The 144,179-nt window shown below is 36.9% G+C and overlaps 2 protein-coding genes and 1 long non-coding RNA gene across 10 annotated transcripts in view; all 3 read right to left on the bottom strand.

Annotated features, from left to right (window-relative positions):
* Positions 1-19,777: 19,777 nt before the first annotated feature.
* LOC144443803 (uncharacterized) lies at positions 19,778-57,157 on the bottom strand. 4 transcript variants are annotated; one of them, XR_013481704.1, is made up of 4 exons: positions 44,567-44,595; positions 40,737-41,299; positions 20,833-20,915; positions 19,778-20,295 (listed from the first exon to the last, which is right to left on the bottom strand). It is a non-coding gene; the product is annotated as an uncharacterized LOC144443803 (long non-coding RNA). The 4 variants fall into 4 exon arrangements; XR_013481703.1 differs by lacking the exon at positions 44,567-44,595 and adding an exon at positions 42,781-42,909; XR_013481705.1 differs by lacking the exons at positions 40,737-41,299; positions 44,567-44,595 and adding an exon at positions 57,048-57,157.
* A 1,054-nt stretch (positions 57,158-58,211) lies between these two features.
* On the bottom strand, positions 58,212-93,853 carry LOC144443164 (nuclear receptor subfamily 2 group F member 1-B-like). 3 transcript variants are annotated; one of them, XM_078132535.1, is made up of 4 exons: positions 93,611-93,853; positions 65,061-65,586; positions 64,307-64,828; positions 58,212-60,639 (listed from the first exon to the last, which is right to left on the bottom strand). In XM_078132535.1, the coding sequence occupies exons 2-4, from the start codon at positions 65,554-65,556 to the stop codon at positions 60,365-60,367; spliced, it is 1,293 nt and encodes a 430-aa protein (XP_077988661.1). In that variant the 5' UTR covers positions 65,557-65,586; positions 93,611-93,853; the 3' UTR covers positions 58,212-60,364. The 3 variants fall into 3 exon arrangements, with proteins under 3 accessions (XP_077988661.1, XP_077988662.1, XP_077988660.1); XM_078132536.1 differs by lacking the exon at positions 93,611-93,853 and adding an exon at positions 65,764-65,909 and having other exon boundaries at positions 65,070-65,586; XM_078132534.1 differs by lacking the exon at positions 93,611-93,853 and adding an exon at positions 65,764-65,909.
* An 18,657-nt stretch (positions 93,854-112,510) lies between these two features.
* LOC144443553 (uncharacterized) overlaps positions 112,511-144,179 on the bottom strand; it is a 145,198-nt gene continuing 113,529 nt past the window's right edge. For all 3 annotated transcript variants that reach the window (XM_078133083.1, XM_078133081.1, XM_078133082.1), the window contains 4 exons: positions 131,784-131,948; positions 118,434-118,598; positions 115,642-115,775; positions 112,511-115,186 (listed from right to left, as the gene is read on the bottom strand). In XM_078133083.1, the coding sequence (XP_077989209.1) occupies positions 114,050-115,186; positions 115,642-115,775; positions 118,434-118,598; positions 131,784-131,948 (1,601 nt within the window). In that variant the 3' untranslated portion in view covers positions 112,511-114,049. The remainder of the gene's footprint in view (positions 115,187-115,641; positions 115,776-118,433; positions 118,599-131,783; positions 131,949-144,179) is intronic.

The raw sequence follows: 144,179 nt of genomic DNA on the forward strand, positions 1-144,179 counted from the left end.
TTGTTCGTTACAAAAGGTTTCAAAAAATCGGAAAGGCTACATCAGACAAATCGACAGCTTATTATCGAGATAAAATGGAAAAATGATAAAACTTGACCATAATAGATAACTAGTTTTTCCACCAGCTGGAAGTTGATGTTTGTAAAGTGCTCTGACGCAGAAATTAATCGTCGGAAGAAGGAAATATTTTGCAACACTTTTTTCAAACGATCTCTTTCCCTTGGAGTTTAAACTCGTCTGATCTAGTCGTTGGGGAAATTTTCAGGTCACCTCTATAGAAAACACATAGCATGCGTTAGTGACTTTAACTCATTATTGGCGGGAGTGACGATAATTACAAACTGAACATTAAATACAAACACATTCAGATCTGGTATTCTATAGAATCGTGTGAAACAAATACAAAACTTTGTGGCGGGGAAATAAGCAGACGATAATTACAAACTGAGCATAAAAGGCAAATATTCAGATCTCCTGGCATTCTTTAGCACATAATGTAATTTAAAAAAAAAAAAAAAAAAAAGTTATGGCGGGAAAATAAGCAGACAAAATAAACAATACTCAGATCTCCCGGCTTCCTCTGTAACATGCAACCAATAATTACACAAAATAAAGCTTAGCTCTAAATTCAAAGTTGGATTTATATGGACAATTTTGAATTGCATGCTGTGATGACAGTCTATAACTTCATGGTTCTTGGTTGTTGTGTTTGTTTTATATTGAACTTCAACATGTCAAACAATGTCTTGTACAACCATAATCATCCGAGCTTCGTATCTTATTATAAAAAAACAACATTATGACATAATTGTGGGTACCAATAAAATTTAATTCGAAAAAAAAAAACGTTCCGTTTCAAAATCTCCAAATATAGGAAAGTACAGATCTCACCACAGAGTGTCCAGGAACTGTACGTGTTACAATACAAACCAACAAAAATAAGCGGTCATTGAGTAAATGAAAATACTATAAACGCGTGGATAACATTATACACATGACAAGAAACACGTTACTGTTTCCTATGTATGTATGTACGTAGTACGTGCGTTTGTTTGTTTGTTTGTTTGTTTGTTTGTTTGTGTGTGTGTTTGTAACACTGTACCCGAGCTCCCTGTGATCTCACTAGGCATTCGCATATAGTACAGAATAATTGTCAAAGTTTGGGTTAGGAACAAAATCGAAAAAGAGCCTAATTCCTTCGTTCACATATAGTCAATGATGAGATTCAATTGTTTTAAAATATATTAAAGTTGTATCGTGTATTGTGCATGTGTATGTTGTCCTCTGACGTATTCAAAGTAGGACTTCATCAGTCACACTACCGAGACTTGGCCTTCTTACTACCAAACCAGAAAGACTATAGAGATTGAATTAGGTGGCACAGTGTTTTCTACATCCCACATAACGAGTTTTGTTACGAATTACACAAACAAAATACAGCCTGCACTGATAGCTGCACCCACATGACATGTTACATTTTATCTCACTGTGAACACATATAAAACTGTTTGTGTTTGAATCTTCCTTGGTTTATCCGACAGTGATGTTGATTTGTGCTCACACTGAGATAAAATGTATTCTTTTGCTTTCGCGCTGTCAGTGTCTTTATTTTGTTTTATGTAACCTGTAACAAAAAGCATAACAGTAAGACGTAAACAAAATCATCGTGCTGCCTATTATAGAAACTCTATAGTCACTCTGGTTTGGTAGTAAAATATCATCGTGCTGCCTATTAAAGAAACTCTATAGTCACTCTGGTTTGGTTGTATGTGTGTGCTACGTCATTGGGGTCGTGAGGTTCACCATTATCCAATGGAAGGAAAGGAACTTTATTGAAAACTAAAAGATCACAACTTCGTGTAGTAAGCTATTTTCACTGTCACAAACCACAGTATTAGATTTGTAGACTGAGCTTGTGATTGGTTCCAACAGTGTGTAGAGTAACTAGCAAAAGAGTAGAGACCAACAGAGTAGAAAACTCACCAGTGAGTACTTGTCAATGTTACCTAACTATAGATGGCGACCGAGTAGATAATTCTAAAAGTTAGTAATGGTTTTCAGATAATATATTGGATGTTTTCAACCTTTCACTGATTAATTAAATTAATCAAAAACAATTCGTAAAGTCCCCGGATTGTGTCCCTGTAAGACGGGACAGTCCTCTACTTAATATGTATAACATGTCGACATTAGTAAAACAAACGACTTCAGTTTTATGCAGCGTGACGTTTGGTAATCAGAAACAGAAATACAAATAAATCTTCCCACTTTTCGGCAACAATAACTGATTTAGCGTATGAACTTCTAAACCTCATGAATATATTTACAAAGATACAATGTTTTCTTTATGGGATATTGAAGTTAGTCAATTCACTCTAACCTCTTGGTGTACAGTATGTCTCCCCTTGCGAACAGAATCAAACAGATGTAATTTCGTCTACAAATTGCATTTTTTCCCCACTTTCCCACAATTGTCTCTTTCTAGTTGAGCAGTCATCCAGGGTTGTCATAAATATCGTTTTTTGTCTCCTGGGTTATTGCGCCGTTTAAAAAGCAGACGGACAATTTTGATAGCGATTTGTGAAGATGGCGGTAACTCAGTCTAAATTATCTTGGTCTGTATATGGATGTACATGTGGTAAAAATATGCAATGATGGCACTTGTTTTGTCGTGTCCAATTCATTAGCATAATGACGTGGAAGATATTCACCTATTCACTACGCGAAATCTTCTTCAAATCCTGTCACATTATTCATAGACAACAGTAGTTAGTATCAGTCAACAGGGATATAAAATCCTGTGATATTCGCAGGTATAAAATCTTGTGATAGTCGCAGTAATGATGCCGACTTTTACTGTGTATAGTCTTACTGACCAACGACATACTGTCTCAAACCCAAGGCTAGCTCTTCCCGCCTGGAAAATTAAGAATGTTGCTTAGAGATTTGAGAACTTTTAAGACATACATCCCTAAGCAAGTGTAACTTCAGCAAATGATGACACTTCACTATTACGGTAAAGAGTTCTCACTTCTTTCCTCGTATTCGAAACAATAGCAATGATTTCATAAGACCAAATCTTGTAGATACCTAAAGAAAAATTCTTTTCTCTTCACAAGGAAGAATTGTTCGCCACGATAATGTAGTCTTGATTTAAATGAGCCTAAGTTCCGTTTTCCTCTCAGCATTTCAAATTGCTATTAAGAATCGCTTGGCAACCAAAGGCTACACATCTAGACGTCACCAACACTCTCGCGTAGCCAAAGGTAGTGAGATTAAATGGGGATGTTGCTGAAAGGTTGAGGGTAGAAATTTTCAATTTTTTGCTCGCTGACTGAGATTTCCCCGTTGTGTTCTCCCTCATTATGAACTAGATTATCAGCGTAATTTCTTCTCTTTTAGACTATCATTGTCGTTGCCTTCAGGAATACATCTTCGATAGATCATTTTTAGCTCGATGGTGTCGCCTAAGTCGCTATTGTGTGCTTGCTATTTCAACGACAAATTTGCGCTAACGGAGATTTTAAGACATCTAAGGTTAACCACAGGCTATTGGGTTAAACACGGCTTTTTTTTCTTCAGCCACATAATGCCTCTGTATCATTTCAGAGCCATCACTCTCTATACACGCAAAAAAAAGCAGAAGAGTCTAAGAAAGAATGTCAACAGAAGATGTGAGTGAGAGCATATGGTATTTGTAACGGTACGATTATTGTTGCTTGATTTGCGGTGATCCACTGCATGTTAAGAGGGATACATAGACGATTATCTTCTTTGAAGTACTGAGATGTATATCGAGATACTCTGTTGAATGCTCAAATTTCAGTTTTATTTGACAGTTTTTACATCATCTCCTTGCACTTAGTCTCTCCTTTATCATTATTGTTAACGTTCGGTGAGAATGTCACGGATAAAATGGAGATAATATCCACAATAATAGCTCACTCGGTGTCTGTCTTACTATCTGTGAACCCGTCGGCGAAAGGCTAATAGATTGTAAGAATACGTGAGCTAAAATTATATCATTCTCTCTTACTCTGTGTGATAGTTTCTTCCCGAATGGCAAGAATCACAGTCAGAAATGAGCCGACACCAGCACTCATTTTTCTCATGTATGGGTTTTATTTTTGTAATAATTTGTTTGAATGTACGTGTAATACGATACCACATCTATCGGGTACTAGAAAAAATATAGGAATCGAATTCAGAAAATTTGCTCGTTTTACGATCAATATACTTCACCATGTATCTCTGGAGAAACGTTGACAATTGTGTGTCGACGGATGAAAAAGGGACTTGAGAAAATACGTGTAGCAATATGTGTATACAAACCCATGAAAGGAAGCATGTATTTTTGACATAATATTTCAAATATTTGAAATTAAAACAACAATCAATTGTATTAATCAAATTTCAAAAAAAAAATATTTGCGATATCTTAGCGTCTTGTTTTGTATCTGGTTACTGGTGTAATTTTTCTGAATCAAAGGTACAGCCGTCATTTCTCATTTGTTTTTCTTGAAGTCTACCTTCAGTGTAATTAATATATGTGTCATACTTCGTGATTTTAGTAATGCATTTTGCGTAATACCACGATCAGAATGCCGCGTCAGAACGACGCTTAACAAAGTATGATTAATAATGGCTGTGCTCGCAATGGTTAAAAGTCCTCAATTAAGTCTTCAGTAAAAACAATACTTGGAAATGTTGTAAGCCTCCTGGACAAATTGGCTCCAATTTACATACAGGTCAAAGTTCATAAATGGCGTTCGTTCACTCATGATCCAGTCAGTAAGCACATGTTAGTGACAGTCCGTCAAAAAAAAATCATTTACACAAAGTTGTATTAGCTACAACTGGTTCTTTTTTGATATATCTAATGACTTCTTATTGTATACCATGATGAGGTGTACGTATTGAGTCATCAGGTAAACTTGTCATAGTGTGTGTGTAGTAGTAGTACACGCAATACTGTAAAAAAACGTTGTGAATTTGAATGTGAATTAACGGTACGGACCCTTGTACGGTAAACTTGTCGTAGTGTGTATGTGACTGTGTAGTAGTAGTAGTAGTACACACAATACTGTGAAAAAAAAGTTGTGAATTTGAATGTGAATTAACAGTACGGACCCTAAAACCAGTGCCTCCATCAACAAGAACAGGTTGAATTTGCACGCAAAATGTGACGATTAACAAGAAATAATGAAATAATGTGTGGTGATTGCCGTGACTGACAGTGTATGACCTTGCTTGTGTTTCGATGAACACTGCCATATTTGGGTATCAAGGCAAATCAAACTAAGGTGGTAACGAGTTTCAAAATCAATCTGTCGTTCAAGATTTAAACTTGTCACTCCTACATATGGACAAAACCAGCCATTAATTGACCGACACAGTGTCTTTTAAATAAACGAACCACTTTAGTGAATATATCTTTTCAATACTTTGCATTTTAGAGTATGAAAATTGAGAGAGGGTCATTTTTAGCACAACGGAATGGGGGAAGGTCACCTTTTATGTCGTAGACTGGACTTAACCCCCCCCCCCCCGCATTATAATTGCTGAATGCTCCGGCGTCTGTTTACAAGATGCAGAAATATTAGGAATTAATTATACCAGAAGTTATTCAGGAACAAAGCCGAGTTGATGTAGTCTGATCATAGACTCTACGTGTAGGGTCTATGGTCTGATAAAGATGTTAACATAACAAAGCGCGCATGTACTTTATATTAAGCTTGTTGATGAAGCAATCAGTTTTAATGAGTAATTTGCATACTTAATGATTTTTCGTAAATGTTTTTTATCTTAAGAATACAAACTTCCAATTTCACTATATTTTGGTACAGAATGAACCATAAAGCACACGTGTTTTATGTAGTTTTTTAGGTAGTTTGTGATGTGTAATTTGCATAAATAATCATTTTTCGATAATTAGGTGATATCTTAAATAAGGAAGCTTCAAATTTCGCATAGTTTCAAAAATTGATTTTTTTCAGAATGTAGTGTTTACTGTAGTGTTCTATGCAAATTAGTCGTTTACGGAGTAGTAACACATCACGATCTTCGCTCAGCACGTAGTGTTTGCTGTAGTGTTCTATACAACAGAGTCATTTACGGAGTAGTAACACATCACGATCTTCGCTCAACACGTAGTGTTTGCTGTAGTGTTCTATACAACAGAGTCATTTACGGAGTAGTAACACATCACGATCTTCACTTAGAACAGTAGAATTTGATGCAGTATCTCTACAAAAGACTCGTGCACGGAATGGTAACACGTCGTGATTTAGTATTTTGATAAGTTTATCTCATATCATTGTTAAAATAGCAATGGGCTATGATGCCAAAATACAACGAGTAACACTGAAGTAAAAGACTTTCTCTATGTGCTACACTCGTTTATAGCATTCATATGAAGTGCAAAAATATAGTTTATTTACAAGCCTGGCCTTTCTAATGTGGTCAATTAGCAAATGAAGCAGTGTACATTTACACTTTATATGAATGATATAAACGATTGAGTGTGGTACATACAGAAAACGCTTTAATTTAGTGTTATGGGTTGTAAATGTTTGTATTATAGTTCTGTGTTTAAGCAGCTATTTATCTTCCTCTCGATCAGCATTATTTTCTTGAATTGAGTATGGCACGTCTAGTGATTTCTAAGTTGCCTTCTTCTATTGCGCTTCACAGTTATCATGCTTGATTGTTGCATTTGTTTGTGAAGACACGTCATGCGCGAAACAAAAAAAAGGCTTCAGGCTGACATTTTCAAGTAGTCTGTCTTAATAAAATTTGAACTGATACAAATGCTCACTGAATGGCCAAACAATTGTATATTCCGGTCAATAGAACGCCGAGATCGTGTTTAACAGTACAGTTGATGACATAAATAAAAGACACAGCAAAAATAAACAAACAAATACATCTCAGTGTACTCACAAATCGAGGTTAAAGTGGATTTTTAATTTACAAAATAATTTTATCATGGCTTCCTATATACTTGAAAAATCAAAGTGAAACAAAGTCTGTGATCGTAACTCGTACATTGCAAAAAGCATATTTAAAAATGGGTATATATTTTATATATTTATCAATCTTTTGCAATTTATTGAGTTACGAACATGGACTTGGCAATAATGTTGTTTCACATTGATTCAAGTAAGACACTGACAATTTTTTTTTTTTATAAATCCAAAATCCAAAATAAATGTACAATCCTCATCCATATGGCCACTTTAACAAACGCAGTGTGAAATTCGTGCCTGTCGTCAACAGACTCTTCCGTCAAAGCGTTCGTTTAATTGAAACGGACCAGTGAAAATGAATTGTAACATGATCGTAGTAAATAGGCCAGATTTCCTTTAAAACGTCATAATTTCTCATCAGTCTAACCCAAATGGGTTCATCTTATATCTGGTGTGACTAGATCCAATGATATAGACACCCGTTGATTAAACCTATCTGACATGTAATCATACATTTCAAAGAAATATAACGCAAAGTAAGATGCTCTCTTATTAAATTTACCTTAATAGAAATAAACTGGGACCATAGTGTTCACGCTAGTCCACCAAACTTAATTTCTTTTTTGCACATTCGTCATAAATTGAAAGTGTGGAAAGAAATGTGAATTGAGTTAAACTCTAGCCTGTTACTTTCGCACTGTCATGAATTTAACTTAACTGTCTCTCTCAATTCATTCATCCATTCGTGTATATACATACATACATACATACATACATACATACATACATACATACATACATACATACATACATACATACATACATACATACACACAGACATACATACATACATACAGACAGCCAGACAGACAGACAGACAGACAGACACAAACACACATGCACACACACACACACATACATACATACATACATACATACATACATACATACATACATACACACACACACACATACATACATACATACATACATACATACATACATACATACATACACACACACATACATACATACATACAGACAGACAGACAGACAGACAGACACACAGACAGACAGACAGACAGACAGACAGACAGACAGACAGACTGACAGACAGACAGACAGACGGACACAAACACACATGCACACACACATACATACATACATACATACATACATACATACATACATACATACATACATACATACACACATACACACACACATACATACATACATACATACATACATACATACATACATACATACATACATACATACATACATACATACATACATACATACATACATACATACATACATACATACATACATACATACATACATACATACATACATACATACATACATACATACATACATACATACATACATACATACATACATACATACATACATACATACATACATACATACATACATACATACATACATACATACATACATACATACAAAACTATACAAAACTTTCCTCTTTCAAGATAGACGTTGCTGACATCTACTGTTGGCTTCAAACCCATGTTTTAAATTCGGTCATTCCACCTCAACTTAGCCGCGTATTAACTTCTGTGTATAGAGTACTGAAAAACACCGACAGAGGGTAATGCAAAAACACCAACTACTTACCCTTTCGCTATAATTCGTTGACTAAATTTTTGTACACGAGAGGAGTAAATATGATATAAGGGACCGGACAGAATTTACGGCAGAGGGGGGGCCTGGGGAGAAATTGGGGGGGCCATGAAAAAAATGGGAGGCTTGAAGGGGGGGCCATGAAAATTCTCATCGTTTGAAAGGGGGGGCCGCGAAATATTTTGTCATTGAAAAAAATTAATATGTTAGAAAATTTAGCATTGCATGAGATAGCACTTGATATCGCCTTTAATATTGAATGTCTACACTTTCATTTATGTATTAAAACGAATGTGTGTACGTTTGTATGTACCTATTTAGTGAAGCATAAAAACACTACTCAAGATTAATTTGATACACCCTGCATTACTCTTATATACTCCAAGTTGTTCACACACACACACACACACACACACACACACACACACACACACACACACTTACACACACACATATGTATACATACATACATACATACATTTTAGTACTGTGGAAACAGGTTCAGTGTGTAATTACCATCAAGGATACATATGTATATATATATATATATATATATATATATATATATATATATATATATATATATATATATATATATATATATGTATATATACTAGCATAGGACCTGATTTAGATAGGTGTTTTATTTCTTTCCTTGACACTATGCTTGAGTTTCACTCTCAGACTCACTAGAGTCTGAAGATGTGAGGCAAGACTTGTCTTTCTTTCTATCTAAAACCAGTAAAATTAAACTATTTCCCTCCTCAGCATCATCAAATGCATCTATCTGTACTAAATATTGTAAAGCATTTAGATGTCTGCGTGGTGTTAAGTGTTTTTTCATCAGTGACTTTGCACTAACTTTGGTAATTGCCTTCTGGCCGTATATACTCATCTGATCACTGTACAGTGTATTGAATACAATTCTGAATTTGCTGTCCCCATCATGAAGTCACAAATGCCTGACACTATAGGTTTAAATATGTATGGTTTTGGAACTGAAAGCATATTGATTACATCTAAGTATTCCACAACATTCTGAATTTCTTTGCACTTTCATGAAGTCACAAATGTCTTACATTTACATGTGTATTGGTAATGCATTTGGTGTAGGAAAGTGAAAGCTATATTTGTCAGACCTCAGTGTGCATAAAATCCTTAGTTTGCTAGCACTTCATGACATCACAAATGTCTGACATTAGATAGTTATTGTGTTATGAGTATAAATAGATATTTGAATACACTATGTAGGTGATGTGATGTCCTTAGATACTCCCCACAAATGTCCCCACTACAGTTTTTCACAAATCACGCATGTGAATGTGTGTTTACTCTGTGTCTGTGTATGTATCAGTGAATGACAGTTAAAACCACCACATCAAATGCCTAGGTATTAAGTGATGACTACTTATGGTGTCTAGTTGGGAAATAAACAAGATTATACCACATGTGTATGATTACATGTATGGTCAAAATGTTTTATTTTGTTTTGTTTTCTAAAAAAATTCCTCTACAACTACTAAGTTGTTTGGGCTGAAATAGTAACATAATAGTAGTACCAAAAGAAATATTACAGTTGTGCTACAGTAACAAAAAAATTTGTACTCTTTTTAGTTATTGTAGGGGGCAGGATATTGTGCACTTTTTTTCTTTTTTTTGGGGGGGGGCCATGAAATTTTTATACTTTTGAAAGGGGGGGCTGTGAAATTTTGGTCACAGTGGATGGGGGGGCCAGGAAAAAAAACAAGTCAGAGATAATTTCTCCCCAGGCCCCCCCCCTGCCGTAAATTCTGTCCGGTCCCTAATCTGCACAACAAACAATACACATATGACATCATTCTTCTGGTGCAGTAATACTGTGCCTGAGTAGTATCTAATAAAGCCGATATTGAAATTAGTGAAAAGGGAAAGTGATTTTTTATTGACTTGTATTATATTGTCTTATTTACTTAGTGACCTGGATAACGTTATCAATTTGTCGCTCTTATTTGGTCGGGGTCTAGGAATTAGGACCAGGCAGACAAAGGCAAAAAAGGCGATTCGTTTTCTGTCTTTACAATTCATTTTTTGAATCACCCATTGGCGTGTGGACACAACGACTCTCTCTGCAAAGCTGTGTCTGTACGCAACAATATCACATAACACGTTGCGCTTAATCTGGTATAATCGGACCAGGTGATGATTGCAATGACTTAGATCCAATAAATACGGACAGATGTGGAAAACAAGGACAAAACAAACAGTTCTATAGCCGAATGATACTTTTAGACAACAGCATACCTTCATAGATATTCAGTGACGGATTAAACCGAATTGAAATATATTTGTAGTAGGTGATCGGATTTTATAGAACATTTGATGAGATGATATTTTCAAATTCCTCACACTGCGCCAGGTGTGTTTTAAAAATACGAACGAAAACGTGGAACGTAAGTTTCGTTCTTTTGCAGCAACGTGTGTGTTTGCCCCCCCCCCCCCCCGCGCGCCTAGTGTAGACATACAGACGCGTAGACGGCGGCCATTTTGACACCAACCTACATGAGCTGAATACTTTCTTTTACAAATCTTAAAGAAATGGCATTTTCTTAAGGAAGTCTTTTGTCAGGGCAGGGCAGTGATTTCCGTTGACAGGTAAACAAAATTAATTAAGTGCAAAACAAAAAAATCAAGGCTTACTCTCCTATAACAATCTATTCAGTAACAAAATTATGTTGCAAAAACGAAGAAAATATTCTGTGTTGTGATTGATTCAATTTGGTTTATTGTTTAGTTCGTTTGTTTGTGTTCTTTTTTAGTCCATAAAATCGTGAAATTAAGGGCACTTATAAATATTAAAACCACCTCGAGAAATGATGGACGGTTTACACAGAATATTATTACGTAGCATCTCTCTGAAATGAGAGCACCGGGAGAGATAAATTTACGACAGCAGAGAGTATTTGGAAACCACTTTATGGATTAACGTATGGACATAGTTGCGATGACATAACATTAAAAGTAAGTCTGAAAGGTTCCCTCTATATACCTGCTCGTGAACATCTTAACAAATTAGACAAATATGGTTTTCTGCACGAAGTCTGCCCCCAGCGACGCACCGCCGACTCGTCAACTTTGCACGGGCATATTTTGAATTTGAGTCACGTAGCTATCAATTGATACCCGACGCCTCTTTGTTCGAATGATCGCCTCACTCCGACAGACGCCGCGTGCAATGATGGCTCGGTGCCGTTGTAGACATTTACCGCAATTTTCAAATACTGACAAAGCTCCTGACGAGAGCGAGTTGAGGTAAAAACCGCAAATCACACCATAATATGCCGTTACCGGCAGACGTGAAATCAGACAACAGTTGGAATTGATTTGTTCGTATTGTAGTAACTGAAGCCAAATTAGATACGATGAAAAAACCGCATGGCAGGCTTACAGCTCACGTGTTCTCATTAGTGGTTCCCTTTTCATTCACATTTCTACAATTCCCTGAGTGAAACCGAAATCAGTAATTTCCTTCGGTACGGCGCTTCTTTCGGCTCCATTCAGAAGCATATTAGCATGATTTTCGCAAGAGAGACGCTGGCAAATTCACTGCTCACGGCGGTTTCCCCACAAATTGGCTTCTTTTACATACTACGTATTGGTCGACGACGACTTACAGACATGCGCACAACATCCGCGCGGGAGTTAACAATTCAAAATTGATGTCGAGAAATTACGACTATGTTTCGTTTCCATAGTAACTAAATAAGATATCATGTCTAATTCAGAATCCTACATATTTTATGTGTATCATATTTTTATTGTCCCAAAATAATACCACGTGTCCCCCCCCCCCCCTTCCTTCCTTTCCAGGTTGGCGAGGTACAAAATCGCTTCTGATCAACTAAGATACACATTTTAAAATAAATTGTGAGATTCCTTTTCAATTATTTCTTTCAGAATTTGTATGTTTTGCCGAGCCTATCTCAAACGTTTTTCTCGGCAGATTCATTTCACCAGATTTGTTGTTGATTGTGATCATACACCCTGTGGAAAGGAACACATCCTTTGCCTGGAGCACAGTCATTTCAATCCAACTAATATTACATAAATTCTGCGAGACTATGGCTCCCTCGTGATGTCTACTGCTGCGCGATGTATCAAGGGAAGACAAAAAATACTGCAGTAACTCCGTAGCTTTGGGCAACCGGACAGAGTATCAATGAAATGTACATGCGAGTATACGGCGTGTAATACTTCGTCCCCCGGTCTCGTTAATAATCGGCCATGCAAATGAGAAACCGACACTGCCTCCTTTGAGAGAGCCCTGACATACCGTGACGCATCATATTAGCCCTTCGTCAGTTAGTGATGAAATGTGATGGATTTTTCCGACTGAAATCAATCCATCTTTATACATTTCGGTGGTTGTCCAGACGTATCGTTTGTTTGTTAATTTTAGATAATTTATATGGCTTGATGTCGATATCGCAAACAAACACTATAACTGCATGTTGGTATCTAGAGTCAAATATTTCATAATAATCTCTTTCCTCATCACAAAATTATGGTGACTTTAATCTAAAATAATATTAGTTGGGGAATATGCGTATTTATACACGCTTGACCTGATTGCACAATCATTACAGTAGTTTTGGGTTTATTTTGAGCTATGCCCAAATACACTTTGACTTTATTTGATCATTGCCCCAAAGCCCATTTGACTATATTTGGTCACTGGCCACTTCGGTCTGACCATATTTGGTCAAAGCCCATTTCGCTCTGGTCTTATTTGGTCATGCTCATTGCATTTCCTTCTGACTTTATTTGGTCAAGTCCATTTCGTTTTGACTATATTTGGTCATTCAACCCATTTCACTCTGTCCTTATATTGGTCCAATGCCATGCCCATTACATTTCGTTTTCACTATATTTGGCGAATGACCATTTTGTTCGATCTTCACCAACTGTCGATAAAGTCAAGAAGGACATCAAGTCAAATCTGTTTGCAAGAGCTTTCTAACTTTTTACAGTGATCTACTATTGTTCCTGTTCAGCGCCATAGAACATTACGTCGTATTGGATTTTGGTGCTATACAAATTCTTTTGATTGACTGACTGACTGACTGACTGACTGACTGACTGACTGACTGACTGACTGACTGACCTGACTGACTGACTGACTGACTGACTGACTGACTGACTGACTGACTGACTGACTGACTGACTGACTGACTGACTGACTGACTGACTGACTGACTGACTGACTGACTGACTGACTGACTGACTGACTGACTGACTGACTGACTGACTGACTGACTGACTGACTGACTGACTGACTGACTGACTGACTGACTGACTGACTGACTGACTGACTGACTGACTGACTGACTGACTGACTGACTGACTGACTGACTGACTGACTGACTGACTGACTGACTGACTGACTGATTGATTGATTGATTGACTTTATTTGGTCAAAGTTAATTTCGTTATGACTATATTTGGTAAATGCACATTTCGGTATGACTATATTTGGTAAATTCCTTGTGATTATATCTGGTCAATTGCCATTTCGTTCTGACTATATTTAGTCAATACCCATTCCGTTCTTGTTATATTTGGTCAATTTCATTTCCGTTATGACCAAATTTGGCCAAACTATATATTTCGCTCTTTAGAATGTGATCTTAGCAAAAATTTACACCAAGTTTTGATCGCCATCTTACTCCAGGACGTATGGTGACATTGAGTGACAATCTAAAGTGTCCATGACAACTCTCTGATATAAAGTGACCTTCTTCCAGGACAAGTTATTCTTCTCTTATTCTTGACTGTTTGCTATCCTCCGCAGACTGACAGTCAACGTAGCTATAAGCGAACTATTGTGATCGATGGTATATCATCATCATTATCCATAGATGGGCTGATCTTTGACAATCCACTTGCTATCATCAAAGACCATAACCTACACTAGACCGTGATTTGTCACCCAACCTGACATTTTGTTTGTCATTTACTATCACGACTTGACTTGGCTTACCTCGTCAAGTCCTGTGCTATTGATGAACGATAAAATGCCCAGAGTAACATGATAAACGTTTTGAGTCAACCATTAAAAGTCAACTGACGATTACATTGTATGTACAATGACCACTTTAATATGACGATGATAGCGGTGGTAGCCATTCGATTATTTTATCAGTCAAGTCAATCGCTGATGATAGTGCGGTCAGTCTTTTGATGATGATGATCTAGACGCGGTGATAAAGGTGGCAGAGAAGGATATATGTATATATAGTCTGTATTTGAAGATGACAAGTCTCGGGGTAATGTCTTGTGTATTGCTCAAGATTTATAGACCACTGATAATAGCAGCCAGTCTGTCATTAAGCATTTTATTAGAATTACGTTTTTCGTGATAATTTGTTCAGCAGTTTTTTAGTTATCATATTCACGGACAGATACGCATACACATACATACTCCTAACGGAAGAGTTATGTTATGTTTTGTCTGTCTGTCTGTCTGTCTGTCTGTCTGTCTGTCTGTCTGTCTGTCTGTCTGTCTGTCTGTCTGTCTGTCTGTCTGTCTGTCTGTCTGTCTGTCTGTCTGTCTGTCTGTCTGTCTGTCTGACTGACTGCGAGTATGTACGTGTATCTGTCCGTGAACATGATATCTAAAAAACTGCTGAATCAATTTTAATGAAACCTTTCACACACCTTCCTTTTGAAAAAAGCAAGAACTGGTTGGTTTGGTAAACATCCTATGAATAGTAATACATCATTTGCATAATTGATGATTTTCGGTAATTAGGCAATCTTAAGAATACAAGCTTCACATTTTAATATAATTTGGTGCAAACATTGACGATAACAAAGCTAACTCGTCCTATAAATTAAAGCTTGTTGATGTAGCTTTTCGTTTTAATGACTCGTTTGCAAAATTAATGATTTTTGGTAAATGCACACTTCAAATTTTGTAGGATTTGATATATTCAAGGTGATAACAAAATGCACTTGTCTGGTATGTATAGCCCAATATGTCGTACTTTTCAATTTAATATATAAGTCATTTGCATGACTAATGATTTTTGGTAATCATGCAATACCTTGCTTATATAAAACATTAATATTTATAGGATGTTTACCAAAACCTAATCTGTTCTTGCCATTACAATGAGAAAGGCGCGTAGCAAATTCCATTAGATTTGACACAGTAACTTTTTAGATATCGTGTCCATAGACAGACAGACAGACAGACAGACAGACAGACAGACAGACAGACATACAGACAGACAGACAAAAGTATAACATAACCTTTCCTTACGGAAAGTAAAAAGCGACACATTTGCAATAATACTGGTAGACCAGGATCATCGGATTTGAAATTGAAAACGGTTTTAAAGTATTCTCGTTTATGACTTCCATTGTTGTGACGTTTCTAGTCGTCATGCCGTTGGACGTGGGTTAATGGAAACGTACCCTGACTTGCTTGGATGTTTACTATGTTGTAAGAAGATGGATGTTTATAACAAAAACCGTCACGTCTGAATTGACATTGTCAATATCACTCTGTGCTTTCTGAGTTCCTTAGTTCAAAACAAAATGTACCAGAACAAGCCGTGGTTGCCAGTTGTCCTACAAATTATCCCCATGTTGTAATGGTGACGTCATCAAACTCGACAATCATAGCGTGGCCGGTATTGAAAATTTTGGTGTAGCGTCGTTTTTGTTCACAGGACTGATATTCGTTATTAGTGTTTTTATGGTTAGCGGCCCAGAGCCGTTTAAATACGTTACATTTTACCACAGACAAGTAAGAAACTTGTCTGTGATTTTAATACACAGGTCACATGTATTTTGGTTTCATGTGAAAATGTTGTCGTTGTGAATTTAGTTCACTCTCAAATGAATGCTTTGAAAGCCAGAATTATGAACTGTCACTAATAATGACATAATAAGGGTTCGGTGACGTCATTATTTTGAGCAAACAGACACTTGATTGAATTTCATTGATAAACTTATTATTAAATGACGGTCGAATTTTCTACTTTAAAATAATGATAATTCAGTAATCGAGTTGTTTGCAAGGCTTTGAAAGAAACAAAGACACCTTTAAAAAGGTATTAATTCTCCAGAATTAAATGACGTTGCATGATTGAAACTCTATACGGAACAAGAGGCTCAAGAACACATTAAAACTGCAAGGCTTCGAGAAAACAGAGACGATTTATAATAGGCTTTGTGAGTTGAGTTTGAACGTCAACACACGTTATAAGCTAGATGTCCCCTTGAGTTATTCTTCCATAGTCACTGTTCTTTGCATCCTTGCAGACGTGCAACGGAATAACCAAGGTAACACACACTCCTTTGCCTTCAGGTTAACGCGAACGGTGTAAAAGATTTCAAGTCGATAACTTCCATGCTGTTTCCATAGATACGGACCATTTTTCTCCGTTATTGACAAAATCGCGACAGTATCTGACACCTGTTTTCCCATTAACACCTAATCTATCGCAATGAAAATATACCTTTAAAAGACATCGTTATTATTGACCAAATCGTCAGATTTTTGGCTGTTTAGATTTCACGATCTATACGATTACCCGCTGTGGGAGTACAGATCAAATTATTTTTATACAATGCTGTGATCGCATTGTTAGACACTCAGCCATCATTCAATAAATAATTGTTTAATATCGACGTTTCAATCTAGCTCTCTCTCTCTCTTTACTCTTTCACGATGCATACACTCTAGGGCCAGCTCAGATCTATCTCTGCTTTCTGTGTAGTTATAAGGTATACACTTCAGTAAAAGTACCCAACATTTCACCGGAGATGTTTTTTACGCCGGCGTCGTTTCTAGTCCAAGTTGTCCTACTAACCAATGACTTTACCCTTATCGGTGTGATAACCTTGAGATCTGTAAAATACCACAGGGTTTCCTCAACTCGACATTTCTCATAAATGCCACATAACCAGAACCGCAAATGAAAGTGAATTAGATCCTGTCGCTTTCCAAGAAGTATAAACGGAAGCGGTGGCATTACAATACAGTCGTCGCAGTAGAAAATCGAGCAGTTAATCTGTATTTAACAAACCCTCTCCATTTTGATGCGCTCTCGCAATATTGATGTCGCCATGACAACAAAGCAAGTCGTATGTCACGATATTTTTCTGAAGTACGGTGTCAGTCGCCGATCAATGTATTTTTTGTGTGCGAGTAGTTATCAATGTAATGTATATACATCACACATCTTCTGCGCGGGATGTCTCTATTGTTAACCAAAGCATTGAAAGTTCTTTCTTCCTTTGATCTACTTACTAACATTTTAGTAATTCTAGAGTTTATAGTACTTATATACATCACCTATACTTTTCTAAATCATTTTTAAAAAAAAATATTTATCACTTTCCAGGGCTTATTACTTAATTCTATTCGTCTACCCGCAGACGACGAGGAGATGTACTTTGAAAAGGATGAAGTACCAGAAATGTGACGTGAAACACGTTGGCTTACCTTTCAGACCGGACAACAATTATCCACACTTAAATCTATGACACATTTACGACTTCGACACAGGTGTTCGAATCTCTCAATACTGACAAGTCGGTTGAAAACTTGAAAAGCCACCAGTTTGCTTGAATGTTAACACACACACGTACACATGCGTTCCCCCTTATCGTCCAATAACACAGTCACTACAGTATGGATGGTACACTTAGAAGGTAGCTTTTACAGGTTACAACTTGTCAATTGTAATTTGTTCAACATTTTCTGGTTCGTGATTCAACGCAGTGACGCGATGCAATCATCCAACACAAATTTGCAAATTCACATACGGACACAATAGGATGGTGTGTTAGAGTTGCTCAAGTCGAAATAAATCAGCTCGTTTGTCAAAAAGTCCCCCAAATGTATTCTTGATTTCTTTTACGTCTGTTAATTCTTACGTCACTAACATACAGGTATACGAGTAAGCTGCAAAGGTCACGTGATGGCGTTGTACTCGGTGAATACTGTTATTCAACTTTAAACAGTGTAAATGTTAGCGTTATATAAAGTTCAAAGTTGAGTTGTGAAAAGTGAACGTGTTCGAATTTTTTAATAAAGCTGGGACTCTTCAAAAAAGGAAAATGGCGTGTTTTATTTGGAATCATTTTATGCCAGCTTAAGTCATGTATTTCAAGTTACTAACGGTACGAACTGCACAGTTAAACAATATTGAATCGGATTAGTTTAGTAATAAAACAAAATATTTCGTATAATAACTTTTATAAGGGGAATATTTGACTATTTGTTGTCGAGTAGGAATAAAATGACTCTGTCTGGTCTAGGTATGAGGATACAGGTCTAGTCCAAGTATATCAATTATGACCGTTTAAAACTATAACTATAGTACTTGCGTCTACAAATGTGTTTTTCTGTCTCACACTACAATGGAAACCAATTGAATATGACCAAAATGTCGTCTAGTTCAAGAAAACTCTGACCGGTATTCCTATATTTTCTTCACATAAACTAATTACAAGAACATATACTTTTTCAGACAAGTGAATGAATTGAAATGTAACAATTGTACTTCTAAATCAATGTTTTGTTGAATCAGACGAAAGCATGTAGCGATGTTAACTGTTTTTTTTGTGTGGAGTCAGACGATAAGATTGAGTAATGTTTGTAAGACTATTAATTGTGAAGCCAGACGATAAAATGTAGCAATGCTAGTAAGATATTTGTGGAACTAGACGATAAAATGTTGCAATGCTAGTAAGATATTAGTGGAACAGACGATAAAATGTTGCAATGCTAGTAAGATATTTGTGGAACTAGACGATAAAATGTTGCAATGCTAGTAAGATATTTGTGGAACCAGACGATAAAATGTACCAATGCTAGTAAGATATTAGTGGAACCAGACGATAAAATGTAGCAATGCTAGTAAGATATTTGTGGAACCAGACTATAAAATGTAGCAATGCCAGTAAGATATTGATCAAACCAGACGATAAAATGTAGCAATATTAGTAAGATATTGGTCGAGCCAAACGATAAAATGTTGCTATGTTGGTCGAATCAAACAGTAAAATGTAGCAATGTTAAAAAGACTTGTAGAGCCAGATGACGTTTTATTTATACTCAACTGTTTTCCACTTTAAAAAAAGTAAAAGAACATTTTTTCGGATAAGTGGTCAGTCTTCCGCAAAGCTTGTTAAATTTTTTGTACGAGTGATGTAAATTTTAGCCATACACCGTTTTTAAAATGTCCATGTATTAGCATTTCTTATCTTAAAAGTGATTGTCAGATGTATCTATAGTTTTCTTTGACTTATGCTTATACACCAGCTTTGACTCGTTGCGAAAAGATACAAACCAGGATCATGGAGATCTTTCAATAGATGAATCCAGAGACTTGTTAATCGTTGATAACGGTTGTAGCTTACAGTTAGTAGATTCTACACTCTTCATTGCTGATATCTGTGCAAGAGTTTTAATAAGAGTCTTTTTACAACAACTTTTCTAATTGGATTGCGCGTTGTAACCAAATGGCCCTCAACCAATCAGTACCTAATGTCAAATTCGATTCACCAATCAACGTACAAGCTATCTGGTTACTATGATAACAGCTCTCATCTTCAAGACAGCAAGTCCATTACGTAAGCACGTTGTTGTCATACGCCATTATATTTCAGTACCAATCGTCTAAAATTAGAAATAATAATAATCAGTTTACAGTAGACACTGTATTATACTTGAAATGCCAAACGATTGTTCAATTTTCGTCCACTTACTAAACGTAATAAAGTGACGATTTTGAAAGGTCATCCAAGGTCAACCAAAATGGAGTATCCCTTAACTATCGTTGCTTACTTTCCTGGTGTTTTCTACCTTAGCATGAAAATGGTAAATCTGGCGAAATGAATAGTTCATCAAGTACAAGAAATACGAGAGATGATTTACCTATAAACAAACAAATTTACAAAGAAAATAAATCAATCAATAAGAGCTATATATACACTAAATTTTATAATACAGTTTTTTTAAGCAATAGTCACTCCATAACGGAATAAATAAATCAACCGATAAAAAATGAATCATGTATACAAATATGAATAATAAAAAAAATATTATTAAAGGTAAAAGAGAAAAAAACGGAAGGAGAGAGGAAGCTGACGAGCCGGCACGTGCACCCATGCATCATTTAGTTAGTTAGATTTACCAGATTGACTCATTACTTACTGAGTGACACGTACTCCAACAATTACTGGAATATTATGAGTTTCAGTCGTCGTTCTGAGATGCCTGAGATGACAGCTCCATTTCTAAAGTACAAAATTAAAGACGAGATAAATTAATGAGAAACCGATGCCTCCTGGGAAGGTTCTTATGATATCGTGTTATCGAAACATGACCAGAGTGGTCGGTCAAATCTACCACAGTGACCTCATGCCATCGGACTGAACCGACGTTTATTGATCACCGGTCTGTATAAAGTGTTGACATAAATAGTTGTCAACCGGGAGCACTGTGGCTCATCGGGAGAACCAAATGAAGTTGATACGTTTTGTTTTCGAGTTGCACAATGAAGTCCGTCCCATAGGTTTCTCAGCAATACATCAACATATCAGATAATGTGTCATATTTGTTGAATTTTCCAAGGAATAGAAGAAAACTTACAAACTGTTTTTTACATTTTTTATCATTAAACAATGTAATACACTATTCGCATTATTAAGGTGATTTTTTTAAATCAATATCTTAAAAATATCAGAAAATTGTACCATTTCGTCGGCTTAAACTACTATAGAAGAATACGAATTAGAACGGTTTTAGACATTTGTACTAATAATGTAATAAACGATTTAAGAATTGACACCGCTGAGGGATTTTTTCCAAGCAAATGCAACTTTTCACAATCTGTGTTCAACGGTTTAGGAGTGTCTGAGGTAAAATCCATCACTAGAAATGTGGCTACCAGGTATCAGCTGAATAACTTTACGTGAGGTTGTGAAAACCACAGAGAGTGAAAAATGTGAGGAGAGCATCGATTTTCTCACTTTGATGCAATAAATGACGGGTTATCAAAATGAATTGCGTAAGCGAACAAAGCCTGATTCAACTTGTCACAGTTTCATTGGCGGCCAACCAATAAGTGCGATCCGTAGTCACATCAGGGCGGTCCTTGCTCGGGGCTATTTTCAACAACACGGCACACTTTCACCCTCTAAGTTCAAGGGTCGTCCCACGCGGGGAGGGAGGCGACGCATGAATTCAATTTCTAATGAATTTCACCGCAACTATCATTTATTTAGTACGTGCCCAGAATCCATGAACATAGTTGTGAGGCATTAAGAAGCAGTCGCTTTCTTTCTGTCTTTTTTCATTACATTTAAAGCTCTCTAAATTACATTGTGGAATCGTTCAGGCCGCGTGCAGTGGAAATGTAGAAAAAAAGTGCTTCGATTTTTAGAACAAACATTTTTGTCTTTGCTTTTAAGAAAACACACATAAGGGTGAAAAAAGTCGTTATGTTGATTGAATATCTGAAGGCATCATTCTATATAATGAAGACACAAATCAGAAAAAAATTATACAGTATTCGTGGACACGTAAAATATTTCGGCGCCAATTTTTGCGAACTTTCAGTTTTGGAAATTCTCCAAATTGTCATCGAATCCGGGTTTTTTGCAATGGAATGGTGTTTTTAATGGTATTACTGCAGTTCTTCAAAAATCGACCTTTCCAAATTCATTATCGACAACCGTATATACACTATGTATAAGGCAGATTAAATCTCACCACCACTCAAGCAATGAGATTTCTCGTCGTCTGGTATGCTAAGAGGTTTGTTTCCCCGCTCATCTCTACGCATTATACGCATGCGTATATGGTATCACTATTGTCATCATCTTTTGTTCCCTCCATTTTCGACGAAATTTTGAACATTCTGAAATATGTGACCCAAATGTTCAAGTTTATGAAAATATGCGAAAGGGGGTGATTTGGTTTTAACGTAGAGATAGCTGAATATTAGAGATTTCCATGTTGTACGTTAATATGTTGGCAACAATGAGGTTGATCCCAAACGTTATTTTTGGGAAATTCTTCAAGATGTAATTACTTATTTATTTTCATTGCAAATTTGCATAACATTAGCATTTCAGAATGATGAATGATTATATAAGCTACGTGTCACAATCATCATCTACTAACTCGCACTGAGTGTTTTCTTGTTTATGTTGAAATGTGTTAATAAAGCTCTGAAAGTCAATAACACTGTTAATTTTAAATCTCACACTGTATTGGAGTAATGGATTTTAGATTTCATTTTATATTCCTTGATTGAATTGAGCCCAATTCATGAACATCAATTGACATTGGCATTGGCACCTAATGTTTCAAGTCACTATTTCCCGACCCCGATAATGACCTTTTATTGATGGGTGCGAATGTGTCGGCGTCAATGTTTATAGTTGACTGGTGTACGTCATTGGTACAGCGCCCCCACTAACTCTCTGTTTCCATTGATTGAGGTCACTGACATGCCATTTTTCACGCTCTAGTCGCTTTCAACATCACATGCATTTCCCTCTAATGCATCGATGGAAGCAACCAAAATCCAAACTCAAAAAACACCTTTCCTATAACTTGACACTTTCTATGTTAAGTTCAATGAATTTCATTTGTGGTGAAATCCATATACCATACGTCCAATTCTCGACAGGCAAAGTAATATTTGGAAGATTCGTATTCGGAAATGTTCTGAAACTGGGAGAAGGACGAACAAAGGGAACGAGAAAGCCCTTCGTTGATGCGAAAAATAGCTATTTTGCATTTAATAAAATATCTCTGTTGGAGATTACCTTGTAAATTTGTAAATATATTTCCCTGACAGATTCCCAGAAGAGAAACAACTCTCAGGAGAAATGACACTTTTTTTCTTTCGTTCACGAAGTAGTAGTTTAAAGTACACATGGTTTAAAACCGCAAATCAATCGGAGAGATAGGGATTGTGGTTTTTCGTATACCAGGCCCTAACAATTTACCGTGAATATTAGCAAGTTAATATGGCAGGGCCTGTGGGGACAGATGTTTGCTATGGTGTTGTCTCCTCACACTTCTAAAAGACCTCGGTCCCAACCTTTGTCTAGCTGCTTTTTGCGGTCGAGTAATTATAGATAATGTCTACTATTGTGCAGCCTTTCAGAGCAAGGTGAGCCGGGGTGAGGAGTTCGTGAGCAGAATAACCAACCAACAAACACAAGGGGTAAATTTCGGAGCGATCATAATACATCGGGAGCCAAATACTTTACTTAGATCAAAGTCCCAACCATAACAACAGATAACACCCGCTATTATATTCGAAAGAATTAAACTTTCCTTTGTGTTAACGACATGAGAAAGGGGATATTTTCTGTACAGCCATTGTGAGAAATCATGCAAGTGGTGCATGTTCGTTTCTTTGTCTAATTGCGAAATATTGGTTGATTTTAGTAGCTCTGCTTACTATGGCATATTGGGTCATGCATTGCGGCGAATAGATTTCACAGAAAACGTATTATATGAAGCTTTTAATGGGGAGACTACACAATTTATTTTGACTCATTAGCTGCTAGCCGTATTATATGTTTGTGTGCTCACGGGGACACTTTATATTTGCCATGCTATTTGCTAATATTTTTGTTTTTGTGGCCATGACCTTTTTCGGGAACACGCTTAAGTTGCAATTGCACAACTTCTGATGTAAACGAAACAGAGACACGTGACCTTTGACCGTTACGGTCGATTGGACATATTGGTCGCACTTGTTAAACCCCGTCGTTTTTAGTTTTGTTGCATCACTGATGACGTCACGTTGAATACCAAAGAAGGCGGCATGCTGTTTCTGAGTTACTCAATGCTATGTGTTGGGTTCGCTTCTCAACGAGCAAAATTGCACTAGGCTTAACGACATCATCCCGAGCACACGCCACTTGACCATGCTGCCGATACCATACATCAAACATTGAACAAAGGCGCCGTCCACTCTCCACTCAAAACCTCTTGCGGTCGGACTCCAAAAGTACCAATCGAGCGTTATTATTGCCGTCAAAGGCCTTATAACCTGTCATCAGCATGAATTTAAATGCATCAACAAAGTTAGGCACCGATGCGAAGAGTGTTTGCCGAAGTTGTCAATCAAAAGAAAGAAGATTCCGTACCGAGTGTGATGATAATACCGATTTGGTAAAGGGTCGCATTATGCCTTACTCAATATACCATATGTCTCCGTTCACACTTTTCATTCTTCACGTTTGCAGTTATGAATTGAGAACTTAAGGACGTCGTGTTCACCACGTTTTTTTTAAGAGTCTATACACGAGTGATTTGTCGACGCACCTAAAAGACACAAGAGACACTAGACACTGAATAAACCTATCAATCGGTAAAGTACCTTGTTCAAGTCCAAATCTTCGACGTCAATCTTTCCTTTTTTCTCCAAACGTGCCTTTGAAGAGTGAAGTGATTAGAAAACACCGCTTAAAAGGAAAAGGTTTCAAACATTGGCTTTCCTGAAAAAAATGTAATTCTTGTTCACGATTAATGGTATATTCTGTACGTAAAATGAGCGAACAAAAGTTGTATAGGGCTTTTGATAACGGCACGATTGAAGAAAAAGGAAGCCAAATATGAATTGCTCGAACACTGGACTCATTGTACAGTGAAAAGTGTTACTGTCAAGGTAATATATAAGGACCAAAATTATAAAGGAAATATTGATTTTTCAGCCATCAATATGTAAGCTGAAAATATATAGCGATCCACACAATTTTGAAAGGATGTAGACATTCAAGTTTATTTCCGAAGTCTGTAAATGAAATTCACGCATTTTATTAACAATTTCGGTATAGTAATATGACGTGTAGTGTGACTTTCATACAGTGACAGAAATTGTCAATGTGAAAAATTGTCATATAAACATATACGACCATATGCGTCCAATGAAAAGGAGTGCCAATGGTCTGCCAAAGTCTCTCTACTCCGTTGGGTTTGCCATGCAACTCCAATTATCAACTGAATACACAAATACATAATTAAGACGCTTTCTAAAGTAAATATTCGAAAGCTATCTCAATTATACGGCATGTAAATGGAATTACTAGTGCAAGAAAATGAACAGTCCAGCAAAATACTCTGATTTCTCGTAGACTGCGACTGAACGATCACAGATTGAATAGAACTTCAGACGCAGATTCAGAGAAAACGTAAGCGTGTACCGTGTACCGACAAATACCATTCAAGGAACAGAAACCTCAGAAATTGATCATTGGTTTTGTATATCGATGCCAAATGATAACTGAGGATCACAGAGTCGAATGAACACACACACGTGGAGGTAACACAAAGCAATTTTGTATAGGGAACTATATATTCCTTGGCGTTACACTTCTAAGTCAAGGAAGAACTTACACCTTGGTCACCACGCCTCGACCAATTGAATCTTGTTGTGTCCTGAGCTGACCTTTATCACATCCGTAGCGCGAGACAAACTGATTAACATATTTAGTGCACTATATTCAAATTCTCTTACGTCAATTTGAGAATGGAATCCGTCCCCTTTTAACTTCCATACAAATAGCATTGTATTTTTTCGATTCCGTATTTCCATCGACCGCGTTGACTGTTTTCAACTTCAGATTTGCCTCTGGCGATTTTACAAAAAGTGAAATTAGGGGAAATTTTAGACAACGCAATACCGTCTCTGTACATATATGCATAATACGCATTTATTTCGATCATAATATAACATAATATAAATTGGAAGGGAAATTGTATTATATAGCAAAATGAAACAACAACGTTCAAAAAAAGAAGTGACCATTGACAAGAAAATGACTATTTGACTTTCGAGTGATATTTTTGGTTTGCTAAGAAATTAGTTGTTAAAGGTACAGTTTACAAAGAATTTACTTTCATTGACGAATATTGGATATGTTACAAAAAGAAATCCTACATGTATATTTGACATTTGATATTTAGTCTTCGTATGAAAATGAATTTGTATGGCGCTATATCAATATCTAATTGGAACACGTCGGGACCATAATTTTCCGCCCAGGAAAATGTGCATAGCTCTGTGTATACCAACTATGAAATGAAGGGAAGTGAATCGGTTCAGTCGAGTATTTGTTAAAAGTCTCAACAGTAGGGCGATAAGCGTGCCAAATTATTTGTTCAACATAGCTAACGCGGTTCTCTGTATTTTTGATATATCGGTTGGGTAGAATTTGTGCAGACGGAAAATTCGATTGATATACGGAGTCTTTTTTTTCTGTTCATCCTTTCATCAAATCGATGCTATCATCTGACGAGGCTGGCCGGCTACGTCATCTGCATGAACCCTGAAGTGCACAAGTAATCACGTGTCGTATTTTTGTTCGGTTTTCTAAATTGACAAAGATGGCTGTAAATTTTCTTGCGAGCGTATAGATTAAGACAATGCTTTGATGTGACAGTTGGCCGCATAAAGAAGGCAAGTTGCACCTTTGACAAAGCGGTAATTACGTTGTCATTTTGTTGGCAGCTCTGGTCGACCGTTCTGTCACAACTCATAGAACATCGTGTGAAATATCATTCGTTGCGACAGCAGTCCGAAAGTATACTACGCGGGTACAGGCCATTTCTCGTCAGTGCGTCATGGAACACTAAATTTTAGCGTAACGATGTTTGGAGTGACGCATCCATAGATTGTAAGAAATAACTTTCTTGTATATTTCCTCGTCATCTCCTAAAAGTGTTCATTTCGTCACCTAGTAATCTCATGTTCCGGCTGACAATGTGCATTTCATACCGTGGACTGTGCGGATGTCTGTTTCACATCTATTGTCTAGTTTCGCCAACTGTGTTTGCAGTTTGATCGCCTTCCATAGATTCATGCTGGGAAAGTGTTTTTTCCTGTCAGTCTTTTATTTGGATCTCTCTCTAATTTTAGTCCTTTTAAAAGATTTCACCTTTGGTTTGTTTTCTACATCAGGGTTGTTTTGGAAAGCGATGAACTGTCGGCCCCCTACCGTGGAGTCACCTTTTTCCTTCAATATTTTATTTATTTGTGTTTGACAACTGAGTGCCATAATGATACATGGTCGTTCTTTTGTCTTCTTCGCGTCTGTATATAGTAAGCCCGATCCAAAGACTCCCTAGGCGAGAAAGTACAATTTCTGTGGTTTCTGGTGATATATTTATATCATCCATTTCACACACTTCTCTGTTGTCGCATTTGAGTAGCTTTGTGTTTTGTTTCCGACTTCAATGAATTTATCTACGTTTTTTATGGGTTTCACTTCTGAGGAAAAAAATAACGTGGTAAAAAAACACTAGGGTATCGTATATCGGCGATATCTTATCTTTCACTGTCTAGTTCGTTCTGTTTTATAATAATTCTAGCTATGGTGCAAGATACATTTCTTTCCCAAGTCCATTATGTATGACATCGAATTTATTCCGATCCGTAAGATACACACGGAGCACATTCCCATTCTTTTATACGTATTCAAATTCTGATCATTCGACAAGTTGAAAATCTCAAAATCGCGGCTATTTTAGACAATAGGTCCCAAAATGACGGCTTTTCGTACCTATGATATCGTTAGTATATTTTGAGGCAGACGCGAGAGGGTTCGTTTTCACGAGATGGTCTGTCTCTGAAATCACGATGCCACGCTCCTCTTCAATGGATGAAAGTGACAATCACTTTCATTTGAAATTATGTCAGTTTCAGTTTGTCAATTATCTGTCATGAATTGGCGTTAAGATTCAGCACGAAATTCAACATATATAATAAAGTCTCGCCGCACGACACCATTCATATTTCGTTAGTTGTAATTCTGTTTTCATTTTTACGATTTCTCTCACGTCGATTTCCACGTGGATTGAATCGTGTTTCAGACATCAGCCATCCTCCAAAAAGTCGCTCCTTGAAAAATATTTTTTCTTCTTCACAAATTGCAAACGAATAAAACCATTTCGGTGAATCGAGGTGAAATTAAAAAAAGGGACTCGTATCTAGCGAACACAGTTTTGTATCTAATAATTTTGACAAATGATGTTTGTTGCTTTAAAAAAAATCATTTGTTTCTAAATACCTTGCCGCGGTATTTCTATTATTGCTAGTATTAATTTTCCTGTAAATGTTTACATAAACTGTTAAATTGTTATTTTTTACAAACTCTGCCTAATGTGTTGAAAGTTGATACGTGTACATTTTGGATTAAGTCACCGAACATGTTCACCAAATTTAACCCATACAATCCGCTGCGCTGCGTTCACTACAGAATTCGATAAACTGATTCGTTTGTTTAGGATTCTGAATGAAAAGAATTAAAACTTAACTCTATTTATTTTATGTTGATTTCAAGACCAATTCATTGCTATTAACTAGAGTTTTTTTTAAAAATTTTTATCTCTTGGGGTTTCTTAATATTACACGATTCATAAATCGTTTTTGAGGATGTTTCACTTTTCACGCAGAGGATAAAACATGGCGGCAACCATAACTGAGGAGTCGAAATCATACATGTAATGATACTCTGCCCATTTCTCTACGAATCTACCCTCTCTTCAAATATATCACGTGATGTGCAACACAAAATATCGGGCAAGAATCTGACCCGTTTTATCTCATCTTCCTTGCGATGGATATTCGGGGCAAATTAGCGTCAGTCTTGCAGGCGGTTACACTGTAGGCCCTGCTGTATCCTATTGCAATGTAAAATTGATGCGTTTACGGAATGAACCAAGTCACCTCTCTGTTAATTGTTAATGAGTGTTACAGCCTTATAACGAAAAAAGAAGAGAAAAAGGAACACATTTCTACTGGGTCTTTCTCCAGCGATTCCCGAAAAAAAAACACGTATGCCTTCACATTTCCGTCCACGTGTTCTTACAGCACACAAAAGCCCAAAGTCTTGAACCCGAGCGAACATATCCTACATAAAATTTCACTTTGATCGATCGTTCCAGAAACAGTAACCTGTGAGAAAGGACCTTTGCCTAAGCAAACCAGCAGAGGTCGTGATCATTCGTTTCGATGCGTAATTTTACGTTGCATGCATTGTCCAGTGAGACAACCTGTTCCAATTAGTAGTTTTGGACGCATTACAAATGTTATGTTGTTACAAAATGAAACTAGTACATATTTTTTTTCTGAAATCAGATCGAGTATTTATATAAAGATACATTATATTAAATAATCTCTTGCATACATCATTAGAAGGAAGCAAGGCGAAGAGTTGCGTAAACGTCACACTCTCAGGAAAGAGCGCCCTCATCGACAGAAAATTGTCCTTTTCGCTGATTGTCTGCCAACAGAATCTTCGATCGAACAAAGGGTCTGTCTTTCAGCATTGGTAATTGCTTTCAATTACCCGCTAGCGTATCGTTAGATGCTAAATTAGGCGTAAATACGTACAAGTGAACTTGATCGCGAAACCAATACTTTTGGTTACGGAGTGGGTCAGGTATAGGCCCGCAATTAGAACGCGTATCCCACTGCTGTGCTATCTGAATTCATGACTACAATTTAGAAGGGAGAGAAATTATTATATTTTGCCCTCTTCTGGTTCGTTAAGACTGGTTCAGGATTCCATGTTTGAGTGGAGGCTGTATTTTGCCTGCAAGATGATTGGAAAATAACTTGCAATCAGTTCAATCTATGGTATACCGTGCTCACCGATATATGTTTATAGGTTGGGCCGCTATGTAAGCGTCGCCAGCTTCCAATCAGCAAGATTTACAAACGAAACATTCAAAAATAACCCAATTTTGTGAAATGATATAACGTCTTGGGCAAGGCCAACTTAACCACTACAAATTTAACGTGCGACAATAACGAAATTTTAGAATTATCAATATTTTACGGGATAGAACTTACGACCTTTCAGATTGCCAAATCTATGATTAATTCTAGTCGAGGCACATAATGTATTTTTCTCTCTTTTTTCTTAAAATCTGATACTTCCCGATTAAAGAAATTGTGTAAAAGATATATTCATCCATATCATAGTACCAAATAAACCTCTCATAGCCTTTGTTTGGGGATTTTAGAGTTGTACAATATTTCCTAAAAGTAATTTGCATAAACCGAAATTAACTGTAAGCTCATTGTATCTTCAAGTTCAATGTTAGAACACATACGACTTATAGTTGCATTGTATAGCCATCATTAAGAAACAGAGACACGAACAAATGCAATACCCTAAAAGTTTCGTCATATTTTTTACTTGAAAGTTGCGTATGAGAACAAGGGCGGTACTTACCTGAGCATCACGGTCGGACCGCTCCCCCCCCCCCCAAACGTATCATTTTGGATTTATTGTTTCCTGATCGTTTTCATGTGAATTCTGCCATAAAATACCTCAGATTCTTTTGTTGTGGTACTTTATCGAGAGAGGAAGTGTAAATTGAAGAGAGAGTCGAGATAAGGACACTCAGATGGAAAAAATTGTATCGGTGTATATTTCCTGAGGCGGACACCAACAGACGGAATTGGCGACATGTTCAAACGAGTAATACATCTACTGTAAAAATTGCTATAATATCTTTCTCTCCTAATTTGCCTTCCACGTTTATTTTATCTGAAATGGTTAAAATCGTTAGTTAACTAGTTAGTTGAAAACATATCTATCTTTGAAATGTCTTGATGTAGGTTTCGCTTTTAATGACCCTCCCATATTTTGATTATGGCTGTTAATGTAAGAAATCGTCTGCTACCACTAGTAGTAAACGGACATGACAGAATTACGCGATGCTACGTCACCACAAGATCAGCAGACTTTTCAGTTGTTGTTTAAACAGAACAGAAATCGAAATGATGCTGGCATCTACGCGAAGTTGATCCATCAATTGATTTTACTTCCCTTCATTTTTTCCAAGGCGACTTAGCAAATTTCAAGGAATTAAGTGTGATGCTTACATACAACGAATATGGGAAAATTAATGAAAATTTAGAATGATTGAAATAGAACAAGCAATGCTGTGGGGGTTATTTACTTGATTTCCACGCCTTTGACTGAGTTCACCTGCTTTGTTGGCTCAATCCAATCTTTATATTTTATCGGAATGTATATCTGCCATTCTTACGGCTGTCAGTGCATAATTTCTTGGTGTTTTTTCCCTGGAAGAAAAAATGTCTAATTGCTGTTCACCCCAGTATAATAATTGTAAAAGCGTGCATTTTAAAGTACGTTGAGTTTTTCAATGCAAGGTAAAGGGCAGCCTTGGAACTCGCTTGGAGCCTAACCTTGCGTATACCCCATTAGTCTACTTTGTTCGGATTAAGGAAATTCATCTGAAAAACCTCTCCGTCAACCCAACATGTGGACCCCTGTCAACGTCAGAGCTGACACCTCACTGCTAGAGAACGTTTTCCCGGGAGAATGCTTGGGGGCTTTGAACCAATAACAACACTAGCTAAAGAACAGTTTCTCTGCGAAATGTTCGAAGGCCGCCTATAGACGTGTCCTCCCTGATTTCCTGCGATCGCGTTTATATACTAATTTCTGGGGCGGGATCAATGAATCGGCAGAAAACCAATATAAACAAAACTGAAAAACACAGAAGCTTTGTGCACTGTTCTTTTCACTGAAATGGGTTATGGAAAATGCTTTCGAAAGAAAACATTGGCCCTCTTAATTACATTTTACGAAGGGGATTGCATTTGTTATTGCTGTCAATGATACAATAGCGATATGAGTTCAGAGCTGAGGTTCACACTTCAACTAAAAGGCGACGATTTTGACAATTCCAACATGTCCCCATCGCGACCAATCTTCGCCCCTCTCTTTTTCATACTGATTATCTTACCATAGCCATGCAAATACACCAGAATCAATGACAGACACAATTGGGAGGCAAGCTTTGCCATTCATATATGTTCTGTGAACGCCAATCAATAACACATTGTCTGCAGCGTTAGACTACTCGTACATTAGACGCAATTGCCCGGTTTAATTTGCGCAATGCGTGTACATCTAACCACAAACAGATAAAACAAACTACTGCAATTTTCCTGTCCAAAAGAAATATTTATCGTACAATTTGTATTTCCACAATTTTGAAAAGCGAAATGGGAGAGAATAGAAAGAGGTTAGAACCGCGCATCTGTTACCGGTTAGGAAACTTTGCCTGCTATGTTTGACTGGTGAAAAAGTCAATACCTGGTATATAGAATGTATTGATGGTTTCTTCGTAATCAGTTTCAACCTCTAATAAGAGAGGCAGCCTTCCTTAGCGGCGTCATGTATTATAAGCATGAGCGCACAGAACCCGATAGATGTAAAAACTTCCGGCGTTTCAAATACGACAGTTTCACCAATTTCTTTGCTACTCCAGAAATCCATTTATATGCAAAGCCGTTTTTCATAAAACTCGCATACTTATATTTCCAGCGTTGATTCGTTGCTTTATTGCCTCACACAAAAAGCGCTTTGTAGTCAGAATGATTGGAACCACATCGAAATAGAAGTTGAGGATGCAAACATGTTTTCTCCTTTTCCTATTAGGAAATTTTATTTTGTTTTTCTTTCGATTAAAATTAGATTGTTAACGTGCGTGTAGCCCAGTTATGACAATTTCATAATATTCAGATCACCCTCTTTTCATGACGTTATTTTAATAGCAACGGCTCACTGAGTTGGGAGATACGTTATGCCTGAGCTGATCGGTTCACTAAGAACTCCAAAATTACTGCCATTTCCACACGATTTCGGGTTGCTTCACATTAAACAGATTGAGAAATCAGCCAACATGAACGATGCCGTCAGTCATCCGGTCTTAATTTCTAATTCAGAGAATGAACCTGTGGTATAGAAAACACATCCATAGAAAAATTGACTTAGGAGATGAACAAATTGCCTTTCCTCTAATGATATTTAAGTTTACGTTCGAAGTCTCCAACACAATAGATAAAATCTGCGCTGGTACGAGACTTGGTTTTTCCCGCTGATAGAAAACGACCTTATTTGGTCAGGTCGGACCACAATGCATTGTGTCCGTGTCATTATCTGTCGTGTGGAATTCATATTCTCCACTGAAACTGTCATAAGTTTGTAAAGATGATCTGAAATTGTCAAGTGTAGACATATGTGGCTTCTCTTCTGATGTACGCATCATTGTCTTCTCCTCATTACATGGATAGTATAACACATGCAACTGAAACTATTTCCATTTGTCATCCACTTGTTTATTGCTGATTTGTTCAAAAAACTCTCATTCTGTCCTCCAATCATTGGTCTTGTAGACAGAAATAGTAGACAGGCACTCAGCGCGCTTAATTGCTCGTTTGAGGAAACTGTGTATTTTGGACGCTGTTCCACCATCGGACTCATTAATCTAAGTCTAGGACATACCGGGAAATAATTAGTAAAGTTCTTTCAAAGGTTTCTCTCTAGTTAGTTCACTTAGAAAGCGCACACAGATGGCGATAGCAATAAAGGTTTTGCTTGAATTTACCGTCTTTGTGGGCAAAACTTAGAGAGAAGAAAACCTGACTGCTGTGAAACATAGAGAACGAGCTGAGAGAAAAGATATCCGGGAGAATCATTGACCATTACCGGCAAATAAACCAAAAACGTTCGCTCCATTGTCAATGTTGTATTATAAAAACATAATCGGTTGAAAACTAACATTCAACAAAATGGGGGTTGAATGCAAAAAAATGGCATCCTTTCTGACTGTGAAAAGTAACAAAAGTCTTATGAAATAAAGAAATTGAATTGAACTTGCATTACACAGAGAATCAGCCCGGGGCTTGATGGGTGCATAAAAACGGAAATGGTTATAAAAAGCTAGCGTGTAATAATTATGAAAACCAGCACGGCAGAATTCGATTTATCCTCCGAAAGTTTGCATGATTTATTCCATCATGATATACATGGCATATTTGGTCGTTCATATCGTGACAATCAAACTTGAAGTTGGTTTTGCGATTGTTATCAAATGGCGGGAAACTGTATTAACATTTGCGGTTTGTTTGATCATCACTCGACGACAACATTGGTGTATATAGTTCGGTATTGATGTAACACGCTGCCATTGCTCACAGTACACCAATCAATAGCTACCTTCTGACGTCCGCTGTGTTTCGTTTTTATTTCCTTTTCTTGAATCGAAACCCAAACGACAGAACTGACAAAGAAAAGTCAATGTGTTTATTCGACTTTTCTGCTCCTAGATATTAATAATTTCAGAAGCCTACGAAGGGAAAATGTCAGCTGCGCCGCGAACAGCATGTCGGCGTGACAAGCAATTAACAGGTGAAAGCACTGTCATGGTAACAGCAGCGATTTTCCAAGGAAAACCAACAGTTCTGCAGCATAGTAAATGACTGCAAAGTAACAAATTCCTTAAATGATGGCTTACATGTAGATCCGTACATTTCTTTGAAGTGTGCCGTAAATACATAATAACCAGAGCAACAATGCTACAGTTTTTCCCAGAGTCACCCCTGTCTTTAATCCGACGTACTCCCCAATGACGCACGTCGAAAAATTTCAAAACACTAAAGAAAAATCCGATCTATGGATCTAAAACCGCTGTTGTTGGGTTAGATCGATACAAGTTCACTGACAAAAAGGGACTGATTGAACGATAACTTTTCCTCCTCGTACAAAGCAACCTGTGTGACACCCAGAAGGAAAGAAACACTTGTCTTACACAGACGAAAAGCTGTCAAAACACCACTCTGCCTACATGATAAGATTTCTCCCCGATTCTGCTGCAATTCGATCAAAATAATCATTATGTGTGCCGATTTCTCTGAATGTGTATTCCCCATAATGTTTCCTATTTGGCAAAATATAAGAAGTGTTTCTGATCACGTGACGAAAGCTTCTCAAGACAGAAGCGCGTTAGCGGGCAGCCTAGTAAACAAGAATGTGACGCAATGATAAGTGCCAGGCATACATTTCTGCGACGGTCAAATCTCTCCGCCGCGGAACGAATACAATAGTAAAAATACCATTAAAAATTAAAACGTTTACCATTGGTTGACCGGACTGAACTGCACGCTGCAAAGGTCAGTTTGAAGTTCCTCGCATTATTGTAAACAGATGAATGACAATTCAAAAACTTAGGGCGATGAAGAATAATGCAAAACTGCAATAATTTATGAGAAACATCCCTACAAATATCGAAGTTCGAACACTTTGAACTTTCGTTGGATTCACTTACCAAATAAATATACATGATATGCACAGCCTTTGGATAACACTCAATAAAATTGATATTTTTGGAAAACCACAGTGACAGCATGTTGTATGGTACGGTATTTTTTATTAGCTTCTAACAGATGTTTCACTATTTTTTGTGTCTATTTCTGGGTACTTTATAACTTTATGGCGGGTAGTACCTACACCTGTTTGGTGGCAAAGGCACCGCGTTTATAGTTTTCAGGGTCAAAGACCAGTATAACAGGTTACAATAGATACATGAATTCTATTGAATGTTTTCAAATCGAGGAGTCAGCTTAGAAAGAAATTTGACAGTACTAACGGCAGCAAGCCTGATTAAAACAGAAATTTGATACTGCGCCAAGCCACCGGAAATGACGTAGTAATGTTTTTTAAGTATGACCCTTCGAGCCTAGCTTAGATAGGTTAAGTTTTAGATCGATTTCCTTTTTTCAATTTCAAAACAATATCTGAAACGTTTGAAGTGATATTGTTTTACCTATGAAATAAATATGATAGTAAACAAGCTAGTTTTGGGTCCTTGGTATTCGATATGATATTATATGATTCGATATGTTTGTCCGTTTTATCTTTCCTTGTATGCACAATGAGAAACATACGATAGATTAAGAAGCTTTCTTTTGAGAAACTCAGAATAATAAAAAAAATCCAAGAAAGAAAGGAAGAAGGGGATAAACTGTGAATGAAAAAATGATGGTTATCATGACAACATGTCACTATCAAATGTCATTAAAAATGGTCAATTTGTATAGTAAACAGTATAACATGGCTGCAGTCCTGGGCGAGTAAACATATATTTTAGCAACCATATCTTTAATGCAGTTATTGTTGATTAATATTGATTTGGGCTAATGTATTCCATCATCACAAATATGTGTTCAAAACACCTTTTGCTTATTTTCAATTCTAATAATGAAGAAAACATATTATACTTAGTGAAAGATTCATTTGAAAGTAAAATTTGTAGAGGCTTCTTTGGTTGGAATACACACCAGTACTATAGTTCATTATTCATTTCTACATACAATCAATTTGTTTTCTTCATTCCATATGTCAAGTTTGGCAGATCACTTTTCAATATTAGTAGCACATAATATTAAAACACGTCTGCAACGGGTTTTGAAAGTTCTGCTTTTAGTGTACAGTATTACATTTGATGAGAAGCCTGATGCCAACACTGCAATGGTTTCATTGTTACGGGTCTGTTTCCATTACCTGTAAATACCAGGAGAGTTCGATGCTCCATTAACTCGGAACTTGGGGAATCGAAAATAAACAACCGTGGTTGTAGTGCTACAAATGCTCCAAACAGAAACTTGTAAAGGTGTAAATATGCGTGGAAATCGATTACAAATCGTATGTTTTGGTTTGAACACGACAAATAAGGACTAGAGACACCGAACGATTTCTGGAAATACAGGGAAGACTTGTCACGTGTTGATTCTTTACCTTAACTTGAGAATTCAGTTGATAATAAAACGAAAAAATGAAGAATTGTTTAAGTTTTGACACCAAAATATATTGCTTTGTTCTGATGTACACATGCACTGGTAACGTGTGGTGTTAAACAGCACGTGTATTAAACACGTGAAGTTGGTACAGAGACGGGTACATTTGTTTTCTCTGTGTTATCGAAATACCATATTCATATATGATATCACGATGCTCTGAATCGCCCACAGAATTTACTACTTTGGAAATATGTCTCTTTTGTACAAGATTTGAAGTTTGCCATTAACTGCAATTGGAGCGTTTAAAAAAAATATTTTGATAGATTCAATAACTTACTCGTAATACCATACACCGTAAAGAGTATTGTATCACATGTGGGTAAACATATGTTTTTGTAGCTGTATACACGATATATCAAATCAAACTAAATTTTGGGTCCGCACCCAAAAATCAGCCACCTCAACGGCGATCACGATTTCATCCTGTTTCTGTCCTGTTTATGGATAAAATCAGTATCGTATTAACATGTACAATGTCTAATTATTGGTATTGGTAATAATTTTCAGTGAATAGATTGTTGGTTTTCTGATCGAAAATGATACTCAGTGTGTACATTTTTGACATGGTGATAGATACAAAACCGAGCTTTCGCTCAAGATTCAAACTTGGCACTACACTAACTACATATAATATTGACGACTAATTAACAGATTCAATCATCTTTGTTTTTTATAAGTAATTGATCAATTCTTTAGTGAATTTATCTTTTGTTATTTGATGTAAAAAAATGTCACAGTTGCAGCTAGTGCAAGTTTAAACCAAGAAGAGGCTGACTACGATTTATCTTATTAACGAAGGTACATTGAAACATAAATGAATTCCTTATTTGGTGTTCTGTAAGGAACCCCCCCCCCTTCCTTCCAATCTGAATAGTTTTGCTAATTTCGATAATCTGTATTTTTGTCAACTATTGTATATTTTACAAGGAGAAATTCCTGCCAACATTGAAAGCTAGCTCAGCAGGTTGTTTCTAAAAGTTCATTTATGCGAAGTATGCTCAAGCACCGAAACGACCCCACGGTGCCCAAATCTTGGACCAAAGGGAAAACATAATCACAGCGGACCGGCTAAGGGACATTAATTTTTCAGAAGACCTTCTCAGAGAAGAGAGTATCTGATAAACCCTGGGGCACCTGACGATATTTGATAACGTAATATTCTACTATTAACTGTATGTGCAGCCTATTTACAACATTTCCTGATATTGCAAATATTAAGAGATTCATTTTAAATGTTTACTAATTATATATCGTCTGTATCGTTTCCCTGGGCCAGAAAAAAAGTAAAGTAAATCGATGTCTAGGTTGTTTATTTGATCAGTCCTTTTGTATTCAAGTTAATCAAAGATGCCTTATTCGACGATTGTATGGTAGATATTGACGTCATACCGTACTCATTTTGCTCAAAAAACCTTAGTAATGGCGGATCTCATAATGTTAAATGACCATGATATCTCTAGTTTGCGCAATACAATAATACGCAGTTCATTATAAGGGATGTTACTGTCCCATCTTAAGAGAGTAGATATATGCCAAATAAGGAAACAAAACTATACAAAAAAATTATGTTCATATGCATTTGGTAGGAAGTACTAACGCACACAATAGTCTATGACTGTTAGTGAGTAATCTCCTTGTGTTCTGTCTGCCCCGTGGAGGGATAAGTCGAACCCGAAATTTGTTACAGTACAGAGCAACCATTATTTCAGAAATATTGTGTATGTGTACACACAGAATAAGTACCCTCAAGTTGATATTAATTCATCCACATATGCTCCCAATTCCGCTCATCATTTTTATCAGCAGATTTTGGTTACTCTAGAATGCCGAGATGTTTTACCAATTTTTACAACTTTTTTTCCCTGTGTAATTTGTTTCTGTTCTTAGTTGTACTTTTTGGCCGTTTTCAACCAACTAATGCAAAGACAGTACTCCGTACTTTTGTCCTGAGCAGTTAAACAAACCTAAAATCATCCAACTGATCTGGTAACATAAGGGAGGGAGGGTGTTAGCTTCAAAAAAAAGAAAATCCAATCCCATAAATACGCGTATACAGTTTTCCCAAGAGCAAGTTCTTTCTTTATTTTCAAATCTGGGTGAGTCTTTTGTGATCCAGTCAGAATATATTATTTAAATGAAGGACTTCAGACCACTGAGGATTTTCGGCTTAATTAGATAATAGACACAATATAAGAGCGTCTCGCCAAATTTCCCCATTTGTGTTTGATGAGACTTTTGACTAGTATTTTATCACTGCGATGCTAGTTTATCAGTAGCTGTGTATGTGTGAATAGTGTATGAATATTTCCAATTCTTGTTGTCCTTCTTGGTTCGTTTGGCCCATAAACAGAACATATATATATATATATATATATATATATATATATATATATATATATATATATATATATATATATATATATATATATATATATATATATATATATATATATATATGTATGTATGTATGTATGTGTGTGTGTGTGTGTGTATGTATGTATGTATGTATGTATGTATGTATGTATGTGTGTGTGTATGTATGTATGTATGTATGTATGTGTGTGTATGTGTGTATGTGTGTAATATATATATATAATATATATTTTATATATAAAATATATCTTAGCATAGTGATGCTCTGTTAACAGATCGAAAGTTTGAAAGCTATTCAGAATTTTGGAAAGCGTTTGAGTTTAGTTTTGTTGTGAACATGCAGTTTTCAGTGTTATATATATATATATATATATATATATATATATATATATATATATATATATTCATTTATTTGTGTGTGCGTGTGTCTATTTACAGTATATATAGTGTGTATACAGTGTATAATATATACATATATAGATATCGACATTATATATCCATATATATATATAATACATGTATTCTCTAGTTATGATTGTTATAGGAAGGTTGTGTGACAATGCTTATAGAGTATTTTCACATACAGAAGTATTTGTAGATAATGGCTATAAATGTTGCCATTTTGTTTTGTATAAGGCTCAGGTCTTCTATTTTAGAAAGTTATTAGGTTCTAAAATCTGGCCAGGAAAATATCATACCATGTCATACCAAAATGTAAACATTATGTCGTCAATTAAATTAATTGAAAATTTCAAAAGAATTCAAATTTGAAAGTTTAAAAGTTTTACACAGTATGAAAAAATTATTATAAAATATATTTTTTTTCTGTTGTAATTTGTCATATTATGTATCTATCAGGTATGATACGATGATTGTTTTCTTCAAAATACTCTTCTTGATATAGTTTGAGAATGACAGACAACTTAGACACTGTAATATATTTCATGAAAGTGAATTTTAGTTGTTCTTGGGGGTTTTTTCTGGGTGTGACATCACGAAAATATATCGTTGTAAGTAATCATGTCAAACTTACTAGTACTGTCGATTGCAATGGGTGCAGACAGTCACCGTCATCACGCTGCTTACAAAACGCCATGGAAACCCGAGTTGACATCTCTCCATGGTATATCAGGAGCACCTTAATTTCGACTGACAATCCGTCTACGCCAAATGATGTTCGAAGCGCATTAATGAAGACGTAATCTTAGTTCCGCGTTTTCTGAAAGCCCAGTAAATTCCGCTTAACAAAGACGGCTTAAAACTTCAGCAAATAGAGAAAATTAAGCGGCCAGCTGGAGCTTTCTTTGGTACTACTCCACCAATCCAAAGGCGTCGTTTCTCTCCGACACATGCTTTTAATGTATAGTTATAGATAATTGAGGGAAAAGTCGTCTGCTTCGACTGTTTTCTCAGCCATACACTGGTGATTTTCCTCTACAAATGTCAGGAAGGTCGTTTTCGGAAGGCTGGCGAGCCTTGAAACATGAAACTGTCAAACAACACAGGGAAAATACAGTGTGTGAAAAGTCACAAAGGGTCGTTATGCAATATCACTACGTGTAAAATCAAGATTCTGTCGCTTTCATCGTTCATGATCTGAAATAAAAATTGAAATAGATCAGAGAGGGCCATGAATTGGACTTGAAATGTACCAGGCAAGAGTGATGTAAAATATTACATTTTTTATTGCCAATCATATAGCGAATTCCTTGCAACCATGTACTAATAAATTCATAATAAATGAAAAATATAAAACATAAAACACGAAAGGAAGCTAGAGATAAGGATGTTAACAAATGATTAATGGTATCTGACCGGCGATGTAAATAAATATTGTTGACTAACGCTAGTAACCGTAACGATTCGCCTTGCGTATATGACTAGAGGTCTCGATGGGGGATTGGGGTGCACCATCCCGGTGACCACTAGCACATATTTCATCTTTTTACTCGCACAAACTCATATCTCACAGCACATTTGTAATATAGATTGCTGTGTGAATTTTATCTCGCACATATATCGGAAAATGGATGGGCGCTCTATATTATTAATTGTTGCAGGAAGTCTTCATTGTTGGACTGAAACGTCTCTTTTCCTATATGTGTATGATTTAATGTGTTATCTGACATGCCTACGAATTGACAGATCCTATCTAGGGTGATATAACTGAAAGTATGGGCACGCTTTAGAAGCATCGGAACGGTACATAAAACTTTTTGTCATTTTTATCTGCAGAGTGAATAATATTTCATTTAACTTAACCGCAGCGAATCGCTTGGGAGTTTTCCTTTCAAACCGCTGTGTACAATAGCCCCAACGATAGAACGTTGACGGCAATCAAAGCAATCGACAGAGAAACCAAATAGACCAGTGATAGGGGCATTGTGGTTCTTCGCACTACACATCCCTTATGTTTAACAAGCTGTGTTTGGTTAGTCTTGTTCTCGCTTGTTGTGCTGACATCAACGGTTTCTAGTATTGGCACTTTCTCTTAATTTGAACCGCTACCTGAAACACAATTTACAAAGCCGACCTTAACTGCATAACCATGCAAACAACCCAAAATTATAGTGAAAATCGATTTTTTTTTTACAGATTTAGCAAACCAAATTCGACATTTTCAATCGTAGTTCGTACAACTGAATCACAGAGGGGAAATTACACTTTTGTTTTAAGATAAACATTGAAGGCCAATTCAAACTTGTCCCCAGAATTCAGTCGTTGGAAAGAAAGTCCTCCCAATACGGAAAAACTCAATCAAAGTCAAGGAAATTCGCGAACAAATTACGACTGAGTTCATTGCCGAACGGAAACTGCTCACAGGATGGTGATTGACAAGTGTTTGGTTTGGCACAGGCTTCTGGAATGACGTCTTAATTTTGCATGAAATCTCTCAATTTAGCGTCGAATCTTTGTCTCGTGGGACAACCACGCAGTGCCCTAGAACGTCAGTGCGGTGTCTGGGTCGCGGAGTCCATCCATCATCCTCTATCCAAAGAAGAAGAGTTAAATTTACGACTCTTGAAGGGGAGAAGGGGTGCAAAATTATTAAGCGATGCTCTTAAACTTGTACTAACCGTCTCAGATCTACCGTCCTAAAAACCGCGGTATACAGTACTTCTAACTTTTTAAGAGCTTCCGGATTGTACAAGAACGGGAGGGAAGACGCTCGGGTCAGAGAGTATGTTCGAAAGGGCCTGCTACACTCCTCCCCGGTCTCCGTCGAACGAGACGTGGGATAAAAGATTCTGTAATTCGGGTCATGGGGTTAGACACACCATTCAATGCACCATTCTTGTGTACACTAAGGAGGGCATCATAGCCCTTCGCAAGTAAAACTCTACTTTTCAATCTCAAGTTATCTCATGTTTACGATCTGAAGTTTGACACCATTTCTTATTGAGAAAGTTTCTCTCTAGGATTGGTTGGCACGAATTCGGGGCGAATCAATTGACATCGAAAGGACGAGTGTTTGTTTTTGTTGCTTTCAAACAACTTTCTCCGCGCAGACGGTGGCATGTGCTTTCAGTTGAAACTTTTTTTTTTCATTTCAGGTTCTTTCCTTGTTTCTCAGTAAACCGCCTGGCTTCACTTTCCTCTCTTCTTCAGTAGCGTGAAAAACTCTTGATAAGCGGCTACTATTGAACTCATAGTACAAATCTATAGCTTGGTTACTTGATATACACCCACTGCAAACGTTCCACTTTACTTGCTATACTTTTTTTTTCCACAAGGTTGGAAACTCCCAACCCCAGAAAGTTTCGGTCACTCTTCGATGGGCTTCATGCCTCACTTCCCCTGTGTTTTCATCACTGAATCGGAAAGAGGAGACAACCCTTCTAATAAGCCATGTGGAAATACATGAAATGAAGTTTATGCAAATTTATCCCGGGCGATTTGACAAGGACAACCGAAGGCTTAGCTTGTTGTTGTCTGGAGCGATATCTGCAGCATTGGGGAGTAATCACAATGTGGGTCGCTTCGCCGTGACCTGCACAGACAACCACTTTCCACATTAATGTACCTTTTGATGGCCCAATCTTAATATGTCTCATTTCACACGTTTCCCTATTTTAAGTTATGCCCGGGACAAAAACGTAAGGTGTTTGATGAACTAACATCCGTACATGGGCCAAAGAAAGTTTTTAAAGAAATGTTTTGACCCGGTAAAAATTGTTAGATAAACATTGGGTTTCAACACATGCAATTACGCATTTGTTGGTGAATGTTTACCTGTTTGACGAGTTTATTTCGTTGAAAAGCGTTTGTCAGCTTCGTGAAACGGATGAAGATGTCGGTTCATTGAGTTCACCTATCGCCAAGACCATCGCGGAGCAGTAATCGATGGCCGTTCTATTTTTAGACTTAAGGTAAAAAAAAAAAATCTGTATACTTATGTATGGATTTGTTTTTCTCTCAACCTGAACAGACGTGGATGACTAGTCTCTTTAATACGTATAACTAAATGTTACCTGCTACGGTATTCTAGATGTCAGGATTAACAGTGGTTTGTTGAAGTTCTATTCTATTCTGTGTTGTGTTGTGTTGTGTTGTGTTGTGTTGTGTTGTGCTGTGTTGTGTTGTGTTGTGCTGTGTTGTGTTGTGTTGTGTTGTGTTGTGTTGTGTTGTGTTGTGTTGTGTTGTGTTGTGTTGTGTTGTGTTGTGTTGTGTTGTGGTGTACTCAGAGCCTTTTTTCATTCAGTTTTAAGTTTAAGCTTAGTTAGTTGGAGAGTACTAAATAGATTTAGTTGTATGTGATCCAAAACTTTCAGCTGCATGCAAGAATGCTTTTAAACATTTCAACACCTCAACCAGAAGAAAAAACAAATATGAAATATTACCTAGGGGATTACAAAAACTCACAGTTAGAATCCCGTATACAGCTTCACCTATATAGGTGTGGTGTAAACGTACAGTCTTTGATAATAACTAAACGTTCGCAAGTAAATATACAGTCATTAAGAATTATCTAACAAACAAACATACCGATGGAGGAACGAACATGGCCAAACAAACAAGCGAACCTGGATAGTGCATAGTTAAGCAGCCCCATGACGTGTATATTATTTAACGAATAGTTTAGGGTGGCTACTTGTACATATTGTGTGAACTTTTGAGTCTGGAATTTTGAGGCGGTGATTTCCTGTACACGTCGAGACAAATTTGGTAACAATATATCCTGACTCAGAAAGTTGTAAAATCACATTTTTCTAATTATTTTCTTGAAATCTGAAACTCGCAGTAGTGAAGGCTGTCGGTAGTTATAGCCTAGCGTGTTTCTTTGGGGAGTTTTCACGGGAATTTCTGTAAAGAAAGTATGATAATAAATTTATCACTGTCTGTCTATGTTAGAAAGTTTCATTGTACGTCAGCAATCTGAAATCACTGTTTGCCATTTTTTTTCTTCAAACCAATGCTTGCACAACTGCAAATGTTGAATTTTCCTTTAACAAACGAATCAGGTGTTGGTTTTGATTTGGTTACTATGTAATCTGCATTGTCAATTTCTGTCACCTTAGGTTGGTGTTATTCTTAGACGGAGAGAATAAATCGAATCTATAAGATAGGAGAGATCGTCCACCAACAGACTCGTATCGAGTGAATTTTCACGCTTCACTAAAATGAACATGGAACTTGGTGATTTTTGCTGTGAGCTACGATTTAGATTTTACCTTACGGTCGGATTAATTCCAGTATGTTGTCAACATGACATGAACTGAGCAAACTCTGCGAGTGAGCGAGAGGGAGAGAGAGAGAGAGAGGGGGGGGGAGCGCTTTTTCAATGAAGGAATATAATCGAGAGATTACAACGCATTCTAATTACAAAGTATTAATTATGTTTTTCTTCCCGTCGAAATTTAAGGTGAAATTTCAGGTACTTTTAAAGTTGATCGAATGGAATGGGAGGACGTTAATGGCTGAGGATTCCTTAGTTTTAAAATGTCTTGTAAGTTGCCTCGCTAACCGATGCCAGTGAAGCAGGGAACCACTAATAACAGATATAGGCGATGTCGTCCAAAATGCCACTGAAGTAGGATATACGGTGATAAGATTTTGTGTTAGTGAGTGGCGATCAGTGTGGATTTTACACTGTTTTCTGACAATAAGGCTTATAGGGATTATACCGTGTCCTGTTTCAATTATTGATGTAGTAAATTTTAGAACTCTGTCGTCGTTATCTATGGCTTGGAGAAGAGGGACCCGACGAAATTGTAAGCCGTTCCATTTGGAAATCCTGCTTTATATGGGAGCTTAAAACAAGTCAGAAATAATTTAGTTTCAAATACCTTCTCATATCTAGCTTAGTCACAAACAAAGTAGCTTACACCCCGTTTGAATTTACCCAAGTCGTGCAATCAACAACGTCTTTGTGTTTTTATAAACCATCAGATTTCAGGGGATGTTATTGAATTATTATTTTTTCAGGTATGTAATAGTATATCTCCCTTCCTTTACTTTTGTACGTACACACATTTCTATGTCGCCGGATTCAACATTGCATATTTATTTCAAACAATGGAATGTGAATGTAAACTATGGCGGCGCGTTGTTGTTGTTGTTGTTGCTGTTGTTGTTGTTGTTGTTGTTGTTGTTGTTGTCGTGCCCAGTCTAGAATCCGTAGAAATTAAAATTATAATAGCGGTGGGTGTATGTATGTATGTATGTATGTATGTATGTATGTATGTGTGTGTGTGTGTGTGTGTGTGTGTGTATGTATGTATGTATGTATGTATGTATGTATGTATGTATGTATGTATGTATGTATGTATGTATGTATGTATGTATGTATGTATGTATGTATGTGTGTGTGTGTGTGTGTGTGTGTATGTATGTATGTATGATGTATGTATGTATGTATGTATGTGTATGTATGTATGTATGTATGTATGCATGTGTGTATGTGTGTGCTTGCGCGCGTGCGAGCGTGCGTGCGTGTGTGTGTGTGTGTGTGTGTGTGTGTGCATGAATGCATACATGAACATGCATGTGTACGTGTGTGCGCGTATGTGTATGTGTGGGGTGTGGGTGCGCGCGTGCATGCGTGCGCTCGTCTTATGTTATTTGTTTCTGTTCAACTCTCCAATAACACAGTCAACCTGTCTCTTCTACTCGGGTCATCTTTGATCTTCATCTCGGAAATGCCCGGAACCGTATATACACCGAGAGTGTTTAGGCAGAGCTGTCAATCATAGCTTCCTAGGGTTGTGACTCGACTTGAGCGACTGTATCCTGAGTAAGTGTGAAAAAACAGAAACAAGGCTGCCCTGCTAGACTACTGAAATCCTAGCCTGCATGTATCATATAACTTCTGTGTATATTATAAATTAATTAACATAGAGCTTCACAATTTCCATTCACTCGTCATGGTGGTGTGTATATGTTAATGGCCAGCAAGGTGTTTCATTTTATCCAGGGTGTATATCATGTAGACCCTGTAAGAAACCAAGTTGGAATAACGACAGTATATCATTACTGAAGTCTTATTTTTCCTTGCCGGCTCTCAAAATTGAAAGATAACAAGACCGGGATTATGTTAAAATATTGATATTAGAAATAAATGCTTCAAATATGACACTGATCAACAATTTGACCTTCATATACAGCTAACACGTGACTATCTGTCCACACTTAAGTTATGGACATTAGAGCAACAACACGTAAATAGAAGAGACAAATGAAACTCAGTGCAGCAAAAAGTTTGGTCCAAGATTTTTAAATTCTACACAGATTCCGTGTCAAGAAAAACAAATTTCGATCATATTTTTTTGATAAGCACGCCCTTTTGGAACGTTTATGCTGTGATCAATGTAATAGTTAATATAGTTGTCATAGTCAAGAAGGAGAACGATTTCGACAACCGTGACTAATTATTCCAGGAAATTTTTCACGGTCTTGGATTTATTGGTTTGGAATTTAGCCTCTATCCATGTAACAAATGGACGACGTAAAGATGTGTCGTGGTTTGAAAATCGAATGTTTTATTTCATTCAGATTCTCCATAAAGTGCTAAAAACAACATCGTGAAATTAACGTCACAAAACCACAGAGAATTAAAACTAATAGGTCATCTTATTTCTCTTGCTTTCTTTTGCTACATATATTCTCTCTCTCCCTCTCTCTCTCTCTCTCCCCCCCCCCTCTCTCTCTCTCTCTCTCTCTCTCTCTCTCTCTCTCTCTCTCTCTCTCTCTCTCTCTCTCTCTCTCTCTCTCTCTCTCTCTCTCTAGTAAAAAAAAGAAAAAGAAAAAAACTGCAATATCAACAACAACAGCACAAAATGTAAAGCAGAAAATACCCGATGAATAACGTACAAAAGTACTGTAATGCAGTATCAAGAATTTTCCCCTTTGTTTCTTATTTTTACCTTATTTTCCTTTGTACATTTTAGTCAGACCTAATTGTTGATATGGTCACCATGATAATCACAGGATTTTTTTGTTCAATTGAAACATAGATTTAATGCACAAAAAGGGTAAAGTTCATGTTTTTCTATTTATGTGTGCTTTGGATAAATCCGTTAGTGTCACTTTCATGAAGGTTGAAGTGTTTTAGTATTCCATTGTTTCCTTTCATCCAGTCGGGATAAAACCGCGCGACAAGAAATGTTTTTGTTTAAAAGCTGGACTATTGTGAATCCATAATGGCTGTGCAGGGTTTGGAGTGCTCTGCGAAAAGGGTTCGTTTTTAATACTTTTCCTTTTGTGAGTGGTTTCTTTTGAGTCCAAACAACAGAAGAAATTTCCGTACCTGAAACTGGGGAATAGATATACTTCGAATGACGCAAGCAAATGGGCATGTTGTGTTGTACAACGAAATCAAAGTTTCGCGTCGTTGCACAAAAAAGTGAGAGAGGTTGGCAAGGGGGGTTTATGTTGGAAAATGCGTTGTTGCAATACACAATGTTGAGTGGACTTGGTGACTAACAAAGCCCAAATATCGCATTTGGGAAATGTACACGCCAGAGAGACCAGCGAAGAGAGCAATTTACACCATTTTGGAAACCGAACCCCAATGGTAAACATGGCCCTGCCATGATTCGATTGCTTACACGACAGCCGTACGAGGTGTTTATAGGTCTTGCAAACGAAAGACCAGAAAGCCGAGACCCAAACCATCAAAAGAGGCATCGTAAACGGTATCATTTAATGTTGCACGCAAGCTACTCCGATGTAGCGTGCACGGCAACAACTGACTATTAGACCACTGACGTGAACATAATTTCACTTCACGGCGACCACAAAATCAACCAAAATAGCATTTTAACGAGATCGCGTATTAATTTTCAGCGAGATTTGATTTAATGTTTCGTTCCATATCCTTTCCCTCTGCACCACATTCAATATAAAGGCAACAATACAGATTTTTATAGTTTCATGAACAACCATACCGCTGGCTGACTGTGATTTTTTTTCGACAGTGTAAAATGTAAATGCAAATATATACTCATGTGTCAGTGGTAGATAGTATCAAAGTAGCATAAATTTGCAAGGAAAAAGAATTCAAAAGCTTCTCGGCGACGCCGTTATGGTAATATAACCGCAGCTTTGAACTGACAAAAATCTGTAAAAGAACTCAATCTAATGAATCGCTCAATCTGACTACTATGAAGCACATACACCGCTCACCGCTGTGTATCAGATTCTCACTTCTCTGCACTGAAACGGAGAACACTTCAAACGCTGTTCCGAGCTTGTAATACTACACAATAAGCAATTCTACATTTTTAACACAATCATTCCTGATCCCTTAATATCATAGAATCGTATGTTAGAGTATGAATAGAGCGAGAGATTATTAAAACATGCCTACAAAACCGCAATGACATGCATGCAGTTGGCAATGTGTGTGTACTAGCTAACACGGAGCCAAATCACGCCCATACAAATACGCGTTACCAACGAGAATTGCACATCAAGTGGGGAATGTCGCATGGAAAAAAATCCAAATCGGAGCTGTTCAAATTTACCTAGTTCTATTTACTGTCTTGAAGTTACGGATAGATTCAGATGTTTTCATTTGCATTGCCAATTTGAAATTATACAAACTGTGATTTAAAGGGAAGATAGACGAAGCTTTCAACTCGAACCAGGCCAGTCGCGCATATGGCGACGCGGGAGTAGAGCAAATTCATTACTTTCACGAAACTTGTAACATTTCTATACAAATGACGCCACTCGCCAAATACATTTCCAAAAAATTGCATGTCCCTTCATTCTACCTCCCAAAAGTCTCGGTTCCATTAAAAACATGAAAGCGAAAAGAGCGGTGTCCGTTGTTGAAAACATGTGTACATAGATGCTGCACAACCATTTTATGACTTTGACGTTGTACGTTGACACGCAAAGCAAAATTGTGTTTGAAATATACTACACATTTCAGAGATTTAAATTGAAAATAACAGACATGTCAATTTCGCAGAGAGTACTTAGACATGCGCGTCATCGTAATTTTTCTAATTTCCAAATGTACAAGGGTGCAGACTTTATGTGAGACTGCTGGTAAAAGGTAACTGTCGGGGTGGCCGTGTATTTGTATGTATTGTTTGTCATACTACATCATTCTTTTCGACTTTGATTTATTCGTGCGGCGTATAGGCGATAAAACTTGTACACAGAGGGCTTTGACTGCAGTTGTACCCTCACTGCATTTCGATGCTCATTCTTGCATAAAATTCTGCACTCAATCCGCGTCCCCGTTCGTGTCTTAGCTCATATTTATTGCTTCTATTCCTCGGTTCTCAATCAATACAAGAGAACGGCAAATCGCATGACGTCACTAATGAATGAAGAACGCCTTGTGATCAGAAAGAGCTTAACAATGCAAATATCAGAGACTTTTTGGCTTTTGTCTTCAATGACTTTGACAGAACTGTTTTGTACGCACTCTGCATAAGATGCCACTGGTTTATACTTGAGGGAATTCATAAGCTCAGATTTAGTTTCGCATCCCGAACCACCGTTCCCATTGGATAGCAGTAGATCCGAGCTGTGGTTTTGGCAAACTAATTATAAATTCATTTAACCGAATCGATTGGTCGAATGAAAGAATTATTATGGAACACTAACATCACGCCGCAAATTTGTTCAATGTAATCGTAGGTATTGGTGATTATGTATGTATGTATGTATGTATGTATGTATGTATGTATGTATGTATGTATGTATGTATGTATGTATGTATGTATGTATGTATGTATGTATGTATGTATGTATGTATGTATGTATGTATGTATGTATGTATGTATGTATGTATGTATGTATGTATGTATGTATGTATGTATGTATGTATGTGTATTTATGTATGTGTCTGTCTGTCTGTCTGTCTGTCTGTATGTCTGTATGTGTGTATGTATGTGCGTATGTATGTATGTATGTATGTATGTATGTATGTATGTATGTATGTATGTATGTATGTATGTATGTATGTATGTATGTATGTATGTATGTATGTATGTATGTATGTATGTATGTATGTATGTATGTATGTATGTATGTATGTATGTATGTATGTATGTATGTATGTATGTGTATTTATGTATGTGTCTGTCTGTCTGTCTGTCTGTCTGTCTGTATGTATGTATGTGTGTATGTATGTGCGTATGTATGTATGTATGTATGTATGTATGTATGTATGTATGTATGTATGTATGTATGTATGTATGTATGTATGTATGTATGTATGTATGTATGTATGTATGTATGTATGTATGTATGTATGTATGTATGTATGTATGTAAGTATCATGTATGTATGTATGTATGTATGTATGTATGTATGTATGTATGTATGTATGTATGCATGCATGCATGCATGCATGCATGCATGCATGTATGTATGTATGTATGTATGTATGTATGTATGTATGTATGTATGTATGTATGTATGTATGTATGTATGTATGTATGTATGTATGTATGTATGTATGTATGTATGTATGTATGTATGTATGTATGTATGTATGTATGTATGTATATTATGGATATTATGTATATTATGTATGTATGTATATTATGTATGTATGTATGTATGTATGTATGTATGCATGCATGCATGCATGTATGTGTTGTGTGTGCGTGCGTGCGTGTGTGTGTGTACAGGACACGTGCTTTGCAGCATAGAAAAAAATCTAAGTTTCTGTTGAAAGGGACGGAAAAGTCATTACGAAGTCTCGACCTGTCAAATAACGCGGGAATCTTTCAATGATATGATTACCAAAATTATGGGGAGGGATAAGATTTAGCTTTCGGCGAAGTCTGGCCTTGATTGTAATTTTGGGTATATGATATTCAATGCACGTAGTCCAACTTGTATTGGTCTGCTAAAGCTGAGGTCTGTGTTTTGTTTTCTTTGCAGCAAAGCATGGTGACGAGCTATTGAACCTACAAAACCTTGCCAGATCGAGAGGCTGCACTGAACAACAACAAAAGTCGATCGGCAAGATTCGGGTCTACGAGTATGAACCATACACCGACCTTTTTATCAAGTGCTCAACGAAGTCAAGCCACGAAATTAAGGCATTTTTCTGCTTTTATGTGACCCCGCAGGGGCACTATATTTTAAACAGATGAATAAATGTACAGAGCTGAGCTGAATTTATCTCCCGTCTGCATCATGCAAATCACATGACTTGGCAATGTAAAAATTCAGAATAATAAATATTGCAAGACAGTGCGTCGTGTTCAGTCTGTATTCTCAATTCGAATCCGAATGTTTCTCCGACATTTCGACAACTAGCATGGGTGAGAATTCCAATGTAGAACCTAGACTCAGAGAATGACTGTGATTTAAGTAGATGAACCCTCGTTTTAGTTATAATCAAACCACTGAGTAAAAAAACCGTTCCCTCTAGTCTGCCATGCAGTGTACATCAATATGCAGATTACATCGAATTTTTGGAATCGGCGCCTAAATTTAGGATTTACTATCTTTGTGATGTCATATATATATGCCAGGGAACCATTCAGTTCAAAATAAATTGAAGTGATACTGGTAATGCTGAAAATATTTTACATTCTTTGACTAATATGCAAAAATGCCGTAACGGTATGTGAAAACTACTGTTTTTTGGCGGGAACTTGGTATCGAATGGAACGTTACAGTTACAGTTGAGTGAATTTGGTCTTTGTATATTCAACCAACCTTACCTTCACTCTTTCTTGTTTTACCCACCTTTTCTCTTAAAATTCCAGACATTTTAGGGAATCACCTTTATATTTTCTCGATTCCCTACCAATATTTGGTAATTGTTAAAACGCGGTGATACATTTGTCACAAACGTACAAGCTGTCAGGTTTGCAGCGGGTCTAAATCAAAATGACTGATATTCATGTTGAATTTTTTCGATGGGTGTCCATCGACCATTAATGAAATCTCCCTTCTTCACCTTTGCAGGAGAAATTCATCTTACTTGATCATGCTAAACGGAAGCGAATAGTGCTAGAGACAAGCTGAATGACTTAAATTTGAAAAATGACATACACAATGGTTTAATACGCTATAGAGTACATGTATACGTTACTAGCCGTACTTCGTGGCAGGTGTCGGAAAGAATATCTAGGAAATAAAATCACTCGTTTGTGGACATACAGCGAGACTGGTTTCCACTACTGGCGCTATATTTCTCTTTTATGGGTATTTTAGTAGATTCTAAACGAAGCTGTAAAGTTGCGTTTACAACAGAAAGGGGACCATACGTAGAGTGTGAACTATGCTATATGAAGTGTATTGTACCTACTCGGATCATGAGTGGCCCAATTAAAAAGACCAATAGCGGGCGTAATTAAGAGCGCCAAGAATATTAATTACATAATTATGCAAACGGATGTTATTTAAAAACCTGTACCGGAACAAACAAACAAAGCATTGCTGTAGAGGCGTAGGAATAGTTGGAACTGCGTATGTATGTACTACGACAGACAGCGTTGATGGTGGATGTACTCTAGTTATGCACCTGACGGCGACTCTCTGTTGATCAGCGTCTCTGAGAATACTACTTGCCAGTAAATCGTATGTGTCGACAACAATGTAATATTTCCCTTTTTCCTGAAAAAAAAACATCCACGAAAATTAACCACGTCATGGACCAAAGTTGTGGCTTCGACTTCATCATTTGTTTTTACTCTTCACCGGCACATTTTATAGGCATGTGATGAGAATTCATGTCGTCATTGTTGTCGCTGGTCGTGATCTCCAGGATAAAGTCAACCACGTGTCGACTCGCGTCACTGTCTAGGTTACACGGTCAGTCTTCTCGACGTAAACAATGCCAGCCCCATTCAAGGACGAAACAGACATTATTATATAGACTTATTTCGTCGAAATGTGTTTATTTCATCCCAATGTCCATTCCATCAATATCCAGCTTAGCATTTCTGCGTTTCCTACCGACAAAAGTGGGCGAGCTGAGTCGCATATTTGAGGGGACGGGTACACCTAATGCCCAATCCCTCAACTGTCACACGTTTTACGAGACTTTGATCCCACTCCGATAATAATAATCTGGGCCGTGATAGGCAGTCTAATTTGAAATCTATTAGACAGACTATGACGACTGTCAACAACGTCATGTGAACACAATATTGCCCTCTGCCAAACTGCGACCAATCAGTCAAAAAGCAACTCACCCTCACAAACATGTCGACATATGCATCAAAGTGGATCCCAATATTTCTTTTCAAAAGTGTGAGTAGAGTAAAGCAAAGCAATGGGTGTGATTGTTCTATAGAAGTTTCAACTTTTCGCTTCAGCGGTGTTAAAGAAAACCCGTACCAAATCTGACGTCAGACAAGCTCAAATATTCTGGATTCTTATTCAGAATAATTATCCATAATGATAATCATCGATGTCAGATGACTCGCCAGTGAAAGCAAACTGTTTTTTGAAGTGCTTGGCAAATTATTTCCATCCGTTGAACACCAACACTAACCGAGTCAAAATATGTGTTTGATGCACAATACGAACAACTAAAGCTAATGAATCTGGCGTCCAAATCGCTCAGTTGCAGCAAACATGGGTTCGATATAATATGGGGTACAATTTGTAACTTCCGGTCTGTCAGAAATGATAAACTCATACAGTATTATCAGGAGTCATTTTTCTGGTTGTTGCGTTCACGGTAAGCATTGTCGCGCTGTACTTCGCTCCCTACGATTCCAATCGCAGCAATCATCGCTTAACGGTAGATGGATACGGCGATGTAATGCTTTGCGGTTACCGATCCTGTTAAGCCCTGCATTTTTTGTTTGTGGAAACATATTTGAGCCTAATTAGCGAAGCCACAAATTGATTAATAGGAAAAAATGGGAATTATGGTTATAGTTTACTAAAAGGAGCTATAGAGAAGCTTGTACGTACGTGCCGTGTGAACGCTTTTTTTTTAGCTCAAGACCGGATAAGATCCAGCGAGAGCGACAAATACTGAAAACAAAGAACTCAAACTGCTGTCAACGTCGCTATAAAAGCTTGACAATTATGACTAAAATGGTATATTTGACTATTATCGGGACAGTTTTGTGCCCGTGTTTGATATGCACCAAAATCGGAGTCGTCATGAAAGAAAGCATGGCTGCTTTTAAAGATTTTCGAAACGCTCACAAGCCATTGTTATTGTTCCACGGAGGGCCAGTTGATGAAATGCCGTGAACTTATGAATGTTTTCAGACACGAGGCCAGTCGCTACTTTTGTTCTTTTGCTTTAAGGGGTCTACATAATATAGGCTGAGACCATAGCCCATGCTTTCAAAGTCTTTCCGTGAAAGAGACAAAAACCGCGTCTGCCAACAACAGTCTTAATGGACTAATTTTAGTGCCGGCGTCTGCTGGGCTTACAACGTAAAAAATAAAATACGGTACAATCGTATCAGAAATGTAATGTCTTTTAAAGTAAATCTCACAGCCAAGGTCTAATCGGGCTCATTTATCGGTTCCTTCTAAAAACGAACTTGACAATTTGAAACCTTTGACACGAGACAATGATATTTTCTTCTCCAGTACGTATCAGTGTCACCAAACAGGGAGCTGATCTATCAACCGTTCACCGTCTCTAAAGGTATAATACTGAGCTGGGCAGCCCTCTTACAGAAGACATATGTCTCTTTCTTTGCACATTACAGCTGAGCATGTTGTTGTTGTTTACACAAATCAAAATTGCCCTTATTTTGGCCTGCCATTGCGGTGACATGACACACAAACAGTATATATTGCCAATCTTGTCATTTGCATCTGAGACCAGTTAGCATACATTTTTGTACCCATGCCATGACCCTTTAGCATAGTGATCGGGGTTTTTTTTAGACATAGAATATATTTCTTTGCAGCTGTTTTAGCGCAAACCAGCACTTTTCACTCGCTCGCTGAAAAAGACGACCATATGGTCCGTTTAAGTATTGAAACACAGTACTGTTTTTAGTACTGGGTTATACAATACAAAAGTAATGTCGATAGTGCTATGAACACATGTCATATATTCCATTGAGTTGCCTGTACAACTATTTTGCAAACGGCCGCTCTGAAGGTGGTGTAACTTAAAACGTAGCGGAAAGAACAGGTCCCTTCTCTTACCACTGTTAACTGTCGAAAAGGAAATTATACTTAGTAAAATAATACCTTGTATTGATTATTTTCAGATTCATCGGAAAATGTGGAAACTAGATGGTTCTAAACTAGAGCTTTTTGTCGTCTGCATACGTGCATACACTTCCTTGGTTCATATATATAGAAAGATATAAGAAATCCCAGCGTCAGTAAAATCGCAACGAAACAGAATGTTAAATGCGCTGCAATTTTACTGAATTGGGTAAATAAGGGTGTAAAATTTAATAAACTTTAGCGGCTAAGTATTAAAGTATCATTCCTCTGGGCCGTTTTAGTCCTGCGGTCGACGTCCTTGATTGGGTAACACTCGCACCCCGAGTCCGCCATCTTGCTTTAGAAATCTTGATTTAATTTACACGGTAGCGGACTGGAGTACGCATTTCACTTTCAGACTGATCTAGCGAAAGAGTAGCAACACATTGTGGCCTAGAGAAGCCAACAACGTATAAATTGAATTAAGGCAGCCACAAAAGAGCAAGAGCATTGACTGTTCTATTTACTACAAGCGCTGAGTGTTCGCAGAAGCCGACCGCACCAATGAATCCAACCAAGTCAGTTTTATCCATGCATGCAGTGATTAAATCAACGTGAGAAAGAAAGGGGTGGAATCGTGATAAGTAAGCTAGTTGACGGACCAAGAACATCAAACAAATATCGCAAAAATCATAGCCCAGAAACCTTTTATTTTGAATACTAAAACCCCGTCTCGTTTGGCTGTTTGCTGAAAAGAAAGATAATTTAATGCAGTACGTACGAATTCTGGCTGTCCACCATGATCCACAACATCGGTAAGGTGAATTCCCACGAGTAGTGGTTTAGAGAGACAGCCGCCATATTTCCATTGCAAACGTATTACTATGTCCATAATGGAGTAACTATCCGTTCGTTGCTGCAGTGATTTTAGTGGCATTTTAAGTAGACATGGACAGAGAATAGTGCGACTTCACTGAGAGATGTCTATGATGAATAGACAGGTCGGGTATGAGTTCAAAATCGCGATAAATCAAATTGTTTATCAGAAAAAGTATCCCAATATTAGCGATACGAGGAAGCCAGATGGTGACTCGGTCTAACCAATCGCTCGGTTTCTGAATAGACCCCCAAACTCTATATAAAATAACATATAATACGCTTTTATAAATTTTGTTTCTTTTTAAATGTAGGTCTAACCACATTAGGAAGTTGTTGATGAGTTTATACTCCAGTGCCTTTTGACACTTTCCTTTCACACCAAACAAGATTACGAAAAGAATTCCTGTGAAAAATGAACTTGTTAAAAAAATCAAAGGTCTCCTTCCCCCCACTTAAACGTTCTTACTGATGTTGTTTTTTAAAAGCGTTTTGATGTTCCCGACTCCACTTTTACTCCGTTGGTGTAAGACTAATTCAAATGAAACCAATTTCAGCAGCTTGGCTGAGTCATTAATGCTATGAAGAATAGTAGCATCCAAACAAACAGCTTGTCCTGTATCGCATAGGTGTAGACCCGAGGTCACAGGTCAGAGGTCCTCCTATGTAATTTACAAAGAACTTTGTTGTAGAGGACAACTTAACAGCATTTTTTGACAAGGCAACACGTTCAATGTAGTCTGAACATAAAGTAAAAGGTAGTGAATCATTGAGTGAACATTCACATAAAGGTCGAGGCTTTTTTTTTAAGGTTGGGAGTAATGACCCAGACCGGGTCAACCCCTGTCAAGCATTCATTGTCAGATGACACAACATTCAAATAGAGATTGTGGTTTTCGTTACAGAAAACACAGATAGAAAGTTTGGCAAACGTTTGAAATCCCCCCCCCCCAAAAAAAAAAAAATCATTCTTAAAATCCGATAAAATCAGTGATGTTGCCTCATCTTGTCAGGTCTAAGTGTCTAAATTACACAAAAATAGAAAGAAATACACGAGAGAACGAGATGGTTTTCTGGTCGGTTTTGTCACGTGACTGTTTAATTTGTGTTGATGCATTACAATTATTAAGTCTCAGCTTTTTAATAATCAAACACAATAGACAAATCGATTGGGAAGGTTTGCTTTGAGGGGGAAATTACATATAGCAACGATGATAATAACGATAACTTTCATTTAAAACGAGTGTGTCAACAAACTTAGCCACAATCCTTGAAATAGCTAGGCTGTAACATAAAGTTTGCATTCACACTGAACCAAGCATTTGTCATTTTGGCAAAAAACTGCAAAATTCGGTACAAGTACTTAAATCTAATATTATCAATCATAAAAAAGGGGACTTCAAATTGTTTGTTCCACACATCATTCCTAAATATATATCAATAGCTTTGAACGTGACCGTAATACAAGGAATGTCACAAAAGGTATGAACTTTACCCTCACTTAGAAATTCTGTTTGGAAAAAAATTCCTTTAAGAAAATCACAACTAGTCGCCAAGAACTCTAAAAGACAAAAAAGGTGCAAATAAAATATCCTCCTTAAAGAGACTGAGATAATTTGGAAGTGGTTTTAACCGTATTACGGACTTTAATGTTTTTATTGGGGATCATTGCTGGCATAGCGGCTACTTTACTTACGCGACTCAACACATACGGCCTTGGAGGAAAGAAAAGAAAAACACTCCAGAAGAATGCCTTGAAAAGGTTGGAGAACAACAGATCTTGAGTTTGTGTAGTGAATAGGTTCATATTAGCAGTCTAGATAAGGCTCTTAGCTCTGACCCGGGCCAACCTGCGTGACGTTCCTACGGTATCCCAGTTAAGAGTGCATTTCAGCCATAGTTTGAGCGTACAAGAAGTGTTTCTTTACATAACGCAGGAGAGGATTAGCAGGGTGAACGAATGCAAGGGGAGAAAGACAGAAGGACCAGACCAGATCAAAGAGCAGCTAAAAGTTTGAACTATTAGTACTCTGAACCAGGCTGCCTGAGTTGGGAAAAAGAAGGGAGGGAGGGGGGGGGAGATGTGCCGTCCCCAACCGCAATCTTAATAAAAAAAAGCACATATATATGAAATTAACCACAGCGACCACATTTTGTAATAAATTTTTCAACTGATCTGTTTAATTCAAGTACGCCAAAAAAGTGTCTTGGACACAGTTGCTAGGCAAGCCAGTATGCATTTTATATAATTGATCACTGAAGGTTTGTGGCAAACACAATGAGAATGAGTACACGGAGTTAAAACGCCGCCCTATTTGGACAGAGAAACCAACAATCACTTGTACTATTGTACCCATGAAATATATCAATAGATTAGATTAGATTAATAATAATATTATTATCACCATTATTTATTATTTTAATTTCTCTAAATCACACATTGGCTTTCAGCCACCAACGAGTCAGTTATTTGTTTGTTTGTTGTTTGTTTCTTTTGTTTGTTTATTTGTTTACAGTCTTGTGTTGTATATGTTTTTTTTCTGTGATATTAAGTTTTATTTTTGTACACCTATGGAAAATAATATCAAAATTATTAGAAACAAAAATGTAGTATTTGTTTGTCATGAGAGAGAGAGACAGGCTGGTTTTGAACCAGATAAAAACAGCAAAATTACGGAAGTTACACAATTCTGAAACCTATACTTGACTTCATAGACTAATTCTAACATTTACTATATAAGGTTTTTCTCATATATATTTTGACCTTTTGTTTAAAACAAACGCAGTTAAAATCTTCATGTTTCATTTTCGATGAAATTAACAATACGTAACATAAAACGTAAAAGTACAACTTGTATGTACTTACAGTTTTCTTTTTTTTATGATTTCTTCTTAGAAAAAATATGACACCTTATGGTATTTTTTTATACTTAAAACACTGCTCAAAGCGTGCAACACATAAAACAGTCTAGAATATAACAGTAATAACACTAACAAAGTTGTCGTTTCAGATTTTCTTCCGAGTCCAAAATATAATAATGTCTCTATCTGTTTTAAAAAAAGACATCCATTAACAACTTGCTTCGTTTCATACCAAACACAACAATGTAGATTTCTTGTGGCTGTGCAGCCTATATATATTTTTGTTGTTGTTGTTATTGTTGTTGTGGTGGTGGTGGTGTTGTTGTTGTTGGTGCTGGTATCAGTTCGGTCATCTGCTTTCTACTGGATTGCCATGTACGGCCAGTTAAACGAACTACCGGAGAGTAGCATGTCTCGAATCAGAGTTTCTATCGGTGTTTTACCTACCAAGCGTACGAAGAATAGCTGTTCGATAACTTGAGAGCTGACGGTACGTAGCGACGGCAGACGAAGTAACAATTTGCCGAAGCGGTTGGGTTGATTCGGGTACTGGCTCCGTACATATTCTTCTAAAGCGCACTGAGACTTCTCCTGTAGGCTCTCGATATGAGCTGCGTCTGATAACCCACAAGCATCTGTCAAAGAGAGTGAAAAGAAAAGACACAAAAAGAGACAGAAGTGTCAATACAAAAGCTGCAAAATCGCCCTCACTAAAAGTGGAGTATGGCTGCTATTACACGAATTTAAAATATATGATGTATATATTTCAAGCCTTCGGGAAGATAAGGACAGTGAAATGAGCATTTTTTTTATATAAAAGCCCATAACACTTAATATAGTATACATGCGAACATAATATAAGTAGAACTGTGACCACATCGACACCATTCTATGTCCCTATTTCAATATTACTCCTTCCATTTATGAAGAAGACGCATGGTTGCGGTTTTCTTTATGGAATTTGATTAACGATGCTTTGGTTTGTGTGCGCCCTAGAGGACATTTAGAGGAGCGTAAATTGAACACAGAACAGAGAAAATCGCCAAATATAAGCGGGTTGGGGAGGCTGTCATATGCGCGTTGCTAATCTGGGGACAAAATAACCAACAGATGGCCCTAACGATAGCCTCACAAATTTTCACAAAATACGACTCGTATTTGAGTGATGGGTTCCTTGTTCTCAATGAAAACACGACTATTTCATTTCTTCGAGGTGCAAAGGGATTCAGATCCATGGAATATAAAAAGGAGGGGATAAGAGCTAGAAACAGATGTGGCTGGCGTAATACATAGGACTTAAATCTCGAGCACGGATTCACCATCACTTTCGAACGTGACAAGATCAGGCCGATTTTGAGCATACAATATTGTAACTCAGTGCTTCTGAAGAAAACACGCCTATCTAGCAACAACGAAATTGACGATCTGGATACTAGCTACCGTAGCATTTTCTCAAGAACAGGCATTTTTGAAATTCTGTTTGCGAACTGACCAGCGTCGTTTTCTAGTCATATGAAAGAAACGTAGAACGTGAGGGAATTTAAGTGCGTGGTATGGATGACGGACATTGTAAACAAGTCAAGCAGTCAACGCGCTTTACCCAGCATACACTGAATACTATTTGATACGTTTCACTTTACGCTTAGATTCAGTGTTCGTTTCCTGATTAAAATCCTAAATATTTCCTCCAGTCTAACCGATTGCAATAATGATACCATATGCGATAACGCCGTGACTTCCAGAAAGTGGTCTCTAATTAGATAAAAATCACCGAGTTCGTCTGATCTGTTTGATTTTGAAATTACACTAAGATAGGAGATACAAACAGGTAGAAATACTTAAACAATGAAATTCTGCTAAGATTTGACAATTAATCCGGCCTTCTATCTCACACAGAGACAAATTAGCAAACAAAGGAATACAAATTATAGTCCTGTGAGGATCTTTTGATGATTTTTTTTCTCCAAAGGAATGAATTTACTCAATTGATCAACTACATTTTCTAAAAATAGCGGCAAAGTTTTCGGCTGTCGTGTCAGTGAAAAATGATAACGATGAGGTACTACCAGTATGTGTAACAGATTTATATATAACTGTTTCATACGTTCTCATCGACAATATGGTCACTAATAGAGTACATCATCAAAAACGTATTTCATTCAAATTTTGAATGAGAACATAAGTAAAAGTTACATTGCGGCTAAATATACATGCCATATACAGTGAAGATATGTACCTCTGGAATTTAGATTTTCCAATTTTTAAAAAAAAAATAGCTACTGTTCAAAGGGATCACATTGGATACTGTGGCGCTACGCAAAATATATGCATTCAAGTTCAAGTTGTCAGCAAATAGCTCATGAAACACGCGAAACTGTCATAAGTTTTGGTCTATTGAACGCCCACCAGTCCACCCGATGATGTCTAAATCGGTCGATTATACTAAAACTGTCATTTTCCGTCCATCGAAAATGGCGCCAAAATCAGCTCAACCGTTTGGTTGTATATCCTAGAGGAAAAAAAAAGCTATGCCGTTCACTACTTTACGACAAAATGGCGTTGTTAATATTATACTCTCAACTTTAGCGAAAAATAGTCAATTTTATTCCTTTCAGACTTGTTTTATGGTTACTTTGTATGCGAGTTTTTATTTCTTAATGTGTGTTGCATTTAAGGCTTCCCGCCTATTGTGTAACACATAGTAATTCAAAATCTGTTGGTTTCAAAGGAGACGGACCAAATCACAACCCAGTCCAGTAATCAACGAAATACTGAGAATAATACACAGCAGAAAAACATCATAACGAAAAGCTACGCATGGCTGCTCGGAGGAATAGAAATTGATGTAAGGACACTATAAAAGCGGGAAAAATTAACGAAGTGCGTGAATTAAAAAATTACGCACATGTGTAAGGTTTCAGCGACATTGCGCATCTGAAAAAAGTCATAAACCCGTCAACCTGTTCTTTTGACGCGACTGGATTTCCCTCGATTCCTCAAATCTGTTATTTTAATGTTTACAAAATCAATAAAGATATATCAGACCGCGTGTTAACACAGGAAATCTCTGTAAATTGAACGAGTTCTGTGCTGGGAGTGCTAAATACGTACACTGAGGTTGACGGAGATGCGTTGCACCCGGTGTAGTTTAATTCGTATACACGATACCAGAAACAAAAATCACTGCCGATGAATGTAGCACTGACTTAACCCATTAAAATGCACCGCTTTATAAAGCGCGGTCAAAGGATTTTGGCATTGGGGGCACGCGATGACATCCATCGCCCCCAACCGAACAACACAATGACCTTACCGGTCACTGTTCTGACATTTTGGCACGAGGAACAAAACAACATGTAAAAAGACCACCGATTGTTGATTTGCAAACAAACAACAGCGTGCTACCAACCAACATAGTGTCACACATTGCAAATCGAATTGGAAGTAAATTCATGTCTGAGTAAACAGTCGATATTTAATAGACATGAATGAAGTCCAAACAAAATTATTTAATCCTATATATTATTGTACGTTAACACAAAAAACAAACGACGCGATTTGGCGGTTTTTTTCTTTATCTCACATAGTATTACTACTACATTCTTTCCTGCAACCGGACAATTCACATTTTGAAATTATCATATATAGCCCTTATTAAGTTTCTAGTTACAGAGTTGTAAACTGTCATCGGAGGAAGTCCTCACTACCGAACTGGTCAAGATCTAAATGTTTAATCTTCAACGCTGTCAGGTTTTAACGTACTGCAGGGTCAGACATTTGACCCTTCTTTCAAGTAAAGAGAGGTCCTAAAGCCATTACAAGAGACCCCGGGTTAGATGTTTGGCGACCATGTTTTCCTCTACCAGCATTAAACATCTTCTGCATTCTATTATAATCTTTGCTCCAAGCCCGAACTTGTATTGTTCACTGTGTTCGCCTTTCATTTGTTAACATTAAGTTTTTGGAATAAAAAGTATATGTATAAAAATAGTCATATTTTTGTAACACATCAATAAAACCGGTAGATAAACTACAATAGGCTATTAAACGTGCCGATAAATATAAAACTATGTAATTTATAAAGTGGTACTAAATTTGGTAGCGGTACATGTTTCTACAATGTTGTGTGTGCCAACATTTCTGTCAGTGCTAGGCCCACATAATGTTTGTGTACAATACACTCACGAAGTACAATGTATTACTCAATGGCGGTCCAACTACACACATACATGCACTCACAACACTCCAACTGTCACCATGACTGTCCAAAGTTACATGAATGAAAGATTGAAAGTAACTCACCAGACGTGAAAAGTACTATTGCCTTGAGACAACTGTACTCTGCCGAGTCCACATGAAGAGCCTTCAGTTTCTCCACTTGTTCCTGGAATATACGAATATGATCCATAAATGCTACTACACGGTCGGCGGACATAGGACTTGTATGAAGGCCAGAGGCAGCTAATAGTGGAGCTACGTGTAACGGCATGGAACATTGCGATGCGTTTAGCACAAACAACTCGCTCCATACCATACGAAGGAGGGCTACTTGGTCGGTGACTTGAAGATCGGGAAAGAACGGAATGTTGCGAGCCCATTCGACGGCGCTGAATAACAATCGGGCTGCCAGCTCGCATATGCCGTCGATTCCCATCATATTTGACTGCATACATTGAGCTCCATATCGGGAAGTTGGATATGGTTCAGCACGGAGCAGAAGGGAGATAAATCCAGAGAGGTACGAATGCCCGTCAAATCGACCGTCAGTTAGGGCATATTGGCCAGGTACTGGTTGAGTCGGCGGAATCCTACCTCGCTGGACCGCTGCGAGAAATGACAATAATAAAGAATTAGAGTTTTGGTCAGTTGTAATTTGAAATGCACGTGCTTTTGACATACTGTGCGTCCCCATCAAGTCCAAATGTAAGTGTGCCGCGGACCAATCATACTATCGATATGAGCAATTTATCAATGAATTGGAAAACGTTTCATGAGCTTTTCAGAGCTAAATGACTTACTTTACTACCACACAATATAAGAACAAAGTAAAACTCACTTTGCTTACCTTCCCGTCGCATTCCACTTTTCAAGCACTTTTTCAGGCGGCAGTATTGGCACTGGTTGCGATGATGTTGATCTATGGGGCAGTTACGATTTGCACGGCATGTGTAGGTCAGGTTGCGCCGTACACTTCGTTTGAAGAAACTTTTGCAGCCCTCGCATGTAAACTGACCATAATGCTTGCCACTGCTTTTGTCCCCACAAACCACACATTCAATGTGCTGCTGCTGAGGCGTCTGCTGTTGTTGCGACTGCGGGGTGGCTGTCTGCTGTTGCGGAGTTGAAGTTTGCTGCGGCGTTGTTGTCTGATGCGGTGGTGTCTGCTGCGGCGGAGTTGTCGTAGTCTGCTGTGGAGTCGTCGGCTGGGGTAGTGGGGGTTGTGGCGGTGGAGGCGGCGGCGGCTGCTGCTGTTGTTGCTGCTGCTGCTGCTGCTGCTTGTCGGCTGACAGGTCTTCATTAGGGTCTCTCCATGTACTAACTGCCATCGCCATATTTCGGCGGAGTACAATGTATGCGACCGACTGTACAGGCATAGAGCAGAGGTGGAGACAAATAAAGAAAAGTTCAGGTTAAGGTTGGGATCTTTACACATGAGATGAAAACTTCAAAAGACACATAATACAACTAATGGCCTTGGTGGCCAAAAGTAACAGAAAAAAATCTATCTCAGGCCATAACTTGTATTTGAGGTATCTCACCTTCTGAAGACTTGAATCAGCGACCTAGATCGGCTGTCATGTAACTCTAGTACTGTGACAAAAAGGCTGAAAAACCGAAGGCGGCTTCAGCCCTAGTGCGGAGTAATTTTTTGAAGTGGGATGTGCGTGAATGTCTGTATATACTGAACTTTGACTCTTTTGTTGAAACTGTCGGGTTTCTATGACAATTATTGCCTTATATGGAAAGAAATGTCAGCTAGGTTCAAGGGGGTGATTGGAAGCTGATAATTAAAGGCGACTGCGCCTATCCTTGAGGGTTGTCAGGGCCTGTCATTCGGTGCAGAGAGCTGGTCGCTGATTGGTTGCTGCTGCCTCTACTTATCGGTGCCATATTGTCAATATATCCTTACGCTCCTTGTTTATTTAGGAAATCCACTTTATGTGGGTCATGTGGCTGGGACACCAATCAAAGAACCAAACGGTGTTTATTGGTCGGGAATTACCGCATTGTCGAGGTGTGAGAAATGGGTGGATAGTGACAATAAGTTATACATATGATAAATCATAGCTGCCGAGACTCCGCGAATCCGAGCTTTTATAAACATTACAGCATCTATTCCAATGGCAAATTTTAGCTTCTTGTGATCTCGCGTGCGTGTCATCCCTGCTACAGTCACCCTTTATCGTGGTTTGCTTGTATACATACATACATACAATCAATACACACTTTTTTCAACTATCGATATTTCGGTTCGATGTTACTCAGTACTTGCAATTATTTTATTTTTATAACAGTTATATATTCTATATTTTAAATTTCATATGTAACTTAGATTCGGTTACAGCTCGTTTTTCGGACGCGCCGTTTTAGAACCGGTGTCTAACGAGTATAGTCACAGTTGGAGGGAAATATTTTTACACAAGCCGCGTACGCACAGTTATGTACACAATTAAAGTTCAAATACAATACCACTGGCTCGTTAACGTACTGAGAGTATTGGTAGTTATGTAAGACTGTGGTTTCAACTTCACCTTACGTGACCCTGTGGACTTATTTACTTTGAAAATCGCAAGAAGTTAGTAGATAGTATGGGTTGTTTATGTTTACTACGTGTACTGTGGTAACGATTTGTAAGTCGCCTTGCCCTCTGCCACGAGGGGATCTCTCTCACTCATTAAAGTGACTGTTCTGGGTCTTAATGTCACACTCACTACACAAATCAAAAATACGGTCGTTAAATTGTGGGTTCCGCTCATTTAGAAATTAACAGTAACACGCATTGACTTTCCTGCTTCGCTGTTAAGACACAAATCTTACGGAAAAGCTACGCCTGGTCATGCATGTGTTTTCTTAACCGTATTTCAATATTGTCATAAACGTTTCTCGCTGAAAAAAATGAACCGCGAACGGCGAGCTTTACGAGGGCAGTTAAGTCAGTGGCAGTGTAAAGATAGAAAGGGTCGGGGCAGTATGGGCCAAGTGGTAGACCCAAACAAGATGGATGAAGCAAGACACTCACAAACAAAGCCATTTGAGCAATCATTGTGTAGGGGGCGGGGACTGGCGACCCAAAGGTTTCGAACTACTTTACTCATTCGCCCCATGTGCACCGATAAGGGCACTACAACAAACAACGGCACTCCCTCTGGAAAATATACATTTACATGCTGACGAAGAAATCGGTGTCTGATTTCTTCAAGTGAGATAGAAAGTAATGCGCGGTTGATCTAAACTCTGAACACGATCGTAAACACTGTAAAATGTCTTGACACACGGCTGTACAGCGATCCACGTTTCATAAGTGACTATTCTTAGCGTAATTTTAAAACACAATATACTGTCGAAGTGGTTCAGCATGAAGGAAAAAGTTTTTAACTGGATAGAATACAATGACGTAGCTAAGCTAATACCACACTTAAAGGAGTGGAAGAAATACGACTGTAAAATCACCCCCACTATTGTATTAATTCAAAAGTTCTGCATAACCGCGCCAAGTCAAAACAAATGCTTCCCTTTGAGAGTCTTTGCGTATCTTTAGAACCCTGTACAAAAGGGCGCATTTTGAAAAGGCCAGACAGTATTGTCCGAGCATAATGTAAACACCGTTCACAATCAATAGAGCTCGGCCCTATAGGTACAAGTTATGCATACAGATAGTCCGGCCCTATACAATGTTCGTGCCTTGACCCAATACACAAATCCTCACCCTAAATGTCTGTTAGATCCCTCTCTTTTATTTGAATAGTAATTTTCAAGGTCCTGGTATCAATGCTAGACAAGCCCGCATTAGGGGAACTGCTTGCTCACCACACAAATATACACGAACCTTTAACAAGACGGTTCAGAGGCGGTGTCATGTTGCCTGCTAGGTCTTGTCAACCTGGGTTCGGTTTCAAATGCACATGGCGTGTTCTGATGGCGTTTCCACGCGAGCTGCAGCGCTCGAAAGCCCGGAAAAGGCACTCTCGTGGCATGAAAGATCAAGGGCTCATCACAACTATTGACCTGCAGTTTGTAGTTATTACCCTGTTTGATTTCCTTTACGATAGCGGAGGTGGAACGCGGACGGATATTGGTTTGTGTTGGCGGAAATTTCTTCGAGTACTATCTAAAAGTCCTCGAGGCAATATAGGGGGTGAAATGGCTGTAGAAAATATCATTCTCGAAATAAAAACAAACCTAATATCTGCAAGTGTATGACTAAAGAACATTTGCTTCTGATACGTTCACCCTGGGCCATGTCGACTTGCATAGTAAATGTCACACGCATGTATACATGTGCTCGCACACGTTGCTTTCGTAGTCTGAAGTTTTTAACGAAACTGCAAAGTGCGCCCTCTCGAAAACATGTTTGGGGATTTGTGGACGAAATAAAAAAAAGTCAGGGTCAAAAAGACTGCCTGTATTACACATAAACATGATGGGGCAACACTACAAAGTGTAATACACACTTGACCCGACTGTGCCCTCCAGGTCACCTCAAAACCCACGCGATAAGCAATACGTTAACTTTACGGCCTTTGGTAAACGCATTATATGGTCTGGATAAACTTGTTACGCAATGATTACACTTATCTATAAAGAGAGTCCACAGGGGTGTTGACACGTATTTCGTAATTGATTTAACGGGCAAATTAACGGTAATGGCCTTAGAGGTGTTAATGCCCTGTTAGTATTTAGTCTCGCGATTAGATTAAATGGCTACTCAACAAATTGAATGTTTTCATAACGGTCAAAGAGACTTCCGAGGAGCTCTAAAGGTGAACTGGGGACACGCGTCACTGGCAAACCACGTCCCTTTTCTCAAGTCCTCCATTTCTACCCCTGAACGAGTTTGGACGCCCGTGACAGCTAGCTTTGTCTTCGCAAGGGTCCGATCGGTGTCCATTGATATAACTTTTATACTTTGTAATTCCCTTTTAACCTTTTAGAACGGTCTGGTCTCACTTCATAACTTTATGAAATAAATCTTCCGTATCTGAATTTAGTCGGGGGAGTGGAGGGGGGGGGGCAACACGGTTCAGGTTTGACATTTGTTGACTTTCAGTTACACTTATTCGCAAGCAAGGCAAAGACAACAGGTTACTTTTAATGACAAGTCGAACTAGCGTTGTATTTTTTTACCAGAACAATTTCCCACCCTTTCATAATATACGACCGACTGCATGGCAATTACACTTGTCAAGGAATGTCCCCCGCCCTTTCATCTCGAGTTCGCTAAATTGAATAAATCGTGTAAGAATTTAGAATCATTGTCCCCCATTGATTAGAAGGGGGAAAACTTAAACAAACACACGAAAGGTGGTGACTAGGTTTCTCTGGATTGGTCGATGAACCAATGTTTGTCAATGATTCAATTTCTTCTGGACAACCACGTCTTCATTTGCACAGCTGAGTCTAGACCAACTGCTATGATACTCTAAGTATAATTAACTATATACACTTTGTTGTCCCTTGAATTCGTCTATCTAGTGGTGGTGGTGGTGGTGGTGGTGGTGGTGGTGGTGGTGGTGGTGGTTGTTGTTGTTGTTGTTGTTGTTGTTGTTTAAAAGGTTGTATACTAAAATACAAAATATTTCAGTCACCCATCCCAAAGTAGATTGTAACTAGTCAGCGGTCATCCTCGCTCAACTAAAAACCAAAAGGAAGGACGATACATCTATACCTCCAGTTGTGCTAAACTTTGTTACAATCTGAATGCCACGGTCAATTGCAACGAACACACCGTAACATGCAGGACCCTACACGCTATATACCAATAGATCGACGACAGATTCAATGTTTACCTACAACACTACAAACACAGCCATCAAGTAGGGTACACCTCTGAAGTTTCAACTCTAAGAGATCAACAACTTTTCACTAAGCTTAACGAGAAAGGTAGAACATGTGTACCTCTTACAAACTAAAATTCAACTCCTAGATATAACTTAAGGATTATGAACATGACACAACGCAATGTGACAAACCGATTTGATTTCAGGAGACAACTTTAAATATTACCACAACGTTCTTTGTAACGTGTCATAAACCAAGTAGTTTAGCTACTACATCACGGTGGGCGTAGTAACTTACTGAACTACCGTGTCACGTATTTGTCAATACATCATACTGGCAGATGATCACTAACAAGTGGAAATGCTGACAACAATGTCGTTTGCGTGTTTGTTAAGTTGTTACATTTGTGCTGAGTATGAAATGTTGTTTGTACTTTAATTTTTTGCTAGAAAACTTTATAACTGTTAGCTCAAATCTGCGAAAGAATCTGACGTCACGCCATGCAATGTTTAAACAAGGAAGATATATCAATGTTAGTTTTTTGACTAATTATATTATATTTTTACTCAATATATATATATATACATACATACATACATACATACATACACACACACACACACACACACACACACACACATACATACATACATGCATGCATGCATGCATGCATGCATGCATGCATGCATGCATACATACATACATACATACATACATACATACATACATACATACATACATACATACATACATACATACATACATACATACATACAAACACACACACATACATACAAACACACACACACATTCATACATACATACATACATACATACATACATACATACATACATACATACATACATACATACATACATACATACATACATACATACATTCATACATACATACATACATACATACATACATACATACATACATACATACATACATACATACATACATACATACATACATACATACATACATACATACATACATACTTTAAGTTATTGGTCTTATATTCAATAATAGTGGAACGAGTGGCAAAGCATACTGATGTCTCGTTCATTTCAAGCATGGTGACCACATTTCGAATTCAGCACGTGTCTTTCCTGATAAGGTTGCAAATGAATTTGTCAATTCTAATGGTAATGAAATTATGGGATTCTAGCCTCAATTTCTGGATGCTCTTTTCTCGATACATGTTCCTACACCGACAAGCAGACAGGTGCGGCACGCCAACAAAGACACCCTGACCATCGTTGTGAGGAAATAGATGTCAACATATCCATGTATAACAGGAAGGCAATTTGAAGGCTTGAGAAACAAAAGAAGCATTGGTATATTTTCAGCATTGTGTCTTTAATTATTCTCGATAAGTTCCACAGAGTGACAACTAGTATTTATATGTATGTATGTATGTATGTATGTATGTATGTATGTATGTATGTATGTACCGTTTGAATTGACGTAAACATCAACTGAGTAACTTATCATGTGAACATCAACTAAGTAACTTATCATGTGAACGTCAACTGAGTAACTTATCATGTGAACATCAACTAATAAGTAACTTATCATGTGAACGTTAACCAAGTAACTTACCATGTGAACATCAACTGAGTTACTTTGTAACGTTCATATCAACTGAGTTACTTTGTAACGTTCATATCAACTGAGTTACTTTGTCACGTTCATATTAATAGTTAGTTTGTCACGTTCATATCAATTCAACCGCGTTACTTTGTGACGTTCATATCAACTGAGTTACGTTGTCACGTTGAGTTACTTTGTCACGGTCATATGAGTTACTTTGTAACGTTCGTATCAACCGAGTTACTTTGTCACGTTCACATCAACTGTTCATATCAACTGAGTTACTTTGTGACGTTCATATCAACTGAGTTACGTTGTAACATTCATAATAATAGTTAGTTTGTCACGTTCATATCAATTCAACTGAGTTACTTTGTAACGTTCATATCAACTGAGTTACTTTGTAACGTTCATATCAACTGAGTTACTTTGTAACGTTCGTATCAACTGAGTTACTTTGTCACGTTCGTATCAACTGAGTTACTTTGTAACGTTCGTATCAACTGAGTTACTTTGTCACGTTCATATCAACTGAGTTACTTTGTCACGTTCATATCAACTGAGTTACTTTGTAACGTTCGTATCAACTGAGTTACTTTGTAACGTTCATAAACATATCAAGTGTGCAACTATGTCACGTTCATATCAACTTTTACTTTGTAACGTTCATACCAACTTTTACTTTGTCACGTTTTTATCAGTCAAGTTGGTATCAAGTAAGTCACGTATATTCCAACTGGGTTATCTTGGCACGTTCGTACGAAACGAGTTACTTTGTCAGTTCAAATCCAATGGGTACCTAAATCTTAACTCCTTCTGCGTTACGAGTACCTTGTTATATATAACTGAAGGCTGTGAAAAGGCGCCACGAATCACGCTCTGAAATTTGTGATAACTGGCGAATGCACACAACACCATAATGGAAACGTGAATGAAAGGATAAACATTAATTATTAATGTATACGCTACATTTATGATGACGTCACAGAATTTTACTGTATTAGTTGGCAAAGCAGTATCATATATTATACACGATATAACGGGCATTACAAGTCTCTATATAATAACTGCTATAAGTTGTTCAAATCCTCAGATACTGAGTTTTTCATTCAAAGTTATTTCACAGAATCTACCGTACATGTAATCCCTACGTTTCGTCGATCAAACTATTAGAAAAAAACGAAAGCTACTTAACTCGGGTAGTACATGTTTGAATAGAAAACATCAAATCTCTGCTTAACCGCTAACGATTGCCCATGTTTTGATGTATCTACGTGTAATATTGAATAACTTTAAACACTCTCTCTTGACACCTAATTCAAGATGAAAACTGAAAACGCATAAGCGAATCGGAATCCAATTCTAAGAAAGGGACAGTGATTTGGCGAAGAAAGCGTAGCTTCGGGGCATTTTGTCAAATCAATCGAACAATCTTTTTTCAGAGAAGTGACAAGTCCGTTAAAAATGCATCGCAACAGCGCACTTGAGATCATAACAATAAAGAGCCTCCGTTGAAAGTGCATAAATTTCTGGCGGCAAAAACTTCATCGTGTTAAAAACCATGCATAAGATTAGAAATTTTGAATGATCGAAATGTCGTAGATAACACGACACTGGGCCAACATGGGACGGTCTGAATAGGGTTGTTTTCCCTCGTGCGTCACGGAGGAGTTGACAAAATAGAAAACGTTATTAAAACTGATGGTGATGTTAGGGAAGGATGTCACACAATTGTACGGTGTCCACATTATTGTTTGCTTGAGGCAAAATGCCTGGCTCATTACAATGACACCTTGAACAACCCTGGCTAACGTTGGTGCTCATCGAACAGCTCAAAGAGAATGCATGAAAATGATACGAGACTACATTAAGGTACGTGATGATTGACGACCATTCTAAAACTAATTAATATACCGTAGTTGTAATAAGTACAGTCTAAAATGTAACTGTTCTTTTTGCAAAACAAAATGTTTAGGTTCAACTAAAAGGATGAGAGCACTTACACATGTATAAAGAAAAGTTGATTACTGAGAGAGAATATTGAGCAGCTATTTTAAAGGAGATCGCAATTTATGTTTTAAAAAGTGACTAAGATTTTAAGATGTACAGAGGCGAAGATTACAGGGAAGACTGTTGAAGGATCAACACATGAAAATTACCTCAGAATGTAATAAACCTATGGAGTTCAGCCTGAGAAGCAGATAATCGAGAAGTGAAGATGTCTCGAGGGGGGGGGGGGTTACATCAAGATGCTCTTTCAAGTTTGACAGAAGTGTTGTGGTAACTGGTCATATGATTATGGTATACAAATCACAGCAGTTCGTTATGTCGAGTATCATGTCACTAAACGCGTTCATTTCTATCTTGTGATCTGGCTTGTGGTTATTGCATCGATTTGAAGACATGCTTTAGTAATTGTAAGATAAACTTTAACCTAGTGTCATTACTTGTTTTAAAGTTCCACCCAACCATTATACCTGAACCATACGGCTACCATACATGTACCTTCTGTATTGACAAATAATGTGATTTGCGTTTTTTTTCCTACATTTGCATATTATAGTTCGACTATGTTTACAATGTATGATCAAGCTGATTGCTGATAAATAACGAACATTTTGAACATCAAACTTTGGCGGGAAATAATCACATTGCAACATCGACATCAATTTTTTGGTACACTAGACCACTGTATCCGATTCAAACTCTTATAGTACATACATATGTCTATGTGTCATGATACACAAGTACGGCCCGTATCGTTCATCTGCAGGACAGACACTCATCGCTCATCCGCGAGTAGGTTTTGCATTTCCACCTTGGGATGGTGGGGGAGGGGATAATGAGTTAGGGAACCTCCTGCAGGTGTTTTCCAAAGTCAGGACGGTTTGGGCAGGAATTCATCATCACAAACAGCTCGCGTGCATAACAATGAGTACTCGGGTCCATATTATCGGTATCACAGACGGCACTGCAGGTGATGTTAGTTTCCGGAAGTGAAACTTTCACAAGAACAACAACTCGGGGACTTGGAGAGACGGTTTTGTGGTGATTTATGGGTTACCTTTTACCTGCAGCTCATAGTTCTTTGTTCATGACCCATAAAATGGCGATGTGTGCGTTTAAACAGAAACATTAGACGATGAAACAGTCGATCAATCACTTTTCCAGCGCTTCATGGCATGATGTCTCCCAAATCCTTGCACAATATAACGCCGTGTAGAAATACATGTCGAATAGTTTGACACGCAGAGGAAAATATGCATTAACTTTTACAACTATTTCAACTTGTTACTTGTAAAGGTTCATTCTGCAGAGACCTTATCAAGGTAATGGATGACCACAGTACAATAATTGTTAAATAAGGAATAGAGGTCAGACAAAGGTCACTTCTGGTTTTACAGTGTATCTACTTTTACACATGGATGTAAACTGCTATTTTCAAAATTGCATTCTAAGGCCTAACAAAATAAATTGTGTGGTTCCGATTAATACACTATTTTTAAATTTATATATATATATATATATATATATATATATATATATATATATATATATATATATATATATATATATATATATATATATATATATATATATATATATATATATATATATATATATATTTATAAAACAATGTTCATAGGTGTCTAGTTCAGGTAGTTATGTTTTCCGTTGTTTTCCATATGGTGTCTGTATAATTGGTTTCTTCCTATCAGATGTACAGCCATTACAGATTGGAATAGTTTATTGTCTTTTAAGTTGATGTCAGTTTCCGCATCCACTATTTCTTGCGAAACTTCACAATTTCCGCGATGTTATTTTTTTCTCGAATATGTGAAGAAAAAAAGTTTAGAGTCTGCGTGAAAAACTACGTTGAGTCGGATAACCTGAAGCAAACATTTCTTTTTGTTTAGGCCTAGCTGTTACAGTTTTCTCTGATTCATGCATAAATGACTCATGGCAGTGGGGTTATTGTATGAAAGTCGTTGGTTTTAGCAATTTTTAAAATCAAGTGGCAAATGTTCGGTAATTGCGAAGTTTAAAATCAAAGTAATGCAAAAATAGTGCACTCCTTATTATTCCTGCTGTGTTAAGATTTGCATTTAAAAAAAAACCAGTTGGTTCGTCTGTTATGCATTTTAATCACAAGATGAACGTCAAAAGTTTCAAGAAAGTGTTTTGTACTCATTATTTCTGATGCGTAGTCGAGTTTGTAAGTGTTAGTAGTTTCACAAGAGACCTCAGTTTACTTTACTGTCGCTCTCCTTCCTATACGTTATAAAGTCTACACACGTTTATCTGTTTGACATGTAGACAGAGTTGTGTCTTGTAAAACGCTAAACAGTTTTAGTTTCACATACATTATTGAAAATACAGCGAATTTCACAATACCGTTCTGATTTTCTGTTTGATACCACCACGAAGACACCAATAAGAAACTGGACATACTACACTTTAAGATAGCAAGAGAGAATGAGTAGATTCTTGCTACATTTTGACTAAGTGAAATGAACTACACATGACACCACACAGACATCAAATGAACACCGCAAAGGACATTTTTCGCGCCCTTCCGTGATTGGGTGTTTGATACTAAGAAAAACATTGGCGTCCGAATGTCTGCATGGAGTGGTTTATTTCTAAATGTAGCAGAAAAAATGCGATCTTGTTATTGAAGAGAGGCATATGTACTTTCTCGTTGGTTGTATCAAACAGAAGAAAATGAACAGTATTGTGAAATTCACTGTCAGCAAGAAAGGAAAAGGGTGGATGGTCACTTTTCGCTTACAATTCAGGCTACAGGCTTCATTGACAAACAACAGAAAAGAATTATCAAGAGAAAGCATGTCTTTTTTTCTCACTTGAAGTATACCCAGTGTGCCAGGCGAGAAAAGTGACAAAGTGTTAATGTGGTAATTTAGTCGGTATCGTCACAATTGGAGAGTATAGGGGCCTACTGTATTGTTAGTCTCAAACTAGTATATTTACATTCTATTGTGTTAATATTAATTGTCCCGTATATCAGCTCCTGATAAACCATGTTAACGTTTGACATAAACAATAGGCTTGACCGGCAACCGATGACACGATAAATTCTGCACTTATATATGTATGTATATATATATATTATAGTCCTTTTTATCCTCTGTTAGAAAGGAACTAATACCAAATTGTTTTATACAGTACCCAACACGAGAAAAAGCAATAACCTTATTTTTCGACTAAGAAATCAACTTACACTTTTTCCTTTGTCTATTTTTGTATTCAAAGCATTTTTACTCAGAGAGGAGACCCTATTATCTTTGTAATTTCTATTTCACTTGTCATTGTGTTCCAAAAGTTACTGTAGTATTTATCCTCTATTTAGTCGAATGATGGACAGCGGCCCTTTTCTTATGAATTTAGTTTTATCATATATATATATATATATATATATATATATATATATATATATATATATATATATATATATATATATTACACACACACACACACACACACACACACACACACATATATATATATATATATATATATATATATATATATATATATATATATATATATATATATATATATATAAGATTGAAGTACGTTGTTGTACGTAGCCTAGGACTTCTGGAATAACCTTTAATTATATTCATTGAAAAGTTCTTTTCGATGAAAAAGCGTGGGCAAATTAAAATTGATGTTATCTTTTTTCTCTTTAGGCTTAATCTAACATATTTGGTATTCAGTAAAGTTAGACAAAACCCCCAAATATTTCAAGGTAACCCATTCCATAAATAAGACTATGTTTCCGCAAGGGATGCACAGCTGAAAATACTCGCGCATGCGCATTTTGGGGAGAACCTATCGCACCCTTTTGGTGGATTACATATACAATAAACTAAATTCAAACCAAGTTTTCTCATGGTAAGAGTGCAATACACAGCCGTGATTGCTTTGTTGTAAAACAATTGACGAGTGGACGGATTTCCTTGAAATATGATTAGTAACTCAATATATAGTAAAACAATACGGCAACAGATTAATTTACATAGAGTATGTAATCACCTGCTCATCTTCCTTTTGTCGTTTTCTAAATAGAATTGACAAAAGGCAAACCATTGCTGAAGAAGAACGTGCCAGGTATTGAACCCAAATGGGTGACGCCTGCCGTTCTTCAAATTAATAAAAATCACACTTCCCGAATACTGAGTATTTTGTATCTTAAATGGCGTATAATGATCCATTTGGTGTGAAATATTGCAGGTGTTACTTCATAAGTATGTGTAGCGGAAACGCAATATCATCTCCATGCAATTCTCTGCCTTTCAATTCACCAGTCTCTTTCCGGCGTAAAAATCGGAACTGGTTACGCGAGAGAAGGGAAATTTTAAGATAAAAACAAGATGGAAATTATGTCAGAAGTTCATTACCACAGTTATGGACAGAATCATTTAGCAAAGCGACGACCGAAGAGTTAAGCGTGCGAAATTTTCATATCGGTTCCGTCCCTTCTGTCGGTGAAGCCATCGATTATGCAAATAAACTCGGCAGATGAAATGAAATGCACAAAGAGAGAGAAAAGTGATACCGTGGCGATAAATTCGTCGGGGAAAATTACTCTATCTATCTGCATCAAAAAGGAACAGGTCTACATCGAATACCTTTGCGGTTAGCCCCACTTCCAAGTTTCTACATTGAAAAATGAAAATTTGTTCTTTTAATCACCGCATTTACTACTTTGTGCTAGGCGACGGCGGATATTCAAGGCTTCAATTTGTTCCCGGCAGAATATTCCGATGTCGGCTAAGTACCAAGCCGCAGCTTTTTCTATAAATTGCCGTAATAAAGTGATTTGGGCGATCTTGCTGATATTACTTTTAAATTCTAACTAATTTCAAGCTCACACAATAGCGGACACAAATTATTGTTGGTGGAGTTTATAATTTCTTCTCGATTGTAGTGTATTATTGCTCGCCATTAACTTTTTCGGTTCACAGTGAACTATGATAATATAGTGTTTAAAATTCTTTTTAAAAGCCACTGGTTTCTCGTACCTTTGTAAACAAAAACGGATGATGAATTAGAACTTATTGTAAAATATATACAGATTTGCGACGATCGGGTAGAAATGTTGTGATTGTTAAAAACCGTCTAAGTTTAACTCGAAATCAATATCAATTCGAGAAATGAGATTCCATTTCACTCAATGAAATGGACCGATTTGTGTATTCCGAGGAAACTAATATGTTTTTTCTTTAGCGTGACGTGTGCACCCATGCTTCGACGGTGTCGCGGGGTTTTCTCAATTGCCTAGTATGACGTCATCGCAGAAGGACCTGTTTCGTATTTTTCGCCTTTCCGGATCCATGAAACTAGAGAGGAGAAGAAATGTAAACACATTTCGCCGAGAGCAACATAATGAAACCACCTCCATACAGCCTACCTAGCTATGATTTCTACACTGTGTTCTCATATATTATGACCTTTCTAGAGAAATAATTTCTATCCACTAAAAGTAGCTATATTTTCTTGATGATTTTAGTTATAGTTCACATTGAAATTATTCGAGCCAATTTTATGATGGTACACGGTCTGCGGGGCAATAAATTTCATCCGCTTTCATCTGTTGAAACGATTAGCCGGAAGGGATTGGCGCTACATTCGCTCACTACAGGAGGAAGGATAGTACGATGAGCTATCCAGTATCAATCTAACAAATTGGCCTTACTCATCTTCCACCCCTAAATCCAGACTCATAACTCCTTTCCTCTTTATTTTAACCTACTCTGAGCATTTCAATAAAACATCAAACTGTGGAAGCTGGACTTTTATTTCGGAGAGATCTTTATCAAAGTGCTGAACGCCGAATATTTAAGGTAAGGTTGTTGACAACTTGGCCGACCTCCGACTCTCCTTCCTCCATGTTTTTTATGAGCAATTAGCCGTCTGCATGTCTCCTCATCGGCGCACAATCGGTCTCCTTTGAGTATGCCCTGGGGGTAACCTCCCTGTCATTTCCACTGAAAACACTTTTAATATCGTTTCTGTGCCCTCAAAAACCACACAAAGCGGAAGAACACCTTCATATTTCATAAATGTAAAGTGACTGGAGTCGCAAGCTCCAAACTATAACAAATAACGTGCCGAAAGAAGATACAAAATGAGAAGTAATAACTGAAGGAGATTTTTTTTCGGTTGGCGAGTCATCTACAATTAAATTCTACCAATGTCATTTTCTCTGCGTTGCTTATTTTACATCACAAGATGACGAAGCAGTTATTTCATAAAGAGAGCGCTTCGTGTCGGCAACCTTTATTCATTGGGATGAGTTAAAAAAAGATACAAGGAAGACATTATGCCGGTGGAGATTCATCGTTTTAATGAAATCATTGACTTACATGCAGCTGCCGTAACGCGAACTGTCCGAAGACATCTATACATATTAAGAGTTTGATGTGTTCATTAGCTTATAACGATTTCAATGATTCCTAAAAAAATGAATTATGTAAGAATAAAATTGTCAAATAGTCATATTCATTCAATTCTGTATAAAAATAAATTTTGAATAAAATTAAAAATAAGACATCACAGAAGAGTTAATTTCATGTGTGGATTTTCTGCTAAAACTCTCTAATCTTAGTTCTAGCTCAGATCTGTACCACTATACTTATAGAATGGTTTACGTCTGAGATCGTCATCGTCAACACATAGCAAAAAATCGTCGCTTCTTTTTTGAGATATGGAGATGGAACGCCATACTGTGTATAATACTTACCACATTAATATAAAACAAATTGTATACACCGTGTTTTTTAAAAAAAGAAAAAAAACACGATTATATGCCAGTAGGAAATGATTTAAACACGGATTTCATTTTCGTCTACTTTCACACCTCAGTGGGCTTTAAAATGTTCCGATTATATCCTAATATTTTTCTTTCTGATGGAAACGAGGAAGGATTGGAGAATACATAAAAAATAAAAACTCACAAACTTTGAAGTAACACTGTTGTAATAAAATAAAATAACTTACAACGGCAATGTGTAATTTAGCTTTGGCAAATCGATATGGTAGCTATTGGGAAAGGTAAAGCGAATTATAAAGGGCACCGCGGTAGAATTCGTTATCATATTACCATGAATCAACACGGGATCAGATTTAAAGTTTTTGAGGTGCGATTTGTACGTCGTGTGTGTAGTTTAGATGACATTAAATGTCACACGGAGTAACGTGTCGTGGCGTTGTACTGCATCAGAGCTTCATTTACAAGTGTAATTCCTTCCTGTGGTGCCTCGTCAATGACACAAACCACAAACAATTTCAAGTGCGCATAACTGTGGTCAGATGGAACATTTCTCTGCAAGAGCAACAGGTAGTTGGATACGTCAAAAGTAAAACATTACTTACACTGTTTAATAACAGCTTCAAATCCATAACTTAACTAAATTATTAAAACGAAATATATGCGCTTTGCCCCTTGTATGACAAAAGTTCCTTATAGTTTTCCGATTCGGTCGCGTACATGTTTTAGACTCGATCTCCACCGTCGGTGTTTGGTACACAGTCTCTACCTGTACCGCGCTACATGGTGAAATAAGTATGTACAAACCAAGTAGAATTTCCGTCGACAAATTAGCAAAGCTTACCTAGGGAGATATTGATCAGTTCAATTTGATATTAAATAATTTAATAACATCAACACATACCATGTGGGCGTCCATACGTATTAATTTCTGTGCAAGTGTTACGAAGGGGCGCAATAAGCGCAAGCATATCGTGAAACGTATTTCTAGTCGGATTTTTGTCGAATCTCACACCTCAAGTAAGGATTTGCAGAAATCTGACTCAGACTAGTGGTGTTATGTGGTGTCTTTTCCGACACCTTGTAGGCGATGCATGTAGGTCTCTGAATCAGCCGACAACGCCTGTCATTTGAATGTGTAGAATGCATGCACATCTATGTTGGCATGAGCATTTGCAGTAGCAATCGTAAACCACGCCGAATCTTTAACACTAAATCTAAAAACAGTTATCACGGTGTTATTAGCAAACCTGAACAGTCGCTAATATTCAAACACTTGAAACAGATAGAATATGAATCTAAATTCCCATCGAAAATATTCTAAATGAGAAAAAGAACCATACTCCTAGATAAGCAAATAATCAATTCAACGTACATTGCCTTTATCGTTGCCTAAATGCGTTGCTATGGTGACAGGAAACGCGGTTATAACCTGTTTGCCGTATAGTGAACAGGTGTACGTACGCCGTTTCCCTACAGTACGTAAAGACGTTTACTGGTTGTACGGCTAACAAATCGCGTGCAAACGATTCAAATAATCCGCCTAACTATGTTAAGAGGAACGCTGGGTTAACAGGATATTTCTTCGAGTCTCGTATATACACAAACATGTCATTATTTGACAATATTTCACCGTTTACGTGTATGTATTTAAACCACATGGGTGTCTTTCCAACACTGATTCTTTATCCATATTTGATCCTTATTACCATACGAGACAGAAAAAACAACAGATTCCAGTGTGCAAATTTTGTACCATCATTAAAACAACTCACCGGAAGAGCAGTAGATGAAATTTCGTCTGACAGCTAGTCAATTTTCGTCTATTGAAATTTGTCTCAACGTGAGACGGCTTGTTTCTGGAAGATGATATCGGCACGGAGACACCCCGGGCAAGAGTGAACGAAGAGACAAAAAGAAATCATTATAAAAATTAGACAAACAAAGGTGGGCCGGCTTGACATAAATTCACAATGACGAGATCACAGGTTACTGAAATTGTTAGTTTTAATTGGTCCGCGGGCTAGGTCGTTAGAGAAATATCCGCTAGTAAGGCTTCTTGCCCTTCGGCGAAAAGAAGAAACTCTCAAACATTTTATCATGACTGTGGGCAAACGCACTGACGGCACGATGGATTTCGCCAAGTAACTCAAGGCAAACAAGAATATTCGGACTTTGAGCACTCGATCGTCCGTATCCTTGAAACTTAGAGAATTCGGTCGCCATCGCACGTGCTGGGGATTTCTTCCGTTGGCCGTCGCTTTAGGCCTACAGAGTGAGTAAACGTATGTAGAGACCGAAGTTAGTTTTTGTCTGTCTGTCTGTCTGTCTGTCTGTCTGTCTGTCTGTTTGTTTGTTTGTTTGTTTGTTTGTTTATTTGTATTCATGTCGCTTTGTTTAGTCATATGTTTTCTCGTTTCATTTTATCGTGAGACGAAGTTAACTCGCGTGAGATGGTCACTTAGCGACACAGTTCGTTTTTGCATTTTATGCTTCCGTTTTTCTCTTTAATTTCCTACTCATCCAGCTCTTCCTACTTGCAGACATCCCCCCTCCAAACAGTGAAGGCGCTCTTTCACGAGAGGCGTAACGAAATTTAAGTAAATTCCATCAAGCAAATAAAATATTTACAAGATCAAGAAACAATAGACTGGGCTGGCAGAATAACAAAATATGTTCAACAAGGTGTCATTTAGACCGTGAAGTCGCTCCCCTTTCCCAAATAAACGAAAGTCGCTTGCAGTACAGAGCAGAGGTGATGATATGAGTTCGCTGGTTCCAATGTTTCAGTAGTTCGAATGACAGTAAGATTCGGTGGGGCTTCGTTCTAGCAGCATTTATGTTTTCCGTGAGCCTTTCCATTCTAATTTTTCCAATATTATTTGCTTTTTAATTACTATGTATCATGTCATTCAGTGGTCGAGTTAGGAAGAAACATGCTGTACATTTTGAAGCTTATAAACTTTATAACTTTAAGAGTTGCAACACGGTGATTGCTCATCAGATCGTGCTGAAGCCTGAAAATCCACTACATACTATCCGCTTTGTGCTTTACTTTCAAAAAATCTATCAATCAAGTGAGTTTGCTTTGGCGTCAAATATACAGACAGACAAACAGACAGACAGACAGACAGACAGGCAGACAGACAGACAGACAGACAGACAGACAGACATACAGACAGACAGACAGACAGACAGACAGACAAACATACAGACAAACAAACAGACAAACAGAGACAGACACTTCACAGTGCCTATGGCATTACTTAACCAGTCCAGTTGTACAAATGTATTATAGTATAAGTTGTGAACTGAAAAAGTTGTACTTATAAACACAACTGATAGCAAAACTTCCACTTAATCTGAACACCACTAACAAATAATGAACACGATTGAATATTCCTATTCTTACATTGTCTATTTTTGCAGTTGCGACGATTCATTTACCGAAGATTTTTATCATGTTCTGTGATGACGTCGACTGCCACCAAGTTCAACTATCGAAATACTCGCCATCAACGTTATATATCAACAGAAGTAAACATTTTTGCAAACGCATAAAATTAGACGAACCTGGCAACTAAATACGCATTATCAGCAACACATCTATGGTAAAATAAAGTGTTCGTGGACGACGCCATCATCTTTTATTTTATTTTCAACGATCTGTGTTTTGGCGCCAAGTTTTTAATATGTAGTTAATGCACGACATACACTTTACACACAGACCACAGTTTTTAGCTTTCCGAAGCAAATCACGCACTTGGAAACCCTTCCTTTCTATATTATGAAAAGCAATCTTTTAATTTAGTCACCCTTTAGGGCGAGTTGTAGTAAAAGTCGGTTGATTTTGTGGTACTCTTTTGACCAATAGGGTCGACTTTGATCTAGTGGGGGCTAGCACCAGCCGTCCATCATCGGTCCCTAGCCTTTGATTTGTTTGATTACACACTGACTCTACTCTCTTAATTGATTTAATCATAATTTCGAAAAATGTTATCGACCCGACCACAGAATCTGCTGCGGGCAGAATGAACGTAATGTGTATTCTGACTTATATGGAGTCCGCCGTGACGGCGCTTCCCCTTGACTCAGTTCACCCATAATGGAAGAGCTGATGTCACTTTAAAAAATAAAAAAAATTTGTGGAAACTTTCAACTTTTAAAACGAAGAATCGATGAATAATGTGATCAACTAGGTGATAAATCAATTGATCGATCAACTTGTATACCAGTCAAGCAAGCAATCGATCGATCGAATGAACATATCGATCGATCAATTACATTCAAAACGACCTATGAAGCGCATAAACAGTCCTGACTGTGCGACACACAACAAAGGCTATTTTTCACGCAGCATAGGTCTAATATCATCTGACAATTCTACATGAACGTTCATTACAATAATCGATAGACGTTCTTGTGGCGTCTACTTTTCTTGTCTCTTGCTCTGATATCTAATCACTGGTATTGCAACCGTAGTACATTTTTTATTTCCTTGTACAATTACGGGAAAGTGGTAGTTACGAATATTGTTAATTAACGCCAGAATTGTACATAATATGTGCAAAATGCATTCAGGTATAGAAAGTGTGCCCTTATCGTTTAAGTTTATCGTTCCTATGTTTGTAATCCAGTCATCTGTACATGATTCAGTTTGTTTTTAAAGTACTTGGTAATCCCAAAACAAGTTGTTGAAATTAACCTCAAGAGGATTTGATGTTGTTTTTTTATTTGCAATTAGCTGTAAAACACTCAATTATTGGCATTACCGCGTGTGCGAACGAACGAACGAACGAACGAACGCACGTACACGCGGGCGCACACCCACACACACACACATTCCTACCTACTTACTTACCTGCCTGCCTGCCTATCTACATACCTACACACACACACACACGCACACACACACACACACACACACACACACATACACACACAAACAAATCAAATTCATCCTTTCATATATACAATCTAACTCATCCACCTCATACATACATACATACATACATACATACATACATACATACATACATACATACATACATACATACATACATACATACATACATACATACATACATACATACATACATACATACATACATACATACATACATACATACATACATACATACATACATACATACATACATACATACATACATACATTGTAAAAAGTACACCAGACCTATTCTGGGATTTGATGTGAGGCGAACTACGTTATCATCATGTGTTTGTTAGTCAAAGAATTGTCTGTTTTCAAGTTACGCGACAATATTGTTTGAGAGGTATTTCAATTGGACAGTACGTTATTGTCGGTGACAAGTGAAGCACATCTCAAGACTAAGACAAACAAGAACGTATCTCATACATCAATCGTCTTCTCTTCATTTTAGGTCATGTAGAACTCAGACAGCAGTCTGTTGGTGAATAGTAATGCGTACTTTCATGCCACGTACATGGTATTCTCACACAAAAAAACATACCTGCACCCAGGCTTTCTTTTTATTTTGAAAAGTTCGAAATCTAAACTCTTATAGTATTTGATATCGTCTGATTATACAATCCGATCTCGCAAAAGTTTGTCGTGCAAAATATACTTGCATTCCCTGGCAATTCTATTTCGCGGTAAACTTCGTATTTTTTCTTTATCACTCCATTTCTGTATATGTTGTTTTGGTGCATTTGTACTGATGTGTCGTCTTCTCACACCCCTCTCACTCCCCCACCAACTTTCATTTTCACCAGACATATATTCAAATGGTTCCGTACTGAATCAGTGCTTTATGCATACATTAGCATAGTTACTGTTATGTCTGTTTGGTTTGAAGCCAGTATTGTGTCGTTCGATTGTTTGTTACTTCATTTCTAACAATACAAGCTGGACATGACACAGGTATTTCACTAAATTACAAACTCCGCTACACCTAACGTTGCAAATCTCCGCTGTCGAGACATTCCTATGGTGGTGGTAATGGCGAAAAATTTACATCTGAAAACTGTCTATAACTTGACAGCTACCAGTGCAGACATGGTTGTATCCAGAGTTGTAAATTTACTCAAAATTTTCAGAAACATGCCTTTCTCTTGGCTGTTACATATTCATTGATCCGTTGACCAGACATACCCCCCCCCCATTTCGTTCAGTTCACTTTTGCAATTTAACCGAACATCATTAATTGATCATACTTTCTTGTTTAATAAATGTGTAACTTTCTGATTAACCTTTCTATATGAAAAAAGTTCGCCATTCCAGTTACTGAGACAGACAATACGATGGTCTGAAAGTTGACCAGCAAAATGTCTGGTACTCAGCGCAATTTGGAACAGCTCATTTAGAAAACAAGCCCTTCCATGGACTCTATTTTCGATAACTTAATGTCCGGTTCTTGTTCGTCTAGCAAAATTAACAAAAGATAATGTATGACCTTCTGTCGAAATTGCCCAAGTTTTTTTCCTTATAATTTATTTTCTTAACGAAGTTTAAATTCACACTTTAAAAAAATTGAATTTGAGATTTCAAACAACTAATTGTACTGAAATATGTAAGTTATGATCTTTCAATTATTTTGAAATTTAAATGCCTCCATTTATCACCGTTGTCAGCAACGTACACAATGTATACCTGATATATATTTTTCCTTCAAAACACAAAACTTTATACGAAGCGATACATAGTTTTTCTACGAAATGTAAGTCAAAGATGCCTTGGGTACACATTTCATGTCACGGATTCTTGTTACAGCGCTGTACTGAAACGCTAATTTCACAGAGCTGAAGTCATTTACTGCTAAAAATTCTCCAAACGTGTGTACTTTCTTAGGAAGTCTGTCATCGGTAAATGTCAAACGCAAGCGTATTCAGTAATTGTGTTTTACCGTCCTTTAGTACTAAACACTCGTGGCAGAAATACCTGTGCAACCGTGAAACTTCGTGATAATGTTTCAAAAGGTCTTCAAAGTAGGGTCCTATTAGCGTTCCCAGTCACCCTAAATGGATGGTAGTAAAAGGTGCCGCCGGGCCATGTGATCCTGAGCAACCTGTCGAGAGCGGATAATTTGTCAAGAAGCGTTCTTCTACTTCACCTTTACAGTCGATCATACTCGGGTCTTGCATGACAAACAATACCTTAGGTGGTTTTTAAAAAGACGGATACACTTAGGAGAAATGTTCAATAGATCAGCTTGGGTCTACTTTTCATACAAAATTGGTTTTCTTTTCTAAACGAGCACACATCACATGAAAAAACAAATTTCGATTCAACTTCTTTTGACATCTGGTGAGAAGCATATGCCATCTTCTTGATCTGTCTGTTTGTGGTTTTGATGTTCACCTGTTTTTATCGACGAAGACAAATTCATTTACCTATTGAGCAGCTCGAATGAAGATTATCTATATGTCTGTGTGTCTGTCCCTTCCTCCCTCTCTACCTACCTACCTACCTACCTACTTTGCTAACAACATTGCTAGAGTTTTAGGACCAATGATTTTCTGTTTTAGGTTGTAGCGATCCTCAGTTTTTTTTATGACTATTCATGGACTTTCATACATGATGATTCACCGATTTGTAAACAATAAGTGAGGAAATGTGAACCTTAATGAGTATATCTAGTATTATTAATAGAGTATATAGCTGTAATGAGGAAATGCCAATTCCTGTTTCCCGCGTAAGTTCTTTCCAGACGTTCCACCACTGTTTTCCTAGAAACGGAATGACCACGTTTTCAAAAATATATATGTCTAAAATTTATACCCAATCTATTTGGTTATACCATTATTTTCTGAAAAGGAACTGTTCAACATTGCGCTTTGAAATTGTGAAATATACACAATAAAGATCCAAACTTCTGAATCATGAACATGTGATTGACTATTTGGATTGAGGTTGGTTAGTTATTGATTGATTGATTGATTGATTGATTGATTGATTGATTGATTGATTGATTGATTGATTGATGAATTGGTTAGGAGGCTGACTAATCTATTGATTGTTGGACGATAAGCTGGATCGTGATTGATTATCGATTTATCAACTGATCGATACACGGAGTTGAGAAAGTCGCCAGCATGTACTGAATATTTATGAGTCAATGTTCGTTAAACTATTTTTGACAATGAAAGGTATTTTGGTGAAAGGGAACAATAAAAAAACCGTGGATTTGACAAGATAATCAATCACTAGTACATGTACTTGCAAATATTCAGTTTGTTTATTTATAGTCACTGTATTTAGGTTGTATGTGTGTGTGTGGGGGGGGGGTAATGGCATATCACAGAGGGCAACAACTACGAGTTGGCCTAGGGGATAAAGCGATCCCCGTGCTTTCACCAAAATGACTGTGACGTAATTCTAGAAGTACAACAAATTGGTGACGTACATGCAACAATGTGTGACGTCAATGCAAATAACTGTTATGACCTAATCAAGGTATTGTGTTCTACCAGAATTCCTTTTAGTAGGTCCTGAAATCTTCAATTTCGACATTTTCAGGGTTTACCCTTCATACCATGTGGACAAAAGACACAATTATATAGTGTGTCTGTTAAGATTCATACTAAATTCCAAAGAAAAGTCTAACAAAAGAAATAAATATCCGGTCGTATTTCGCATTACAGGATGCTATCTAAACACAGGTTTTGCAAAAGTAGGATTTGACCAATTCTTGAGTTTGTTGATTTTTGGGATTTTAAAAAAATGAAATTATTTATCGTTTCCAGCATTTCGAGATTTATATCATCTCTCTGCTAATCGCGTTCTATTGATTTCTTTCTGGAAAGGGAGATGTATCAGCAGTAGACATCCTAATAAATTTTAAAGTGCTCACTTTCACATCGTATAGTTTGTACGATGTATTAGTTAGAAATTCGTCATTCTATTTCACACAGTGTTAACTTATCGAAATTGACTCATTTTCACATATTGACGTACCAAAATGCTAAGCGACTGCTGCACTATGAAATCTGGACAAAAAGCCAGCTATAGTTATATCATAATTTCTTTCATAGATGGTTTACGGTTTTCTTGTTTTTGTGCTGTTGTTTTCAGTTCTCACAATTTGCCAATTTCCAAGCCCGTATATCCTTACCTTCTCAATGTTACAAAGTACAAAATGTACGAATTAAAGATTAACACACCAAGCTGATTGGTCAAGAAGAGATTGCAGACGAAGGCGCATGCGCCCTCGATGCCATTGTGTTCATGGACTGGGTAAACGTTACTGGTTGCTAACCAGTGGGCAGACATCTCAAATATAGATAACCTTTTTTTCACAATATTAGACGAAGACTAACACTGATAAGTACCAACAAAACTTATATAAAGGTCGTAAAATAAGTTTTTTGAAAGTACATTTTGTCAAACAAAATGGACGTATACACTATTTCAATTCACCCCCCCCCCCCCTCCCCTTTGATTTTATTCAGGTGGTCACGTAGAAGTCATCGGAAGATCTCGCGACATCTCTTAATCACGTGTGAACTTTGCCTCTTTGTGATCATCGATATATTTATCATACGACTGACTTTGATCATCAAGTTTTGTTTTGACATATTGCGTACTTGTTTTTATTCGTATTTTCTACGTATAATCGAAAAACTTTTTAAAATTTGCGTAAGTTTCGATTTGTAGTTTTTTCGGATGACGTCAAATTATTGCACCAAAATGTAAAACTGTGGCTTGTCTGTAAGACTCCTACTGGACAAGAAAAAAAATGATCGATATCGCGTTTTCAACAAGTACAAACTTGACATGAATCCTCAAGCGGGCGCAAAACAACCACAGTCGGTACAATACTGTGTGAAACATTCACTGCATTATTTGCCTAGCTCGACTTCCTCGATAGCAATCTCGCGTTATGTTATAACTTTATATTCCAAGGGATTTCGTCTACTGTTGGCCAAATTTTCTAGTAGTTCTGGCATTTAAAACTTTCTTTTGTTGCACGTCTAAGTCCACAAATAAAAGTGGTTGGATTTCACAATGCGAATACATAAGCATAATTCTGTGTAACATTTTTTTTTCATTTCTCCTAAAGGAGCAATTAATCCCAAGTAATTGCTTGTCAAATGTTTTAACATCCATTCTTTTGTTGAAACTAATATCAGGTAGTTTTTCCTTTCCACAAAGTATTTAAAAAACAAGGCATCAAAAGACTTCAAGAACCTAACAATATTTGGTAACAAAAACAATGCACAGAACATGTCCTAGCGGGACACAGCAGTTATACTTAATATATTGATACACGAGGGTGACGACGACTTTGTCATATCAACCAGCGATTCCTTTCCTAGAGTGTTTGCTTCGGTGACAGCCTTTGAGGGCAAAGAATTCTATTTAAATTTATACTATTGATATTAACAAATGGGACATCAAAATGCAATTATATACTGTACATCATAGTCGGCGACGGCTTAGACCCAGTCGGGCAAATAATGCTGCTTTTGTGTATTGAAAATTAATATTTTCTGTGTTCATGAAATTAGACAAATAAACTATGCGGGTGCGAGAAAACGTTGACCATTTTTTTGTTTTCATCCAAAAGTTTTATTCAGTTTGTTCACTCTTCAGTGACCACTCAACCTATAACGCCAAAACTTGCACATTTGATCAGAGATAAAATTGTCAACATTATAATGCCGTTGGTCGCGACATAATAATATTAACATCTCTTAATTTTGACGTTTTCCTGTCTAGAAGCGATAAAAGAGAAACGAACGAGTTGCATTCACTGCGGGTTAATACGTTTGTCCAGTCCGATTCACATAAGTTGCACCTTATCTCAGTAGTCCATATCTGTCTATTGTTCGATGCATTTGAGGTATGTCGTCGTACGTGCATAGATTTCCAAATCAACACGTACATACGTATAATGTACATATTTCAATTCATATTGTTTCTTTCTCACACCAGCATAAAACAAAAACCAAAATGATAACGAACAGAAGACGCACACATGTGGAGCTGGTCATACAAAAGCAGAGCAGAGCACCAGGTCGACGTAATTTCATACCCGATATGGTAAGCTGTTACCAGGGTAATTAGACCAGGGTTGCCATGTTAACAAAAGCCATAAACAACATGATTTTGCGTAAACATGGAAATATAATCTGCATAGATGACGGGAATTGACATGTGATATGTGCATCCACAATATGTTGTCTGCATCTACATTCACAAAATACAAAACCTACATGCTTCACACTTGCCGTTCACTTGCGCAAAAAAATAGACTGGGGCTCGTTCCCTCAACATTTTCGTCTGAAGAATAAGTGCATTTAACAACTTTCCGCGACGCGTTTAATGTTTTGATTTCGTTTAACAAGACCAAGGTGCGATGTCGTCTGATAGTGACGGTAACTGCTCGTTAAAAATAGTTTCAAAATTTCAACACGAAATTCTCGACATTTAACCACATATCGTATAAAGAGATAAACTTAATAACAGTGTATTCGCAAAATTCGAACTCTGCATACAGAATTAACACTTGTGGTCTTGTCAGAGTTAAAAACACATTTATTATGAAAATGGCGGCAAATAATTGGAACCCTCAAATCGTATTATAACGTCGCTGAACGTCTTTCCGATGTCTGGTATAAGTACAACCAAACTCCACTATTAGTCATGCAAAACAAATGCGGTCCACTTTAAATATTGCTGGCAGAGTTAAAAAGAGTTGATCAGATCGTGGCTCCCGGGCTGTACTGGGTTCGGCCCTGTTTTGCAAATGACTAGGGCGTCATTTTGGACACGCAAATATCGAGACATAACGCGGGTCACTGATACTCCACCGAACTCAACGACATGTGGAACCAATTCTTCAACAACAGTGAAGTGGTAACTATAAACTTCTAACAAACACAGACTGCAAACTTCACCAAAAAACGTCAGACAGATATGTCTATTGAAGAAAGAATTACGACCTCCTTGTTGGCCGTATTTGACCTCCATTATCAAACTCGTTGGAGATAAGTGTCCCAGACGTAACAACGGACCAGCCTGGCATAAATTCATGGTGTCGAAATAAGACACTAAAGTTTGGATGCAAAAGTATCGAAGGCAGTACCAGTAGTACCAATTTCGTTCAGTTCGACACTCTTCTAATGTTAACACGGTAAATGACGATATATCTAACACTGTTAGAAAGCCTAAAACGGTACGAGACTCCCAATATTTTAATGTGAATTAAATAGGTGAACGACCACTAACTTTGACCTTGGTCTGGTACATCACAAACACTTACTGGTACAGAGTGATTAGAAGCAGCCACGGTTGGACCTTTCAAATGGGTGACGCTTTCTTTCATTAACATCATATTTTTTTAAAAAGTGACATACACATGAGAGTCACAATCACGTTTCAACCATGACACCGTCCTACTTACAGACACACACCGGTGAACTTGGCCCCGCTTGATGATACATTGCATGGCTTATCAATGTCATGACCGGAGTCGTAAATTTGTCTCGCAAACGAGGTGACGAGAACGAAGCAAATTAAGGAACCCTAAACTCAATTTACATGTAATTTCACGATATATTTCAAAACAACTCGAAAAAGTGACGACAGATGAGCATGTTTTATATTGATCACAATCCTTATCGGACAATGTCATAGGTCGCGACACTGTGAAGGCCACCGTTATTTGGATTAACTATTGAATAAAAAAAAACGTTTGAAAATTCGACCCATTGTGAATTCATTTGATAGTTCTGGGGGCAATTGTCGAGACAGCAGCAGACCAGTTTACAGCGAACTTATCGACGCCCAGTCACCACTTGGCCTGATAAGGCGATTGGTGTCACGTACATGCGAGCTAAAATGGTTCCATCTGTATTGTAAAGCATGGAGTACCAGTCCAGTACTAAAACAGCAACCAGCTTCAAATTGCGCAATAGAGTCCCCGAAGAAGTCGCGTTCTTTGGTTATATAGCATACATAAAGAGATAGACATTGACATGTCCAATCTGCCTGGGCTATGTCAATGGGGTGAAATGATACAAACAGTTGTACACTCATAGCGGTTGAATTTAGACGGAGTGAGTTTGGCTGGTAAAAGCAAAGCGATAAATATGTACAGGGACACAGCCACGACATATGACACAGCATTGCCCTCTCCGATCTATTGTCATATTTCATGGCTAGGTTTCCAATAAACAGGACCGTGTTATTCAAATGTTTTTGGTAAATATAGAACTTGTTCCTCACCTCTTAAAAACGGTTGACTTGATAGAATGATTGGTCCAATGTCCCTTGGCCGTTGGGTCCTTGACTTTGTAAGTCTGGTGTGCGTACAGTGTAGTTTGCTGCGGCGATCAAACACTCTCGCTAAAAGTTGACACCCGAAATCAAAGAGATGGCTGGTGAACTGAAGACATGAGGGCGCGACCCCTGCGTTGGCCCCGGATATTCAAGCCCGATCGAAAGCTGGTAGTTTGGTACTGGTAGACGAGGACGGCGGGAAACAGACTGTATGTGTTAACTGCCAGCTATTAATGTACACAGCTAGTACGACCTGTGACCTCCACTCATCAATACTTACCCTTATTAACAAGCTGAGCGTGCCCTTACTGTGAGGACACACAGCCCACCTAAAAAATTTCACACTTGATGCCCCTCAGCTCAGCCTTTATGATTGAAATTTGCTAGGACCAGCAAATAACGGGAATTCTTTATGATTGCCCGCTAACAACGGCTGAGTTTTCCCAGGAAAATGTATCTGGTATAACAATAACGTGCAATGGACCTTTGACTGAGAGTGAATGGAATAGTCTCTTATATTGAAGATATAAATTACAGAAGGGGTCAACAGACACAAAAGGATAAATAGAGGCTATTTTCAGACACACTCAATCTATGGCTAATAAACAAGCTATACTACTGCGGGTATGCATTCGTTTAAATGCAAATTTTAGAAGGTTCAACAGGCTGTGTGTCAAAGCATCGAAACGGGTCGCCAGATCTATTGATTTGCGGCCCCGAGGGTTGGCCCAACTGAAGAGAGGGAGAGCAGAGTTCAGGCCCCCAGTAATTGCGGAGAATCTGGAGGTGAAAAGGCAACATGTTGCGTTGAAATGTCCGGATTAGGATATTTTTCCCTCTCTCTCACTTGCGATATTTTGCGTGGCGTTTTACGCGTTCAGTTAATGTAGTCATTATTGAAATATTTGATGAAATGAAAGCTCGAGTGCTATAGTAGTGTATCGTGATAGAAAAACGATACAGGGGTATGTCACACTGGGACTAATCTTGAGCAGACATCTAATTTGTAAACTCCTATCTGACGGCAATCGCCGTATGCACTGCGTTTAAAAAGAACTCCATTTTCCATACTGTTCTGCCCCTATCTGAAATACAACGCGGACGCCTGATTGTGTGTCCGTTATGGATGCTATTATAACAGCGAGAAGATTAGCCCAGTGGAAACTCAATTGTAACACGGTTGAAGAGTAAATACGTTGCTTTGTTGGAGGTGGTTGAATCCAATCAAACACATTTCGTCTCTTTGAATGTTTCATTTCACACGCCCCATGCTAGCAGAAAGGAATATATATTGGCAACAATCATAACTAGATTTCCTGTAATCCACACCTGAATTTTACTCGTGTTGAAAGCATTGTATATTTCACCCGCGGCGAAATATTACCACAATGTTGAAATGGAACATTATCGCGGTTCACTAGCAGGATCAAACCTTTACTGGTTGCAAAAAAAAATCTTTTCAATTCCGCAGATTTCTTTCCTATTTCAGCACTTTGTATATCCGAAAAAAACCACTTGAACAATTATAATTTTGCTAGTACCTTCATTTTTGATCAAAGAACGAAAACTGAAATTAAACACGTTCAAAATATACACCCCTTTCCGTTAATTACTTTAATACATTTCCAATCGTTTTGTGTTTGTCATTAAAGACAATCTCTTCCCCTTGTCTGATATATTTGTCAATCGAATAAAAATCGATATACTTCGCTATGATCACCCAAAGAAGACCTTGATATGAATCGATTGATTAATTAACTGATTGATTGATCGATTGATCAATATGTTAGGCTATCATTTGATTAATCGTATATTAATCGATAAAACGATTATCGAGGCTATCCTGCAATGAAATCATTGGTTCATCATTTCCAATTTTATTTACGATTGTTTGTTCATGTACGATATATTATACAAATATTACCAAACTTGACCTTGGTCTGCTCCGAATCCTAATTCCCGCCAATTTATCAAGGTAGTTATATTGCATTGTAATGTCAAGTTCAACCAAAGGTTAGATAATGAAACATCCGATCACATCCTGTTATCCTGTGGATCTCTCTAATTCCCGCATTTCCTTCCGTGGCAGTGGTTGTTTCAAAACTCGCCGGAATTTGATGCTATTTGGTTAAAACACAGTAAAATTGCTGCTAAAAGTGCTCGAAATTGAAACAATTAGATGTCGAGTTGTTGTCAGAATCAAACTTATGGTCATTGGATTATTTGTACATGTCTTACCTGGTGTAGATTCGATTTCCGAGGTAAGGTTTGTTATTGAACATTTAGAGTACAGTGTGGTCGATTAATAGCACAACACACGAACAATACATGAATTTCTTTATAACATTACAGTATACAAAAGGATAACGGCATTTCTGGTGTACTGTTCTACGAATATTTCTCTAGTGGTCTGCATGTTTCGTTTTCAACGTTTGATCGACCAATGAAAAGAACTTGTATAAGGTACTTAGAAAGCTTATTAAAGTCACTTTGGACTTATCAGGTATACGAATTATATCCACCGTTATCACTTTCGTCCATAGCCTTGAGTAATCCGTAACCACAATCGAATCAGTAGCCGAGGCAAGGTACTAAAACTGCCAATTTTCATCGGTGTTCAAACGCGATTGTTAAAGCGACACCATAGCCTGATTAGTTGGGGTCCACATAATTGCAGGCGAGGAGAGCTCAATTTTATTTCTACTTCACAAAAGAAGGATTAATTATTGTAGGAAGCTCTTTGCTTGCATTTGGCACAATCATTTTTACACTCGTGTTTAATACAAGGGCAAGTTATTCTAAACGTAAATTATGTCAACAAGCAACAGAGGGCAATTCCCAACAGGAAAAAAGTCAACAGAATGAATTGTGAGTGGTTTCTAATTGTGATCGTGTTTTCGTTTGTATTAACAAAAAAGGGGGAAAATTGCAAAAGAGTAACTCATTTAATATTTCAACGGTTAGAATTAATCTGCTAAGCTCACCGTGTCTACAAAACGGAGAGTGAAACTATTACAATATTACACACTATTCTATAACAAACGATATCACGCTTGAGTTCACTATTTCAAATCATGTACGAAACTCATATACCTGGGGACGCTTTGAAAGCAATGAAAGTAGCAATTAATATGCCTATGTTTGGTAAGGCACCTCTGTCGCGCTTCTTAGCATTAGGGGTTACTCGGGTCCCATAATAATGATACAGAGTGTGTGACCCGACACATGTCGATTTCATACTCGGAGGTGTTGCTATTGACGCGTCTCTGAACTTTAGGGTCAACCTTTGGCATTCAAAGCGTAGTTGAATTTGTAGGGTCAACGGGTCCACCCTGAACTCTCTCTCTAAGCTTTATTTAAATGCAAAAGAGCTATGACTGTGAAATCAAATCTTCGTTGTTCCATGAATTTGAAAAAACGTTACAGAATTGTATAAATTTAACAGGACCCCACAAAATATCATTTGAAGACCAGCCTGAGCGACATGTTTGTTTTTTTTACATTCTCCACTGACTTGAGTGTTAACAAGCAAACACACACGAAAATAATCAAAGTATCTATACACCGTCATTAATTGTCCAGACAAAATACACATTCAACATTTATTTGGACAATAAACAATTACATTTGTGTTCTGTATACTTCGCAAACTATACGATTATTTACAAATATTACCGAACGGACGACAGCGCCAACCATACAAAATTAACGCAAGAGTTTCACTCGACTTCTGCGAACGAATCTTCGAAAAGGGACATTTTTAATTTGGCGCGTAAAAAAAATTGTGAAATTTTTTATTTAGGGTCAATTTTTACCATATGCTTTGGAAGCAGTACATCTAAACACACGTATATTTTGATAGAAATATGCACGTGTCGAATACCGATCAAGACATTTGGAATGATCAAACTCACATTTTATGCATTATTTTTCTCAATATTATTTTCGATCGAGGTCTTTGATTTACTTCTCTTGTTAATTATTAGAATAACATTTAACAAGGCTAAAGTGTCAAGGTCGGATGCGTGTTGCCAGGTTACATAATTATGCAGTGGAAACATTTTTTTTACATATTGCACACTAAGAGCAAAAACCGCGACCTAGGCGACAAATTCTGCTTAGAATAGACACAACGGTTCAACTTAGCGAGCCTAGTGTAGTTGCGGTTTGTGTGGTTTCCCTAACATCGAAGGTACATTTAATATTTCATCACGCTATTATCGCACTTAGTAATTCAATTTGTTCAGTGCATATCAAACACAGGTCGTACATTCAGGCAATGAAAATTTATCGGCAGAATCAACAAGGAGAATTTTCGCGCGCTGTTAACGTTTCCCGCCATAATTGTAGGACGCAAACCTGCATACATTATCACAGAATTGCCGGAAATATTGTATGATAGGTATTCGACTAATATTTATAGCATGAATTTTTTATTTATCTTGTCAAATAGAAGGAATTTATTTTCTATTTTTAAAGAATTCTTTTGTTTTCGCTGTCTAAACGTCCCTTGAACCCACGTCAAAGCTTCATCACAGTTAAGTCTCCTTTCATACGATATGATTTTCAAAGGTAGATACCCCCTCCCACCATCACTCTACCCCCCCCCCCCTCTCTACCACTACCACAACGATTCCCCATCCAAAAAGTATATCAATGCAAGGGCAATTTAGACACAAGAGTAATTATCAACCGTAGGTGTTTTGCCCCCCATGTAAAACAGTAAGTGTGCATGCGAAATAAATTCTGAACAAAAGTCCCTTTCGCAGTTTCAGTTTCGAGAAATATCGTCTCTAAATTCTATCACTGTAGTGCTGTTCATATAATGTTGCCTCTGAATTTATGTTTATCCTCACAGTTAGGTAATGTTTTAAGGGGAGCGCAGAATCTTAAAGATAAAATATTCATAATTTTTGCTAATTAATATGCTTAATGTGGCCATATGGATGAGGATTGGTATTTATTTTGGATTTTTAATTTATAAAACAATTTTATCCTGGCTTCCTACTTGAAAAATAACATATGCCAAGTTTGTAACTCAATAAATTGCAAAAAGATATGGACATGATGACGTCATCAAAGCAGCAAATCACGTGATAATATCTATAACTATTTATGATGATAAATTATATGTTTTCTGTTTTTAACCTTTGTCACCCTGGCACGATGCATCTAAAACATCAACGTGACGTGGTCTATACATCGGGATGTATAAAAAATATAAAGCCAACATATTTGTTATCTTTGAACTCTCTAGTTGAAGTTTGAAGTGTTCGCTGATTGCTTTATAATAGAAACATGCTTAGGCTTCCATTTTTAATACCGTGACGTCATCATTTCTGGGAAACCAACATGACTTTAACTAGATTACATCATTTTAAAATACACACATATGTACAAGACGACCAGTTTTGGGGTGTCCCCCCTAATCTATGACGAATGCTTGTAGGGTACAAACAACAAAGTATCAATCTCCCTATTTGGAAAATGAACTTTTCCAGTTGAGATTTGTATTTCGAGGAAATATGCTAACATTTCTACTCATATTGCAAATCGAAGTAAACACGATCAAGCAAACTAAGGAAGTGAATTGCGTAGAGTAAGTAGCGTCCAACCCGATATACGGACATTTTAATTCAATCCAAGAGTGGATTTATTCCTAAATTAAATTTGCTTGTCTGGAAATCTGGAGTGTTATTATGAGTGATTGGTGTAACGATTTTATCGCGCACACCTTTCACCGATGCGTCAAAAGTTTCCAAAGAGCATCATGCCCATGACGAATCGGTAAACAATAGCGAAAATGAATTTGTGATAAATTGACAAGGTACATTTAGCTGTATCAACAAAACGCAGGTCTTGTATGCGGGAAATTGACTCTCTTGTTAAGGCGTATCTGTCATACAAGATCTAACATAACCCGGTCGCGGATTATAAAAAAAAATGTAATTTTAATATCTTAGGAAATGAAAACACCTAGACACTTGAGGTGACGTTGAGTGATGAACTGGCTACAAAGGAAAGTGCGATGAAAACCACGAACATGACTGAGATGTGGTCGTTGAACGTGCCTGTACAATCCATAGCAACCAACATGAGACATACACCACTGTTGATACCAAGAAACAAATGACAAAAAAGACAGAACTACGCCATTCGAAACTTAAAGCAGTGTGTACGAACTTTTGAAATAAGCGATGCGATGTATCAATGGTTTACCACGTTGTAGCCATGGCAATCGTGTTAAGCCACTGCGTATTCCATTTAGTTCTATTTACATATTTGCATTGAATCTTGCAATATATATATATATATATATATATATATATATATATATATACCTTCCTTAGCCTCTGTATATACTATATGTTATTAAATGCATTGATACACTTCTTTCTGAAGTGTATTTAATTTCATATTTTGTACACTCTTAGCTGTTTTGGTTGTCTAAGCAACTTACTGTTGAAATACAATACATCTGAAGCACTGGATCTCAACTGTCCCTCAGGTTTTCACCCTGTACCACACAATGAATATTTGATTATGAAGAATACAAAAATGAAATCGTCTCACAAAGACGTGACAATATCAGTAATAACATATCGTGTTTATAGGTCATATTTGGCGTCGTATGACAAAAATCAGGTATTATTATTTCAATGACATTGAACATTGCTAATAGGCTGTAGTGGATTACTGGTACAGGGCCGGGTAAGCTATACAACCTTTCTCAGTATAGCGTTACTATTCAATACAAAATCAACCACTGCCTCCCGTTACGGCAGCACTTAAACTAACGTACATTGACGTACACATATCTGAACCACTATCCTTTTTATCGACAACGCGAATTAACATACATTGACATACACATTATCTAAACTACTATCCCCTTTACGGCAATGCAAATTAACGTGTATTGACATGCACATTATCCAAACCACTGTCCTCTTTACGGCAACACTAACTAACATGCATTGACGCACACATTATCCAACTACTGTCCTCTTTACGGCAACGCAAATTAACGTGCGCTGACATGCACATTATCCAAACCACTGTCCTCTTTACGGCAACGCAAATTAACGTGCACTGACATACACATTATCCAAACTACTGTCCTCTTTACGGCAACGCAAATTAACGTGTATTGACATACACATTATCCAAACTACTGTCCTCTTTACGGCAACGCAAATTAACGTGCACTGACGTGCACACTCTCTAAACTACTGTCCTCTTTACGGCAACGCTAACACATCAACGTGATGTATTAAATTACACAATAATGAACGTCTAAAGATGAAATATTCGAGTACATGTCAATATGAAAGTAATATTCCTGATTGTGCTACTGATAGTATCCCTAAAGTGGGTTGTTGCTGTAAACATTGCAACACTCCCCATGCATACTACCTGAAAAGTTTGCAGTCAAGTGCTACTCGTCTTGTTTTTAGGTCTTTTCATGACACACACACACACACATACACACACACACACACACACACACACACATACACACACACATCACCACCACCACCCATGTCCCCCACATGTATGTATGTATATATATATATATATATATTTATACTCCTGCAACAAAATCCCATCATTCCGATCCAAATGCCCATGTTTAAATCCCGGATCATGGTATAAGTGTTATCTTAATAGGGATTAAATGGAATCGAATTTCTTTCATAACTCTGCCAAACAACCGGTTTTCACGTCTAGATTTTAACCCCAATCTGAAGTGGACCTTTAACCAGTTTACGATATTAGATTCACAGACAATACATAATTGCTGATGTAACAGCATGCGAAGTCTGCAGTTAAATTTCTATCAATTATTTGCAAAGTGTGTGCGGACAGCTACCATTCACTGACTTGTAATAGTTGAGTGAGATGGGTAGTAAATCGAAGTCAGATGCAAAATAAAATACAGCCTAGGGGAAAATCAAATCATATTTAAACTTTACAAAGGTGCTAGACCGACTTATCGTAGGCTCGGATTATTGTAATGAACATTAAGGAGTAACCGTAGATGGATAATAAGCCCCACGGATACAAAGAAGCAAAGATGGTAAACGTGAAATCCAGGTGGAGCTGACATTTTGACTTGAGACATTCGGAGCGTATTTTGGAGAGCAAGACTTCTCAAATATCATACAAAAAGGTCATGCACTTTATGGTAGGGGTTAAGTGTACGTTAACAAGCAATATCTATCTCTACGGAGAAGACGTGAACAAAGGCGTTGCAACCCAATCACTGTTGTAACATCTTCTTTCAAAATATCACGTTTCGAGTTCCTTCCGTGGATTCAATTCACATTTAGTCGTTTCCTCAAACCTAATAGATCGTAAATTTCATGGTTTCATTTCCCCCTTTAGACGAAGCACCACAATACATAACGTTCCACGAAAATCGTCAGCCCTAACTTGAAGCACTGCGGTCTGTATATATATTTTATAGGGTGATACCTTCACCAGGCCCCCACCTGACGCCTTTCCATTATCTCACTCATCAATTAACCCTTAAGCATAAACATAACGAACCAATTTCTTTCGGATTCACAACCGGTATAGCGGATTGACTTCAAAGATACCCCGTTAATACAACGTAACACTCACAAAATAACTTATGAATTTTCCTCTCTTTTTTGAATAAACTACTTAAACGTCAATTTTTACTTTTATTAAGCATTGACTATCCAACCCGTCTGTTCAAATTCATCTTTGTTCCAAGCCTATAGCGTGAGATTAAACCACCAATGATGGAACAACAATGACCTTTTAGGGCAAAGTATATATTCGCAGGTCTCGCCCAAAGAGCCTATCTTGCCCTACCTATTGTTCATACGGAAATTGGTGGAAAGATCCGCCAGGTAAGTCAGCTTGAAAGTAACTCACTTATATGCACTTTATTAAATCAAGACAAATCTGAATGCAAACACAAAAACCCTCTGACTACAGAATAACACAATTATATATATGTAACCCGACACAAGTCGTCAGGTCTTTAAAATAAACTTAGAAGTGTACAGTCTAGAGCAATATTTACAATAATCATATTCTGCTCAGAAATAATAAGAACGATAACGAGGCGAAAATCAATTCAATTACTAACAGTGGTAGTTTGACAAGCAATATTTTGATATTATCAAATGCGTTGACCTTTGACCCAGTCTCTCTACTCATAAAGCTTTTTCCTTTTCTATGCAATGTTTTGATATCATCAAATATGTTGACCCGGTCGCTCTACTCACAAATGTTTCCCCTTTCTATTGAGTAAAACTGAAAACGAGTTGTCATGGTATCACGAGGTTCATGCCAGAATGAGTGGCAATCAAATCGCTATTGTAATACACGTATTTGCATTATAACTCACAAAACTTCGTTGACTAGTGTACGTATCACGTATTTGATATATTGGAAACAAACGGACAATCTCCTTCTAATCAATACCTTTCCCTTAACACATAAAAAAGGAACGTTCGTCTTGCACCTCATTTCAGTCACCATCAAGTCATTTTTCAATGTTTTTTACTTTTTCATAACCTCAATAAATTATCGTCTAGATTTACTTTATTATCTATTTTTCATAATTCTATTATTATTCTATTCTTATACCATATTACTGCATCGCCACATCGTACATTACTCGTTAGACTAATCCCATCTTTTCTCTTTATGACGTCACTTCTCCTAGTTTATAGACAATGTTGAAATTGATATCCAATCTATATGTACTCCATGCGTTAATGTTGTTAAGTTTAGGTGTAAGATCATGTATTATCCAAAATTAGATAGATATATCTCGACCAGATATTCAATTACGAATCGTTGCAATTGATGTATAAGTGTCAGCAGTGCAACGGTTCAATGTACGAGAAATACACCAAATTTGGTTTGCGGGAGGAGGGGGTGCATTCATCTCTCTCTCTCTCTCTCTCTCTCTCTCTCTCTCTCTCTCTCTCTCTCTCTCTCTCTCTCTCTCTCTCTCTCTCTCTCTCTCTCTCTCTCATTTCAATTAATCGTAACCAAGGGAGGATGAAGCTGTGAAGCATGCTCTCCATCATTAAGTTCAAGTACGACAAAGATGTAAGGCATATGTCGGCATTGCACCGTGTGGAAAACAGTACTCCAGGCTCTTTTTCAAGTTTCCGATGTAAGTTGAAAAGGGAAAACTATCAAAGTCGTAGTGATCCGCGATTTTTAAAAAAAGAACGGTTACTTCATCTAAACCATCACAGTGAATTAATGTTTCTCGTTTTGGGAGCATTTTCAAAGAAAAAAATCACACAACAAAAAGGTGAGAGTGAAAGAATTCAAAGATCAGTAACCCCCGATACGTGAAGCATCCGGAGCGGATGACAACCTGAATAAACCAAGCACTAGTTGTAAGATGTAAGGATAAAAGCTTTACTCCTAAGTTGCTATAAAAATGCCGCGAATGGAATTAAAAATAATCTTCATGGTATACTATAATTGAGACCTTTCATCTATAGTATTTCCGTTTGCTTATTCAAGATGAATAGAGCTAAAATCCATTTTCGCTCTTGTCAAAAGCCAACGACCCAAACCTGCTCCTAACAATTTGCCGACATGTTAGAGGTCGGTGTGAATGGGCACAATGGGAGCTCAAGTCATAGAACTTGGAGAGTCATAGAATTTCCTAATAATAACAGTCATACACGTTATTGATCTGTCCTTTATACTTACACCACAACTAATCAAAGTAACTAAAGATACATTTAATACCCCAAATCCCTTAACATTATTCGTGCCGCGAACTTCTACATGGTACTACATGGGATTAGCGAAGTGATGCACATCCCTCCGCGGAGCCTCGTTATTTCTGCCTCGTTAATCAAGGGTGGCACTCGCATTTCAGCCCTGTGATTACAATGTGAGCCTTATTTATTCAATATTCTATACGATAGAATATATTGCGTCAGCGTAGTATGTACTATACAACAGCTACAAGACCACATTTTCTGACACTTAAATGAATCACGTGTTGTTGAAATTCGCAATCCATTATTTGCCCCCATGTTCTCGAACAGTGAATTATGAACTGTTATTTTCGTCACCTTTTAATCAAAATTGCAATTTCATATTGAACTGGGATTTGGTGAAGTCCAATTATCGTGAACAAAACACGTTGAAAGTATACATATATGTTGAACGTATACATATGGAATAATTCATATTAAGATTAGGCGTACTTCTGAATTATTACTTTCACTATCCAATTCTTCCTCTCCCCAAAAATTGCATGCATGTATTACGGTGGAGACTGATTACATACTGCGATTTACAGTTGACTTCGAACGACAAAATATTATTATCAAAATTAAGCTCATTTCTAAGGTTTAAAGGAAGGGCATCTGAAACACAGGTGATCTTCTTTACAGCTAAATTGTGTATATTTTCATATACCTGCGCTATTTTATACATCACAAAAACTATTCTTAAGGTTTCAGTGTTAATAATATATATGATGATTGTGTTCATATTTCTTTGATAACAGTGTTACCCAAATCCCTGTTTACATTTCAATCAAAATATCCATATCTGTCGTGCTTCAAAACACTGCACACGTTGTCCTAAAAATACAATTTTACACCATCATTATATCGACGCATGGTGTTTACAGTTATTCGTCATTGTTTTAAACTTAGTACCCCTTTCACAAGATGGTAAGTAATCATAACCTAGAAAGGTGTGTTGACAGTTGGTTATTATCGTACATTTATCTATTGTTTGATGGGTTAGATGAGTCGTCACATGCATATCAGTGATAACTCAGGAGATCGACGAGAAAGGTAGTTAAACAAGTTTTGATCAACATGACACTTTTATATTCCATGATTATACAACTGCACACGTCTGTAGCAGTTTGGGGGTAGAGGCGGTACAACAAATTACGGACATTTTGAAGAACAATTCAAAACTGATGAGGTCTACTGAAAGTATGTTGTTAGAGTCACGGTGAGCAAATGATCGATGCTGTTTGGCAGAAAACAATGGCAGATGAAAAATGACAAAGAAAGACAAGGGAAAGAAATAGACTGACAGCGTCTAGATTAAGTATTCCATCGGGTTTACTTTTCTGTGATTTGTTTCACATGGCTGATTATAGGGCTTACACTTCCGTGTCTATTTAAATGAATTGGTTATATTGGCAATACAAGACAATTTTTTTTTCGAAGTGGCACATCTAATGGCGGGAACAATGAATTGGAGCTGGGAACGATCTTGAAAATATCCAATAAATAGGCGCCAGATACTTGGATATAGCTTTGCTGACTGTTATTATGATCCTATTGACAATAATTGGGACGATTTTTCGATTTACGGACTCGCGTATGAACATATCATAGTTCATTATTGTTTCTGCATATCGTAATATATGTTAAAATGTGTGTGTGTGTGTGTGTGTGTGTGTGTGTGTGTGTGTGTGATAAAAGGGGTGTGGTAGACGACAGAGACAGACAGACGGATAGACAGACAGACAGATAGACAGACAAAGGCAGACCGAAAATGAGAGAGAGCAAGAGCAGAATATCCTGCCCAGACTCCTTAAGGTCAAATTCAAGATTGTTTCATTTCGTATACAAACACACTTACAATGTATTGAAATGATTTCATTGCAAATAATACAAATGTCAAAATTCAGGTTTTAAAAGTATCTGTAGATTTCAATAACTAGATGAATTGTTAAAGAAATGGGACACAAATGTGATATAAAGGTAATATGGTGTAATGGGAACATTGGTGAAGCAATTCGTCAGAGCATAATTCGATTTCTCACAACCACATACTAAAGCTCATATATAGTTATATATACGGATATATAAGACAAAAAATATTTTTATTCCATTTAACATCTCAAAAGTGCATCCGAACAACAACATCACTGCAGGTGGAAATAAGTAACAAACTGTTACCACGTTATCGCCTCCAGGGCATCAGGGAGTACAAGAGGACAATTGGAGTTTAAACTAACACGACTATAGTTATCAGCTGTGACGGTCTCTTTACAACAATAGTTTCGAGAGTAAAATATAATACCCATTCCATGGAGAGAACAAATCTCTTTTTGGAGAAAATTACCCGACTGAACCATAACTTTCCTCTTGTTTCCAGTTGAGCGATACTCTATAAAATTATCTAAAAGCGTCTTTTACAGTATTTTTGTCGATATTATTGGAAATACTCCAAACTTAACAAACCGAACACAATGCAACTTCCATGGACATTCAATAACACATAATTTGTGAATTAATGGAAAAATGAAAACGTTTCTCGCGCCACTGACTCTTATCAGATTTTATGGAACGCTAAGGCTTTGATCTTTGGGGCACACGTCCTGTGCTGTCATTGTGAACATTTCAGTTTCTAGTTTAATGCAATCCTCTGGAGTACCCAATAGATGTCTATATGCCTACAACAAAGGTAGTATTTGCCAACAAGGCAGTAGCCATGGTCAATTGTACGTTATATTCGTCCAGTCTTAACTCAAAATAAGCGTCCTTCATTATAAGTTGTTGCATGGCTTCACTGTTTCTTGTAAAGGGGACAGTGTTTGAAAACTACCTTTTTTCTAGATAATAGTGGCATGGTTGATATTGCTGGAAAAAATAGTGAAAAACCTTTTATTTGTATTTGGATACTCCATAGTTCAAATGTGTACTTGTGTTGTTAGCAGCTTTCTCCTTCCTATCAAATTGCCTAGATTCAAGCCATGAGTTGCTATGTAAAATACCAATTATTAGGGGAATCGTTGAAAATTGGACATTTGGTCTTAAGCTTCAATTGCGCTGTTTCCTATTTGCACGATTTTATGGGTATGAATCTTATGGGAAATTGAATTTGATGGAGTTGGTGATTTGCGTCTACCACAGACAGTAATTTTGTTATCTGCGAGCAATAATTATTCTCAAGTGCAATCATCCTATATGCTACAGCCAAGTGTTCCTGCCACAACTATGACATACATTCTCGATGTCGACTTTGGAGTGGTACCGGTAACCTTTGGGGCAGATTTGACGCCTTCTGAATGTTACCGACGCACAGGGGGCAGAAAAAGAAACAAAACACACGGTTAGAAAACATCTGCTTTATAATGGAAGATGTGCTCTTTCCCGGGAGGGTCCATTAACCCCGGTTCAAGAGAGACCAAACCTGTGACAGAAAATACACCTACGGTATAGAATACATCAGTAGGATATCGGTAATTGTAATAGTAGTACTCTAGGTGAGTTGGAAATGGTATGATGAAATAAGACATTCTATTCCCAACGTGAATTATTTAGACATACTGGTGATGATAAGTTAAATGTTTAGTCATACAAAAGCATATCAAAGAGAAACTAATATTCCACCAAGTAGCCAATGGCATTTTGATATCACGCATTTTGACATCCGATATAAGAACTCATCTTCTTGTAAACAGACCATATATACATGCAACCATGTCGATCTACACTGTATGGAAACATGTCAGTGACAAACTAAACATGATGACCATGACAGATCTACATTTCTAGTAGTAATTGTTCTGTGACACATTGGTTGTCACTGCAGTCGCCATGCTGTACATACAGATCAAATTTTCATGCGTGGCTTTATCAGAATTTAACAAACAAGGAATTGCAGTAGTTGGCCAAAATATTTAAACTTTCAAGTAAATAAATATAACATTACTATTGTGACTCCACTATACTGCACTGCACTGCACCGCGCCACACCACACCACACCACACCACACCACACCACACCACACCACACCACACCACACCACACCACACCACACCACCACAATACTATACTATACTATACTATACTATACTATACTATACTATACTTTACTATACTATACTATACTATACTATGTTGTGAATATACTATATATTGCACTGTAAAATGACGTTTATTGTCTGCGAATTACATCATTCTGTGTTTATGATGGTAACATTATGTGTAGATATAACTTAATTGTTTGTGGGGTCATCACAATAATACGTGGACTGGCAAATTTCTTTTAATGCTTTATAGCGAAATGATTTCCAGGTTCAAGGTCAACCTTTTTTTCAGAGGAGCAAATGTCGTGACCCGATTGACCTTTTTAACAATAGTAACCTTGGCAAGTTACAAACTGAATTGGAAGCAATAAAGTTTCTAAATTGACTTTGTGACCGTTTTAACAGATCAGGTGTTTGAACAAAGGCAACGAACATTTGCCGCTATTCTCCATGGAGCGGCACAGATAGACCAACAGGCTCAAATTGATTAGAAGGGAAATTCCATTTGTCTTGACTTTTTTTTTCCAATGACTGTAGACAATTGAACGTTGGTAGACTTGGATACTTGAATTAAATTACGCGGCTGCGTACTTGCCTACGACATACGGCATGTGTCGCTGTGTAAATTGTCACGTTTTATTATTAGTTACATGTTAACTGTTAACATTGAATGTGTAAGAATAATGGGACAAAATAGAGAGAAATGATGGGTGAGAGCTGAGATGGAGAGCGTGGGGTTAAAAGGTATAACACTGATAACAGAATTTATTGTCTGTATTGTAACAACTGGTACGGTGGTACAAGTTTATCTTTTAATTTGAGATTAATTTGCCTAAGGTCATCCTGCACATTTGAATTGACAACGCAAGGTAACACTAATATTTTTATCATTTTTTATTTCAAAAACTGTGACGTAACTCCCATGTTAAAGTTCCGACCTCAAGTTTGGTTGTGTGAGATTAAAAAAATGACAGTTTAACGTCAGTCTTTCTAGCTGGGTATCGCCAACTCTCGCTAAAAATTAAAAAAAAACCTGTTAGCTTTACGAAAATGGTATACAACTGGAGAAAAAGTTATCGGTATACCAGCAGTACCGTTATCAACAAGATGGTATCGAACGTATTGTATTGTTTATGCGCTAATGATATGTATGGCATTCATATTATTTACAATCGTGTATGGCATTCATATTATTTACAATCGTGTATGGCATTCATATTATTTACAATCGTGTATGGCATTGATATTGTCTACAGTCGTGTATGGCATTCATATTATTTACAATAGTGTATGGCATTCATAGTCTACAATCGTGTATGGCATTCATATTATTTACAATCTTGTATGGCATTCATATTATTTACAATCGTGTATGGCATTCATATTGTCTACAGTCGTGTATGGCATTCATATTATTTACACTAGTGATGGCATTCATATTATTTACACTAGTGTATGGCATTCATATTATTTACACTAGTGTATGCCATTCATATTATTTACACTAGTGTATGGCATTCATGTGTTTACAATCATGTATGGTAGTTCATGTTGTTTATAATCAATCGTGTATGGTATTTCACTTTGATTACACTTGTGTACAGTACTCCACAGTTCCGCGTTCTCAACAAAAAAATATTGACATCAAGAATTCTTTAAAATCATGACGAATATGTATAAATATTATGCGTACGTGGTTATATACATCTTATATATAATTTTGATTCGATCACCGAGAACGTGTCACTGGTACATACATTCTCTTCACATCTCACACATGGCGAACACAAAATGCGATGTTATGTTTGATTGAAAGCACGTGAAAGACCAAATGCGGTTTGCGTTTTCGGGTAGAAATAAGTGACCGCAAAATCATCTGCGTTATTGAATTTTAGAAATGGCGAGAACGCAATATAGTCTTCATCGATTATAGCTTCTGTTAACAGATTGTACCATCTGTCGTGTGACAGCTAATACAAACTAGATCAATCATCAAAGGTGTCTTATTCTGAATATCTAAAACAATATTTTCCAGTTATTTTTGTCCTGTAAAACATTTGGCATAAAGTGAGACCAGTCGTTTTGCAAAAGCGTTCTATGGTTAAAGTGCCCATATGGATGAGGATTGGGTATTTATTTTGGATTTTTAATTTACAAAACAATTTTATCATTGCTTCCTACTTGAAAAAAATCAATGTGAAACAAGTCCGTGTTTGTAACTCAAAAGAATTATTAATGTGTAAAATCTTTGTTATTGTACGTACAATAACAAACTTTTTACACACTTTGTAGCTTTCTGCAATTTATTGAGTTAGAAACACAGACTTGGCCAATGTTGTTTCACATTGATCATTTTTCAAGTAGGCCGCCACGATAAAATTGTTTTATAAATTAAAAATCCAAAATAAATATCCAATCCTCATCCATATGACCACTTTAAGTACTTCGATATATCTTGAGCTGTGAATTTCAAGCTTAAATACAAAAGCTAGTACACTAGATTTTGTTGTTCCAACGAATATACTTTATATCAAAGGGGAAAATATATGTGATATACGAGAGAGTTTCCTTTTTTATCAGCTAAACACGCTAACGATGCTTAATTTGAAGAATATTATTTATTACTTTAAAAAATCATGGAGTTGAAACGCGACTATTTTCGTTTCCTCCTTAGCAACAAAAGTTTATGCGATGCTCGTCGAAATCAGATTAATGTACACCGAGTAGAAATATCAAATCACTTCGTTTCTTACGGTTGTTGCATATTTTTTTCTAACAAACTCTGCACGATATTATGAGCAATCTATTATAAATTCACACTTTAGGATTATGTTTAGTTTTTCAAGCAAAGTTTATATGAATGGAAACGTCATTATCCCTTCAAAATAAATCTACACGGAAAGTATTAACACAAACTTTGTCAGCGTCGCAAACATGTACCAACCAACCATCCACTTCACTTTGCCGAGGTGACTCGGGGATTGATAGCTGCTACCACGTAGTAAATAAAACATATAGACAATTCACACGTGTGCGCATGCCCTTACCAAACAGTAGTGAAAATCAAAATATTTTCCTATTCACGCGAACTGAATCCGATCAATGCGGTAAACGAATAGTACAAGTTGCGATACATAAATCGATTGAAATAACACATATAACGGCCACTAACTGTATTGCAAAAATATCATATAATATTAACAAAAATCTAGCAACTGTTATGTTTTCAGATATTTTGATAACCCCCAGCTTTATATGCAACCAGGTGACGAGTGTCAGGCGAGGATCTACTTAAAGGGTTAATACTATGTTAACATTTGCCGACCTTACGTACAATTTCGCACAACTTATGACGATGCCTATGAATTGCATTATAGTGGAATGATAATTCTGAATAAAGCTGTCCTTTTACTTGCTATTTTATCAAGCCAAATTACTGTCAACGTGTTGATGGTTATAGAGGTAAGAGAGACAGAGCCTATAGGTCTCAATGGCAATTGCTTATTTGATAGGTATAGTCTCGGTTATGAGTTATTACGACATGTCAATTCTTTCATGCTTTTGAATGATACTCTAAATCATTTGCAGTACAGTTTAAACGTTAATCCCCTAATACAATATTGTTAGTGTACGTAACCTAACATAGCTCGTTTACCGTCTGAAATGAGTTTTGCACAGAGTAAAAACAACGCTTGGGGGGTGGGGGTGGGGGTCAGAATATCCCGTAAAAACCACACCGCCGTAAGTAAAACAACAGCTTTTACAGTCTGTTTGGATAATATGTACACACTCACCGTAATTTTGCAACTAGATGGAAAATAACTTTCACACAACGGAGGGTGTTCTTCGCAGCAATGTTTCGTAGTCGCGGTCAACATTACAATTCAGGTTGAAAATGTTAATTTAAAGCTTGACTTTGGCTTCTGAGTGGTATTTAATAAGGGTAGGCGTTCCCCTTGTATCTCACAACTAGATGAAGCTTAACCCAGACGAAGTATAAAGAAGGCAAAAATGTGATAAACCAGTACAATAGTATACAATTTATTATCTATTGCCCTGCCCACACACACACAATATCATTCCGTAAATGGCACATTTCAAGATCAGTCTTGTATACATATAAATTAATTAAGTTGATTTGTCACGGCAAAATATATATAAGCTTAAAAACACAAGCAACACACTTATTACTCCTTCCAAAAGTCGATTTTTACAAAAATCTTCAACTTTAAATGGACGGCAACGAGTATAAAAAAAAATCCACAACGGTATTAGATTGTACACAATCTATTGACGGTAGTCAAGGCGTGCTAACTGAAAGGGAAAATAGAACTTCGTACTCTGAAGACATACGTCATTTTCACTCTAAAAATCGTCAAGACACCCTTTCTGGTTGAAAATAACACGTTGTTTTGAAAAAAGAAAATGTCACTCTATGTTACAAAAATAGCATCTTTTGTGTTGGTTTCAGTTCCAGGGTTCTTTGAACGTTTTCCTGTTCATTGGTACTATTCGATATTAGCTAAATGACAAAAGGTAAAATCGAACGGCATAAACCAATACACTGGTCTCTAGGAGGAAGTGGTACTTTCCGCTTATTTGAGCTACCTTGTATTGCGCCCATAAGTTTAATTTCCATCCTTACAGAGAGCTTTTGTTTCCCCTCCGAGTTTAGCAGTTATGCAACGCCTCAACGTCAACGCTCTATGCGCTCGTATTCTTGTTTCTATGTGAAAATCAATTTTTTTGCTTTTATGAAATTGCACAGCAACTCTGAAATGTCCACAAAGGAAGCACCCGATGACAAACACGACTTAAATTATGGAACTCGGGTAGAAAAATGTTTGATTCAGTACAAAATATTTACAGTAGCACCATGCCATATTTACTCAGCAGTAAGTGACAGGCAAGCAACCAAATGCAACAAAATGTTACTCAGAATGCAACATGATTAGGTTTATTTGAGGTAGATTTTCATTTCCCCTTTCTAGTAATATGACTCCCGCTCTCAATAAGATCAATTCACCAAACTATTGACAGGGTCTTGAGGTTTCGACAATCTAAATTATTGAGTAAATCTTCTTCACCTTATGCCTATTGCTAGGCGATGAGCAGGGCTACTTTAAGCTTTTGTGAAAGCTGTACGCCATGCTGCTGTATCTAAGAGAAAACTCTTGGCGTGTGTGCCAACAACTTCCGACGAGGCGTACGAGAAACCAACCCATAGTATGTAGTAATAATTCTGCAATTTCATTACCTTCCTTAGGATGTCAATTTATATTCACTACCATGGAGAGATATTGTCCTGATGCATACACCACAAAGACTCTTAAAAGGCTTGGTTTCTATGTCTGGATTGGCTTAGTCACAATCAGACGAAAATTAAAATGAATGTGTAAGCTTGCTTTCCAAACACTCACACTGAAAATACACAATAGTGGTACAAAGTTTATAATGTATTCTTTGCTATCAGCTTGTTTGATACTGGAAGATTGCACTTTTTCTACTTCTCAAAGCATAATTTAATATGAAATTAATAGTATTGAATTCCTGAAATCTCATGGAACCTTACTATTTACTAACTCTTTAAAATCTTCTTTGAAATTTCAAAAGTTGTCTTCCTTGCTCTCCACGAGCTTGCTGACGAAAACATGGGTGGTTTCTTGGAGTCTGATTCATCTCTACCCTTCTGGGCAGGAGGAGAAGCCGTCACACTTTCGTGTCGTTGGCAAGTTGCCTTTCCTTCAACTGTAAAGCCTAGGTTTCGTTTTGTGGCATGTTCTGGTGAAGGATTCACCTGGCTGTGAGTAGCTTTACCAAAGAATGTGTGAGCTCTTGTCATCTGTGGACGGTTTGGTTTATGGTAACTAAATGACTGCTCATATGAGTCTCGATCATCAAAAGATGAGTATCCTCTTAACACATTCATTCTCTTTGGTCTGTTAAGATGTGGAGGAGGATTTTCAGGAGGCAGTTGGGGGGATTGTTTTTTCTTACTAAGTTGTATGGGCATATGTTTGTTGATGACATATTTGTCATTTTTATCAAATGCTAAATCAACATTGGTAAGCGTAGTTGGCTCTCTAGGTAAATGGAACTTTTCAGCTGCACTCTCACTGAACTGGACGGTCTGCATAACAGGCATCTCTCCATGAAATGTTTTAGATCTGGTCATATAGGGATTTACAGGGCGGTTTGGCGGAGGTCCTGGCCTTGTCATGGAAGGTTTGGATGATTTTGGTGGCATTGGCAATGACTTGCTCTCAGAATTAGATGGAGTTTTTGCCTCTTTCATATCAATAACCCACATCTTCAGTGGTTCCTCTTGAATTTCTTCCTCATTGCTTTCTAGCTTTGCTGTTTCTAGCCCCATCTCTATGGCATTTACACTCTCGTTATCATTAGATGGCTCTACCACCATGTCCATATTAATCACACTCTGCCCATCATCAGTGAGTAGAGTTTTGCTCTTTTTGGGGACATCATCTACACTTGTTTGTGAATGTATCCTCTTTGGTGAGATGTCTGGAATAGGTGTGGTCTCTCTGGGAGTAACAAGAGGTGTCATCAGCTCTGGTGGCAAAGGTGTTGGTGCATAGAACTGCTCCAGAGTCAGTTTAGTTTTACTTCTGTATTTCATGAACTCAGGCGGTAAATCCATACAATCTTCATCAGAAAGGTCACTGGGACACTCCTGATCGCTGCCGATCTCTGTCTGTGGAATAAAAGTAGTCAATGACATTTACAAAACTGTTATTTCCCCTAGAGGAACAGCAATACTACATAACTACTTTGCTGTGTTTGTGTCTGGAGCATGAGGTTATCTGGGATAGCAGGGCAGTTAAAGATCAATAGATATGGCTAAACAGTACCATCACTATTGATCATCATACTCATATTTACACAAAAGGGTTACACAAAGCTCTACTGTGTGATGCTGAGACAGATTTATGGGGTCAGTTGATGTGTTGAACTTATCCAATGTATTGGTTAACCTTTGTTTTGTATCTACTAAATGGAGATTTTTATTAGAGATACTCATCGCCAGGTAATCACAAAGTAAGTCAGGTTTAAAGAAGCTGTGAAATGATTTTTACAAAATTTAAAGGGAGAAAAGATATAATAAGTATATACCTGTCTGAACAGGTCTGATAGGGACAGACACCTTACCTCTAAGTCCGATTGCTGAGATCTTTCATCGCCTACATCGACATGGTCTCCCTTCTCTATCTCAGTACTTTTGACTTCATCTTCGTCCTCCCCTAGCTCTTCTAAATCAGTATCGTTGTCGCTGGGTTTCCAATCTGTGAGTAAAGAGCAAATAACAGCAGAGGATTTCTTTAATGATTTACCACTTTGTGATGATATAGTGTTACATCTATTTCACACACAACTCCTCTGAACTGGTTGCACTACACCTGAAAGCTGTCTAACAACTCTGAACTCATGAAGGCAACATTCTTACATTCAAAGTGTAGTTTGAAAGTTAGATTCGAGAGGGAATAAACTTTAATTGTCCTGGTTGTTCCTCTTACTGGCGTTTCCAAGCACGGAAAATTAACTCATTGTTCAGGTATTTTGAAGAGCTATACAGCATGTTTATTTGGCAAAGAGTCAATACCTTAAATACCTTAGTTCAAAGGTTGTCTCTATGTTGAATTTACACTAACACATAATTTTTTCAGTTTTGATCACTGTTGATCAGCTTGATATGTCTAACTAATCTGTATCTCTTTCCATATTAAAACAATGTTCTCATTAGCATGCAGAAAGAGACATGACAGATAGACAGATAGACAGACTGACAGACAGACAGACAGACAGACCCACACACATACATAGATACATACATATATACATAAATACATACATACATACATAAATATTTTTTCCCCCTGTAAATTTTCCTTTTATTTCTTCAAAAGATTTTAATTGCATATCGAAGTCCAAACTCACGACTCAGATTTTTAATTTAACATTGATGAAATAATAGAAGTAGTGATATATCTGACCATCATGACTCCACAGTGCCACAGTGATCAGTTTTGAACACTTCCTCAAACTATATGCCCTGTCTATGGAATAAACTTCCATTGGAAATACGGCAATCACAGCTTTGGCATAAGAGAGAACTTAAAACTTTCTGATCATCTTTAAGCTGTGTATACAGTGTCACTGAACATAGCATGATACTGAAACCTGGCACTTTATAAATTGAGTATGATAAGTTGATTGACAATTATGGAAATGAAACGACTCACTATCTGTTTAAAAAGGGTTTTAAAGAACGGGTTGTGCTATGATATCTCTGTATTATACCTGGGGATTCATGGTCACTGCTTTAGCTGAGGTAAGGGAACCTGGTAACAAAAGGGGGTAATTTGTTTAAACTGGCATGGTTTCCCATACTTAGTATTTTTGTGACTCCTAATGCCCGAGGGAAACTTAACTCAGGGAGACTTTAGCTACTTATTGCCCTTAATGAAAAAACCTGAGTGGTGTCACTGAATGGTATATCAGGAGACAGTAAAATATAGCTATCAATTTGAATAATATATTCTTCATAGTATATATGAGGAATTGCACATTTTAAAATCATTAAAATTCTGTGTTCGATCTGGATACATCCAATTATAAAGATATACTCCATATATCCTGTGATTGATGTGGATTCTATGTAGTGTTTTTTCATTCTTCCCCTCAGGCACACACATGAATATCATCCAGCTCTGTGGCTATGACCACACAATCATTCTCATTGATAACTATATCAAGTGAGTGATTTCAAAGTAGGACACGATCCCTGATCATTTACATGCCAGCAATCATTAAAACTTTCTTTCTCTGCTGTAATGCATAAAATGTTGAAAGCTATGAAATAAAAATGAGAGACCGTGACTACATAATTTGATATATGTTATTATGGTGCCCTCCTAAGAGTTGTAAAATCAGCCAAGCTCATCTTAGCAATCTGTCAGTGTGTATACATGACTTCATCACTCAGCACAGTCCACTGGGTTTCTACCCAGTGATAATGAAGTTGAAAAGAATGGACATCCCTTCTTACATTTGACAATGTCTCGATGGACGGCTCAAATTTTCAATATCACATTTTGTAAATCCGTATCATACCATACTCTTCAACAGATTGATCCTGAAGGCTACAAAACTTGACCTAGCCATACCATCAAGTTGACAACCTCAAACAATGAAACATCTCCAACATTTTACCAGCCAAAAAAAAGTTCCATTTAATTTCAATCTAATATAACCTTATTTCCCTCGATAAAGGTGTTAATATAATTACAAATTTTGCTTTGAAATAGTAATATGAATTCAGTACCCTAACATTCTATATTGTGCCCTTAACCCAAATTAAACTAGTACGGCCTTCTTGTCCATGTCGTACAATCAAAGGTGTCACCAAATTGACAATTTTGCCTTGAATATCAAATTATTGCGGCAGCACTAAGAGTAATGTCTCGTTTTCTGACTTACATGGACAGAGATCCCTACATATTATACAATCCCTAGCTGACTCTTGAGTTATGTGAGTTGAGATCCCTATTCATATGCAATCCCTTGCTGACTTTTATCTCGTAAAACTTTTGTGGCACAGTAAAGCAAATGCAAAGAGATACTCTCTCAGCTTATAAAGACATTTCCCACAGATGATATTCTATGAAATGGAAAGTTGAAAAATGACAATAAAACCAATAAAAAGATCTGACATGAGTTTGATAGTCATGTATTTGATTTTTTAGTAGATTATTGTAAAGATGACTTTCAGATCAAATGAGTAAAAGTAAATGTCTACACTTTAGTGCTCCTCTTAAAGCCCTATATTATGCTGTTGAAGAGTATATTACAGCTGGTATTCATTTTTTGGTCAAAGTGGAGCCATAGTGCGTGAAGCATAATTGACAATAAATCTGTCCGAAGTCCTAGAATGGTCAGCTTACCTGGAATACCTGTGACAGCTATAGCATGCCATGAACCACATGAAAGTTTGCTTAGTTTACATCCATCAGGGTTCATCTGTATGGGTTGGTATACTTTATAAGAAGTTGGTTTATCTGGGTAAAGCGTGTGACTGTTTCTCCCCCACATGTATAACGAAGCATCGACTGTACAAAAAAAAAAGAGAGTCAGAAATTAGCGTTAACTTCAAAGTTAGATGATTGACAGATATTGATTACAACTCTGTAGGGTCTGACTGTATTTTCATGTCAAATTTTCACAAAGAAATGAAATCAATATACCATACCCTTACGGAAATGAGTCTATGGAAGTCTACAGATAGAAAATCCATAAAGCTGTCATTAGAATGTCTATAGAAATTTATATAGAAGCCTATAGACATTATACAGAAGTCTATGGATGTTCTATAGAAGTCTACAGACGTTCTATGGATTTTCAGCCCCCTTTTCTATAGCATTTCTATAGACAAAAAAATTCCAACAGATTTCTATAAACACCTATAGAAATTTGTTCAATTCTATAGAATTCTATAGACTAATTTCCATACTAAAAAAAGGTACAAATATCTATTAGAAGTATTGTTTTAGTTTATGTAAATTTCAAGATCTTGGGCCTGGATGATACAGTTATGGAACTGTTGCTTTACTTTGTTGCCAAGTATGAAGTTATTTTGTGTACTACCATGGCATGTACTAGGCATCTCTTGCCAGTCTGTGAGACAAATTTCCTAGGAGATAATTAATGGTAACGTGATAAATATGTGATGGGTATAAATTATCCTGACATAATACCACAAATGTTCACGTGTATGAACCAATGTGGTTATTTATGTTTCGCTTGAAACATACTGACAATTGGTATACGGATATTGGCAACGATGTGAAATTCATGTATTCTATATCTCTCTGTATGGAGATATTGTTGTATCACTCAGTGTGGAGATATTGGTTGTATTTCTCTGTATGCAGATATTGGTTAATCACTCTGTATGGAGATATTGGTTGTATCACTCTGTATGGAGATATTGGTTGTATCACTCTGTATGGAGATACTGGTTGTATTACTCTGTATGGAGATATTGGTTGTATCACTCTGTATGGAGATATTGGTTGTATCACTCTGTATGGAGATATTGGTTGTATCACTCTGTATGGAGATACTGGTTGTATTACTCTGTATGGAAATATTGGTTGTATCACTCTGTATGGAGATATTGGTTGTATCACTCTGTATGGAGATATTGGTTGTATTACTCTGTATGGAGATATTGGTTGTATCACTCTGTATAGAGATATTGGTTGTATTACTCTGTATGGAAATATTGGTTGTATCACTCTGTATGGAGATATTGGTTGTATTACTCTGTATTGAGATATTGGTTAATCACTCTGTATGGAGATATTGGTTGTATCACTCTGTATGGCGATATTGGTTGTATCACTCAGTGTGGAGATACTGGTTGTATTACTCTGTATGGAGATATTGGTTGTATCACTCTGTATAGAGATATTGGTTGTATCACTCTGTATGGAGATATTGGTTGTACATCACTCTGTATGGAGATATTGGTTGTATCACTCTGTATGGAGATATTGGTTGTATTACTCTGTATGGAGATATTGGTTGTACATCACTCTGTATGGAGATATTGGTTGTATCTCTCTGTATGGAGATATTGGTTGTATTACTCTGTATGGAGATATTGGTTGTATCACTCTGTATGAAGATATTGGTTGTACATCACTCTGTATGGAGATATTGGTTGTATCTCTCTGTATTGAGATATTGGTTAATCACTCTGTATGGAGATATTGGTTGTATCACTCTGTATGGAGATATTGGTTGTATCACTCTGTATGGAGATATTGGTTGTATCACTCTGTATGGAGATATTGGTTGTATCACCCTGTATGGAGATATTGGTTGTATCACTCTGTATGGAGATATTGGTTGTATCACTCTGTATGGAGATATTGGTTGTATCTCTCTGTATTGAGATATTGGTTAATCACTCTGTATGGAGATATTGGTTGTATCTCTCTGTATTGAGATATTGGTTGTATCACTCTGTATGGAGATATTGGTTGTATCACTCTGTATGGAGATATTGGTTGTATCACTCTGTATGGAGATATTGGTTAATCACTCTGTATTGAGATATTGGTTAATCACTCAGTGTGGAGATATTGGTTGTATTACTCTGTATGGAGATATTGGTTGTATCTCTCTGTATTGAGATATTGGTTGTATCACTCTGTATGGAGATATTGGTTGTATCACTCTGTATGGAGATATTGGTTGTATCACTCTGTATGGAGATATTGGTTGTATCACTCTGTATGGAGATATTGGTTGTATCACTCTGTATGGAGATACTGGTTGTATTACTCTGTATGGAGATATTGGTTGTATCACTCTGTATGGAGATATTGGTTGTATCACTCTGTATGGAGATATTGGTTGTATCACTCTGTATGGAGATACTGGTTGTATTACTCTGTATGGAAATATTGGTTGTATCACTCTGTATGGAGATATTGGTTGTATCACTCTGTATGGAGATATTGGTTGTATTACTCTGTATGGAGATATTGGTTGTATCACTCTGTATGGAGATATTGGTTGTATTACTCTGTATGGAAATATTGGTTGTATCACTCTGTATGGAGATATTGGTTGTATCACTCTGTATGGAGATATTGGTTGTATTACTCTGTATAGAGATATTGGTTGTATCTCTCTGTATTGAGATATTGGTTAATCACTCTGTATGGAGATACTGGTTGTATTACTCTGTATGGAAATATTGGTTGTATCACTCTGTATGGAGATATTGGTTGTATCACTCTGTATGGCGATATTGGTTGTATCACTCAGTGTGGAGATACTGGTTGTATTACTCTGTATGGAGATATTGGTTGTATCACTCTGTATAGAGATATTGGTTGTATCACTCTGTGTGGAGATATTGGTTGTATCACTCTGTATGGAGATATTGGTTGTATTACTCTGTATGGAAATATTGGTTGTATTACTCTGTATGGAGATATTGGTTGTATCACTCTGTATGAAGATATTGGTTGTACATCACTCTGTATGGAGATATTGGTTGTATCACTCTGTATGGAGATATTGGTTGTATTACTCTGTATGGAGATATTGGTTGTATCACTCTGTATGAAGATATTGGTTGTACATCACTCTGTATGGAGATATTGGTTGTATCTCTCTGTATTGAGATATTGGTTGTATCACTCTGTATTGAGATATTGGTTGTATCACTCTGTATGAAGATATTGGTTGTACATCACTCTGTATGGAGATATTGGTTGTATTACTCTGTATGGAAATATTGGTTGTATTACTCTGTATGGCGATATTGGTTGTATCACTCTGTATGGAGATATTGGTTGTATCACTCTGTATGGAGATATTGGTTGTATTACTCTGTATGGAGATATTGGTTGTATCACAACATACTCTGTATGGAGATATTGTTGTATCACTCTGTATGGCGATATTGGTTGTATCACTCTGTATGGAGATATTGGTTGTATCACTCTGTATGAAGATATTGGTTGTACATCACTCTGTATGGAGATATTGGTTGTATTACTCTGTATGGAGATATTGGTTGTATCACTCTGTATGGAGATATTGGTTGTATTACTCTGTATGGAGATACTGGTTGTATTACTCTGTATAGAGATATTGGTTGTATTACTCTGTATGGCGATATTGGTTGTATCACTCTGTATGGAGATATTGGTTGTATCACTCTGTATGGAGATATTGGTTGTATTACTCTGTATGGAGATATTGGTTGTATCACAACATACTCTGTATGGAGATATTGTTGTATCACTCTGTATGGCGATATTGGTTGTATCACTCTGTATGGAGATACTGGTTGTATCACTCTGTATGGAGATATTGGTTGTATCACTCTGTATGGAGATATTGGTTGTATCACAACATACTCTGTATGGAGATATTGTTGTATCACTCTGTATGGAGATATCGGTTGTATTACTCTGTATAGAGATATTGGTTGTATTACTCTGTATGGCGATATCGGTTGTATTACTCTGTATAGAGATATTGGTTGTATTACTCTGTATGGCGATATTGGTTGTATTACTCAGTATGGAGATACTGGTTGTATTACTCTGTATGGAGATATTGGTTGTATTACTCTGTATAGAGATATTGGTTGTATTACTCTGTATGGCGATATTGGTTGTATTACTCTGTATGGAGATATTGGTTGTATCACTCTGTATGGAGATATTGGTTGTATCACTCTGTATGGAGATATTGGTTGTATTACTCTGTATGGAGATATTGGTTGTATTACTCTGTATGGAGATATTGGTTGTATCACTCTGTATGGAGATACTGGTTGTATTACTCTGTATGGAGTTATTGGTTGTATTACTCTGTATGGAGATATTGGTTGTATCACCCTGTATGGAGATATTGGTTGTATCACTCTGTATGGAGATATTGGTTGTATCACTCTGTATGGAGATATTGGTTGTATTACTCTGTATGGAGATATTGGTTGTATTACTCTGTACAGAGATACTGGTTGTATCACTCTGTATGGAGATATTGGTTGTATCACCCTGTACAGAGATACTGGTTGTATCACTCTGTATGGAGATATCGGTTGTATCACTCTGTATGGAGATATTGGTTGTATCACTCTGTATGGAGATATTGGTTGTATCACTCTGTATGGAGATATTGGTTGTATTACTCTGTATGGAGATATTGGTTGTCTCACTCTGTATGGAGATATTGGTTGTATCACTCTGTATGGAGATATTGTTGTATCACTCAGTGTGGAGATATTGGTTGTATTACTCTGTATGGAGATATTGGTTGTATCTCTCTGTATGGAGATATTGATTGTATCACCCTGTATGGAGATATTGGTTGTATCACTCTGTATGGAGATATTGGTTGTATCACCCTGTATGGAGATATTGGTTGTATCTCTCTGTATGGAGATATTGGTTGTATCACCCTGTATAGAGATATCGTTAAATTTGTCAACTTTAATCTGTACATCTCTGTATGTCAATAATAACAATCTCTCAAAGTATGGGTATATTGGTGAAGCATTCGATTGTTTTGACTCTTATTTCCCTATTTTCATACCTCTATGATACAAACTCTATAATTTCTGGCAAAAGTTTCTGACAAATATGTTTCTCCATTCACTATCTGTAAAAAGCATCTCTGCGTGAAGCATTAATATTTCAAAAAAACACAGTGCAGCATAAAGAAAGTGTAGCCAGTAAAACAGACAAGGGACAATTCATCTTGACACTATAAACAAAGAGCTGCCATAAGGCAACCAAGCAAAGAGGATTGTGCCTTTAGAGACCCACAGTAGTCATTAGAATCTCCTATCTAAATGTAATTAACACCTTTATTTCATATATAATTGCTGCACACTTCATCCCAGATAGCAGTGCTATCAAAAAATGCAACAGCCAGGGGGCATTTCACTAATCTCCAGAGTGTTTTGTGACATTTGAACTAAACTAATTACAGGTTAAATTTATTAGTTCTGCTCCCACACCTGTAGTTTCATTGATACAGACTTTCCCTGGCTTCAAATTGAAAAGATAACAATACACAGTAGGCACGATAGTTGTACTCCGCCACTCATGTGGATAATTGAAATTATGTAGAAAAGGAAAAAATGAGAATGACTAAACTTATGCACTTTTTCGGACTTTTCTTCGACTCAAACTTATGATTAGTAAGTTTCATATTCACAGAGATGTGAAGAGATTAAAAGAACAGGAATGTAAAACACATTTAGGTACAATTCAACTTTTTGATTGCAAAGTCTAATCCAGACACAAAGTTTGTTCAAGTTCATGTCCATTTGTAGTTTTGTAACATAATAGACAAATATTTCTCTGATAATGTTCTTGGTGTTGGTTCCTTTTTTGATGGTTATAACTATATGTATTCATAGCTGCAAGTTATTCAAGTCAATTCGTGTTTTATCAAATCATCAATATTTCCCTTTTATGTTATAAACACATCAGTTGATCAGCTTGATATCTTCCACTAATCTGTATCTCTTTCCATACTAAAATAATGTTCGCTCATTAGCATGCAGAAAGACACATGACAGACAGACAGACAGACAGACATACACACACACATACATACATACATACATACATACATACATACATACATACATACATACATAGATACACAAATACACAGATACATAGATTCATACATACATGCATACATAGATAGATAGATAGATAGATAGATAGATAGATAGATAGATAGATAGATAGATAGATAGATACTGGTAGATACATACACACACACACACACACACACACATATATATATATATATATATATATATATATATATATATATATATATATATATATATATATACACATACAAGCACACACAAACACAAACACACGCGCGCGCACACGCACACACACACACACACACACACACACACACACACATACACACACACACACACACACACTTTAAGAAACTGGCACGGTTGAAGATATATGTGTACTAAGTATTTGCACTTTCCTAACTTGAACTTTCAATACAGAGAATTTTATCAATAGAATTTTGTTTCATTTTATTGACTTGATTCTTCAAATGATAGACATTTTTACATGTAATATCATGATCTCTCTGGTATTTACCAATCAAGCTATTTTAATCGCAAACTGAATTGAAATTACAAAATTAATATCATGACATTTAAACTTTGTCCACTGATATTTTCCTACTCGTTGAACACTGAATTTAGTTTTTACAGTGATATGAACACAAAGAATGATGGCAACAACATCCACTATGTACCTATCAATTGATTATTAATGAAGTTGACTTGTATCATGTGATAAAAAAATCCCCTCAGCTTTTGTTCAGGGTGAACAAACAAATTATTGTTAAAGGCCCAATATTCAATCCCAACTTAGTACGATCTTTATTAGTGAAGCCATAAGAATTAGATTGGATTAACATTTGTTCAGGATTAACTTTTTCTACAGCTTTACCAGAAACCGTGTTTTCATTCCTAAATATTGATCTTAGTAGACTGTCTACAGTATTAGATATACTTCTAATCGCTTTTAATATATAGAAATTTTGAAAAGTTTACACACAAAAAACTCCCCCAGAAAATTTGGCATTTCACTAAATACAAAAACATGCCTGAGTTTAAAAGTGGCCATATGGACAAAGATTTGGTATTGATTTATTTTAGATTTTTAATTTATAAAACAATTTTATCCTGGCTTTCTACTTGAAAAATCCATGTCAAACAACATATGCCAAGTCCTTGTTTGCAGTTCGATATTAAAAATGGCAAAAGATTAATAAATGTGTAAAAGTCTTTGTTTTTTTTACGTATGATAACAAGTCACAAACACAGATTTTGTCACTGTTGTTTCACATTGATTTTCCAAGTAGGAAGGCATGATAAAATTGTTTTATAAATTAAAAAATCCAAAATAAAAACAACAATTCTCATCCATATGGCCACTTTAAGGGAATAAAACTGATCTAAAATGGATTTTTCACAGGCAGTTCTGAGTAACTAATGACACCTCCCCTAGCACACTGAGTCATCTTGAACACATTGAAAGGTTAATGTCACATTTAAACACAAACATAGAATGATAGCAAGCCAAAGATGAGATGGCATTATATCATTTGACACAACAGGATGTAACCTTAATTTGCTAGTACATCAGAGAAACATAAAACTCAGACAAAATCTCTTTTTAATGTGGCTTTAGCGTGAACAGTCTTGGCTTGATTAAAAAAATTGCTGGTTGCAACCACAACAAGCCTTTGTTCAATCTTGACAAAGTACTGCTGCAGGAATAATGGAAGTGGATGTCGATATGCAGGCTTATGATTGAATTTATGCATTATGACATTATAGTATCAATTCAGTGGAGAACGTTATCGGCACATCGTGTATATTACCTCTCTTGATTCAACCTACGAATCAACCATGAACTGATAAAAACATATCAAATATGTGTTGAGGGCCATTAGAGACCGAAGCTGTTTGAAGACCCCAAAACCTGACAATAACTACATTGACTTCAACAACAACATCACTTTCAGTTTATTGTGAGTGCTGATAGTTACACACAATTTTCCTGATGTTGGCAGTTTTAATTACTTTCCCCTTGTTCTAACACATTCTGTCATCTGCCACATCGTGGTAGTGATCTTAATCCCAGCTGAGTACTGCTTTGGTGCTGATAATTACACAAGTAATGAAAATGCAATGATAATAATAGCTGCCAACAGGTGTAAAGTATAGTGACGCGTGTCAAATACAGTGTTTATAGGGTCCTGACATTTTGACAACCTCGATGCTTGCCTACCACCTTTACAATAACTGGAGGTGATGACTCTCTGCATTGCTTCACATTCTTGTTTGACTTTACCACTTCACGTAATAACGTCAAGAATTGCAATTTGGAACAAGTTTGACCGTTCCTGCTCTCTGTCACATTTAATTTATGGATGCCCATTTTTTCTTGATGTGAAGATTGCAACAAAGAGATGGCTAGCGATATTAACTAGATTCATTCAACTCGTATGTCAAAGGCAACTGTGTAGAATGTAAAATATGTGCTAGGATTTGTGTATCCAATGTCTTTACGAGGTGATATACAAACAGAAGGCTTGACTATCAGCCACTGTGAGAGATCACCCAATCAGTTCTTGATTTCTCTTTCATGTGTACCTAGTAATCATCGTGATTAGCCCCCCTAGCTGGTACATGTATACTACATACTTACTACAAAGATTGACCATGCTTAGTTTCCTAATTTCTGCATCTTTCCACTCTCAATGATGTACACATATCTCTGAGTCAATGAAGTGATATAAAGGAAAATTACCAAGTTTTTTTTTTTTGAAGTATAAATAATTTTGGCTCTTCTTTGTTACCTTGAGGTCAACGTACGTGGCACTACTAAGCTTACTTTGTACAGTATTATTTTGTAATATATGTATCAGTAAAAAAAATTATGGTTATACTTGAGTGAGTGTTCAACATGGCTTATTTACAGTTATTGATTTGAATTGTACATGAGTGAACTTATACATTTTGGGATTCCTTGGTGGCTGTCTTCGGCAAAGCCCTACGTTATTGAAATTCATTGATTGAGTTTGATGACAGGCTGTTGGTAAATTGCATTCAACAACTGCATCCATTTCAGGCTGATCAAGGCATGAGTCAGCCCATTTTTTTCCAATTTCCAACTATCACACCGTGTGTCATATTTGCATAAAGTTTACTCAGCATTGTGTACGTAGTCAATTTAACTTGCAATTGACATAGTCCAAATGGTCTACTTCGTGCTAGAGATGTGACTGAGTGAATTGTCGTCGCTGCCAGACAATTTGGTTTGGCGTTCCCTGAGGTATACTGGTTAGCTGTAACGGATTGCAGCTAATAGGACTGTAATAGACATGTAGGTAGTCCATCTCAGACAAAAGGGGATACAGTTGTATTACATACCAATGTTGGACATATGTACAACTTAATTCTCATTTCTGATCTCTGACGATAATGAGAAAACAACTTGTTAAGTGTGCTCCTTCAGAATGCAATCAATCGATCAAATCACCCTTTATCTGCAGCCACATGCAGCACTTGCCAATGTCTATTGGCCTCAGCTGTACTGCCATTTAAGATTCTGAGAGTAAAAAACTACATTTAACTTGAGTCAATTGGTAAAGTCATGTGTCAAGAAGCTTACAACTGTTTGGAGCAAAGAGCAAATAAACTCCTCAGAACTGCTACAATCAGAAAGTACATATATATTCACTACAATTCAACTGTTTAGAGCAGATTGCCATAGAGAGTCCTCTGTATTGCTACAAACATAAAATGTACAATGTACTCACTTCAACTTACATATTTTATTGTTTTTGTGGTCAGCGAATTCAGGATTTTTGTTAGGTTATTATTAATATTTTACTTGTTTTATTGAGTCAAACATTGACTGGATGACTACATTTCTAGACAACCATGATTTTTTAATTATACTTTCTACCATCAATTATGCACAACTACAATGTACTATGATTACTATGTATCTCTGAATGCTATATATCTTGGTTATTAAAGTTATGGGGTGAAAATGGTGTCATTTTTAAAAATTAAGGCTTGTTTGTGTTATTTTTATAGAAGCATAATAATTAATTCATCCAGTGACAGAGTTTGACTCACGCCTCATAATTATTTACAAAGCTTATTACAGAATAGATACCTTGAAATTTTGATGCATACAGCAAGCTTTAATACCTGATTAAGTTTCATTATTCACAGTAGCTGTATTTAAAGGCACAAGTTTTTCTGCTATTGAAAAAGGAAGTTAATAATTGAAAGCTGTTAAGTCTTTTTTTAATGCTGCACTATAAGTTCCCAATATTACCTCCAGTTGAAAATTTTAGGTGACAATTATCAATGTTGTGTTTGGAGCAAAAGTTAATTTATTACAATACACTATCTCTATTAAATTTTGAATTTCTGGTACAGTCCTGAAATTATATACATAACATACCAATAACAATGTTATTTCAGGGCTGTGTTTAGATTTTAGATTTCAGGGCTGTGTTTAGATTTTGATTTCAGGGCTGTGTTTAGATTTTGATATCAGAGTTGTGTTTAGATTTTAGATTTCAGGGTTGTGCTTAGATTTTAGATTTCAGGGCTGTGTTTAGATTTTAGATTTCAGGGCTGGTTTAGATTTTAGATTTCAGGGCTGTTTTCAGGGCTGTTTAGATCTTGATTCAAGTACTGTGTTTAGATTTTGATTTCAGGGCCGTAAATACATTTTAGCAAGTATGATAACATAAATACTACTACCATGCCCCAACAGAATGAGTTACTGAGGCTTTTAAAAAAAAAAAAGTATTTTCATATTCTTTGTATTTTGTATATGAAATTTACACAGTCAGTTGATGTATACTGTCATTATAACTCACACTGCTAACACTGTCATCTCTATCTGCAGATAATTGACTAGTTGTGTTTGTTTTAGTTATTAAAATGAAACACACACATGGCCAACTCTCATTAGATTTTAATCAGACCTAGCTGATCAAAATCAACCTCTTTTATCATCATTTCATGACCTGATGACATTTCCTGCACACCTTAACTTTCCACTCTATAAAGTTTTCCATCGATTCCCTACACTTGATCAATATTCCAGAAAGAAAAAAAAAAGCCCACACAAAACTGAAGTGGGAATAATGGCCATAGCACTGAAAGTCAAACTGCCAAATATAATAAAGTTTGTGAGTTTGTTATTTGACACGACTAAGTAGTGACAAACGGCTACTCTTGTAATGACCCACACTGATCTTTGTTCATTTTGGGATGATTTATGGCAACTTTGATTAACTTCATAGCCTACAAAATGGAACAATTTCTCCCAAATAACATTTGAATTAATAATTACATAATTGATTAATTGAGATTAATTGATTTTATCTGACAAGTGAAAAGATACGTTATTCCATTTTCAGAATGACTAATGAGTTCACAATAAATCATGACATTTGGAACCCAGAGGCGAGTCACAAAGGCCCATGCCATTCACAAATTGATCATTAAAAATAGAAATATCTAATTTTTGCTTGAACAAGCCCCAAGAGTCATTGAACACCATTACCCTTCACGTACCTTTTTATTACATCTCAATGATTTTTAAAAACACTGTCACTTTGATACATATATGGCCAAGTCTTTGACTGCCTGATATTCTGATATCTTGCTACAATATGATTTATTAATTGCACCTAAGCATTCTTTTTGCTTTGTACAGTTAGGTGAACTGTTACCACATTCTATACGCTTCCACAAAAAATATATCCTGAAATAAATACTTACAGTAGGATCTGACAAGATACAGAGATAGATAGACAGAGACAGACAGACAGACAGACAGACAGACATATAACAGACAAATAGACAGGTACATAGACAGACAGACACACAGACAAATAGATAGATGTAGATAGATTTTTAGATAGACAGACATACAGACAGACAAAGACAGACAGGCAAGTAAAATTTACATCTGTGATGTATATCCCATTTAAAGATTTGTGTCATTTGCATGTTGATGATGTAATGATTTACGTGTAAGTGTGTGATGTAATTGACATGAGTGATGTCATTCACATATCTATTAATGTCATTTTCATACATGATACAATTTACATATTAGTGTGATGTCATTACAAGCATTTACATGTGATGTAACAATTTACATTTTGTGATGTCATTTAAACATGTATTTATGCTATTTACATAATGTAACATCACTTTCACATTTTCAATTAAAAAAGTTACACATTTTGATGTCATTGACATGTGTGTGATGTAATTTACATATTTATGATGTCATTTGCATCCATGTGATGTCATCTACATGCGTGTGATGTCATTCACAATCAATATTCTTAACAGTATCTTTACTATTTCAGGTCCTTTTGGGATATGATTTGATTTGTAATTTATAGTTTGCGATTTGTTGAAACTTCAAATACATCCACCTGATGTTAAATATATTTCACAAGTAAATCAAAAACCGTAACAAACAGTACAAAGTTTAGATTTTGATGAATATTCTCTTTGATCTCATGAAAGCACAACTGCTATCTGCATGCTTTGTTGAAAACTCATCCATGTGCTAAACTCCATGGACAGATCTATAGAATAAGACACAGGGTTGGTTTACAGACAGAAATCAGATAAAAAAGAGAGATTATCTCTCCCAATTCTTTTATCAGACAATGGCCCCATACATGTAGGCGTCTGCCTCAGGCACTGCTGGCTCCGATACCTATGTATGTATGTATGATGTCTTTACATGTACATGAATTGTGGTAACATCTATGAAGTCTGCAGACATGTTTACAGACAAAACAAGTCTAGGGGAAGGCAAGGATACCTGCTAGGTGTGTCTCAAGTATCAAGGAGGGACTATAAGGAGACCTGTGATGGGTAGTCTAAGTCAGGACGGGGTCTGAAGGGTTTTGGGGTATCTCTTGTTCGTCATATAATCTAAGCTAGGGCAGTTTCAGGTGAACTTTTATGGGTGTCCAAAAATAGGAGGGTTTCAGGAGAAGGTGTTGTAACTTTCAAGACATCTTACATCCACATGTACACCTGTCCACACCTCTCTGACAGCACTACAAATGGTTGGGGTTGTTTCATGCCCATGTCAAAGTTTTAGGAATGTTTAGAGTTTGGTCAGACTCACCTGTAAGAGCGGCACTGTATTGCTCCCCACACACTATTTCTGCAACCTTTGTATCATGGAAGACATCACGTGGTAGCCGTCTTGGGCAGGCTAAAAACTGCACTTTCTGACCATGACCCAACTGTCCATCAGAACCTTTCCCCCAACTGTAAACCGTACCATTCACTGTCAAATTAACAGAAAAATTGTATAGTTAAGTTGTAAAAAAAACACAGACCTACACTGAACATCACTCAAAAAGTTTATAAACCTCATTTCTGCAATAAAATGAAGTTGCGTACTTGAAAGAGCCTCCATTATGGAAAGATGATTTATTTGACAACTGTTACTGTGCATTACAAATGCTTTTCGAAATGTAAAATTGCAGTCTTTGTAGATTAAACTAAAGTTGTCATAGCTTAGATAATAACTGATTGCCAGATTAGGGTAGCATACAGACATATGTTGGCACGGTTTAGTGCGATTCATCTTTTATTTAGCTTATTTTGTGAAATGCTCATTCATTTGTCTGTTGAATAGTAACTGCCAACACCAGGCACTAAAAATTGTCTGAGTCCAGAACTCCTGGCGTTCACTAAGATCTATGGGATTAATGTGTCAATTACGACATGCCATTACAAACATAAATGTATTTTCCCATATCCAATATTTCCACCGCAGCCATTGTAATCGTATTGTGGTATCGTGTTGTGGAGACCGTAATATTTGGAGCAATACACGGCTATGGTTGACCACACTAGGCTGACTCAACATCAATTAATTAATGTAAAAAACCTGTAGCTCATCAATCATACTTCTTTTTTTTATAGAAATTAATTATCTAGTCGTCATCAGATGTCAGTCTACCTGTAAATGTTTTGTTACTGGTGGTGATGAAACAGACAGATAAAGAGATGTGCCTTGTTATCTGGACAGGACAGGTGGGTGAAATGACCTCCGACCTTTGGATGATATTCCGATGATGTATCAATAGGGTTTATCTAACTGTTAACAGCGGGGCTACTTTGCTGAAGACTTAACTTTGCTTGAAATATTGCACATTGTGTTAACTCAGCATCAGCCAATATTTACTCGCGTGACTTCTGAATTGATTTTGTGTCAGGCGTTAGTTCACATGGCATGCCCTACGTGCGAAAAGTTGAATAATACGGTCTGCCCTACATTATGTCTGGTCAAGGGTCCTAGACGGATATCGGTGGAAAGATGTCGCCGTTGATCACACAAAACTTACAAGTCTAAATGGTACATATTTTCAAATAGTTGACTTGCAACTAGATGGAACAGATAGTTTACACGTATTTTGCGCATGCAAAATTTGACAAAAAGTTTGTACACTGTGTATCAGTTTTAAAAAAACTTGGTAATGGTAACATCCCGAACACTTAGCGGACATCCCTGGAAACTGACTATAATATAAATACTAGATGTATCACTACTTGACATTCAACCTAGCGGATCAGCTGTTTGTACAGTTGATATAACAAGTTTGACTGCAGAAGCATCGTTCATCATCAATCAATGATTACTCTAACTGGAGCACAACAGAATTGCATCGATTCAGGTGTGTTACTTTTCCACCTTATAATTGGTGCAGAGACAACTTCAATAGGCAATCTGACCTCCCATTTTGACTCGCTATTACGTTCTAATAAGTCCGGATGTGAACCCTGGCTCCACCGCAGACACTACATTGAGTATAACATAATTGGTGTTGATAACATCTTAACCTATTGGCCCATTCATTCTATGGCTGCCCACTTTGATATCTCTTTTACCTGCATGTGGACAGGAGGTGAACAACGATGAGATCAAAGTTGTCCTTGCAGACTGCTGCTAAGGAAAAATGTATTTTGATGCCCAAAATGGTAAAACCACTTGTTCAAATATTGCTCTTTTTAAAAATAAACAACTTATAATATTGAAATGAAACAATCACTGATGAAAAAATTCCCATTTTCCTTGTGTTTTTTTCCAATATTTTCTTTACAAGCAGAAATAAATTTAATATTACTATACTTGTAGTTATTATCATTGAGATTCAAATAGAAAAAAGTTATCGTTTTATGTTTTGCAATATTTCTTATAATATGCAAACTTTGCAAAAAGTAGATGGATTCAAAATTGTCTGTGGTACATATCAGCAACTCGTATATATATAAATATAATTTTTTTGATAAATGAGAAGATTTGAGAGTGTGGCAGCTGTTTCGGTGAGTTGCTATGGTGTTTGCGCTAAAGACAGACTATGAGACATGTTACTTTGCCATGGACCTACAACTCAATACCATTAACTTGGTGTATATAAGGAACAAATATTAAGTTATTTTTAATTGGTGGCCAATTTTCATAATTTGTTCGATACGAATACCTATTAAAAAGTTGGTGTATTATTACATAGAGTTAACGGTGATGGCAACAAAAAAAAGGGGCTATCTGTAAAATTAGCACAATTTTCTATATATATCCAATTTTCAGTTTGCGGTAGAGAACCCTGATGCAATGTGTTGGAACTGCTTAATACAACACTCTGCATACAGTCTATATTAGGGTGTACGTTTATACAAAATTTAAAAATAGTTCAGCGTAAAATTTCTAAAATGTGGGGGGGGGGATGGTTGATTCACAGACTACACGATGACTGAACCTTATGATTTGAGAATGCAAGTGTGGTGTATTCGGTATTTGCAGAAGTGCTTGTTGTGTTTTCTGTGGCTGCACTTTCATGCGTGTAGCAAGTGAAAGTGCAGTAGAAAACCCAGCAAACCCGAGTACCCACACTTGCACTCACGCGACATGGGCTTCTGTTATTATTACATATGTTGATCAAAAACAGCAAACTTCCGTAAAAATTATATTATGCGATCACATGCTTTTGTGTATTAGGAATGGTCGTTCGTCTCCTCATTTGCATATCATTTGCAAACAGGTATGCAGTAAATGTTTTCGGTATTGCACTGCAATACAAAACCACACCGATGCAAGTAATCACTGGTACATTATGTAATAACAGCTAGTGCCACCTACCACAAGTAGACAATCTTGTACCGAGTTTTATCCATCATTAGAAATATAGAAATTTGTTGAGAATAGTGGGCTTGCTCAAAATAACATTAAAAAAACTGGATATGAACCATTTTGGAATTTGATGATGTGTTCGACTAATGATATACAGTTATTCTCTTTCTCAATAGTTTCCACACAACTTAAAATAAATTGTATACAGGTACCATTTGGACACGATAAACAATTAGATGTTATACTCCAATAATTTTCTTCATTCAGCCAGGGAAAATACTCATGACCTAAGGGTTGTCACTACTTGTGTACGTGTAGCAACTTGTAGTGACAACCCTTAGGTCATGAGTATTTTCCAGCTGAATGAAGAAAACTATTGGAGAATAACATGATTATATCAGTGCCAGTAATATCAAAGAAAGAAAAACTGGTGAAAGTAATGGCAATTTTGAACATGTTGACTCATATTTCAAACACAGCAGAACCTGTGACGTAGACACGCGTGGTCATCACATAGACAGGCGTTGTTGTGACGTAGAACGACCGAGTATATATTCCATATTTTTTGTTCAACTTTGCTAGTGCATGAATAATTTCTACAAGTCTACATGTATTTTGTACAAATATGAATATTTACTTAATAATGTGTTGACATGACTCCATTACATGGCCTTGTCTGATATTTTTTTGGTCAAATATTATTGGTATCTTTATCTGATGTGATGATAGCGTGAGGTGAAAATCTGGAGCAAGTACAGATAAGTGGTGTCATATTTAGAGTGTACCATGATATACTTTTTTGTTTGTTTTACCTGCCAGGTCAAGGCAGATAACTTGTGACACTAAACAGGCGATATCACATCATATAACTTAAAGCTAACCTAAGCTTACACCTTCGTATAAACCTTATTTTGTTAATTTTGTTGACTATTATTACTGTAGTTGATATATTTACTAGTTTGTTTTACCACCAAACACTTATTGCAGAAAATCCAATGAAGAAATATAGTTTCCGTTATAATAATAGATGCAATAAAGATTCTATTCTATTCTACTCTATTCCATAACTTGACACCTTCATCTTTTGTAATTTCCAAAGTTAGTATTCTTACAAGGCAATATTTACCAAGTCTAAATATCTAGACTACAGCTGCCATTTGAATGTTTGAACTCTACAAAAAGTTTAGTCTTGCGTTTGGTTCTCATTTGATCTCAAAGAATAAGTAATTCAATACTGTATTAGTCAAACTTCCTAGAATCTTGCTGATTTCCATCACTTTGGGCTGCATCTTGTTTATCATGTACTATATGTTTCCATTCTAAATTCTGGTTTAAATCATGGGATTGTGGATGGAGAGATGCTGTTCCAAATATCCCTTGATCATATGGAGTCTGTTTGTATTGGTTTTACTTTGATAAACACATGCACGCACACACACACACACACACGCACGCACGCATGCACACGCATGCATATATACACACACACATAAACATACACACACACACGGACACACACACACACACACACACACACACACACACACACACACACACACACACACACCTACACACACACACAAAACTATGTTTGTGAGATGTTGATATAAGCTATAGGGTGGACTTTGGTACTCATGGCGGGAGCCATTTCTGATGACTTCCGTGATCTTACAGAGTACATTTTTGGGAACTTCCAATGTTTATACTGTCTTGCTCACAGAGTGGTTAGATTCACACAAAAGAGGCACCACTATCCTCCACTTATGTAATCTACCACATCGAACAAAAATGATAGTTTTAGTTTGTGTATATATAAACTTAAGTAAACCAAGACCTCACTTTCCAGGGTAGTAAATTGGTCACAATGATGAAAGGATGAATTCACAGGGACCATACTATTAATAAGGTGGCCACAAAAATAACTGTTTTGATGAACTTAGGGATAATTCTTTACTCCCTAATGGGATTATGGACCACAAACAGAGTCTGTTAAATAGTTTAATGATAAATACTCTAGAAGGATAATACTCAGTTATGAGGAAAGTTTGATGATGGAAGTGTTTTTTTTTTGTTTAGTAGTTAAAGGTGCTCACCACTCCAGGAAATAGAGAAGAGACATTTTCATAAAACTATGGGTTCTGGAGAATCATATCACATCACCTACCTTTACTCGATTTCAAAGAAACATCAAGTTGATCTTATGCCTTTGTAGGGTATCTTTGCTATGGGCTATTGCATCATGGGAGTCAGCAGAAATAATGTATTCATTAGTTGCACACTGAATATTCATGACTCCTGAGTGCTTACTACCATCAGCTTAAAACATCTCTCATGAATATTGAAATACTCTCCAGAACCAACACTTTATGAAAATGCCTTTATTTCCTGGAGGGGGAGGGGCGCTCTCCTTTTAAAACGTACCCGAATTCTCATGGTATTTTACCGAGTGTGTTCAACACCAAAATCATGGTCCAAGGTATTATGTACATCTATACAAGTTACCCCCTCAATCTTCATTACAAAGGTTCCAAAACCCAAACACTGTAATAGAAATAATATTTCTATGCATTTTTGCACCTATTAACATTTCATTTGTGACAACACTTTCACCAGTATTCATATATTCATTAACTTTTTACTCAATAACATTGACTTATATTATTAGGTGTTAGTCGTCAGGTACAATTGCATCTCACATTCATAACTTTATCTTCAAATATTCATAAAATTATGCTAAAACCTAATCGACACTGAGTTTGGCTTTAAAAGCTAAAACTGTTAATACAACAGGTCTTTCTGACTGTTAGTCTGTGTTATAATAAATACTAAAAGCATCACATACAGGAAATCATATCCTGCGATGACCATGAATTTTTAATGTCATCATTTCATTGCCACTGTCAACTATTCTCTCATAAATTTGATCAAATTGTGGAGTAAGAGGCGACAGCCTTGTAACTCTCAATAATTAATGAACGTTATGATTGATAATGTGATAAAGTTCTCGACAATATTTCAAGTTCATTACTGCACCTTTCCTGTTTCTGTGAAATAAATATTTCATGTCAGAATTTGGAGTTTGAGTTTTTCTGTGTTCTAGATAGCAAAGAATTAGGTATACAGAGGCAGAAATCAGATCAAAATTAACTGTTTATATTGTTTCTCCTCTTTTGGGGGGTGGGGGGTGAGGGAGGGGATGTGCTGTCAAAGCTAAATTACAGAAATATTCAAAAGGAGATTTCGCTTAATCAAATACTGTCCTCAAACAACATAAATGTAAAAAAAAAAATTGTGAAGTCAACTCAGTCATTGGTTAATTTTCAGTGATATTTGTTAGTTAGTTTCAGAGTCATTTGTGATTTTCATTCTAAAAGATGTCTGCATCAAATTAGTTCACATTCTAGTTGTCGCTGTACCTAATTACTATAACTATTTGCAATGGACTTGACACTTTGTTCGGCTTGTATTTCCTCTGACAGACATAACTGTCATTATTAATACCAGATAACTATTTACATTCACTGCCTTTTTGAAAACATTTTTCCCCATGAATATCCATGGATAACATAGCATTTATCTGTATATGACAAGCAGTGTCAAATGTAACGATGCAATATCACATCATATATTGAAATCAAATCCAATATCAACGATTACAACATTCTGATAAAAGACTTTCAAAAAAAAAAAAAAAAAAGACATCACAAAAAAGTAATGATTATCCTAAACTTGCAATGATTTGAATGAACTTTCCGAGTCAAATTAATGTGTATGAAAATGAATGGCATCTGTAAAATTGCACAAATCAGTAAAGATTATCTTGATTTCTCTATCTGATCTTTTGAGACGCGTTGTAAATGGTGGGGTAAATTGAAGAGGTGGATGGCACAGGATCTATTGTCAACTTTTTGTATTATGAAAGCCACGGAACAATATGAAAAAATTAGCGATTGTGATTATTATATGAGGTGATGCCACAGAGAGATTGCAGTAATTTGAAAATAAAATTGGCATGCTGATCTCGCAGAATATGATATTGTTAAGTCATGTCAATTATTTGTAGCATTTCAATATACAGGTAGGAACCTAATTGACATCACTATAAATTGCTACATTTACACTTTTTCTGTTCGCCCTTTGTTGAGGTAACTAGTATTTGAAATATTAATAATATGTGGTTACAGGCTCCATACACAAATATATATAAGGCTTTTATTATGAAGCCACAAGATGTCATACCACCTCAAAGATTTCAATGGCTTTGTAGGCTGCAGTTTAAAAGTTAAATGACGACTTAAATCGACAAATTTCATTTTGGGGGGAAGGTTAATTTTGAGAATCACATTGATGTGGTGGTTGGCTGACAGTTTGTTTTTTTTTGCTATCAGCAAGGCTGTGAGAAGTGATTTATATAGGTGGGATAAAGGTTAACGCATCCAACTTGAAAAGAAAAGACAATCTAAGCACTACCACTAAAGCAAATAGAGACATCAGAACAAGCTAAAAAGCAGTGAACCCTTCCCACATCAATTTTATCTAGTGTTTGTTGAAAACAAGAAGTCAAGGAGCTTGCGTGATAGCAGCTGACATTAGCTGGCTACCTTTGAACTGAGAATTGTGTAATAAAAGTCCTCATTCCATTCGTGGCATTGTGTTTACCTGATTACTAACTGACACTCGCTACAGACCTATTCATCACTACAAAAAAAAAAAACCACACGGCAATATATCTAGTTTACTGGCAGACTAACGCTTATTTCTCATCAAAGTTTAATTTTGGGATGATGGTCACTAAGATACACTGATTCCAGCAGGCATTTCCCTAAAACAGGATGTCAACAGTTTAATACAAACGGGGCACAGAATACTCCGTTCTTTAACACTGCCTGCTAATATGCTGCCAAATGAAATCAACATCAATTTGTCACTTGCAGGAAATGAACACCGGAAAATATGAAGCTGAGATGAACATGGTACAGTTATGACAGGTCGGATGGTCTAAAACAGTCATCCATAACCATTCCAAAGTAATAACGCCTGGAAATCTAACAATAAAGCGCTGACCTATGCTCATTAGCGACCTCCTGAGTTTAAGACCAGCAGTTTCAATCAGTTATTTTTCATGTCATGGAGGTACATAAATGTTCTCAACTTAATATCAAAAACTGAACTATAAACGGGCTGTTTATTAGCCTACAGTGTATTTAATAAAAATATCATTTTGCTTCTCTCACCTGTGGAGACCTTTGCCATGACTCGCAGAACACCTAAAAGCTACTAAATCAGTATGCCATGTATTTGCTTATTAAGTACACCAAATGATGTCTGAAAAATCATAGCACGGAAAGTGGTTGCCAATGGCAGCGGTGTCTGTGATTGAAGTTTAATATTGAAGGGTCATAAAAACTTGACTTGTGACTGCATTTCATCACAGCTAGGTCAAAAGCTGTCAAATACGGTGACACTGATGAATGAGATGTGGTTCACGGGCTGAAATCACAAACAAGTGTCCCTGCATCTGTTCATATGCTACATGATAGATGGAACTTATGGATACAGGTTCCTGTCATTATCTCTACTACTTCCCGTAATGCCGCCAACAAATTCCCACAGAATTACTTGACAGTAATAACAATGCCCCACCTCCTTCTGCCTCTACGAAACAAATTAGTAATAACAATTCCCCACCCCTCCTGCCTGAGACAAATTAGTAATAACAATTCCCCACCCCCTCCTGCCTGAGACAAATTAGTAATAACATTCCCCACCCCCTACTGCCTGAGACAAATTAGTAATAACAATTCCCCACCCCCTCCTGCCTGAGACAAATTAGTAATAACAATTCCCCACCCCTCCTGCCTGAGACAAATTAGTAATAACAATTCCCCACCCCCTCCTGCCTGAGACAAATTAGTAATAACAATTCCCCACCCCCTCCTGCCTGAGACAAATTAGTAATAACAATTCCCCACCCCTCCTGCCTGAGACAAATTAGTAATAACAATGTCCCACCCCTCCTGCCTGAGACAAATTAGTAATAACAATTCCCCACCCCTCCTGCCTGAGACAAATTAGTAATAACAATTCCCCACCCCCTCCTGCCTGAGACAAATTAGTAATAACAATTCCCCACCCCTCCTGCCTGAGACAAATCAGTAATAACAATTCCCCACCCCTCCTGCCTGAGACAAATTAGTAATAACAATGTCCCACCCCTCCTGCCTGAGACAAATTAGTAATAACAATTCCCCACCCCCTCCTGCCTGAGACAAATTAGTAATAACAATTCCCCACCCCCTCCTGCCTGAGACAAATTAGTAATAACAATTCCCCACCCCTCCTGCCTGAGACAAATCAGTAATAACAATTCCCCACCCCTCCTGCCTGAGACAAATTAGTAATAACAATGCCCCACCCCTCCTGCCTGGGACAAATTAGTAATAATGTCATATCTTTACCATTGGTAAAACTAATTTCATGATAAACATCGAAAGGAATGTGAGAAGGAAAGAGAAAATATCAAACCTTCCAATCGTATGTTTGATAATCTTACTTCTGTAAAAACATAGTATAGTAACACTTCTTTTTGTACTCAGTGAAGAACATAAATCTATTGAATCCATTTTCAAATTTTGGGGAATTTTTATGGAATCTTCTTCAATTAAAATAAATTTTTGGGTAATTTGTCTGTAGCCTTTTTTTTTTTTTTTTTTTTTGGCAAAATTTGAAATGTGAGAAAATATCTCCAGACAAGTGTTGTGTACCCAATTTTCAAATCAATGCAATGTATGGCAGATCAACTGATTTCACTAAAAAATCATTTTTTTTTGAAAATAAAGTATTCCATGAAAAATTTCAGATGATTTAGGTATACAGCAAAAGATTAAAGATACAATGTTATCTTGCAGAGGGCAGTAGACAGAGACAATCATGTCACTGCAGATCTTCCTTGAAGAATTAAGAATTCTGAACCTGACTCAGACACTTTGAACATGTTGAATATTGAAAGTGATTCAGTGGCATGGCAGGATCTAAGAGCTGGCTGAGGGCAGTAAATAGCATGATCAAATGAGAAAGTACAAAGTACACTCGAAACAGCAAAGTTTCTGTATTTGATGAATACACATTTCGGCTAATTAGATACTGCATATACTTATAACGGAGAATTGAACACGAAAAGAGCCTTGCCAATGTCATATTTGATCAATATTTGCATACTTCCTGCGTCAGTTCCATTAGGTGACTTTCCCAGTGAACTTGTCTGTTTCCAACACACACATGTATATATACACTCTTTATGCTTGTATGAATCTCTGAGTTGTATTGGAATTATCAATGGTTTTTACTTGTCACTCTATTTTTCCACATCACTATCTAACAGCTCAGCAAGGCATGGCAAAGTAGTTAGAGGGGTAGTTAGGTCACTCACAGATACAACTTCCTGTGGAGTTCACCTTGTACTTGAAATGCATTTCTTTTCATCCCTTAAAACATTCTTTCCAGGTTTTACAGTAATCTTTCATACAATGTGTCAATTTAGAACTTTTAGCTGTTAGGTTTGACACGGCTTGCTGACCCAAACATTGTGTGTGTATGACCACCTTAGAGTAGAAATGTGTTTTTTTTAAAAGCATACAAAATATGAAGGGAGAGTGAATTATGCTTTCAAGCAGAGTAATTACGAATTGCTTTTATAGGGTGAATATGGAAGCTTGTTTGTCGAGTACTTAGGAAGAGATACATGTACACAATTCACGGTCAAATATACATAAATATGCAATTTTCTTTGCCTCACTTTCCTGAATTGTATATAGAAAGACACATTTTTTTCTCATTTTTGTCCTTCAAAGCATTCATATCTGTTAATACATGTACACAGAGAAAAACAGTGAGGAGAGAGTAACAGGAAGTCTGTGATAAATACAGCGGTTTCAAGCTAGTACCCACAGGAACGGTATAATTGTACACAAAATGGTCATATTTTTTTGCAAACATTGAACAGTGTGTCGTTTTCTAAGAGTACAGCATTTAGGTACGACTAATGACTAATGTTCTGGTTTTCAGCTAGCGGCAGGGCCTCCGAGGACTGACAAAGACACATCTACCACTCGCCACTTATTTCTTTGTTAGCATACTAATAGTCATGTCATACATGTCAAATGTCACTCAATAATAAGGCACAGAAACAGTAATAATCCTGTATTTATCTTTTAAAGTTGTAGCCTTTTTCACTTTCCACCCACCTACAAAACTGCTTGACTCTAATAGATCGTCTATGCTAACAAACCAATGTTCACTTTTTATGCCTTTTGAGAGCATTTCTGTGTATGTAACAATCCATGTTTGTGGATGCTAGCTGGTTACAGTGTTTATCATACAGTGTTTATTTTCAGAAAACATTATTTATGACCATGTCACTATGTGGAAGTGAGGTGGTGTTATCGTAAAGTGAGGTCACACAGGCAAAAATATTGTTTTCCTTAGAATAAGTACTATTTTCAGATTACACAGACGTACTCAGTGATATTACTTGGGGTGGTGTTATCTTTAGGGGCGTCATCGAAATCAAAAGCATCGTAATTACGCGTCGCTACGAGTAAAGACTAGTAACTACTAGTAGCTACGATGTACTACGAGAAACGGGAGATAATGAGGTGTGCAGGTTCATGAATAACTGACAATAGATAATAAGTTTACATTTCTTTGTTTCCCTTAACGATGTCGTCTTTACGCGTAGATACACGTAATTTTTTATCGCCAACACACAATAGATAGTGATTCTCACCTTCCATGTTTCCAATGATGACATCGTCTTCTATCGTAGTTGATCGTAGTTTGACATAATTTTCGATCGTCAAAGAAAACCACGTACTCAGCCAGTAATGTGCTGATGAAACTAGTACTGCACATGTTTTTATGAGTGCAAGTTCATGGGCGATATTCATTAAAAAAAAACAATAAGATATGCACGAAATCAAAGTTTCAATATTCAGTACAAACTAACAGTACAACTTACAAGCTCACGCTTGGCGGCCATGGTAGGGCCAAGAAATGCTGTTGAATTTCCGGGTTGCGGAAGTGCAGTTTTGACTTTTATATCATCGAATAACGGGATTTGTTTTATATATTCTAAAACAACAACTAATTTTTTATGTTTCTCAGTACAGTAACATTCCTAAATGATGGGGTTGAGTTGAGAAATCGCAATGTTCGGCAACACGTGGCGTGATGCATGATGTCGGTAGATATATAAACATAGAGACGCAAGTGATGAACGTATTCAGTTATTCGTAGCCCGAAATTTCGTTATATAAATGAAGTTTTTCCTCAAAATTTTGAAGAAACAAAACGTTTTTAGGTGACTTCTAAATCAATCAAATC

This window comes from Glandiceps talaboti, chromosome 12 (genome assembly GCF_964340395.1).
Source record: "Glandiceps talaboti chromosome 12, keGlaTala1.1, whole genome shotgun sequence".
Lineage (NCBI taxonomy): Eukaryota > Metazoa > Hemichordata > Enteropneusta > Spengelidae > Glandiceps > Glandiceps talaboti.

What these genes read in the sequence shown, in the direction of transcription:
- LOC144443164 (XM_078132535.1), bottom strand. Translation starts at nt 65,556, where the DNA reads ATGGCGATGGCAGTTAGTACATGGAGAGACCCTAATGAAGACCTGTCA. An exon ending in GCGACGGGAAGGTAAGCAAA is followed by an intron (nt 64,829 to 65,060) that starts GTGAGTTTTACT and finishes CATTTCTCGCAG; the next exon opens with CGGTCCAGCGAGGTAGGATT. An exon ending in AATAGTACTTTTCACGTCTG is followed by an intron (nt 60,640 to 64,306) that starts GTGAGTTACTTT and finishes TCTCTTTGACAG; the next exon opens with ATGCTTGTGGGTTATCAGAC.